Raw genomic sequence first — 144,179 nt, forward strand, 5'->3', positions numbered from 1 at the left:
TAGCTCCATTAAAAATGACTGAAAAAATAACAGAATTGTTTTTTTCTGATTCTGTACATGTACTATAAAAACAAACAAACAAAAAAAGCATTACTGCAGTGGACTAACCTGGCAATTTCAGGGATAGAATACTTCCCAGTCAGAGTTCCTTGCTTAGAGAAGATCGTATCCCTATGAATTGAAATTCCTTGATGATTCTATAAAAATATAATTATAATTATTGTTTATGATAAGCACAATTTCACTTACTAATGTAAGCAGTTTCACAAATACCCCATTATACTGATATTTTATTATCAGGAAAAAAGTAAGAAACAAACACGTCTCCAGCTGCAGAGAAGAACAACTTAAGGATACTATGGATACTGTGGATACTATGGAACACAGGTGGTGCAGGGAATGAGGTGAACATGCTCCACCTGAGTGGGGCATGGCATAAAACCAAAACAGAGAAAAACATAAACTTAAACAAAAACCACATGTAAAATCAAAGCCGGCTAATGGTGGCTACTAGAAGGGGGCACTGTCACAATACACAAATAAGCCAAACACTCAGATGTCCCACTATATCTAAAGGCTTCAACAAGCTCCTCCACTTGGTGATGCTCAATCCCAGTGAAAATACCCGCAACCCCCCTGCATACACACAATACTGAAATAGACCATCAACCAACAAAATCAGCCACAAGGGTGCAAAGCTGTCTTTAAAATAGGTTAAGAACCATGACTACAAACTTTCCTTTCTGGCTATCTTTATGATAAAATAAAAGATATAATGAATTGATAAAAGGTCTACCACACTGATACAGTGTCTATTACATGATGAAACAAATGATCTCATTAGTTTGGCATAGTAATTACTCAAATTCTTACTATGATATCGACTGAGATTCCACCCTGGTCAAGAGGCTCCAGATGAGATGACACTGAGAAGATCCTGTAGAGAACTGAGGGAGAACAAATATATCAAGGTTTAAATACATTTAATTTGTCCAAGTAAATAGGTACAGTTAAAAACCATAACTTCAACCAAACATTAGGATGACAAATTCCTAATAACAGATGTGATGGAAAAATGTTTATATTCAGTTATGTCAAGGCAATATTTATTTGTTTTATTATTCATTGATTCACTAGTTAGTTTGTTTTTTTTTTCATGGAAGGATGGAAGTACAGTCTCAGTGCAATTGATTTGACAGCCCATAACGGGCTGCATTTATGATACCATCAGTGCATTAAGGTTTACCTGTGCTGCTGGGAGTGTAGATGGACTTATCTGTCTGAATGAATATGTAGCCTGACTGGAAGGAAACCATGACCACTTTCTCAAGCACTCTTGTGGGAAACTGTGCGTGCAGGTACACATACTGCTTCTGCAGGGGGTCATCACTGAAGTAGTCCCTTTTATCAGGGATCTAAACCATAGAAAAGAGACCTGCTTTGTCACTTCAGAACTAAACTATCCCTTTCTCACTACCTGAGATATCAGCATAACCCAGTTTCAGTACAGCTGAACAATGCTGGGCATAATACAACACAATGCTGATGTACAGTTAGAACACATAACAAGCACCATTAATGGGCACCATTAAAATCTCACTTAAAATGTAATTACTGATGATGGTTTATAATCTGCATACACAACCAGCAGTGAAATATCCAACAAACTTGAACAAATGTGTAACACTCTGTCACAATCAGTCCCTCCCGGGTTCCGTGTTCTGTGTTTTCCCTGTCTTGTGTTTTTTGTTCCGTTCCATGGTTTCGTTTTCTTCGACCCTCATTTGATTTTCCACACCTGTTCCTCGTTTCTAGTATTAAGTTCATGTATTTAAACCCTGTCTGGCTGCCAGTGTTTTTGAGGTTCATTTGAATTATGATTGAATGTTTATTATAATGTTTTTTTCTTTGTACTCCGTGCCTTTGTTATCCCAGCCTCCGTGTTTCCTAGTCTATGTTATAGCCTGCTCCCCTGTGTATTTCCGTGTGTTTAGTTCTATCCTCTGTTTGTGTTTAGTTACTTGTGTATCGTAGCCCGTGTCCCATTTAATCATGTATCCCCGTGCCCTCCATGTCGGCTCTTTGACCCTGGTCTGCCTTAACGACTCTGATTCTGGATTTGCCCATATTAAATCTCGCTCTTCTACGCACATGCGTCCACCTCCTTACCACTCAATGTTACACAATCAAAGCAACACAACTATTGTCTTTACATTTAGAGCATTTAGTTTATGCTTTTATCCAAGGCAACTTATAATTATGACTGAATACAACTGCATACAGTGGCATTCCACACTTTCTGTAATCAAAATCTAAGGACCCTGAGTACCACAGGGCTAAGCTCGTTTAAGCATTGCTATTTGTGGAGCAGATAGGATATTAAATTACAGTCAAATTTATCAAGTTTAAAGGACTACCTGCACTCATGCCCTGTGTCTCCACACCAACATTCCATTGTAAAATGGCTTGTGTTAAAAGTGAATACCTTACCTTAATGTTCACAAGTGCCTGGTAGCTAGCAGAGGCTCTGAGGGTGACTGAGGTGGACGTTAGCTCTACTGTTTTTTGTGGGTAGTTCTTCACCATTACTTTCACAATAAAATCATTGCCAGCATAATCCTGAGCCTCCACAAACACGTTCTCATTTCCACCCACCCTCAGCAGATTTGGGGCAGACATGATGAAGCTGGCAGGGCAAAGAAAAAGAAAAGTTTCCTACAATTTTTTAGGTTGGGTTTTAATGAATTGTTTGTGTTTTACCATAATGATTGTAACACTTTTCACACTTTTTTGGATTTTCTGGACAAATGTGTGATTAAAAAAAAAAAAAAAGTTTCTGCTTCTGTCTCTAGTAAAAGAATATTTTGAATAAAACTGCATTTATTTAACCATTTATCAGATACTAAAACAAAATTTTATTCAGCTGATATTTAAGATCAACAACTTTTTTTACTTGTACCAACCACACCCAGTCTCAAACCCAAGTCCTACAAGTGGCAATCATGTACCCTGACCACAAAACCAAAGAGCCATTGCCTAGCAGAGCACCCATTTCACTTTCCTAAGGGACATTTCCTTGTCTCAAAACGTGAACCACCACCCCAGTTTGCCAATCAAGAGTCACTGTTCTAAAGGTCCCTGAGGCATGTTAGTTAAAACAGTCCCTCAAGATCCAGGACCTTCAATAATTCTGGATGAATCTCAAACAATCCTGGTTGAGATCCTCAACCCTGGTTGAGATCACTAGAGATTTCCAAATACCTCAGTGACTTCAGTCAGGGAGATGCAATTTGACCCCTTCCCCCAAGTAACCTCTTATCCTACATCCTGCATGGGAGACACATTTTTTGGGTTAAATACTCAGTGTTCCTTTCAATGCCCAACAATATTCTGTTGAGTTCAGAGCTTCAGCACCCTTGCTGAACACATCTTGGATGGCTGATGTCCACCACGGGGTACTTGGATGGCTGGTGACCACCACTGGGTTCTTGGATGGCACCAGGCTCTTGGGTTGCCATCTTAACAATCACCAATAAGCTTTTGTCCACAGCTATGTCTAGCCACTTCCACAGTGGATATCTTGAACAGGGTACTCTCAGACTCCATGTTCCCCACCTCCGACAAAATGGACAAGAAGCTCGCTGGATGTGGAAGTTGAAATAATTCTAGACAGAGTCATTTACCAGTCTTTCCCAGCATTCCCTCACTAGATGTTTGAGTCAACCAGGTCTATCTGGCAATTCTCCCCATCATCTGATCCAACTCATCACCTGATAGTGATCAATTGACAGTTTAGCACCTCTCGTCACCCAAGTGTCAAATGATACAATCACAGACTCAAGTACACTCAAATTGTTTTCAAACATGGTGTTTATTATGGACAAACCATGGTTGGCACAAGTGTTATAGCTTTGCACCACACCCTTTCTCTGGGCCATGTGGGTGGCTGGCCAACATGGTCTTCCCACTTTACTTTTTCCTGGTCACATGGGATATTTAGCCACAAGGCACTTGCTGACAAACACCACCCAAAGTACTGGCTCCAGGACTAGTTCTAGTTACCCATTTCTGGGCAGGGTCACCAATGCTCTGGTTCTTTTTATGATAAGGGTGTTTATCTGGATCTTCACTGCAGACTTGTTCATCATGGAAACCTTACCAGGAGCTTTAGGCAGCCCTAAAGAACACTTGGGTCACCAAGGCCATTCTGCCACAACAAGGCCCCAATCCAGGAAGGGTTCATAATATTCCTGTTACTTTCATAGATACATTTACTTAATTGCTTGTCATACAGTATACTCACAGTGGGTCACATAGTGTAAGCAGTGGGAAGGAGAGAAGTGTAGCCATCAGCCACACCAGGACCACATGCATCTTGTCTGTCTGATCCAATCTCTGTATGCACAATTGCCTTGGACAGAACCTGTAAATATTTTTTTATGCAAGCACTTATGAATATAACACAACTCTAGATGAATGTATATATAACTAAACAAAATCTAGACATACCTTCCATTAAAAGACAAACAACAATAACTCAACTTTAGATGAATATATATGTCACGGGACGCTCCCCTCACAAGTCACGTGGTACAGCCTGCTGTGTGCAGAGGGGTTCACCTTGTCTGTGGCCACGCCTTTTATGATTGCGCGCACCTGCATGGGGTTTCATGTCTATTTAGATCTCCGCTAGTGTGTGTATGATGTTGGTCATTGTTAGTCTGCTGTTATATGTTAAACGCATATGTAGTTATTGTTAACTGTTATTGTGTAGTGCGTTTTGTTAACTATGGAAGTCATGTCTTTTGTTAATGTTGTGTATGAGTGCCACCAGTGTTGTTTGTGTCTTTCATTAATAAATGTTTCACTTTATCGAGGGAGTCTGTGCGTCCTGCTCCACGCCCATCGGCACTGGGGCCAGCAGATTCGTTACAGAACGACCAACCACCACCGGACGCCAGCTCCCTCGGCTAAGAATGGACTTCCTTGCGGGAGGTGCATGGGCACCCCTGCACTGACGCCTGGATCCCAGGAGACTGGTTTCCGGGTCCACTCCAGAGGTGGAGGGGAACACCCCCAGAAAAAAAAAAAAAAAAAAATAAAAAAAAAATAAAAAAAAAAAAAAAATATATATATATATATATATATATATATATATATATATATATATATATATATATATATATATATATAAACTAAATAAAATCTAGCTCAATAACTATATATAACTAAAAAATATAGACCATCTAGACCATAAACTCTCCCATTAAAAAACAGACAACAATACCACATTATGATCATTTATTTAACTAGTATAAAATTACATAGACTGTAAAAGTATTAGTAGCCAAGAGGCACAACTCTAGAATTTGTAGGCCTACCTGACAAACTGTAATCGCAATGAATTTGTGCTTTGCAATGCACATTAATGCTTTATTTGTGTAAGAGCTTGTATGTGTTTATCAAAGGGACCAGGGTGGTATTCTCATAGATGCCAACCAGTTTGATTTAATATACCACTGTCTGAACCCAAACACCAATGAGTCAGAGTCAGAGACTCTCACAATCTGGAACTACCAGAGGCTGTCCCCGTAGACTTTTGAATTAAATCAAATTAACCTTTTTCTTTATCTTTACAGTATTTGATGTAATACTAAACAATAAGTATGATTGGTGATTCCTCAACAATTTGAATTCTACTTCACAATGATAGGAAGACCCGACATTGAACAATCCAAAAGAAATGTCGCTATGAACGTTTAACCGCTACAAGCCAGTTATCCCTGTGGTAACTTTGCCCCTCCTGCTTAAAACCTAAAAAGCCAAAAGGATTGTCATATTCATGGTCTATATTCATACTGTAAACTAAGATCCAGTGAGCTTTTATCCTTCTGCTCCACTGGAGGTTTCTGTCCTCTGCAATCTTGCCTCCATTATGCTTTGACAGGTGTACTGCCCCAGTCAAACTCCCCACATGCCACACTGTCCCTGGAGTGTCTCATGGCCCTGGGCTGAAGCCTGGGGTGCTTGATGCTAAAAGCAAGAGTCCATGGGGGACTCACCTTCCTGCCTTGCCAGGTTAGTGAGGAGACAATAGTTTTATTTCACCTAGAAAATACATTCAACATACAGATACATACACGGAAGACTTCAACATCAGTTATCTTACTGCCTATTCCTGTATCTTTAATCAGTAATAAAACCACAAATGCCACACTTCTTTGAAACATACATTTTTCTGATGTTATTTGTAGTATAGCCAAAAAGGGCCATAATAGGACCAGGCCCGCTACCCAAATGTTAACCTTAGAGCAGTCAAACCAATTGTGCAGTATGAATGTATAAAACTGAACATCACCTCAGAATTTCCTCTGCACCACATTTTGAATAAAATGCTGGAGAATTTTTAGTTAATATATAATGACATGATAATATTGAATGACAAATTATAGTTTTTATGTTGCTTGGTGTAGCAGTGAAAATGACATCTGTGCCAGGTGTGCAGTGATAATTTTCAGATCATCCTTACCTTTCACCCAATTCCTTTGGTATTGAAGCTGTCACTTCTGCTTATGTTCTCAAAACCTCATGCTACAAGACACACTCTTTGTACATGCATACAAGTAGCTGTTTGATTGTGACATCCCTAGAGTGTCATCCCAACTACCTTAAATGACAACATTTTATCATTATGCAGAGAGAGAGAGAGAGAGAGAGAGAGAGAGAGAGAGAGAGAGAGAGAGAGAGAGAGAGAGAGAGAGAAATACCAAGGGTTAAGAGAAGTGCTGTGGAAGGTGAAGGCAACAGTCTTTCCAGTAATAATTAGAGCACTAGGGGCTGTGACCCCTAAACCTAAACTGGGAGAATAATTCCAGCAGATCTCTCTCACTCACACACACACACACACACACACACACGCACACACACACACACACACACACACACACACACACACGACAGTAAGGTTCTTTTTCGGGGTGTTTTTGAACAGTGTTGTAACACAGCATAATCCACAATTTGGGAGGAAAAAACATTTCAAGTCAAATTAAAATTGTTATCTGAGGAATCATGCTAACTACTGGATATTTCATATTTTAGAACTTTATACACTCATCACTATCTGAGATGGTGGCCTAGCCCAGTCTACAAGTACTTTCTTCAACATTCCTTATGTGTATCAGTGGGAAACAGCTGTTTAGTGGATGTGTGGGGGCAGGACTAAGTCTCCTGTTTAGTGGATGTGTGGGGGCAGGACTAAGTCTCCTGTTTAGTGGATGTGTGGAGACAGGACTAAGTCTCCTGTTTAGTGATGTGTGGGGGCAGGGCTAAGTCTCCTGTTTAGTGGATGTGTGGGGACAGGACTGACACTGGCATGGCTGATTTTCCTTGAGGTTTTGTGATATTTATGCAGTTGCACACACCTACACGAACTCTACCATACTGCTGTCCTTGTGCATACAATGTGTGTCAGATGTACTTTTCTTGATATTTTCTTGAAACTTCATGGTTATATGTTAATGAGATAATGGTCAAGGATGAAAACTTCTGCACCTAAACTGTATTTTCTTCTGTATGTGAAACATATGAAGCAAGAAATATTTGCCAAAAGGTTTGGAAATGCCATGTCACAGGAAGAGGAAATGTTTCAAATGCAGTGCCATCCCAAGAAAGCTAAAGTCAGTTTTCATGTCTCAACTACCTGGTCTTAAATGGCATAAGGTTACCTGCTAAGCCCAGCTGAAATGCAATCATACAGCTCCAGTAACTCCAGTCCCCCATCCATTCCACAAAGCTTTTTAAGGTATCTACAGAATAACAGCCATTATGTTTTAATAAGTAATTGTTGTAAAATTTCTCATCACGGCACTGCAACACACGACACAAGTTGTCAGCAACCCTGTTACAGAATTCAGGGGTTCTTTTGAAGTGGATGGTGTATCTAATCCCCCCCCCCGCCCCACACCTTTTCTCAACCTAAAACACGAGTGTGATAGTGATAAAAGATGAGAACATTCATTTTTAATTTGTATATTATTTTCCTGTTTGTGAAAGAAACACAAGGACATTTCTAAACACCTTATCACCCTAAAAAAGGAAATGGTTTGAATGCAGAGCCACCATGACTTCAGTGCACTCACACTCTGAGCCCCTTGTCATGATGAAAAGCCAAATTCAGTTCCTCAAATTCTAGACTGTGTTTCAAAATAGGAAAAGATTAACTGGTAAACCATCTGAAATACAGGCTTTTACTTCCATAGCCACAGTGAGTTTTCATCTCTTTCAGTCTGCTGATAATATGTGAAGGTGGATTATAAATGCATACATTTACTTGTAATGACACCTGACACCTTTGTCCTTTAAGTTCTACACATCTCTAGTAATATGACAATTACAATAGGGGTTTAATAGCTGCTGTTAGGCTATTGTACTGAAATGTACTTAAAGATTAAAGATTTGTTAAAATGTTTTGTTACAGTGTCTTCTCCTGCCCACCCCCTCAAAAACTAAACAAAACATTATATTACATTATTTATAGGTGGTGCGTGTGTGTGTTTTCTTTCACTAGGTGTATGTCAGAATTCAGATCCGGTGCCAGGTTTCCTCACCCTTTCTGCTCCATCCATTCCAGGTCTACCAGTCCGATGGCCACTCCTATATAAAGGCCAACATGAAGAGAAAATATTGAGAAGACAGCCAGCTTGCTTCTTTGAACAGAAAACGAAGTCGAGTAGCTAAATCTGAAATGAAAATACCCACTACAGTAAACAAAGTGACAAAATGTATGTAAACAGATGCATAAAAGTAGTTTTTGGGATGGGCTTGCTATGAACATATAAAGATTGAATGTGTTTCAGTGACAACCCCCTTCCCCCAAAGAGGTCTGTAGGAGACGAAACAATCACATTGCTGTAATGTAAATAACCGATTGTTTCATCCTCTTGGCAACCAGTCAGATAAAGAAACAGTTTCTTGTCCATACCAGTCTGTATATAAAGTTTTATTTAAATGTGTTTTGTTTTCTTTTATTTTTAACCTGATAGTTGTACACAACGTTACACCTCTCCATAAAATCTTTATGAAATTTGCTAAGAGCACTAACGTACCACCCCAGAGCTGATATCTTGAGTTTCAGGAAACTTTGAGAAACACCACAATTTTGGTGAGTAAAGCTTTAATTTGGTGAACTTGTAGCCTTTTCGACATCAGTAGTAAATTAGGTAAAATATGTTACATTCAATTTGCATGTTTTGTAGATATAAATGTTACACACAAAAGTGTTTGTCAGTCAGCCCACCTGCCAAGAAAGCTAACCTATCTTAAATGTTAACTAAGATAGCCTTAACGCTAGCTAGTTAGCTATCTGTTGGCGAGATTGGTAAATTTAGCATTTGTTACGACCCAGTCTAGGCAGTGAGGCCGTAACAAGGAAAAAGTAGTACAAACGTCTAATGTAATGGAAGCTGTGAAAAAGTGAGCAGCAACAAAAACAGATGGACAAATGGAAGTTTTTTTGTGTGTATTTTTAGTGTATTTTACAGAGGTTATGACTAACATTAACTAATCCTAACAACACAAGAAACATACAACAAACTTTCCAAACTCCCTAACACAAAAACAGAGACAAAACCCACACCCAACAAAAATGGCAGTCACTCCCTACAGCCAGTGTCCAACACCAAAATACCAAACAAACAATATTTACGCTATCTATCTCTATATATCTATCTCTCTATGCGTGTGTGTGTGTGTGTGTGTGTGTGTGTTTGTGTATATACAAAACTACCGAAGCAATCACAGCAAACCAACTCCAAACTAACACACAATCTCCTTTCTCTCGCCTGGTAGGGGCCTTTAAATAGCTGACACAGTCGGCTGGGAAACGTGGCAAGGAATGGGTCCGAGCCTCAATCAGGCTGGAAATCCTGCCAGTGTATCTGCAACACACCCACCCACACCCACGCCCATCTTTTTGTAACACATTAAATATCTTAACATTAATGTATTTGTCACATAGACTAACCTGAAGAGCCCAAATAAAGTTGTAAGATAAATAATGTTATTAGCTACACTTTTAGCTGTGCTAACTGTGAAATCATTAATGTTAGCTATCTTATTGTTGTATGTAGCTTATGTTTTTTTCTAATCGAAGATGAACAGTACATATCTATGAGTGCGTTTACATGTACCTAATAACCCGATCATAATCGGGTTTCTTCAGTAATCTGATTATTCAAATGGTCATGTAAACCTCATTTCTTAGATCAGAGTATGGCCCAGAAATCAGAATAAGGAATGTGACAAAGAGCTCAGTCTGCGCTCAGATTGTGCATGCTCGCAAGCTAAACCGGATATGTCCTGGAGGCAGCTATTAGAGGCAAAGTTCAAAAACTAGGGAATCCAGAAGGAGCACAGGCAGAATTACACAAGACAGTCCAAAAGAGCACAAATTAGAGGATCAAGCATGGGATCAAAAACCATTGAAGAGAAAAACAAAACAAACAAACAAAAAATAAATAGTAATGAAATCACATAAAAGTGACTCAAATCTGATTTGAAAAGATCAGATTTGTATGTCCACACAGCTCTGAAAAAAATGGATTTGAGTCACTTCAGGTTGGTAATCTAAATGTATCTGAGGACCTCTTGTGTGTGGACCCTGGAATGCAGCTGACACTTACTGATTCCACTGCAATCAAAAGTAGTGCTGCTTTAGTGGAATTTAAACCTCAAATAAATGCCAGTCATTTTTTCAGTTTTACATTTGTGCAGTGCACCAGACTTGGCTGGCTAGCTAACAGTCTAACTTGGCCAGATATCTGGTCACTTGATCTCATATGATGTTTGGTTGGAAATGACATAATGATGAACGCTGGGAGAATAACTGGATAAAATAATATAGGCCAATCTTTTAACCATGTCACATCAGAGGCTCACTAGTGTGTCTTAATACATTGCAAAGGATACTGCTGTTGCTTGTGTGAAAAACTGATTTCACTGCAATATACACGTGCCTAATTCAATGTGCTTCATCTTGTTACACAGGGCGTTGTCAATCTGAGAATTAAAAAAAGATCTTTAAAAATGTGCTTATTTTTTCATACCCTGGCTAGTTTCAAAATCCTAAACAGGCTGCAAATTTACAATGAACAGAATTTTGTAAGCATTCATAAATATATTTATTTCACACCAGACATTTGTCTACAGCTACACAATCATTTACAGGCCTGATTTGGTCTGATTTCTTTATAATTACAGGCCTTAACAAATAGCAACTAATCTAATAGTTAATGATTGATAATTTTGTACTCATGTTTTAAAATTATTTATAGTTAATTTATAAAGACTAAAAATTGGTCAACGTTTACTTTGTAAATAGCGTAACAGAGTGGAGATCATGATTAGTAATATAAATGGTGCAACATGGTTTTCTTACATTCTTTCGCAATACTATTACAAAACTGAATTTCATAAACATTAATGTAGTGCCCATATCAAAAGTATATGTTATTCCTTGAATTTCAGCGCTCACATATTTTTGACCCTCTCTTTAACCTAGAAGTGTCTTGTGGTGACCAAATGTTAATAAATTACTTTATCTCTTCTGACAGCTCCTAGTGATTACAAAATCCAGAAATTAATTTATATTTCGAAGTCCAGATTTGGATACCACTGACCTACACTGTTGAAAAACTGGCTCTCAAACCAATTTCATTTTAAATCCTGATATTCATTTTATTATAAACATCATGGAATTACATATTTAATATTTAAATACTAGATGGGAAAACTTTAACTTACTTTGTGGTATCAATTTCTTTGAAAACTTACTAAACAAAGAATTCAGAATTCAGAAAAAAGGTCAGAATGTGCAGATTTAGCATGCCAGTCTTTCTGGATTTTTAATCTAGACACCACATTATGTTTAACAACAAACTCCCCAAACAGTATAAAAAGGATTTTTTAAAAATGCAATAAAACGTTTGACAACATTTTCTGTAAATTTATTTAATGTTTCTCTTGAATGCTTTACATCAGGCAAGACAGAAATATGTATTATTTGGAGTAAATGTGATATGGGTTTATTGAGTAAATGGTGACAAATCTGGAGTTACGGAAATAAGAAAAGCAAAGATGTACTTCATTTATTTTGACTATTCAATAGAAAAATGGTGGAATTTATTAATTGCTTTTAATCAAACATGTTTATGTAGTGCATCCAAAGTCAGAAAGAGTCTGAGAAAGCCCAATGATGCCAGTGTATCTATCTCTGTATTTTGTAGTTTGTCCTTCCTCACTCGTGGGCCAGTATTCAATCCAAGTCTGCTCGCCCAGGATGTACTGCAGTCTGCAAATGAGGACCCCCACATACGGTTAACACCACTCAGCACCAACAATAAGATCACACTGAAACACATTAATATATATGCCTACACACAAATATATCAGTACCTTCCTTCAACCCTGGGTAAATCAACACTTCGGCCCATGATGAGGTAGGTCTTGCCCTCCTCAAATCCATATGATTCTTGGCAGTTGGCATGACCCATGAAGGTTCGCAGCTGTCCTTCCACACCTGCATCAGTTCCTACAGAACACATATCAATGTGAAAATATCAGCTCCAAACATGGTGCCCCATTGCCCTACACACTTTGAAGTGTTCCCCAGTCGAACACACATGATCAAGATCATCATCTAATTTTCAAGCCATTTTTAACATACTTTTTCTCTCAGGCATATGTGACCCAGGTGTACATACTGTTTAAGATATTTGTACCATTCCATGATCAGGTACTTCACTTTGCTGCTTTTTATGGCAAACAGGAAGTCATACCTTCTTTCAGGACCTCTTCAATCTTCATCTTGTAGTAGTGTGTTTGTGGGGTGAGATTCATACTTTCCACTTTGACTTTGTAAACTGGAAAGGGCACAAATGAGAATGAACATCATTCCTTCACTTATTCACAATACAAGCTTGATCCAGTATATTTAAACACATTTTGTGTGCATGTATGTCACAATGATATCTGGTTTACAAATATCACAGACACACAGAGTTCTAGATGTTTACCGTAGTCCATGCCAGCTTCACATGCTTTTTTGTCCCGATCATCATCAATAATTTTATCTTTCTTCTGGACACTGCAGTTTTCTGTTTAAGGATATTTAGATATTATGGTTTTATATTTGTCCTTCTTACATAGTAGGCAAATTTACAAAGGTAATGATGTAAAAGTGGAATGCTTCAAAGGCATAATTTGGAATTGTCACAAACATAAGTAGCACAAATCATGCTTCTATTGTTTTTGTTTGCCATGCCATTTTATCTGTACATGCACCTTCAGCACACTGGCAGAGGCCTTCCTGGTCATTGCACAGTCTGCTTAGAGCACCACCTTTCTTTACAGGATGGTAGAACTTTACACACTGGTCCCCTGTGAAAACACAATAATTTGTGTGTGTATGTGTGAAAGAGAGACAAAAAGAGATAAAAAGCAAATAATCTGTGGATTATTTGCTTAGTCCACAGATAATGTGTGTGTGAAGGAGAAAGACACATATTGTATCATAGATATTATCAAAGACATTAAGAAACAAACATAACAGACAGAGAGAGAGAGGGAGAGAGAGACAGAGAGAGAGAGAGAGAGAGAGAGAGAGAGAGAGAGAGAGAGAGAGAGAGTGTGTGTGTGTGTGTTTTAACATACCTGGAGAGTAATACTCATACACACTAACAGCAGCAGGTTGAAGCATTGCCACCTCTGTGACCTTGTGCACTTTGAAAGCAAACTTGTCTACCAGTCCATGAGATATCTGGGCAGAAGCAGCAAATCAATGTTGGAAAGTAATTCATTTTGTAATTATAATCTAAATAATGACAAAATGTCAATGGACTGTTTCAAATTGTACCTTATCTACATATATGATGAGGGAACCTCGTTCCGAAAGCTGTTTATCCATCTCAAACTTCGAAATATATCGATCTTTTCCAGTTGTTAGCTAATAATAAGCATAGGAAAAAAAGAAAATTATTGTTGTATGCCATTTAAGTATATTGTAATTTTTCCTCCACAATCAGTTTTATGTTTTTATAGGTTAATTTTTAACTAATTATAAAAGTAATTTCCTACAGTACACAAAATGCTATAAGTGGAAACAAACAAGATGTGAAGAAGTTAAACTGAAAATTGGAAATGATGCAGATTCTTTTGTATAACCAGCATTTGCATTTGTGTTCCAAACATTTAGTAAAATTCAGGAAAGTTTAAGGAAATAGTCTCCTGACATGTGGAGTGTTTAAATATAGATACTCATAAAAATTACAATCCAGCAAACATCCACAAACCTTTGACTCACACATTTATCAGTTTACAACTTCTGACATTATTTTTATACTTCATGCTAGCTCATATAACTCTTACATTAAGCTAAAATTAACTTTAGCTATTTAATTGTTGATGTGATGCCTAGTCAACTCTAAGGTTGTTTAGAAGCATTTACTTAAATACAAATTACATAACTGATTCTAAATATGATTAGTGTGTTGATGAGTAATATAAAAATAACCAGAATTGCTTTTAACAAAACTGCATCTGCAGGCAAAAGTATGACAGTCCTGAACTGGCGGTGAAAAAAGATTTCGAAGGATGATGTAATTTCTTGTAATCAGGTTATTTTGAGGGGCTGTCATTATTTCATCATACTATCTCATTATTTTCAAATCCTTTTTTTTCAGTGACATTTTGATGCAATAGTTTGCTATTTTGAAGTGGAAACTTGGAATTTTTACACAGTATCTTGCTATTTCTACTTAATAATGTCAGCTAATTGCCATAAAAAAAATTAAAAATTACAAATTTTAAATACCCATGTTTTAAAGAAAATAATTAGCTCTTACGTCTAAAATACATTAAATATATAATTTCCATTATGTTAATTTACAAAGAATTAATACTGATAGTGCTATAAGATTTCAAATTTCAGTCATTTCACATGTTAGACTTTTCTTACATCTGTCAGATCGTGTTCATCTACCACAAAGCCTGTCAGCAAGCCAACATCCAAAATAGACATGGTGGCATCTCTGTTTGGATCCCTGTAGCTGTAACAGATTAATTGAATAACACAATTTTATGTTCACATTTTTACAATCTTGAAAAGGTAAATTTTTATTTATTCTAAAATGTCATATCTGCTTAATGCAAAGAAAGATATAAACAGATTGGTATGATATACTTACAAGGTTTCAATGGTGAGCAAATAGCTTTCTTTGGCTCCTGCATATGTTACTGAAAAGAGAAAAACATAACAGAAGCCTCAACCAAGGACATTTTCATTACCTTGATTTGGGGTTGCAACAAGAACCAAAGTTGGCGTAGAGCAAAGAAATGGGGCTTTACCGTCATTTTGCTTTTCCAGCTTAACAGTTAACTCAAACTTTTTGCAGTCACTCTGCTTCTCAATGGGCCTAGCGTAGTATAAGGTCAAAACCTGCAAGGCAATTTATTTGTATGGCACTTTTCATACACTTTTCATACACATTCATACACATTTCATTCACATAAAATACAGAAGAAGCTTATTACAGCCCGTGATCTTTCAGCCTGGGAACGTTTTTGCCAAACATAAGAAAGAAAACAATACAAATAGAATTAATTTAAATTTAGTTAAATAAAGTTTAGTTAAATTTAAAATGAACTATGGTACATTTCATGAAAAATGAAACATTAATTAGAAATAAAGGTTTAATTCAAATAAGTAATAAAAGATAAGTGCATCAAATCTAATTAAACAAAGTGATGAAATAAAAGATAGACAGAATAATTAATTATTATTAATTAAAAGAAAAGTGCACTATAGCGCTTAAAAGCTTATAAGAGGAATATGTGATTGTCTGTCTATTAATAAATGCAACCATAAATTCATATATATATATATATATATAAAATAGGTTTATGTAGCATTTGTGAATACTTACTTGGAGAGATCCTACACCAGTTCCCTTTGCAGTGACAGTAAAGTTTTGCTTAAGTTGAACCTATGGAAGTGCATGTGAATAAGCCCTTCAAGTCTTCAAGAAACCAATACGAACATAAAAAATCTTTAATATACTGGGCATTTGTATTATAAAACTAAACAGGCTTAAACATCAAATCAAGTTTTTACCATCTAACAGTCACATCAAATATGTAAATTGATTTAAAAACTTAAGATATGGGTTAAAATATATGATTTACCTTATCTGAACGTGTGAGGTGTGAAGACTCTCTTTTGAAAATCCATCTATTGGATCTACTCCGTCCAGACACAGACACCTCCACATCTAAATCCATATTCTGAATTTTCTTCACTTCTTTATAGTACTCAGCTACAGCTTGGAACACTATGATGGTTGCCTAGGTGACCAGCAAAAACAGAAAATATGCAGGGATACATTTTCGTCTATGATGGATTTACTTTCTTATTCAAGTTTTTGAGTAAACTAAATCCTCATCAAAATTAGTTCCATATCCAATCATTTGAAGTATCATTTGCAGTTTTCCTTTTCAGGCCTACCGATAAAGGAACTTAACATGCACTAAACTAATTCTGTTGTTCAGATAGATAGTTTCCACTTCCATTTTTAAAAAATATTCCATACCTTTTCCAGTCTTTCCAGGCTTATGTAAACTGAACTGCATTTGCTTAAAAACCTGAAACCATGGGAGCAAATTCTGGACATTTTTCAAATTCAAATTTGAAAATGCTACTTAAATGGTGCATGCTATATTTATTCAAAAATAGATCTTCTGCTGTTTTGGGCCTGAGTTGGCTTCTCCCCCAACCCTCCAATTACCTCCCCAGGCTTGGAAAATATACATTATCTGTCTATTAATGTCACTACGTCTCTACCAACTATCACTCACAGGCTCTCACTGTCCTGTCAATGTCCTATCATTAATCTTATATCTAGCCTATCACTAAATCGCAATTGCGATGTCACTCTGTCGCTATTTTTCAAAATCTCTCTTCTCACAATACCCCTCATAGTTGGGATATGTTTGCTTGGCTTTTAAGCATTCGTGAAGTTTGCAGTTTAGACAACTGTCTGATCAGGTTTGTTTCAGACAATGTCAATCAAACGTGTGACAGGTACTGTGCGCCACCTCTTGAATCGGGTGACATGCAACAGAAGCTTCGCTTTGCCATAGTCATGTGACATGGACACGTTTTGAACCACAATTTGGCCTGTTTGGAAGCTTGACACAAGCACTGTAATGTGATTATTGATTTTCATTTTGACAGATCTGAAGCAAGACAGTGAGGAAATGCAATTTCAAATGCATGATTATTTCTTGTGTCAGAGTTATAGCATTAAGATTATGACAATGAAATGTCAAAAGACTTTTTTTGTCATTCTAAAATTGTCATCTCCATTGCACACAGGAATGCGAATGCAAATATGTGTTTTGCATTAAATAATGCACTCTCACATGGGAAATGCAATTGTAAACACAGCATTAATTAACATTTTCAAATTTACATTTGAATTTGAAAATGTTTGGAATTGTCACGGTAGACCGGCACCCAAAAGAGGGGGACACGCTCTTGCAGGACCAGGACCGTGTCACACACTTCTGACAGGAGACACCTGCATCTCATTGACCTGCACGCTTATTTATACACCCACAGGTTCAGAAGGACAGGGCTGTACATTAGTAGCCGAACCACGAGAGCCTACTGGAGAGAAGCTACTCCGCTCCTACCTACCCACTAGACTCGACGCCACGTGGAAAGTATGAACAATAAAGAACTTGTAAATGGAACTTCGCCTCTCTCTTCCTCTCTCGCTTCCTCTCTGCCGCCCTTGTCACAGGAATAGGCTGCTATAATGCACAATGTTTTCACCTTTCTTATACTTTGTGCAATATTACTCACTCCAACTCTAAGTAAATTATCCAAGCCATTTGCCATTGAAAAGAGTGCCCGGTTTTAGCGTGGGACGACCCCTGTGTGTGCCTACCTGAGTGGTGCCGTGACCCCCATACGGGCTGCTTTGCTTATTGAGCCAGTGCACTGCTTTCCCTGCTGCGTCAAACTCCTTTGCCTTCACCAGAGCCAGCAGGGCGTAGCCCGTGGCCTCTAGGGAGAAGTGGAGCCCTCTAGGAACTTGCCAGTAAGAACCATCTGTTCATGTGACAGAATATAGAGAACCATAGAAGGGTGGTCTCAAAGCTTGTTCCAAAAGGCAACTGCTGTAAAGCTTTGTTACAAAATGTTAATAACTTCTAAGTTATATAAATATTTTACTGTTGATTATAACTTAAACAGTAACTTTAAGAAATGGATTGACCTTCAGCAGAAGACTTCATTAGGAGGTCTTTGTTGAATTTGTCAGCATTGGCCATGGCGTAGGAAGTCATGGCAATAGCATATGGATTGGTTAAAGTGGGAATTCTATGTTCCAGATACTCGATGGCCTTCTTCATGCTTTCTGGAAGACTCTAAATTATGAACAAGAATCAAATACAGAAAGACAAATAAATACCGAGGTAAAACATAAGTTCTCACATTTCATTCCAAACCACAATCAAATCACATCACATATCAGTCTGGCTTACAGTGACTGCTTTGGCACAGAGTTTGTGGCCCTCTTGCAAGGCAATGACAACAAATGCTGTCAATGATGCATCAGAATCCTTCCCTCGCACATCACCCTGAAATCACACAGAAAAACCTTTTCCATGGGATTTTACTGAAATAATGCAAATATATTCAACCGAAAGCCAAAGATGGATCTGAACTTACGACCATCTCTCCGTGATACACAGGCGCGCCCTCTTTAAACATGCCATCTGGCATTTGCGTGTTCAGAATGAGCCACTTGAGAGCGCTGCAGAGAACGTTTTCCTGGATGGCAACGAGATCACTGGCCAGTGCAAAGACTTTGCCTACATATGCAGTCAGCCTTCATGACAAATCCAACAGAAATGAAAGCAGTGAATAATGAACAAATGAGTGGTGAGTATAATATAATGGAAGAGAAGAGGACTGGAGTCCTCTTTTGCAGGTGCGGATTTTCACCATGTGCTGCTGGGTGTGTTGATCCAAGCACCATATGAGCCGTCCTGTTTACGGAAAGTCAACTCTTTTTCGTAACCTGAGAGAAAGATAAGGGGACTATTTTATCAGTCACACTGGGGTAAAAGGAGCCATTGTGCATATTATGAAAGACTTCAGTGACCATTTGCATAAAATATCTTATCATCTTATCATTACGTAATCTTAAGTATTACTTAAGTTTTACCTTAAGGATTTTAAAGGGAAATAGTTATACACCTTTTCCCCTTAACTATTGATTTTCATGCAAGTAATTCCTTAAAAACCATTAAATGTTGCATGGCGTGAACATAACCAGTTACAGACTGGTATCACTTCTTTCTTTCTTCTCAGAAGTTCTTGAACGAGCAGTTTACAATCAATTATCTCTTTTCTTCATCCAGAACTAGCTCCATGATCACAATCAGTTTGGCTACACACGGGCACATTCAACTCATAGCAGTGATAGAGAAACTTCATTCTGCCAAAGCTGCCAAACTGTCATCTCTTGATTCTCTCTTGACTTTTCAGCAGCCTTTGACACAGGAAACCACAACATTCTCCTTTCCATTCTCTCCAGCCTTGGTGTGACTTCCCTGCATCGAAATGATTTTAGTCCTATCTGGAAGCATGAAGAGGATCCACATACAATCCATATAGACCGGTGTTCCAGAGGCTCAGTATTAGGTTCTCTTCTCTTTGTATACTCATTCTCTTGCTGATGTAATATCTTCTCATGGCTTCTCCTACTACTGCTATGCTGATGACACTCAATTAATTATTTCTTTTGCATTCTCCGACATGCAGGTTTTCAGATGTAGCTCAGCATGCTTGACTGACATTGAATCATGGATGACAGCCACCACCTTAAGCTCAACCCCAGTAAAACTGAGCTTTTGTACATCCCAGGAACTCTTAGTTCTTACAATAACATCACAGTTTCCTTTGCAAATTCCCTGGTATCACTATCTGAAGCTGCTTATAGCCTGAGCATAAGTTTGTCCAATCAGTTGTTCTCAACTCATCTTTCAAATCTGACCCAGTCTTACAGATTTCTCCTTTGTAACATACACAGGATTCAGCCCTTTCTCTCGCAGGAAGCTGCCCAGGTATTTGTGCAGTCTCTTGTAATCACAAAGATAGACTACTGCAACTCACTACTTGCTGGTCTTCCTCTAAGAGCCATCAGACCTCTACGTGCAGCAGGTCTTTAATCTTTTGAAGTTCACGTCACTCTGCTGCTGCGTTCCCTTCACTGGCTTCCAGTAGCTGCCTACATCAGATTTAAAGCCTTGTTGCTTGCCTACAAAACCAAAAAATGGACCAGCCCCTTCATACATGATGTCAGTGGTCAAAGTCCAATCTGTACCTTGAGCACTTTGAACCTCAAGTACAGCTTGGCTTGAAATACCATGCTTCACGTCTCATGGAAGACAATCATCAAGACTATTCTTTCCTGGCTCCCAGATGGTGGAACAAACTCCCTTGCAGTCTTCAAATGCAGACTGAAGACCCATCTAATTGTGAAATATTTAAATGACCACTAATCCTGCTCCTGTGTTGATTAACTGAAACTCTAGTACTTATTGTAGGGTCTTGTTTACTGCACTTATAGTTGTCATCAGGATTGATCCCTGTATTTCAACAGCATTCTAGTTGAATAGTATCTTGGACTCTAACCTACTGTGTTGGCTAGGATGCATTCTATGAGTAAATGACAAAGCACTTTTGTAAGTCGCTCTGGATAAGAGCATCTGACAAATGCTGCAAATGTAAATGGAACAGCCTTAATTGTCAGTTCCCATAGGATACTTAAGGGTATCAAAACCTCCCCCTAAGATTCATTTCAAAGGATTATCACAGGCCTGGTAAAACGTCTTATATTTTTATATAAATCACATAGCCTATGTTTGAGACATACCAAGTGGTGTCATTTTAGGGCAAAATAAGATAAAGTTTCTAACCAACTTTGTGGTGTCAAACAGTTTGGCTAGGGGAGGACTTCTTAACTACCTACCTAGGTTAGCTACAAATGTGTCTATCCTTACACTGTAGCGGCTCCCAAAGCTAGCACACTCGCAACAATACTTAACGACACAAAGCAAAAGATTTTTCTGCATAGTTGTCACTGCTAAATAATTTTGTTTTGTTGTTTTGCATATTTTCCATTTTAACTGTTTATTTGACTGGACTGGAAAAGGCCTGCAACAGTGATATGTCTGCAAGCTCATCAACCACTGGTGTGTCAACACCACTGCCATTTTGGGAATTCCTGTTCACTGAAATAGACAACTCCCTTTAAGTAATTCACCCCAGGCGCAAGTGAACCTAGTTGACCTTGATTACTTGGTGCCTCTCCCTAGTGGCCAAATTGGCCAAGCAGATGTCCCAGTCCCAGACTGGGCCATTATACTTATAACATATGTGATGCTTCATATTAAATACACATTTTTATAGTATGACATGTATATGTGCCAAATAGACTGTATACATTGTGTACACAGAAACTGAAAAGCAATGAAAGTAGTGGAGAGTGGCTGATAATGGACTGTAAATGTAAACCATATGACAACCATATGACAAGTGTACCTAAAACCCATTAGTTCATGAAGCAACATCAGCTGCATGCATGCAAAATGGGTGAGGAAATACAAATTCACTGAATCTTAGATGCATTTAATGTTTTGTATCTGGATAAGAAAAAGTAGCCAATATCATTTCTGTTTTCATTGGTTCTAGACATTACTATTTGGTAATATTCAAAATATCTGGAATATTGTCTAGCTAGAAATTTAAAGCTAGAGTGTCTCCTAATATCTTATATCAAAGCCCAGGAGACATACATTGTACATGGCAAGGCTTGTATGCACCTAAAGACCACTGGAAAATATCATACCATGCTTGAGAAGTGGTTGATTTTCATGCTCACCTGTCTGGATGTGTTTGATGGCGTCGCTACGCCGGTTCATGCCAACTCCCTCCCACTGCTTTGTGCTGTCTAGGTAGTGCGTGGCGATGAGGGGCAGGGTCATAAAGATCATGTTCTGCTCACCACAGCCGTGGGGCTGCACAATAAGGCGACCCATGAACTTGCCACTGATGGCCTGCTCGATAGTCTGACTGACCTCTTGACCTGCAGGACAGCAAATGAGAAGGGAATAAGAGGGAGAAATGACAGTTTACTTTTTTTCTTTCTTATATAATAGACATTAGGTCATGTCACCAATTTTCAGTCTGAGCAGGATTTTAATCTACTGAATACTAACAGTAGGCTAAAACTGCACCACTGCTAGCATCAGATCTGTCTATAGCTGATTACAAATAGCACAATATGGTGGGCATAATATATTTCCTTGTTTTGCCTGTTGTACTAATTGTAAGGGCTGTAGGTACCAAATTGACAGTGCCACCAGCAACGCACAAACCAAGCTTGCATCAGTGGAAGAAAGGGGGTGTATTCAACAGCACAGGGAACTCAGATGTAAATGCCTTTCATCAACAGAAGGGTTTCCCTTCAACAATTTTAGATTTCAAAGAGGTGCGCTATCATCTCTTTCTCTGGCTCTTTCTTCATCGGCGCCACATGAGCATTTGAGCTAACTACTGATCAGCGTTTCTGGCAAGAGAGCGTTTCTGGCAAGTTCTTTCAAGCAAACTTATGAAGAGAGTCACGTGACCTGAAATAAAGGTGATCAATTTCCTCTTGTTAAACAACAGGTGAAACTCCCATTCCTGGATTCTAGCACCTGAAGGACGATTGCCAGTTCACCTGAACAATGTTGTGTTTTATCACCAAGGAACAAGCAGTGAAATTTCTGCCAAATTCCAGAGAAATTCAGTGAGCAGCATAAGCTTGCATAACTCCCCAATTATCAACATTTGACACTTTGCAATGTCTGGGCATAGTTATTTAATGGGGCAAAGTTTATCTACACGACATTTCCATTAAGCATAGTTAGAATTGTTAAATGCTATTTATGTATTTTTGCAGTTATCTTGTTTAAGATGAAGATTTTGAAGATTTGTGCACATTAGAAGTTATATCTCTCTTCTTTACATGACATCTCGACATCTCGTTATCATCTCGTTTTCCCCAGGGTCAGACATACCGCTGACTTTATTGTTCTTAAAAATGGTGCCATTGTTCTTTGTTCTGCGATCACTTTAAAACAAACATGCTGAGCTCATTAATATACATCCACGTTGCACTGCTGTTCATCCTCAGCACCATTTTATTTTCTTTGTTCTCCATAGGATAACTAAGACAGCAAATCATGCCTCTTTATTTCATCCGTGCACACAAAATTCAAAATTCTCCTTACCAGACACAGTGATGTATGTGTGAGCAGGAGTGTTTGGAATCTGGTCATCTGGTATTTCAGTTTTCACATGCACAACTTGCACTCCATCTTTCAGTGAGGGAGAGTTTGTGTAAGAGTGAGACAGAAATGTGTCTGTACACATGAACACTGCCAAACATTGAACAAAATATAGCATAATAATGATAATTGATAGAAGTATAGCAGGAAATCTGAAAACGTTTACCAGAGAATTTAGAGGGGCTGAGCACCTCGTTACTCTCCAGGATTTCAGTTTTAACTCCTTCAGACTGAGTGAGAGGGAGAGAATGTAATGGTGATCATAATTTTTAAAAATATTACTGTCCTTGTTCCAGCATTATCTGGAGATTGTTCAACAAGAAAACTGAGACTGGCTTTACAGTATCTTTTGTTAAATTCTTTTTATTTTATATTGGTGGACAATACTGGACAATACTGATGTCAGAGTGCTTATGAAGCACGCCTGTGTAAAGCCATGACAATTCTGCAGATGAGAAAAATATTCTCAACCTATTCTGTTACATCTTGGAAAAATGCTGTTACTCACCACCACCTTCAGGGTCTTTCTCACTCCATCAGAAAGAGTTGTGTCATAAGCTGAGGCCTTCACCTCGATGGAGTGTTCCCCGAGTTCCATGGGAATGATTATGTACGGAACAGACCTGGTGGACTTGCCGTCAATGTGAACTACTGTACGGAACTTGCCCTTCTTGCTGGCTGTACTACAGATGTGCTCTGTCTCTAAGAACTCCAATCGTACCTGGTGACATAGGAAGCAGAATTGATAGGACAAAATGCACATTCATAGTGAGATGTATCGATGGGATTTAGAGGCTGAATTTGATAAACAATATACAGTGAGAAAAGCCAATGCTTCTGCACTTGTGTGAGCTTAGGAAATGTACCTTAAGCTTCCTATTTGAAAAGTTGTGCACAATGGCCTTGATTTCTAATTGCTCATTGCGCACTGCTGAGTAAGGCAACTTCAGGTCCACAAAGAAATCCTTCACAACTACCATTTCATAGGGATCAGCTACGCAAATTCCTAAAGAGAGAAAGGGGGAGAGATAAGCACCATATTCTGTCTTATTTTAAGATCATCAAGGTTTAAGGGTTAATGTTACTGTAAACATTGTTTACAACAAGAGTGAGTGTTTAGCTGTTCAGACAGCCATAGGCTGAAGGACTGAGCACTGACCATGGGTCTTAGACAGACTAATGGCTAACACCTGCCAGGTAGTAATGGAGTCTTTCATATAGTTTTTTCTCATGGTGAGAGTTGTTGTTGCACTGGAAGAATGAGCAAAAGTAAACAGCAGATCAATATAACATTGTAAGGACAGATCAATACCACCTACATACAGCATACAGTTCTCACCCATGTACAGAAGGTCCTTACAAAAACAATTTTGATCACATATGCAATGTATAATGCTAAAAATATAAATAAATATTATATCAATTTCTGCAAGTACCATGGCTGGTTTCCTTGGCAGGGTGGCAGCTCCGGGTCCTCCCATAGCCAGCTCTCAGGGAACTGAGTACGTGACACAATTTCATCAGAGCTTATGTAAGCACCATCATCTTCCTCACCTGAGGAAGCATTGGCAAACACATGCGCATTAAGGAACAAACAAGCACATGAAATAAGGTTTTGCCAACGTTCAAAGACAAATTGGTAATAAGATGCTAATTTAAGTTCATTCTTTGATTCCATGACTGGCTTTAAAAATCTATCTTGGGATATTGTTTAACAATAGCTGGAAAAATAAATGCACTTGCAATGCTCATGGAGAGTCACAATGCTTCAACATGTTGAAGCTTTTATAGCAACTTCTCACAAGTCAAAGAAGCACACAGAGCAGTGGGTTCTTACTGCGAGCCAGGTACATCTCATCCTCCCCCTCTTCCTGTCTACGAATCAGCATCTCCTTGCAGCAGTGCAGGAAAGCCTGGACACACTTTGCACCTTCTGTGATGAACGTAGCCCTCCGTTCACATGTGTAGCCCAGCTTGTTTAACTTAAGACCATCGGCACAACATTTCTTTAGCTCACCACTGTAGTTCCCAGCTGGAGATGAAAAGAGAAGATCGTTAGCGAAGATGTACCCTTGGATATAACGAACATAATTGTAATTAAAAATGACCTAAAGATCCATAGTAATCTTCAGATCTGTGACACAGGAAAGAAACAGGCATTTGCTGACAGAACCAAGGAAGTATCTGAACAACAGTGGCACTTCTTACTAAGTGTGGTAGTTATTTGTAGTAGACTCTCAGCTCTTCTTTTTCTCTTTAGTGGAGCGGGACAATCAGATGCTGTATGGAGAAAGGTGTAGCGATGAAATCAAGTCATTGTCACTTTTGAATTTCACACTCCCAGTTTGAAATCAATGTGAACTGCACTGCTGACATTTTGAGGAAGCAATTTTGAAAACAATTCCCTATTAGTTTTCTTGTATTGTACAATTTATAATGTCATCTGGGAAAGAAAATTATTGAAAGTACTTGTTCTGGAATCGGTCCCTCCTGCTTTGTCGGACTCAAACAGCAGACCTGCATCATAGAAAACTCCCATACTGTCTTTACCACTGCCAGCTGTGCAACCTGTGTCGTGCTTCTCAATGATGTCCCAGATCTGTTGATGGATATGGAGAAACAAGAACACAAATGGACTGGAGTGCTAAACAATACAGTTTCTCCATTATCATTTCTCAGCATATGTTTCAATCGAAAAATGTAACCATAGCCATATGAACTCCATGCTTTGCAGCTTTTTGTGTTGGCGCAGATTTAATAAAAACTCAAACTACAAACCCAAATTAAAAATACAAGAAATATACATATCAAGTCACATTTGTTATTACTTACCTTGGTCTGTGTGAGTTTGTTCTTGTTTAGAACAAACACTCCTTTATCCACAGCTACCAGCCCAACCTTGGCACCTGGGTCCCCAGTGATCGTGAGAACAAACTCATCTCCAGGCTCATAGGCACTCTTGGGGTCTTGTGCACTCAATTCCAACTAGATTAAAATGAAAAGAAAGAGACATAAACTAAATATAATGGAAGATTTTAAACCTCAACTTTAAGTTATTCTGAGGGATGGTGAATTGTGAATTATGGTGAATGTGCCACTTATTGCCCTTATTTAGATATATATTTTAATTATTTTGTTTATATCGGCTACCTATGATAATATTGTGATATAACTGTTCTTTAGGTAGGCCCCTTAAATAAAATATTTAACAGAAAGGTGCTAGGTATTGAACAAGTATGTAAGGAAAATTCTGAGTCATGAGTTTCAAATGCTTTTGATATCACAACCACTCACTTCACAACAGTTTTACTATCAGTAAAGCTATGAATATGCTCTGAAAATCCAAAGAAACAAGGCTGATTATGGGAAACAACTCCTGCTTTGGGGAAGGAAAGCACTCACCCTGGGAATTTATCACATTTGTGTTTTTGGTTAAACATATCTGTAACTGCTGCACTGTGGCCCGGACATTGCAAGATTTGCTCAACCTTAGACTAGATTGTCCATCTCCATCTGTTGAACTTTTTCATTCTTGTGATTATGAAACATGGTAATTGACCTACCTTTCCCATGCAAGTGTCCTTCACGTCAACCCAGACTGAGTCGGACACCACCTCAGATGATCCCACATGGTAATACGCCACCACCCGAAATGAGGGCACCATGTCCTTGGTGACAGGCATTGACAGAGTCACAAGAGACTGCCCTTGTCTCTTAAACCTATTTGCTTGCACAATCTGACCTTTACTGAGGATCTGGGGAACAAAGAAAAGCATATAGGTAGAAGACATGGTTAGCTGAGACACCCTTAACCCTAAGATGCATTTACTTATTTTCTGCTCAAGGTATTAACCTAAATATCTTACATGCACTGCAAAAACACTATTTCCTGTTTCTTTATTATATACTGTTTCTTTATTATCTTGTGGCTGTGTTTGTAAGGAGTATGTGTGTATAGAGCATGCCTGTGTGCAGAAGCAGTACCAACCAAGTAAGTGAAATCTTGATTTTGGACACCTGGGCTCTTGCCAAAATTCAGATTGACTTTCATCTGATCACCAATCACCAGTTCTGAAGTAGCTATGCCAATGTGAAGGTAATTACTGGATCCTCCTTTGCTAGTGTAGGGTAGAGCAGTCATCTGGTTTATAGCCTGTCTGCCATCAGATAAGCGTGGGTCTTTGGTTTTTACCTGTAAGTCAACAAAAGCATTCCAGATTTATATTTTTCAGAATGCTATTATAATACAGCAAAATTTAAATATTTTACATCAAAGTGAAGATAAATAAAAAGATCCTAACATCCTGTGCTTACAAACATTATAATTGAGGGTTTTAACATATGCTTATTCTTGTTTTTGGTATGAGAGGTTTTTGTATGAATATGCTCTTCCTTCCGTGATTTAGAAACTCAACACTTTGAAACCCTGCCTGACTCACAGTGATTGGTAGATTCTTGGCTCCTCCCTGAGTATTGACTGTGAACTTTTCCATGCCGTTGGCTTTGGTGTCACCCAGTACCGGTCCAGGATGGATTTCCACGTCCACATTTTCAGCAGGTGTCTGATCAGGATTTGTCACATAAACCTTTGCAAATCACAAATAAATATACATTTGTTATACACACAGTATGCTCAATATTCTTCAAAGGGTAATTTATACAGGTTGGGAACACTATTTCATTACAGATCATAGGCATTTACCAAATGTAAAATGCAAGGGTCATGTTCTAAATACAAACAAATACAAATTATAAGGGTTGTCATTGTCAGTATATGTCACTATAACAGAACACTCCAATGTTGTTATTCATTAAACATTCCTGTACAATTAATCTGTTATAAAGCCCTTTATTGGCTGAATCAGGTTTCGTATCGCAGGATAAACATAAAATTTAAAGTACATACTGATGTATTGTTTAAAAAAACTGCATGCATAATACCGTAACATCAAAAGACATTCCAGGTTTAAAGAATTTTGGGGTTCTTTTGAAGTGGATGGTGTAGGGTGATGTCACAATCTGAATGCCTCTCCTCTGTGCTTCCACCATTTCACTACCTGAAACATGCGCACACACACACACACACACACACACACACACACACACACACACACACACACACACACACACACACACACACTTATCCTTTATACTAATTAGCATTAATTAAATTATTAAACATAAAGGGTTACATAAAAATGAAAGAAAAAATGATAAAAATGATAAAAGTAAAACATATGAGTCCATTTGAATTAGGTATGGAGGGATGCCCACAAACACACTGCTGTATGACTCTTACCGGTATCTGTTAAAACACTGACAGATATGTATATAGAGCTTCCAACTAGTTTGTGAAAATCTGGGAAAGTTTTCTGGATCATCGCTTTTGTCAGCGTTGCATCACCCTCTCCATTAGTGATCTAGAATGTCATATAAATTAACACACATATTCTTTTTTAGTTTGCCATCTCACCTACATATAGGTTGTACAAACCGAACCATAATGTATGAGCTCTCTTTAGAACCATGAGATTTTAAAAATTAAAACTAAAAAAAAGATGTTAGTTTTATGTTAGAATTAGACTGTTATACAGCAAGTATATGGTGCACTTTCTGAATAAAATGTTCTGTGAAGCTCACCTGTACTCTACTTAAAGAAGCTGGCAGACTTGTCTTGCTGTCACCTTGTATCACGCCAAACACCACAAACGCACTTCCATCCACTTTCTTTCCAAACAAGTACCTTCACACAATACACACTAGTTACACCCTCACAAACAGCAGTGCTCTCTAGCAATTACAATCATGTAAGAACAAGCATTGTCTATCTTGTATAAACATACACAGAATATACAGCCACAAATACAAGCCATTATGCTTGAACCATACTTTTCTGTCAAAGTAAGGTGTTAAATTTAGTTCTAAAAGTTTTGAATGATAGATAACTAACTCTTACTTGGCACTTATGTCCACATTAAGATCGTTATCATCAACATAGAAGAAAGACCTGGATGGGGTTAAGGTGACCTCAAAGGTCGGCAGCACTGCAAACCAACACACAAGTTATTACATGTGTAGCGATCCAACAAGCAGGATGTTATTTGTCTGAATATAAGACCTGAGTCTCACCATATTCTTTAACTTCAAATTCAGCAGTGAAGTTCTTTTGTGGGGTGTTTTTGAACCGTGCTGCCACAGACCATATTCCAGAACTTTGGAGAGAAAAAAGAAATTTCATGTCAAACTAAAAATCTCATCTGAGAGACCATACAGACAACTAGCTCTTTAAAAATATGATTTCATAAAATTAGTTCCATGGAAATCTCACTGTGATGGAAAAGATGGAAAAGCATTTAGAATTATGTTATTGTCACTACATGTACTATCAGATGCATTACTGCAACAGACCAACCTGGCAATGTCAGGGATACTGTATTTTCCAGTCAGAGTCCCTTGCTTAGCGAAGATTGTATCCCTATGAATTGTAATTCCTTGATGATTCTTGAAAAATGGAATTATATATTGTTATTTATAATTTAGGAGAACTTTGCTTAATAATTTCACAAATACCCAACTATATTGATATCATATTATACAGTAATAAAGCCCATGCTCAGATGTCCTGTTAAATATAAACACAATATCTAACCCACCTCCTCTGCTTGGCTCTACTCTATCCCAATTAAATTCTCCTCCCATACAAATATCTCACTGCACTCTCTTCTGATTCACCACTCAAAGACTGACTTAAAATCAGCCACGAAGATGCAATGGTATCATAAAAAATCCTATATGACATTTATATTTTTTATACTAAAATAAGTTGTTTAATATAGTGAAATTTATTTTACTGTTTTTTCTTTCTTTCTTCTTTATGATTAGCTGAATTATATGGTCTGTTATGCTGAACCTGTTTCAGTCACATGATCATGAAAACAGACATTAACTGACATCTAGGAAATTTCTGCATAACTGCTATTTGAGGGCTTACTATGATTTCAACTGAGATTCCACTCTGGTCCAGAGGCTGCAGATCAGGAGTCACTGAGAAGATCCTGTATTGAACTGGAAGAGGAAGATATATATAAACCCATTAGGGCCAGTTTGATTTGTACAGGTCAGTTGAGTTTAAACCAGAAGTTGATGATAAATCTTGATTAACAGCTGTGATGCACAATATTCATATTCAGCTTTATGAAGTCAGAATTTGTTTATTTGTTTGTTTACTCATCCATCCATTCATTTATTTAGTTGTGAGTTAATTTGTTTGTTGCTTTCATTCATGAAAGGATGCGGGTCCAGCCTCAGCATGGTTTGATTTGATATGTTTTGGCTGCATCCAAACAGTTTACAGTTTGGCCATTTGGAGGCAGCATTTATCATTTTGTTGTTGTGTCAAGACTGGTATACCTGTGCTGCTGGGTGTGTAGATGGACTTGTCTGTCTGAATGAATATGTAGCCTGACTGGAAGGAAACCATGACCACCTTCTCCAGCAGACACGAGGGAAACTGTGCATGTAGGTACACATACTGCTTCTCCAGGGGGTCATCGCTGAAGTAGTCCCTGTTATGAGGGATCTGAACCATAGAAAGGAGACCTGCTTAGTCACTTCAGAACTTTATAGGGCATCATAGTTCATTAATAATCCAGTAGCATTTCACACTTTTGGGATGTGTTTGAACTTAAACCATAAAGGTAAATTTTGATGACAGTGTCAATGACCATGTTACTGAATCAACAGGACACAAGAGTACCATGAAACTAAGCTTGATATTTGGGAAGCTGTCTGACAGTTGAAATTACAGCTCCATTACGTTTAAAGGACTACACATGACCACCCTTCACCACCTTGACCACTGATCTGTTTGCCCCTGTACCTCAGCACACACATAATGTATGGTAGACAAAATTAGCACTATTTACATTTGATCCATGCCTGTGTAGCACTAACCTTAATGTCCACAAGACCCTGGTAGTGTTCAGAAGATTTGAGGACCACTGATTTGGATATTAGGTCCAGTGTTTTCCGTGGGTAGTCCTTCACTGTGATCTTCACAAGTAGGTCTCCTCCAGTATAATCCTGTGCCTCCACAAACACTTTCTCCTGGCCACCCACTCTCAGCAGGTTTGGGGCAGACATGATGAAGCTGGCAGAGCAAAGACATAAAAGGGGAGCAAAGTTTTTCTTTTTCTTTGTAATTTGTTTTTGTTGTCTTATATGTAGATGTGTAAATCATTTTGAACTGATTTGAATGTTTTTCTTACATGGGGAGATTTTCTGCACAGCTGTGCTATCTTAGGTTAATGTAATATTTTTTACTTTTGTTGTCTTTAGACCTCTAATGGAGTTTCAGTTACAGAAGAACGGTTTTTATTTAATAATTTATCCAAAATTATTAGCATTTTTATTAAGATCCTGCATGAATAGAACTTTTACTTTATTTTTCAAAACTGTTTTGACACCATATGTTTAACTCAAACACCTGTATAATCACAACATATAGGGTTAAGTGAAGAACCTGTCAGTGTCGACAAGAATCACTGATGTTTGTTGACGGAGCTCGCAGTCGAAGCGACGCCCTCAGAGTTCTCGAATCACAAAATGCTAAACTACCTGTAGGTGTTTGTAAGGTGCATCCTGGATTTATAACGAATTTAATCCTTGACCTAAAACTATTTTCAGCGTGATGCAAAGCAAGGGAAATATTTGCGTTGGAAAATATTTTTCATCTGTATGTAACAATGACAAAGGAGCTTAATGAAGCAACATTTTTCATCTGAATGCTGAAAAAAAATCTCAGTGCCAAACTACCTAGTTCTTGTATATGATTGTATAGATTTACATAATCTTTTTGAATAGAATTTGTACTTCCCTTAATATCTTCCACAAATAATGCTTTTTAATTGTTCCTCAAGGAAACATTATTATGTATTTAAATCACAGTTATTTCTTATGCGTTTCATAATTTTTCCTTTTACTGTTATTTTATGTGTGTGCGGAGACAGAATACTTACAGCGGGTCACATAGTGTAAGCAGGGGGAAGGAGAGAAGTGTAGCTGTTAGCCACAGCAGGTCCACATGCATCCTGTTTGTCTGACCCAGCCTCTGTATTCACAAGTGCCTGATACAGGGCAGAACCAAAGTTTTTATACACACCTCGCACACACACCCCTCTCTTCTGTGGTCCAACTCCACAACAGCCTGCCCCTCTCCCTTTCCCAGTAGTGTGGTTGTGTAACACTGGGGAGTGAGGCAAAGAGGTGCAAGGGTTTTAATGGAATTTCACAAAGTAAGGACAGCTAACCTCCCAAGATAAGCATGCTTCCTAAGTGCATACTCTTTGCACCTCTAGTCCAGAATAATGTTGTGCAAACACAAACAGATATAAACACATGTGCACACCCCACACTTATATACACTTATCGCTGAGTTCAACCTAGGCTCTCTGTTCTCATGAACATTGTCATTTGAGCTTCACAGCGCAATGAAGAATGCTGTGAAGATTTTTTATTTTTTTTTTATAATCACATTTCTCATTCTTCTTTTAAGGACCAATATGGCTCCCCCCAAACATCCCAGCACATACACACATGTGCATACATGCACACACACACGTCATGCTGCTTAAATTCCATTATTTGGCAACAAATGTCAACTAGCAAGCCAGCTCCCTAATGACTAGACTTTGAAACTAGAGCTGCATTTCTGCTATCTGCAGTTTCCTCAAGAATCAATACATTTTTGTATCTATCTGTCTATATAACTGTGTATATTTCTGTACAGCATACAGGGCAGACACACAAACATATACCTTTTGTAGAGGTTAGCTGCTCAGTTCAAAGATAATTTGATTGAACAAAATTGATGTTTCTCCCTCTATGCCTGAGTTTATGCATAATTCATCAGAAAAAAACACCCTGCACTTTAATTACCAGCTATTTATTTATGCATTTATAAAATGTCATACTGTCGTTTTATTGGAATTGTTTAATTTGATCAGATTTCAATGCAGAAATTTTCTGGTCAATATGAAATATCTTGCACTTAATGTCACACTATATCAGTACCACATTCCACTTCATTTCTGCGTTACTTCACAAGAGTGAAATTCTGACGGATTCTTCTGTACTGAATGTACCAGCTCCAGGTAAATGTGACTGCACTGCCCTTAGGAACGTGAGGGGTTAATTGGATAATGTTCCCGTAAGTCACTCGGCGTACGGGCATTTCTTGTGTAAATTCAACCTTTGATAATTTGGAAATCCTCTTTAGAAGTCAAGTATTGATTTCTTATGTTTCAGCCAGTGAAACTATATATTTTTAAAACACAGTCAGTGATGTAGTCTACAGTTTCACATAATCTTTCATACGTATATTCTATAATATTTCTCTGTATTAATTTGAATTCTACTATAAACCTTTATTGCTATTCTATCAGTTATTACTTATGTGTAATGAAAGTAAAGCCAACTTACTGCCACACTTGTTTTTACATAAATGTAACGTAATTGTTAGATTAATTGTAGGAATTAATCAAAAAGTCAGAAACAGACAAGGGAGGTTTGTGGTGTTTTGGCTTCGCGCTTCATAGTGTAAATACTCACGGATTGGTTCGCGGAAACCACGTGACTTTTGAAAGCGTCGCTACTAGTTTGCATAGGAACAGGTATGGGAAGTTCACAAACTCTCCCCTCCAAAAAAACTCTTCCGGATGCACATGAATGATAAGTGCAAACTGAGTTCTGGAAGTTATATTTATTTCATTTAGCGACTTCTTCCATTCAAAACTGACAATTTCAGGAACTGCCACTTCAAAAGCCAGAGAATTTCCCCATCGTTTGTTTTGGTAAGTATGAGGTAAATTTATTCGATCAATTGTTAAGATATATTTTCTAAAAGTAATTGTACAAACTATTTTTATACTAGTGTTCATATATAATTTTTCCTTAAGGGGCGAGGTATGAAACTGAGGGGCTCCTTCCACTGCCATGTTTTTTTGTCTTTTAGCTTTAAATCACCATAAAAAGGTGTCTTTTATTACTTCTCGTCAAGAAACGCCTCTTTTATTACGCTTGAAACTGGCGTGAATACTCAGCCAAACAGGACAATCAGCATACCGCTAAAATTCCAACTTCATTCTAGTACACACACACACACACACACACACACACACAAACCTCTTTGCCTAAAGGCTCACTAATGCGCCTTTCCTTACAGCTTTCGGAAGGTGGGAAAACACTCTGGATGCAGGGTAAGGGGCCAGGCAGTTAGGGGAAAACGCATTCTCCAAAACATATATCCGAACGTGCTGCCCATTCACGTATCCACTGGTCAGTAGGGAAGTACGGACGTGGCCTCGATTCTGCGGTGATGGCTGAAAGGTGGTAAAAGTCTTACACATGCCTGTTTTTAAAGTTTTCATTTTCTGTCCACACTACTGGTATAGAAAGCAATATGTAGTATTGTCTACATTTAAAGTAACAGTTTTGCGACAAATAAACTATGAATGTGTTTGACAGGTGGTTATGATTCAGAGGAATCCCCGATGTCAGGCTGACAGTTTGAGATCAGTGTTTGTTTTCCCCAAGCACGTGATTTGCTTTGAAGAAATAATATAGTCAACTGAGTTTTAGTGAGTTTTCTGACTGAGCGCGTGTGCTCCCGTTTCTGTACACTTACAGGTGTTTTAATTTAGAGTGAATGAAATGAAGCCGAAATATGCGTATCCTTCATAATGGTCGAATCGTCAAATAAACTACGATTTTATGGCAGTAGCATTGCATTTTAAGATTACAAAAGGTTTTAATTACACGCACCTTGAAAACGTGGAACTAAAAAAAATACACGAATAAGAGGTATGTTTGACCCAGGTATTTATTTCTTTAATTATTAAGAAAAACAAGAATCGCTGATGTTTGTTGACGGAGCTCGCAGTCGAAGCGACGCCCTCAGAGTTCTCGAATCACAAAATTCTAAACTACCTGCAGGTGTTTGTTAGTTGCATCCTGGATTTATAACGAATTTAATCCTTGACCTAAAACTATTTTCAGCGTGATGCAAAGCAAGGGATTCATTTGTATAGAAATTCACTTACAATCAAACTAAAGGCAATCAAACTAATTACTGACCACATCTATGTGTGTATGTATGTATGTCCATAGCATGCTCAAGAGTGTGTGCATCAGTAATAAAATGGAAAAAGAGAATAAAACACTGATACTTTGCCCCCTCCACTAGGTAAAAGCATTGGTAGTCCAGATTCGAGGAATGACACCACACTGAGGCTAATCCTGTGGTCAGTCTTAATTATTTACCCCATACACAGTCCTTTATGTTTCTTTTCTTTCACACACACATTAACACTCACTCAATGTCAAGCTCAAATGTGTGTGTGTGTGTGTGTGTTTAGGGGTATCTTGCAGCACCATGGCTGGGATGGGCGTATCCCTCCTGATTGTGCCTCCACTGCTGCTGCTGGTTCTGCTCATGCCACTTCTGCTGCTATCATGTGTGATCTGCAAGAAGAGGCAGACCGAGGGCACCTACCGGCCCAGCGACGAAGAGCACAAACAGACCCAGAGCCACGCCGCTGAGCACCCGGGCCTGCCCTTGCCCATGCCCAAGAAGGAGCGACTGATCTGAGATCTGCTCTTAACCCCTGTAGTTCTGTATATCTGTAGGCCTGTGATCACTCAGGCCAAGTATGCACTGATATAGATGAACTGTGATAAGTGTATCACTCTATAACTGTGAATATCAGAACAGTAAAAACAAAAGCATACTCGGAGAAGTCTGACGCATAGCACGCTCAGTACACTTCCTTAGCTATAGACGCACTCATGCATTGTCACCCAAGAAACCGATCAGTGTGCCAAGATGCCACCTGGTGCAACGGCCTTTTTAGGTTTGCTCCACAAACACAATGGTGTTAGGATGTGTTTTAACATGCACACTTCAAAGCACTGCTGTGAGTGTACCCGAGGCTGAGGCTTGACCCTAGTGTGTGTGTATGCTGGTCGAGGCGGGCTAGTGGAGCATAACTCTGTCAAGATCTCTGTTACAACACTGAACTCATATCAACTTCCTCTTGTGCACAGAATTATTTTTGTTATGGGATGAAAGTGGAAAATCCACTCAAAGATGTACACTTTGTTGGGATTATGGTAATGGAGTTCAAGAGAGAGAGATTATTTTTCTACTGTTGTCTCTTTTTGAGATTTTGAAGTTTTTTTTGATACAATATGTATTTTATATATTCTTAAGTGAAGAACAAATGGACACCCTGTGAATTATTTGTAATGATTAATATAATGGCATGATAAATGATTGTTTGCAATGAGAAATTATTAATAAAATAAATAAAAATTTATGCTGAAGTATAACTTTGCATTTATAGTTTTCTGCATGTTCTGAATATTTCATAGAACTTGAATATGTTCTGCACAGAGTTTGGTCTCTAAGAAAACTCTGAAATGTGCAGTCTAAGGGTGAGGGCTGCTCATGAAAGTGGCCTGGGTATCCCTGGTTTGCTGGGAATGATTGAACCAGATTGATTTGGTTTTGGCTTAGATGGTTTTGTAAATGTTTGCTGTGTCAATCATTGCCCACGGCAGGCCCTGTCAGAGGGCAAAACTCTCTGTTCGAGTTATATTTGAAATGCTTTTCAGATATCTGTTGCCAACAAAGGACAACTAATAAATGTGATACTTAGAACTGGTGACTTGTTTGTTAGTTTTGCTTGTTTGTTTATTATTTTTCATTTATTTCTCCTCAGCAGTTTCAAATATTTTGTAGGTCTGCATGCTGAGTCTCAGTCTAACCAGTCTGGCCCAGAGTTTAGTTTAACTCCCAGTGCAGCACACCTGATGTGGTTAATTAAGGGCTTTGGTAGCACCTGAATACACACGCAGGAATCCCAGAACTAAGCTTGGTTAGGTCACCAGGGCTGAACTTGGTTATCCCAGTGTAAGTTATCCACATAATCACTGGTACATCATCACTGTGGTACATGACCACTGTGCTATGGAGTGTTCTGCCAAATATAAAATAGAAGTAAGACCTTTAATGTGTAGAAATAGGTTCATTTGAAAATAAAAACATTTCCTCATGTTGCCAGCTCTGTTTCATTGGGGTCGATAGCCCATTTTTCAAACTGCTAGTAACAGATGAGTCATTGTAAGGTGGCAGAGGAAGTATCGCACGACACACTGCAATAGGTAACATATTAAGAGCACAATGTACTGGGGAAACTGAATGCATGATTAAGCCTCATACCAATCCTCTGTGTTTTAAATCTGGTAATCACTTGTCCTTTGTAAGTACTACATTTATCTTCTGTAAATGTAGAATTGGATCTGACTGGCTTGGAAGCATGCAATTACTTGACAAATGTACTGATTATAACTCAAACCTCTTTTTAAGTTCTGAGACTTTAATGGAGGGCAGGTCTTGGTCTTCAGTGGATGAGTCAGTCAGGGTTGTGTTAGCGGGTTTTATGACATGGTCTTCAGTTTGTGGGCTTGAGACGGGTCTGCTGGAAGAGGCCTGGAACATGGGGCCTCTAGCGGAGCTCTTGAGAGACATATCGGAGCCTTTTAGACTGTAGCCAGATTTGGCGGTCTCAGGCGAGATCCTGGTCTGGGAGGCCTTGGCCTGCAACATAGCCACTGTAGACAGTACAAGAGGAGTTAATTGCTCTCCACTCTCTTCTTTTCCCCCTCTCTCCTCTTCTTCACCTCTCTCATCCTGACAGGACTGATTAGGGACGAAGCTTTCTTCATGTAATGGTTCTAAACAAATATCAGTGCTGACCTCTTGTCCAGACAGAGACTCCTTTTTCTGGGGAGAGTCACAGTATGGGGCCTCCAGGTCTTTATGCTCTTTGTTCAGATCATGTTCCTCCTCAGTGGTATTGTTCTGTTTTTGGTCTTTGATGCTTCCCTCCTGTCTTTGGTCCTCCCCTGACCGGCCATCTTCCCCAGTACTGTCATTCTCTTTTACTTCATGCACTGGGTGATGGTCACCTGGTTCCTCTTTAAGCTCCTCCCCTAAACCTTTGGGCTCATCCATTAAACTTCCAAGATCCACACATAGCTCCTCCCCTGATATGCCATGGCCTTCTTTTGCACCAATCACGTCTCTCTCTGTTTCATCAATCAGGACCTCAAACCCTTCCTCCTCAGTGTATGGCCCTTCCTCAAGTCCCTCCTCCCAGCTCTTCAGGCTTCCACTGTTACCAATGGAAAGACTCAAGCTCTCCTGACTGGGTGTGGTCAAGCTCCTCTGCAAAATATTAGGGAGACATTAATGAAATACCTGCCTGCAAGTCATAAATTAGCAAAGGTTATGTGTGTGACATATATGGTGAGTAAAATAATTAGAAAGAAAAAAAGATATAGAAAAGCAAATATAGTCAGAGGTACAAAAAAGTATGAAGAAAGCAGAAAAAGGAATGAAGAAGAAGAAGGGAGGGAGAGAAAAAGTGAATGAAAGAGTGATGGGAAATGAGGGAACGTGTGCATGTGTGTTTGCATGTGCAGTTGTGTGAGTGCGTGAGAGTACTGACTCTTGTGATGTAGTCAGTGCAGTCAGAGCTGAAGAGGTCGAGGCTGCGTGTGCTGTACAGCAAGCCTGGCTCTCTGGAGCTCTGGGCATTCAGCGTGTCGAAGATCTCCCCCAGTAGGTCCATCTCCTCTGGGTCCGTCAGCATGGACAGCTCAGGGTCCTCCTGCAGGTGTCCACCACTGGAGCCTGATTCCCCATGACTGCACACATATGTTCAATACAAACAACCTTACAGAAGGCCCCCTGTACATGTGTCCTAACAATGTAATAAAATAGTTAAGCAATCCTAATATAATTGTTTAAGGATGTGAGTATTACTGAAAGCTGCTGTAATCATTGTGTGTATCTCTCTGGCTAAACTGCACTCTGTAATCAGCTCTGTATTATCCAGTCCAGAAACGTCTCTGCAAGAGGAGTGTCCTCCTTGCCTGTCACATATTCTGTGTGTGCACAGAATATGTGAATGAAAGGGTTAACTCTAAGTGTATGTGTTTTTGTCTTTGGGGTTTCAAGGGAGGGGGCGTCAGTGTGCTAGGACCAGCAGAAATAAGCAAAAACTATAACAACAATTTAATTCTTTACAATAGAAATATTTTACATTTTGTGGAGTACACACACACACACACACACACACACACACACACACACACACACACACGCACACGCACACGCACACACACACACACACACACACACACACACACTACCCCTCACCACTCACCTTTCCTCTACCCAGCTGCTGTTTTCTTGTGGTGACTCTTCCTCCTGCAGGTTGGCATGTTTACGTGCAGGTCTTCGGGGACGGGACTATATGGTCATAACCATAAACAGTGTTTCAGTTTATATATATATATATATATATAAACACACAACCAGAGTTAGCAACTTTTTAACATCATGTCAAAAATATACAGCACAGGTCTACATTTATTAATGTTTTATTTCGTCTTCACGCAGTTTTGTCACCCAGAAGTTTCGTTTCTGGATTATTTGAGGCAACCAGTTCAGAAACAAAGATCAAAGGATGTCTGGACGACAGCTCCGACTCAGCCTGCTGAGGCTGACCCCTAGTGGTCATTCTTCCTACCTGCAGCTAACCATAATCCTGTATGAGATAGAATATATATATATATATATATATATATATATATATATATATATATATATATATATATATATATATATATATATATTTTTTTTTTTTTTTTAAAAAAGGGAACACCACTGTGGAGCTTGTCTGAGAACATTTAAAAATTAAATAACAATCACAATTAATACTGTCTAAATAATCACAGTAAATATGCAATAGACAATGGTGAAGTAAAGATGTTTTAAAGTGGAAGCTGCATGTTTTTGCTGTATTTTTATGGTGCATTTTAGGTGAGATTCACCTTGCCAAAGTGCTGTGTGATTGGTAGTCGGTTCTGAAGGCAATCTGATTGGATGAGGCGATACATGGACCCGCCTCTCTGGAGAGAGTGAGATTCCTTTTGCTGCAGAGGGAAACACACACACACACACACACAGCTTTTCCCTTTCTCTTTCATCTTCTCTTTTTGCCTTTCAAACTCATTCACAGACGCACTGTGGTGTGGTAGCTCACCTTTGGCTGAATGAGGTTCTTCAGTCTGGAGCATTTGGCCTGAAACACGACACAGATGAACAGATATATTCACAAAGGTTTTTTTTCTATCAAAGTGGCTCCTATCTTAGCAAGCTCGGGCCAGATAAAGTGGGTTGCTTTTCTGCCTTGCATGTACAGCCAGACTGAAATGTCACTCACACTTTTATACAGCTGAGCCTTGGACTTCACTGTCAGAATCAGTGCATCTCCTCCTTTCTGTCAACACATTTAACACATTTTCCCCTTCTGATACATACCATAAATGAATTCAGCACATTTGAATATTAAAAAATGGAAAATAATAAAAAGGAATAATGTGTAAGATTAAGACATGCTGGTACTCAGCATAGCAGAGCCTTCCTGCAGCACAAAGTTTACCTTCAGGTTCCCCACCCACTGCTGGTAAGGTTTTGAACTGCCTGCAGTGAGTGACACAAATATTAGATTAACTTTCCATGAATTAGTGAATGAAGGTGTGAATGAACGGATGGATAGACAGACAGATTGAAGTATAGACAGATGGCTGGAAAGATGGATACAGCAAAGACCTCAGCACTTTTCACTGACTTGTGACATTCAAACCCACACACAGAGACAGACACACACCTGATGATGCACCACACTGCAAGATTTCTTCCTCAAACAAGTCATCTGGTATTTTACCCTGGTTCAGCATCTCCAAACGCTCATCAATAAACTGGAAACACATCATCCATTCATGTTTGCATACCACACTAGGCTGGTCATTACAGTAATTAACAGCATTTATTAAAATATTTGATTTAACATGGAATCACACTGACAGGTCTTTGAGGGCACTCATAAATGAAATACTTTTAACTCCAAGAAGTGCTATAAAAGCATTATTAAGAAACCAGTGCTAAACTGTGTTTTGAGTGTTTGTTTGAGTACCTAGCTTAACTATCTTTGTCAGAACACAATGAGAGAACAACCTGAATCTTGTCATTTTGAGGGAATATTTTTCTCAACAAATGCTTTTGTATGCTAAAGGTTTTTCTTTAGTTACAAAGTCATGGTCAGAGTTAGGTTCATGTGGGGTTACGTAATTATTTAGTTACACTGTGCATTTAGAAGACTGCAATTTTGTGTGTTTGTGTGTCTGTGTGTGTGCTTGCACACCTGTTTGAAAAACTGCAGGTGAATAGAACTCTCAAGGAACTGTCTCATGGAGTGAGACTTGTGGGTAAGAAACATCTCCTCACTGAACAATACAGGTCCTTCCTGCAAAGGCACCAAAAACATGATGTGACTGTGTATGTTCTGTTAGTACTGCATGTAATAAAGGGTGTGTATATGTGTGTTTGTGGATGTGCTATATCTCATAGAAGGGTAAGGTGCTTACCGAGGTAAGTTGGGTGTGTGGTGAATGTTATGTATGTTATGTATTTAGCCAATTGTTACTGACAAAACCACATTTGAAACATTGTGAGGACGTTTTATCCCAGCATGTGCTGGTCCACAGTACTGTAACTCACAGCAGGGTAGAGTAAGGCATCTCTGTAACCTCCAAAAAGAACGGCCTGTGCTCGGAGAAGCGATCGTGCCACCCCAGTACCAGGAGATGACGCCTGCCGCTTCAGCCTCACTTTAAGAGCTGCCACCTGTGCCCCCCCCCCCCCCCCCCCCCCCAAACACAGATACATACAGAGCCCACACCCAAATTCAGATTAAGCACACATCACATATATACACACATACAGAGCCCACACCCAAATTCAGATTAAGCACACATCACATATATACACACATACAGAGCCCACACCCAAATTCAGATTAAGCACACATCACATATATACACACATACAGAGCCCACACCCAAATTCAGATTAAGCACACATCACATATATACACACATACAGAGCCCACACCCAAATTCAGATTAAGCACACATCACATATATACACACATACAGAGCCCACACCCAAATTCAGATTAAGCACACATCACATATATACACACATACAGAGCCCACACCCAAATTCAGATTAAGCACACATCACATATATACACACATACAGAGCCCACACCCAAATTCAGATTAAGCACACATCACATATATACACACATACAGAGCCCACACTCAAATTCAGATTAAACACACGTACACACACAGAGAGCGCATATATACCTACACACATACAAAGCACACATCCAAATGCAGAATGAGCAAATACACAAAAACATAAAGAGGCAGAGCTACACACACAGAATTCCTACATAAACAATGCTGACAGTACATATACACACCATATATTTACAATTATGGCATTTAGCTGACACTTTTAGCAACTTACAATTATGACTGAGTACAACTTGAGTTGTTGAGAGTTAAGGGCCTTGCTCTGGGGCAACTTGGTAGTGGAGGAGCTTGACCCAGCAACCTTCCAATTACATGTCAAGTACCTTAACCACTGAGCTACCACTGCCCTATATACAATGTGCATATATGCACACACCACACAAAAATCAGAAATATAACAGCTTACGAACCTCAACCTCAATACAATCTAGCTATAGCGATAAATAAAATAAAATAAATAAAATCTAATAAATGATAAAATGAAATAAATTAAATGAAATAAATTCTAGCTACAATGAGCTGCAGGAAAACAGGAAGATTTGAGACAGAGGCGAGCAGACAGACCGACACGTCAAGGTACCGAGAGCTGAAGGCTGCTAGGTCAGAAAGCCATGATGGATTACCACATCTGGGGGCAGCTTCTTCAGATCTTCATAGTCAGACTCCATAGTGTTGGTGTCCACATTCAGAATGACCACATCCTCCAGAGCCCGACTTCGCACTCTCTGTAAACACAATGCACAGAGCACAGGTTACTCTGTGTGTGTGTATGTCTGTGCTGGAGGGGTGGTAAGCATAGATAGATAGATAGATAGATGGATGGATGGATGGATGGATGGATGGATGGATGGATGGATGGATGGATGGATGGATGGATGGATGGATAGATAGATAGATAGATAGATAGATAGATAGATAGATAGATAGATAGATAGATAGATAGATAGATAGATAGATAGATAGAGGAAGAATGTCAGTGGTTAATAGGTGCATACCTCCATGAGGCTAGAGTGAATACCAATAAGGTACGGCATTGGAGCACTGCAAAACATACCAAAGAACAATTACAATAACCATTAAATCATGTGTATTATGTGAGAACATAAGACTCGGTATCTTTTTATGTGTGTGTAGGTGTGCTTGTGTCTGTTTTTGTTAATATATGTGAGCATGTGTATATTAGTGCTTGTTGGTGTGTATATGTGTGTATTGAGTGTTTGTTTTGTGTGTGATCAGATGTGTGTGTGCACGTGTGTGTCTGAGTGCTCTCACCAGCAGTAATCTAGCAGGTGTGGGGGTAGAACTGGTATAAAGATGTGTTGCCAGTACATGGGGAAAAGCATGCCAGCACACGCATGTACACATGCTGTCAGCTACAGCATATACACCAGTGGCAACCGAGTGCACAACACAGAAAAGAGCACATTAAGATTAAACACATTAACATGAAAACATGGCTGGATGAGAAAGCTGGAGGTGTTGGTGGAGGTGGATGATATGTTGGCTGTAGGAACCACGGAACTGGAATAGGCTCTCTGAGACTAAGTCTCTTCAACTCACCTGTAGCACAGCTTCAGGTGGCTGCTCTAACCTCACATGTGTTCCAATAAACTCAATAAACCTTCTCCACCATACACCTATTCTAATTCTGATAAATGCAGCAGCATGACTGGTCTTCAAGCTTCCAAAGTTCACACGTCACTCCACTGCTGTGCTACCTTCTTTGGCTTCTGGTAGTTGCATGCATCAGATTTAAAACTTTGATGCTTGCCTACAAAACCAAAAATGAACCAGCCCCTCCCTACATAATGTCATTGGTCAAAGCACGATCCGTACCTTGAGTACTTCGAACCTCAAGTACGGCTTGGCTTGAAATACCATGCTTCAAGTCTCATGGAAGACAAGCATCAAGACTATTCTCTGTTCTGGCTCCTAGATCGTGGAATGAACTTCCGTTTGCTGTCTGGCCAGCAGAGTCCCTTGCAGTCTACAAACGCAGACTGAAGACCCATCTAATTGTGGAATATTTAAATGACCACTGATCCTGCTCCTATGCTGACTAACTGAAACTAGTAATTATTGTAGGGTATTGTTTATTACACTGATGTTAACTACCAAACTTTAGTACTTATTGTTTATTGCACTTATCGTTGTCTGAGATAGAGCTTATGTATTTTGCACTTCTAGGCATCAGCATTGATCCCTGTATTTCTACAGTATTCTAGTTCATTGGTATATTGGACTCTAACCTGCTGTACTGTCTAAGATGTATTCTATGAGAAAATGACAAAGCACTTTTGTAAGTCGCTCTGGATAAGAGCGTCTGATAAATGCTGTAACGGTAAATGTAAATTTAAATGTAAATACAAAAGTCTCTCCCCCACACACCTGTTTTAGTTCTGTTAAACATCCTAAAGTAGATTCTGATAAACTAGTCCACCCTGTGTCCTCCCACTACCCACTACCCAGTAAGTTCAAACAAATAATTGTAAAATCACTCCCTGAAGCAAATGCTTCCAGTTAGCCTGATGTTGTGCTAATGCTAGCTATTGTAAATGAAAATGAGCTATTTTAGCACCCTAGGCTTGAATGTAGTCTTTAATACAATGCTAGTGGGTGTTCCGCTAGTGTTGATAGCTCCGCTAGCGTAGTCTCACCGTGCTGAGTTTACTACAGCAAATGAGGATGCGTCTCTCAAACAGCATGCTAGCATATAGCTGCATCAGATTCCCCACGTCTACAGCCACTACCAGTTCTGTCAGGTTTCTCTGAACGAACACACACACACACACACACACACACACACACACACACACACACACACACACACACACACACACACACACACACACACACACACACACACACACACACACACACACTATGAATATGCACAAAAAGTAAACAGTAGAATGAACAATACACACACCCAACTGGTTAAATAAGCAAACACATTATCAAAGGGTAGAAACACAGACATGACACAGCAACACATAGATATACAGGCAAATGTACTTACACTCTCTGGTATAGATGGTAAGGCTTTGGGATCGGGTGCTATAAAATATGGGATCTGAGAAAAAACAAAAATAATTCTTCAGCTATCAAAACGCGTACATAATCAAAATACAAAGCAAAATCCTGAGATTGCTAGTGCACCTTCAGTTAACATGCTAGTGGTTATCAGTAGTATATTCTCAATTAACATGCCAGAGAATTGCAAATAGTAGTATATCCTCAATTAACATGCTAGTGAGTAGTAAACAGCAGTATCATACCATCAGATAACATGCTAGTGAATAGTAGTATGTCCTCATCTCAAACACTGTTGTATATACTGTGCATTTCAGCAACGTGGTCTAATTCCATCTTGTGTCAGATTCACCTTTGTTGTTTCGTGTAAATTTCATTACAGGTAGGGGCAAGCCTTGATCTAGATTTGATTTAGCTAAACCTATGTTTTGTTACACTGGTTGGCCATACTTCAGAGTTAGAACTAGGGTTAGTGTTCATTGTTAGGTCTAGAGTTAGTATTCATTATGGGATTTTAGTATTGCTAGTATTCACTGTAAGGACTAGAGTTAATATTCATTATGGGTTAGTATTGTTAGTATTAATTGTTAGGACTAGAGTTAGTATTCATTATTATTATTGTTAGCATTTTTATGGATTTATTTTTGCCCTGTTTTGCCGTTGTTACAGACACCCATATGCGTGTAGCTACTCAGAGTATGACACTGAGATCTTGTTAATCGTTTTCTTTCTGTGAAATGGGTATTTCCAGCTGATAAGATCATCCTTCCTCTGGCCAATAATAGACGTACCAGTTGCATAGTGACAGGGTCATTAGCCATAGGCACAGGTTGTTTGTACAGAATCATCAGTAGCTCCTGCAGCTCATTAATCTGTACATATTTAACACACAGATAAAAATGCATTACATGACTGTTATGTAAAGCATACTATTATAAAATAGAAATAAGTACTTAAGAAATTAAATTTACTTACCTGGCCTTTTGTCAAATAGTCTGCCAGGTTATTCAGTAGTTTATAAAAGACCTCAAACCAGGGCAGATAACTGCATGACAGATGTAGAATTGCAAAATAAACTCTCTATATTGTATTTCTTAGTGGCTCTATATTTCCATTAAAGAGAAAATGAGTTGTCTGTCCCAGTGGGCTTCCTTTTAGTTGTGCTATGGTGCTGAGCAAAGTTAGGTTCAATAGCTCTGAAAATGAAGGGGTGAAGGGCATTGCTTAAGAGTAGGGTATATATATATATATATATATATATATATATATATATATATATATATGTGTGTGTGTGTGTGTGTGTGTGTGTGTGTGTGTGTGTGTGTGTGTGTGTGTGTGTGTGTGTGTGTGTGACCTGAGGATACAGAGGCAGGTCTGGGAGCTGGACGTCAGCCTGCAGAAGCCAAAGCGCTGGCATCCCTCTAGGTCTGTGAGCACGAAGGTGAAGTGTTGCACAGCCACGCCATCCTTCACCCTGCAGATGGAGAAGCCAATCCAAGACTCAAGAGCAGTCAGTCCAAGACTCAAGAGCAGTCAGTCCAAGACTCAAGCATGCAGTCAGGCAGCTACACCACCATCCACATTGTGCAAAGAACTCTGCACTTTCTGTATTGTGAGTTACTTTCAGAATCAAATAAGTGAATGAGTCAGTGTTACCTTTCTATGTCATATGGGAAGCAGAATTGTGGAAGGGACTGCATACACTCCTGCCATGGAGAGGTGTGTGAATAAGTTTTCTTGTTTCTTTATATATATATATATATATATATGAACATGTACATTTATATACATATACATTTAGTTTCATCAGATTAAATTCAGTCACGACAAAAACTAACCTCATCACTGAAGTCCTCTGGGAATTGAAACAGTAACCCAGGATCTATACAGTGTAGAAACACTCACAAACACACGCACACGCGCACACACACACACACACACACACACACACACACACACACACACACACACACACACACACACACACACACACACACACACACACACACACAGAAGGACTGTTGATCCTCTGGATCTACTCATTTCTGCAGTGATGTAGAGGATGTGGTTCAATGAAGTACACAGCAGGAATAGCACCTTCTTCCTGCACAGGCCAACAGCTCAAACCCCAATAACAGCAGAATCTCCCAGCAGAAATAAACCTGACATACCCCAAGTAAACTCAAGTTTATAATCGTTCTGATTTTTACTGTAGCTTAAGTCAGGATCTCCTTTAACCTGTTCTGATCATTTTCTGTCTTTGTCATATGTTGAGCCACTGCTATCTGCAGCTAATCCTTGCATGCTAACTCACCTTCTGTCACTCTCATGACAACCAGCAGAGTCCTGTGGTTTTCAAGATCAGTCATATGACAGGAAGAGGAGCCAGAGATGTAACCTTCAATGTCACTCTGCTAAAACCATGCACTGTTTGTGTGCACATGTGCTTACCTTTGTCTCTGGCAATTGGGCATGAGGCTTGAAAAAACCAGTAAAAAGGTCTGTCTGGAGTTTCTCTGAAAAATACCAATCAATAAACAAATAGGCAGAGTAGTTAGTGTACTGTACTCAAAACCTCAACAGCAGTGAGGTAATGCTTGTTTTCAGGAAGAGAGCCAGCATTTTTGAAAAATGCTGCCAGAGGAGCTTTGTCAAAGATCAAGACTTCAATTTTTAACAGTGTACATAATTCACTTCAAGGCTATATGATGCATCAAGCTTTAGAGTTACTTACAATCTTTAAAATATTTACTTTACAGTTCACACACACACACACACACACACACACACACACACACACACACATACATACATACATACATACATATATATATATATATAATAAAATAAAATAAAATAAAAATACAAAAGTTCTGTCTATGATTTCCACTGACCAAGGGAAAGGTGAAACCAGAAGGGCTGCAGTGGATGGAAATGAAGCATGAGATATGAGATATATGACAAAATCATTATACGACACCCAAGAACGTGTGGCAGTGTACAGTTTGTGTACCGCACTTACGAATGAACAAACCATATTTACAGTAATAATTACACTCCAGGGAACAGGGCATAAGAAATTTTCAGCAGCAATCAGCATTTTTGTTATGACGTTTGTGGACAGACTTCCACTGCCAAATGAGTTTTTTGTGAAACAGTCTGAGGACAGGTGGTGCATTTTAGCTTGCTTGTGATCTAAACTCAATACTGCACTAAAAAGCCCCTGAAGTCAAGGAAAGCCCCTGGCACAGGCAGTCACACATCAGAACATTCACTACAGGTCTACCACTACTAAACACCAATACTAGAAAATGACTTGAACCACATTCATGCGAAGACACAAACATCCTGTGCCAACCTGTACCAGTAACGGATCTAAACCCACAAATACTGTTAAAGACCGAAGCCGTCTGATTTTAACATAATGCCTAAATATAGTCATATTTCTCTAAATGAAAAAAAAAAAAACCAGTGGCATGTTATATTGTGTGATAGAGAGAGAGAGAGAGAGAGAGAGAGAGAGAGAGAGAGAGAGAAGTAGAGGTAGCATGTGTTTCCATTATGAGAACACCATGACAGAGTGGGGTCCAGGAAACAGACAACTTTAGCGATCGACAATTGTGAAGAATGTAGATAAAAGGTGTAAACGCTGTGCAACTGTAATGATAACCATACACTGTGGCAAAGTAGTTCGCCCTATGTTACAAAGAGAGACACAGAGAGAGAGCGCGCAAAACAGAAAGATAGAGAGAGATATGTCTTACTTCAGTCTGGATCCCATGATGTGGCTGCAAGATTGAGTCCATAAGGGATTAATGGAGTTTCTGGGGTGAGAGTTTCATTTTAGAGATAAAGAGAATACGCTTTCAAACATACACATGCACACACTTAAAACCAAGCAGACAAGTAGCTTGCTCTCAGCTGAAAAGATCACTTCCTTATCTGGCTGTATTATCTGGTGTATGTGTGTGTGTGTGTGTGTGTGTGTGTGTGTGAGTGTGTGTGTGATCTATGTGACGACTGTGGCTGTTTCCTTCTCCAGTCTCTCTCTCTCTCTGTCTTCCTCTTTCATTAAAAATACTATTACATTTGTTATATTTTTATATATACTTTTATATCTGTATTTTTACACACATTTACATGTAAGAAAGTCACACGTTTTGCTGCTTAAATAGCACTGGGCACTCATAAGTCCTTCAGACACACACACACACACACACACACACACACACACACACACACACACACACACACACTCACACACACACACACACACACACACACTCACACACACACAAACAAGCACACACAAACACCCCCACACCTCAGTATTTGAGCCCCCTGAGCAGACGCACTAAGAGGAAATCGAGGACAGACTTCCTCTATTGTGCAGCCACTCTCTCTCTCTCTCGCTCTCTTTATCTCTCCAATTGTTTGCTTCTTTTCACGCCATCCTTTTTGAAAGTGAGGATTGCTATTCCTCTACAACCATCAGTCACCCCATTTGCCTAGATCTTACATTATTAACCCAGAACACAGGAGTCAGCCTGCATAGTCAGGGGTGATACCAGAAATGTTAAGCTGTGGAAAATACAAATCATTAATTAATTAATTAATTAATTAATTAATTAATTTAGTGTCTCATTAGCTATGGTAGGTGGACAGTTGACCCTGCTAAACTGAATTCCATTTCATAAGTACGTTTGCTGTTTAGAGCTTACTTGCTTCCTGCTGTATTACCTTACATTTCCCCTCTTCCTCAGGCTTAAATCATTGCTCTCATATGAATTGTGTAGCAGGTGTGTGGTTTCTTCTTTGCCATTGATTCTAAACCACACAGTGACCTCTAGGCTTCAGACAAGGATATTGCAACATTCACCCCTCAGAAACAACCCAAACCAACAAGAGAAACTAGGCTCTGTAATCACAAACACAAAATACAAACAACAAAGCTCCCAGAAGAGTTCAGACATGTCTTTATTCAATCTGCATGAAATTTAAGGGTGTTTAAATAAAGAAATAAGTTTTTATGATGCACAGTGAGTGCTGCTCTTGAATCAGGAAATGAGTAACAGAATAAAGGATGGAGAGAGCACAGTAAGACACAACTGTTAATGGGAGAACAGGTTACTGAGAGCTTTATTTCACAAATACACCTTCACAAAACACTGTGACAGTAGAGTAGACAGAGAGAGAGAGAGAGAGAGGGGGGGGCAGGGGGTGTGGAAAGAATAAAGGGTGAACAGAAAGTGACTGAAAAAGTGGGTGGAGCTGGAAGATAAATGGATGAGGTGAAGGAGAGGAAGGAGGGATTAAGCAGCCTCCTCTTCACCTTCCTCCTCGAACTCGCCCTCCTCGGCTGTGGCATCCTGGTACTGCTGGTACTCGGATACCAGGTCATTCATGTTGCTCTCGGCCTCAGTGAACTCCATCTCGTCCATGCCTTCACCCGTGTACCAGTGCAGGAAAGCCTTGCGGCGGAACATTGCGGTGAACTGCTCTGAGATGCGCTTGAACAGCTCCTGGATGGCTGTGCTGTTGCCGATGAAGGTGGCGGCCATCTTGAGGCCACGGGGAGGGATGTCGCAGACGGCAGTCTTGACGTTGTTGGGGATCCACTCCACGAAGTAGCTGCTGTTCTTGTTCTGGACGTTGAGCATCTGCTCATCCACCTCCTTCATGGACATGCGGCCGCGGAAGACGGCGGCTACGGTGAGGTAGCGACCGTGGCGCGGGTCGCATGCCGCCATCATGTTCTTGGCATCAAACATCTGCTGCGTGAGCTCTGGCACAGACAGGGCACGGTACTGCTGGCTCCCCCTGCTGGTGAGAGGGGCAAAACCAGGCATGAAAAAGTGCAGGCGGGGGAATGGCACCATGTTGACGGCGAGCTTGCGCAGGTCGGCGTTGAGCTGCCCGGGGAATCTGAGGCAGGTGGTCACTCCGCTCATGGTGGCCGAGACAAGGTGGTTGAGGTCACCGTAGGTGGGCGTGGTCAGCTTGAGCGTGCGGAAGCAGATGTCGTAGAGCGCCTCGTTGTCTATGCAGTAGGTCTCGTCCGTGTTCTCCACCAGCTGGTGCACGGACAGCGTGGCGTTGTAGGGCTCCACCACCGTGTCGGACACCTTGGGCGAGGGCACCACGCTGAAGGTGTTCATGATGCGGTCGGGGTACTCCTCGCGGATCTTGCTGATGAGCAGGGTGCCCATGCCCGAGCCTGTGCCACCGCCCAGCGAGTGCGTGAGCTGGAAACCCTGCAGGCAGTCGCAGCTCTCTGCCTCCTTACGCACCACATCCAGCACAGAGTCCACAAGCTCCGCCCCCTCTGTGTAGTGCCCCTTGGCCCAGTTATTACCGGCCCCACTCTGGCCTGAAAGAGAGGTAACATCACATAATGTCACATCATGTCTTTGTAACATCACATAATGTCTATAAACGTTTAGTTCCAGAGTCAGGTGGATTTTGATAATCATATATGAGTTTTATATATATATATATATATATATATATATATATATATATATATATATATATATATATATATATATATATACACACACACACACACACACACACACACTACCTGGCCAAAAAAACCCCATGTGGATTTAACTAAGCAAATAGGTAAGAGCCTCCCATTGTATAATTACTGTATGGGTGATTATGTTTCAGCTAGCAACAAGTTATTTAACCCTAACTGATGCAGTGAGTAGCTTCTCATTTGTTAAACAACCATGTCGAAAGATATCCTGTGGTCGTGAAAAATATGTTAATTTGTTTCAGAAGGGTCAATTTATTGGCATGCATCATGCAGAGAAAACATCTAAGGAGATTGCTGAAACGACTAAAATCAGGTTAAGAACTGTCCAACGCATTATTAAAAAGTGGAAGAACAGTGGGGAAACATCATCTTTGAGGAAGGAATGTGGTTGGAAAAAAATCTTGAATGATCGTGATCGGCGATCACTTAAACGTAAGGTGAAATTAAATCATAGATAAACAACAGTAGAACTCAGGGATATATTTAATAGTGAAAGTAAGAGCATTTCCACATGCACAATGCAAAGGGAACTCAAGGGATTGAGACTAAACAGCTGTGTAGCCTTAAGAAAACCACTTGTCAGTGAGGCTAACCGGCAAAAATGGCTTCAATTTGCTAGGGAGCATAAAGATTGGACTCTGGAGCAATGGAAGAAGGTCATGTGGTCTGATGAGTCCAGATTTACCCTGTTCCAGAGTGATGGGTGCATCAGGGTAAGAAGAGAGGCAGGTGAATTGAAACACCCATCATGCCTAGTACCTACTGTACAAGTCTGTGGGGGCAGTGCTATGATCTGGGGTTGCTGCAGTTGGTCAGGTCTAGATTCAGCAATGTTATGTGCCCAAAGAATGAGGTCAGCTGACTACCTGAATATACTGAATGACCAGGTTATTCCATCAATGGATTTTTCTTCCCTGATGGCACGGGCATATTCCAAGATGACAATGCCAGGATTCATTGGGCTCAAATTGTGAAAGAGTGGTTTAGGGAGCATGAGACATCATTTTCACACATGGATTGGCCACCACAGAGTCCAGACCTGAACCCCATTGAGAATCTTTGGGATGTGCTGGAGAAGACTTTGCATAGTGGTTCAAATCTCCCATCATCAATACAAGACTTTGGGGAAAAATTAATGCAACTCTGGACAGATTAATGCAACTCTGGACAGAAATAAATTGCAGAAGCTTGGGGAAATGATGCCACAGCGATTGCGCGCTGTAATCAAAGCTTAAAGGTGGTCCAAATATTAGAAATATTAGAGTGTGTGACCTTTTTTTGGCCAGGCAGTGTATATGTGTGCGTGTGTGTGTTTTTATATATATATATATATATATATATATATATATATATATATATATATATATATATATATACACACACACACACACACACACACACACACACACACACACACACACATTCAATTTTAGGTAAGGAGTTTAATTAAAATAAATGCAATAATTTATGCATGTGTATAGATGTGTGGATTACTATTAAATTTAAGTGTATACAGTACCAAAAACAAAGTTGTCTGGTCTGAAGATTTGTCCAAAAGGACCAGAGCGGACAGAATCCATGGTGCCGGGTTCTAGATCCACCAGGATGGCTCGAGGAACGTACTTCCCACCTGAGAACATGGAGGACCATATCAGCATAAACCTCATAACATAACATAAACCCTCAATCGCTGCTCTCAGAGGTTGACGTGGAAGCAGCACAAGTATGCATGTTTAGACCGAGAATATATTTACACTGGCCCTTAATAGATTTCTTTTACATTTTACTTAGTTTACTTGTACATTCCTCTGCAACGTTCCTAATATTGGTTTAAAAAACTAAACAAAACGCAAGGATGCGCTACCAGTCTTAAAGGCCATTCATCGGAAACATGCCCCAGGATTCTCTAATTTGTCTTGGGCACGAGAGAGTTCTACCTTCAGCCCTGTCGGGGAAAGCCGGGCGGGAGGAAGGAGCACTGTCATGGCTAACCGCGAGGAGATAATAGTATCTGAAGTGTTTACCGGTTGCCTCGTTGTAGTAGACACTAATGCGGTCCAGCTGCAGGTCGCTGTCGCCATGGTAGGTACCGGTGGGGTCAATCCCGTGTTCATCGCTGATCACCTCCCAGAACTTGGAGCGTGAGAGCGACAGAAAACGGCAGACATATCAGTATTTTTTAGTCGCTGTCATATATTACTTATTTGCACCCCTTTTTGCTACCTCGTTCATTAACAATTGTTTAATTAAACTGGACTGGATCGATTTGAACTGAAGATGAAATTAAACAGTGATTGATAGGTAGGTGCTTGGGGGGGAACCAATGAACCAATTCGTACCTTGTGTTAAAAATGTGGCTGTTTTTTTCAGATATAGTTCCACGTTATGAAAAGCTTGCTAAACAACAGAAAGCAACTAGATAATAAGAAACGTAACAGAAATTGTCAGCTAATAACTTATGAAATTTTCTGTTCGTTCAGGGGAAAAATCCGACTTCCTTGCATCCTTATTATTCAGGATGGAAAACAGAATGTCACTCATTGCAGAATTTAATTCAAACTAAAGCACACCCGAACGGAAAAGAACCACCACACCCCTTTTACTGAGAGTAAAATATCTTTTCAGATAAGAAATAAATAAATAATGTATAAACGCGTATAATTACAAAGCCTTATAATAATATTTACACGTTAAAGGCTTAAATCATACAATTAGACAGAATTAGACAGTAGCAATGCGTAGTCGCCTTCCACAGTCATAATGCAAAATGGTAGGGTGATAATACCAGAAGATAGCACCCGACGCCCCGCCTTGGGACCGCTCTATGTAAAGGCTTGTTATTGTAGGACCTAGCTCACATCCTGGTACTGTTATCCTTTAATACAGACACCAAAACAGCCGCGGCTAATTATATTCAGAAGCCAGTGTCTATTACGGGAATTGTTATTATCAAAATCTGAAGCCCCCTTTTTCCATTATGAGATGTTCAACAGGGAAAAAATCGATAACAGCGCATACCTTTGCTCCGATCTGATTCCCGCACTGCCCTGCCTGCAGGTGCACTATCTCACGCATTTTGTTAAGGGATGCTCGAGCGACCTAAATAGAGAAATAGCGTGATGAGCAGCGCCTATACGGTACTTCTGCAGTTCCTGCTCCCGCACCTTCTGCTGCCCACTGTCTGCTCGAGACTGCGCGCTCCCGTCTCGTCGTCGCGCCGGCGCTCCCGACCGTGCTGCAACATGACGTCATCTCCGAGACTGACACTAACGGGAGCGCGCTGTGGAGATCGCAGTGTACTGATGGATGGGTGGCGACGACACAGAGAGGTCATAAGGAGAAGCGGTTTCTCTCTAAGGGCCCCAAGGCTCCGAAGTTTTTTGTGTTTTTTTTTAATCGTTTTAAATGTGTGTGTGTGTGTGTGTGTGTGTGTGTGGGAGAGAGAGAGAGAGAGAGAGAGAGAGAGAGAGAGAGAGAGAGAGAGAGAGAAAGAGAGAGAGAGAGAGAGATAGACAGAGACAGAGACAGAGAGACAGAGAAATCGAGCGTGCGAGAGATCACGGTGATACTCACGTCATCATTTAAGAATGGGTTTTTGGGGAACAACTGATGTGCTGCTAAAGCCAGTATTCTGTTTAAATGTTAGGCTATTTTCACATTATCTTGTACATTCTGTGCGATTAAACAACTATGCATGCTTGCTTATTTATTTATCCTTTCGTTGTCTAATAAGCTATGGTGGCTGGGCAGTTTATTCTGTTACAAAATAAAATGACTTTTATTTGACCACTTTTCATACATGGATGCATCTTTTGAATAAAGTTGTACATCTTGTGTGCTGACAAAACATAAATAACATTTCAACATTAAACCAAATGAATGTATATAGCTTATAGATTGTGGCAAATCAGTTGTGTCTAAAACAATATTTTTCTAAAAGCCACATCACAGTTTATTTGTTTTCTAATATGCTATGGTTTGTAGACAATTTATCCTGTTAAACTGCAAAATCACTTTTAACATTTTTCATTACAACTGGAATCACATTTTGAATAAACGGCAACATCTTGTGTGCTGACAAGTGTAAATAACATTTCACCTTAAACCAAATTAATGTATATAGCTTAGATATGAAAACAAAACTTTGCAAACAGCCACAAATTAGCTGTGCCTAAAGAAATATTTTTATAAAAGTCACATCTTGATTCATCAACTTCATCAGACAGGCAAAGTCATAAACAAAACTTCTGGGTGCAGTGTGTCGGTGACCAAACCCCAGCAAGCCTTCTCTCTCTCTCTCTCTCTCTCTCTCTCTCTCTCTCTCTCTCTCTCTCTCTCTCTCTCTCTCTCTCTCTCTCTCACACACACACACACACACACACACACACACACACACACATACATGTTTGTGGACATGCAACAAAACAAACACCTGTCTTAGATATGGTTATATTTGTTTTTATTGAAATTTTGGCATGGTAGCTCCTGAGTATATAAACACATGCATATATGTGTTTTTCACCATTTACTTTTGATTGACATCTTATGGTGAGTCAATTACAATGATTCTTCACAGTTCAAAGTACAAATTCAATATATATTGTTTATTTTTTTCTAATTTGTTTCTGATACATTTTGTATGTAATGTAAATTTTGTGTTGCATTTTAGATTGCGTAGGTAAAGGTTTATGACCCATAGGTTTAGTCCATTATTCCTATATGCCTGTATATTCAAATATAAAGGGATTAGATAGAATTTTTAACTATTGCTCCTCAAGAGCCACTTTAAGGGCTTACATATTTTCCCGGACTTTGCCTCGGTTTACAAACAAACTGCTTTACAGATCCGCTTTCTCACTCTGCTCTATGTAGCTTTTTGTAAATTCTTTCTGTGGTGTTATATGTTATACAAATGAAGCATATTATAAACCTCTGTAAATTAGCAGAAAATATAAAGATATATGAATCTCTCTTCTCTTCACAGCAGACATGAATTTTATGCTTGCAAACTCCTCTTCATCTGTCAATCAGTCTGGTTTGCAGTACGTCTATAACCAGACAACCAGTGCTGTCCCTGATGAAGAGCTCTTCTCCTGTGGAGGGTATTTCTTCCTGCTTTTCATTGAGGTTCTTTCAACTGTTATTGGTTTCCCTAGCAATGTACATGTGTCATACCTCCTGTTGTGTGGAGGGCTGGAACATTCCACTTCCAACATCTTCAAACTCAACCTGGCTTTACTCGACACAGTCTACTGCCTGTCCCTTCCACTGGACCCCCTAAGCACTTATCTGATAAACAACTATTACATCTTTCAATACGTCATCATCATCTTGGGTCTGAATGAGATTGGTGCACCTCTCTTACTGACCTGCATGTGCCTTGACCAGTATGTTGCTGTGGTGCATCCAATCGTGTTCATAAAGCTTCGCAATGGGAGTCACCGTTTGGTGGCTGTCACCCTCGTGTGGGCTGTGACCATCACTTACTCTGTTTTAATGGTCATGTCTACCATACAGCATAAGGACTTCATCTTCCTCGTCCCATTTGTGGCCGCCTTCCTTATCATCCTCTTCTGTAATGTGTCGGTACTGTGGACACTCAGACAAAGTGGGCCAGCCAGCAATGAGTGGCACCCCGCTAAGAAACAGGCCTTCCGCACTGTCCTCGCCATCTTCATCATCGTCACCATCAGCTTCTTCCCACTGGCCGTCACCTACCCACTTGACCTCATATTTCAGAGTATAACTTTTGACTGCATCTTCCCCTTCAGCTATGCTTTCATCATTTTCCGAGCACCTCTGCACGGCCTCTTCATCCTTGGCCAAGCTCGGAAGCTACCCTGCATGACCCCTGATGACCGCAACAACCCCAGCGACCTCTGTCCTTGCTGCTGATAGGAGGTCTCTCACTAGGTATATGCAGCTTGGCGTTGTTACCTGAGGCAGATCAGACATATCAAACCCAGAGAAAACCAGCAAGCAAATGTGGAAAGCGGCAGCTTCCCGGAACTGGAAAACCACAGCATAGTTCATACAGCTGTAGATACGTACAACTAAGAGCCTTATATTTAACCAGCATAGATCTACTGCAGTTGTTACATGAGAATTACTGACAGAAATTGTAAGTGGAGATGCTTCTTCCTGTGTGCTCTTCTGCTTTGAAATAGAATTAAACTTAGTGTCTCTGTCCCATTTTAGAACTTCTGTAGCTTTGTATAATAGACATTTATCCAACAGAGTGTAGATGATGGAGTTGACGTGTACAAAAAGAGTGTACAAACAAAATGGATTAAAAGTTGGGACCCAGAAATGCAATAATTCTTCTTTTTTTCTTTTATTGAACTCACTGATGGTAAGCTTGGTTTGTTTTTGTGTCATGCACATTATACAACTTTGGAAATATTGCTTTTAGTTATTCACAAACTGTAGAGAAAATCATTACTACTGTCCTGCTATAGGATAAAAGGTTGAGTTCTTTTTAACACTGTATTTTCTGTGTACAGTTTAGCTAGTCAGTCAATGTTAAGTAGGTCTTGGTATGTGTATCCAGTTATCTGCCCAGAGTCCAGAGCAGTGTCAGAGACAGCACAAACACAGCCAGACAGAAGGTGTACACTCTGAAGCAGAATTGGTTTACTGCCTCCATCAGGCGAAGTCTGGAACTACACTGAGCATTATTCCAGTTCAGCATCCTCAGCTCCTCGCTCACATCCTCAACCTGTCAGTAAAACACTCCTGCCCACATACATCTGGTCCCATCCTATCACACCCCAGAGCGAATGATCGTTTAAGACCTGGACAAAACAGGAAACAGAGACTGGATTAGTATGACAACAGTTTTACTGGACCTGTTTGTATATATATTGTAAGTGCCATTTTGTTTTTCAGCAAAACACCCAATCCCTGTCTGCTTTTCTGGGGCTTATACTTTAATGGCATTAGCACTAATGTTCTAATGGTGCCGAACTAACTAGATTATGTAAGTTTCATAATGAGATTAATAGTAGCTAATATTAACAATAACATCCTTTCCAGTAGAGTGGAAAATAATTAACAATTTGGCTGATTTAAATTCAGTTTATTCAGTTCAAATGCAAAAGGGCCAAATGTGTATGTGTGCCTTTAACAGTATTTAAATCCACCCAATCACCCACTGACAATCACTCTCAACCCTACCTAACATGGGGGTAGTGTCTCGGAATGGTGGCAGTATATCAGTGACTAGGAGGAGGAAGACGGTGTAGCTGAAGAGCAGCGTGACCTTAAAGGGGATGCGCTCGGCGCAGTCAGCAGGCAGGGCGAAAGCTGCCACATCAACCAACATGACCAGAGCACTGGGGACCATCAAGTTCAACACGTAGAAGAGACTGTACCGCTCCAACTCCACCTGCAGAGGGAGCCAGACAGTGAGAAAGATGATGGAAGAAATGAAGAGAGAAGGAGAGTGAAGGTGGGTAGAAAGAGAGTGATTTTATCTATCTATCTATCTATCTATCTATCTATCTATCTATCTATCTATCTATCTATCTATCTATCTATCTATCTATAGATAGATAGATAGATAGATAGATAGATAGATAGATAGATAGATAGATAGATAGATAGATAGATAGATAGATAGATAGATAGATAGAGAAAATCACTCTTTCTACCCACCTTCACTCTCCTTCTCCGAGGATAGAAAACATGTTTTAAGACTGGATATGTACATAGACACAGAAGGAATTTGTTATAGTATGTCTTCAGTAAAAAATAATTATTCTGAAAAAAAAAGTTTTGTCTGTTTTTTCTGAACAGACTGTTTCTGTTTCAGAAATCTACCTGTTGGGCTCTCTGGCACTTCTGGCATTCCGCTCCATAGAAACGGCTGTGTTGTTCTGGCTGGCCAATGGGAGGCATTCCTGGATAAGCAGCACATTTGTTCCCGAATACGGACGACGATAGGGAGGAGTGAGTGGGAGACACGTGAGACAGAGCGTAAGTTTCGGTATGAGAGTTTAACTAGCCATGCTAAAACAATGTCAAACATTCTTTCTCATTTGCGCTCTCACTTACCCCTTCTTGCTGCTTTTCCCTTTAGGGGGCAGTAGACTGTGTGCCTGTTTCGGGTCTTGTGCCTACACGCTACAGGTGGAGCTGAATCACCTGCGTCAAATCTTGCAAAAGCGCCGGCACGAGAAGAACGCACTGAGCATGTGCAGAGAGCTGGGGGAGACTATAGACCGGGGCTATTTCTGTTTGCACTGCCTGGTACTTGCCACAGGGGCCGCTGTACTGTACGTCGAGTGGAGAACCACACGGCATTACTAAATACGTCACAAAATATAGAAACTTTTTAAGTCAAATGAAAACATTTTGAATACATTTTCTCATTAGTATTGTATCTTTAGAGATGGTCTCTAACTGCAGCATCATTTTGGAATAGTTCTTCAATATTATTTCGTATTATTCTATCTGTCAGAGAAGGCTTTGAAGGGATTGAGTGGTGTTCTACTTAGTTACAGAAAACAGAAAACCATGTGCTACTTCTCTTTTGAGTGTTAGTATACATTTGGCAGACACTCATATCGAGAGCAACATACAATTTCAAACATGTTACAGAGGTAGGTAAATGTAGTGTTCGGAGTCTTGCCCAGGACTCTTATTGGTATGGCATAGAGCATTTGCTGAGATGGGGTTTTAAACACTGGTTACCCTTTGGAGAGGTAACATTGTTACCCACTACACTATACCAACCACATTCCATGTCAGTCAATGTGGGTGTGTGCCAGCTTGGTTGTAATCGATTAATAATCTCTCACATTTACAGTAGATGTGTTGTTGACTGGTAGTGTTGTGTGTGGCTCCTATGGCACACAGTGTGAACACAAAACCACACTTCACAAGAGCCATTACCATTAGAGAGAAGCAGAGGTGTGGGCAGAATATTTTATTCACCACCAGGGGGCAACAGACACTTGTAGTAGTCCATGCGCTTCAACATGTTTGAGTGTGGGTGAGTCATCCACCATTTGTATTAGTTAACAAAGGGTGAAGGCAACATATTAGAGACATAATGTTTAGCTTTTAAATTATGAAGGATATTAAACATAAACATGAACATAACTTTGCACACATGCAGACACACACACACACACACACACACACACACTCACACTCACAGTAAGATGAATATGTGCTGTTGAAAGGTTTTTCCATATTCACATATGGACTAATATAAAAACATCCGACACAAGTGACGTATCTCACATAACAAACATTTCCATATTAAAAACCATGTTCCTTATTTTCAGACCTCAGGGTGAATGAACATATGATGTTCTGCCCTTACTCAGGATATGAAGGCTTAGGCTCATCTCACAGAGGTTTTAATGTCGGATTCCACTAAACACCAACACATTGCACTTACATGAACTGCACATTCTGTTCTATTGATATAGGTGAACACACGGAAGCAGGTAATGAATACAGGTGAACTGTGTCAGGAAGGAGGCTACCCCCCCACCCCCAGGTGCTGCGGGCTGTTTAAACCATATATCCCTATGTGACAATGTTGTAGGTTGCACTTTGTTTGGCTCAGTGCCTCCTTCCTGTCAATCCACTTACACATGCTTAATGCTGATATCAGGGGACCACAGTTTGGAGGACGGCACTGTGAAATATGACAGACCTTCATACAGATTAGAGTCCCATGACACAAACTCATCCCTCCATCTCTACATGCATTCACATGCACACACACACACACACACACACACACACACACACACACACACACACACACACACACACACACACACACACACACATACAAACACACACACACACACACACACACACACACACATAAAGAGAGAGAATAAGACAGAGAGAGAGAAAGAGACAGAGAGAGGAGGAAAAAAGATTCAGAGAAAACTTGTAAAACAGTTGTGAAAAGTTAAGTGAAGTTATAAATTACACACATTGCATTCATTACTGCAAGTGCCTACCTGACTTAAACGAATGTGCAGTTTGACTAATTCCTCCTTTACATTCTGGAGTGAGAAAGAAAATGGTTTGAATGTTTCATAAGCAGATTTAATTCTTGTGTTGATATGCACACCAGAAACCCCCCAAAGTTTGCTTTAAGTTCAAGAAGCTTACAGCTTATAGATTGCCACAAATCAGCTGTGTGTAAAACAATATTTGTCTAAGACATATCATAGTTTATTTGTTATTTACAATTTTTGGTTTTAGCTGATGCTTTTATCCAAAGCAACTTACAATTCTGACTGAACACAACTTGAGCAATTGAGTGTTAAGGGCTTTGCTCAGGGGCACAACAGTGGCAACCTGGCTGTGTTGGACCTGCCAGTGGTGAACTGGCAACCTTTTGATTACTATTCAAGTACCTTAACCAATGTTAAGGTACCAATATGGTGGCTGGCCAGTTTATCCTGTTAAACTATATGGTGGGTGTACAGTTTATCTTGTTAACCACAAATAACTTTCACCATTTTTCATTACAAATGGAAGCACATTTTGAGTAAAAGAACTGCCACAATCAGCTGTGACTAAAACAATATTTTTCTAAAAGCCACATCTTGATTCATCAGCTTCATCAGGCAGGCAAAGTCATAAACAAAACTACTGGGCACAGTGTGACAGTGGCCAAACCCCAGCAAACCTTCTCTTCACACCACACACACACACACACACACGCACATATGCACACGTATACTCACTAACTGACTCACACAAATACGCACCCACACACACATACACGTTTGCGGACATGCAACAAAACAAACACCTGTCTCACATGTGGTAATATTTGTTTTTAGTGAAATTTTGGCATGGTAGCTTCAGAGTATATAAACATATGCATATATGAGTTTTTCACCATTTGACTTTTAATCAGCTTCTTATGGTGAGTAAATTACAATGATTCTTCTCACTTCAAAGTAAATATTCAATATATATTAATTTTTTCAATTTGTTTTTCTGATACATTTTGTAGATAATTCAAAATATTTTGTGCTTCATTTTAGATTGCATATGTAAAGGTTGTGACCTATAAGGTTTAGTCTATTGTTCCTATATTTATATATACTGGAATACAAAGGGTTTAGATTGAATTTTAATTATTGTTCTTCAAGAGCCACTTTAAGGACTGTTTACATATTTTCCCAGACTTTGGTTTGCTTTACAACCAAACTGCTTTACAGATATCTGTTTTCTTACTCTCCCTATGTAGCTTTTTGTAAATGCTTTCTGAGGTGTTATATGCTATACAATTAAGCATATTATAAATCATTGTAAAATAGCAGAAAATAAAAAATATATATATGAATCTCTCTTTTCCTTTCTCAAACCACAGCAGACATGAATGCTATGCTTGCAAACTCCTCTTCATCTGTCAATCAGTCTGGTTTGCAGTACGTCTATAACCAGACAACCAGTGCTGTCCCTGATGAAAAGCTCTTCTCCTGTGGAGGGTATATCTTCCTGTATTCCATTGAAGTTCTTTCAACTGTTATTGGTTTCCCTAGCAATGTACATGTGTCATACCTCCTGTTGTGTGGGCTGGAACATTCCACTTCCAATATCTTCAAACTCAACCTGGCTTTATTCGACACAGTCTGTTGCCTGTCCCTTCCACTACACTTGCTAAGCACTTATCTGATAAACAACTATTACATCTTTCAATACGTCAGCATCCTCTTCAATCTGAATGAGATTGGTGCACCTCTCTTACTGACCTGCATATGCCTTGACCAGTATGTTGCCGTGGTGCATCCAATCGTGTTCATGAAGCTTCACAATGGGAGTCACCGATTGGTGGCTGTCACCCTCGTGTGGGCTGTGACCATAACTTACACTGTTTTAATGGTCATGTCTACCATACAGCATAAGGAATTCATCTTCCTCGTCCCGTTTGTGGCCGCCTTCCTCATCATCCTCTTCTGTAATGTGTCGGTGCTGCGGGCACTCAGACAAAGTGGACCAGCCAGCAATGAGCTGCACCCCGCCAAGAAACAGGCCTTCCGCACCGTCCTCGCCATCTTCATCATCATCACCATCAGCTTCTTCCCGTTGGCTGTCACCTTCCCATTCTACCTCATATTTCAGAGTATATCTTTTGACTGCATCTTGCCCTTCGGCTATGCTTTCATTGTTTTACGAGCACCTCTGCACGGCCTCTTCATCCTTGGCCAGGCTCGGAAGCTGCCCTGCATGACCCCTGATGACCGCAACAACCCCAGCGACCTCTGTCCTTGCTGCTGACAGGAGGGATCATAGGTATATGCAGCTTGGCGTTGTTATCTGAGGCAGATCAGCTGTATGAAACCCAGAGAAAACCAGCAAGCAAATGTGGAGTGCGGCAGCTTCCCAGGACTTGAAAAGCAATTTGTAGTTCACAAAGCTGTAGATACGTACAATTAAGAGCCTTACATTTAACCAGCATAGGTCTACTGCAGTTGTTACATGAGAATGACTGACAGAAATTTGTCAGTGGAGATGCTTCATCTTATGCACTCTTCTGCTTTGATATAGAATTGAACGTGTGTCTCTGTCCCATTTTAGAACTTCTGTTGCTTTGTATAATATACATTTATTCAATGTGTGTTGAATAACAGATAGACTTGATGTGTAAAAAAGATTGTACAAACAAAACAAATTAAAAACTTAGGACCCAGAAATGAAATGTTTCTTTTTTCATTTATTGAACTCACAGATGGTAAGTTTGGGTTGTCCTTGTGTCATACACATTTTTCAAACTTGGAAATATTGCTTTTAGTTATTCACAAACTGTAAAACAGTGGTTGCTACTATCCTGCTATAGGATAAAAGGTTGAGGTCTTTTTAACATGTATTTTCTGTGTATAGTTTCACTAGTCAGTCAGGTACAGTGTTAAGTAGGTCTTGGTATGTGTATCCAGTTATCTGCCCAGAGTCCAGAGCAGTGTCAGAGACAGCAGAAACACAGCCAGACAGAAGGTGTAGACTCTGAAGCAGAATTGGTCTACTGCCTCCATTAGGCGAAGTCTGGAACTGCGCTGAGCGTAACTCCAGTTCAGCATCCTCAGCTCCTCGCTCACATCGTCTAACTCATCCCTCAACCTGTCAGTCAAACACTCCTGCCCGCACGCACCTGGTCCCGCCCTGCCACACCCCAGAGCGAAGGATCTTTTCAGACCTGGACAAAACAGGAAACAGACTGAATTAGTATGAAATATTTACTGGACCTGTTTGGATATATATTGTAAGTGTCATTTTGTTTTTCAGCAAAACTCTCAATCCCTGTCTGCTTTTCTGGGGCTTATAGTTTAATGGCATTAGCACTAATGTTCTAAAGATGACACTGCTGGACTAACAAGATTATTCAAGTATGAGATTAATGAGACTCACAGTGGGTAATATTAACATAGTTTGAACACACAGCAGCAAAAAAAATTGATATGTGGGTGATATAAACTGTACCAAGTTAACTTTTCATATCTCTACTAATGCTCTGCCGGCAGGCATGAAGATGCTCAGTAGCGTCATCTGTCTCCAGGAGGTGAGGATACACCTTCTGTATGATCCTTTCCAGTAGATTGGAGTTTGTGTGTGAGTCTGGCTGTCCCAGTGTCAGCAACAACACACTCCCCCCCATACTTACACACAACAGTACAAGACACACCACCAGATACACACCTGAAAGTGCATGTGCACACACACACACACACACACACACACACACACACACACACACACACACACACACACACACACAGTGTAGTGTTGGACATGTAGAGGTAAAATATGTCATTGGACAACCCAACTCATATAAATAGGTCTGTGGTCTGTAAAAACCCTTATTAGAATCACATATGGCATATATAATACAAAAATATATATGGAATATAAAAACGGTATGTATATGTCATTCAGAAATTATAATAGCTTCTTAACCTTTATTGTAGCTAATATTTAAAAACAACAATTATATAGTATACAATATGTATATATCATATAAACAAAGTGGCATATATGAGAAAGGTTATTGTACATGAAAGGGTCCATAATCATGTTAAATAATACTAAAGTTTCTATTCCTAAAAATTCTAATGTGATGATCATATATTTGTAGAATAAACCAAGAACAAATTAAAATAATTAACAATTTGACTGATTTAAATTCAGTTCAAATGCAAAAGGGCCAAATGTGTATGTGTGCCTTTAACAGTATTTAAATCCACCCAATCACCCACTGACAATCACTCTCAACCCTACCTAACACGGGGGTAGTGTCTCGGAATGGTGGCAGTATATCAGTGACTAGGAGTAGGAAGACGGTGTAGCCGAAGAGCAGCGTGACCTTAAAGGGGATGCGCTCGGCGCAGTCAGCAGGCAGGGCGAAAGCTGCCACATCAACCAACATGACCAGAGCACTGGGGACCATCAAGTTCAGCACGTAGAAGAGACTGTACCGCTCCAACTCCACCTGCAGAGGGAGCCAGACAGTGAGAAAGATGATGGAAGAAATGAAGAGAGAAGGAGAGTGAAGGTGGGTAGAAAGAGAGTGATTTTATATATATATAAATATATGCAGTATTATGTGTGTATTTCTGTTTATACCTGAAAGCAGAGATGTGATTATTGTTGCTGACTGTAACTGAACAATTTAATTTCCTTTAAGTCCCATTCACCATGAGTTCTGTTGCTGAATGCATGTCTAGTGTCGATGTTTAAAACCACATCATGCTCTGGAATGCATTTCAACAGAAAAATATCAACAGAATTGGCTGTAATTCATGTAAAATTTATAATGGAATCTGATCATGCAATGGTGTGGGTATAACTGAGGGTTGGTGTTGTAAAAATATTATAAAACATAAATAGAATGTCTTTTTATGACAGGTTATTCCTTTCTGTTAGCTAGCTACATATAAGCTAAACCAGAATTTCAAGCTCTTGTTCATAAACATTTTTAATATTTTAATGCTCATTTCTCAAGTACCATTGCAGGCCATAATCTTACTCTGAGTCTGAACTTCATCTCTAATGCAATATGTACGTGTGTGTGTGTGTTGGTGTGTAGGTGTGTGAGTTATTACCTGTGTGCAGCTGTGGATAAAAGGTGATGTTGCATTTCTGCTGGTCAAAGGGGAACAGCAGCATGGCCAGGTCACAGTGCAGTGTGAGAAGCATGTCCTCCACCCTGCTCACCCAGCCACTGGGCTCCATACGCACGTAGACCTCAGAGTGCTGCTGGGAGACGCCAATTCTGGACACACACACACACACACACACACACACACACACACACACACACACACACACACACACACATCCATCCTGTGAGGCAGACTCTGGAGGAGAAATCCCATCGAGTAGTGACCCATCACAGGACCCCTCCACTTACGCCTCCTTAATGCTGATATCAGGGGACCACAGTCTGGAGGACGGCACTGTGAAATATGACAGACCTTCATACAGATTAGGGTCCCATGACACAACTCATCCCTCCATCTCTACATGCATGCACACACACACACACACACACACACACACACACACACACACACACACACACACACACACACATACACACACACACACATATACACACATACAAACACACAGAAAAAGAGAAAAAGAGATAGAGATAGATGGAGACAGAGAGAGATAAGAATATAAGAAAAAAATCAGTGCAGATATAACATTTGTAAAACAGTGAAAAAAGTGAACTTATAACTTACACACATTGCATTCATTACTGCAAGTGCCTACCTGACTTAAACGGATATGCAGTTTGACTAATTCCTCTTTTTCATTCTGGAGTGAGAAAGAAACTGGCTTGAATGTTTCATAAGCAGATTTAATTCTTGTGTTTGATATGCAGACCTGAATCCCCCAGAATGTTTGCCTTAAATTCAGGAATGAGACTTTTGAGGAATGAATGTTTCCAACCACTTTCTTTGGATAATGTAGTGAATTCAGTGAGTTAGTGTTCAAGCATGTACGTGTTGTGTGTGTGTGTGTGTGTGTGTGTGTGTGTGTGTGTGTATGTGTGAGCTCATGTGTGTTTGTGTGTGTGGGGGATCATTGGTGCATGCAGGCCTGTGTGCATGCTTACTCTGAGGTTGTGGTTGGCCTCAGAGTGGTTGGCCCCTGTGCAAGACCCTTAACCCCCTATTGCTTGAAGTGTACTGAGTCACCATTGTAAGCTGCTTTGGATAAAAGCATCTGCTAAATGCTGTAAATGTAAATGTAAATGTAACGCACCACGTCGATTATTTGGAGGACGTGCAGGTTCAAGTACAGGCTGAGAGGACAAGTCCAGTTTGTAACAGGTCTGACCCAGGCTGAGGAGAACTGTGTTATATTGCTGACCACTGAGACCAGGTCCATTTCGACACTATGCACTGTCACACACCCACAAGTCAAGTTATAATAACAATCAGGCTTCTGATGGGTTAAACTCTCAACATGGTTACAGAAGTCAACACATGAAACATTATCTATAAACAGAAGCAAGGTGCACTGCAGTGGGAGTGGAGGTTTTCTTTACCTGTTGTTGACAGATAAACATTTAGCAGAGTGAACCATACAGCCTTAAATCCTTTCAGGATCACATTATTACTTTCTCCTTACCTCTCTCTCTTCATCCCTCTCTCCAAACGATCTCCTCGCTCTTCTCTTCTCAGCTCCTGTGAGGAGTGATGTGTGTGGCCTGCTTAGATATTCAAATTGCACTGGGTTATGTGTGTGTGTAAGTGTATGATTTGGATATCAGTGACATTCTGCCATTGTTGTGACCAGAGGATGATGGGCGGGGCTAAGGGTGACTGAAGTATTCTTTCAGACACTGCCGACTAAACAGGCTTTTGCAGGTGTTATTCTGGTGTTAGGGAATCGTGCTCTGAACAAGACAGGAATGGGACATTTTCAAAATGGTGAAGGTGGATTCACTCTGCTGAAGTTAGACTGCCACCATCTGTTACTTATCCTGCACTTATTCCAAGGTACTACCTACTTACCTACACATACACACGCACAAACTTGTGCATGCACACACACACACACTTACACAATTATAAAGAGTTACTAGGCATGAGAGAAGATGCCTGTGCACTCTTCTGCACACACAGATATTTACAAAATATTTTTTTATTCGATTTGTAACTGCTTTTATTCAATTTTATTGGTTTACAGGGGGCATGTCCAACACTGAGAAGCTATTGCCTCCCTCCATTGGCCAATGGCTGGTTGGTCTGCTAGGGGAGGATTCAGCTAAGATGAGACCAGTTGTTGATTGGAGGAACTCTGTGCCTGTCAGAGTGGACCTGAGCATCTTGAGTGTTCTTGGAGTGGTGAGAGAGAAAAAAATGAGTGGGAGAGAATCCTGAAATAATGAAAACGATAAAATCATCAGTCTGAAAATCTGTGAATGTTTCTTGAGACTGAATGTCAAAGTTTGTCCTTTTTCTTGACAGGATGAGAAGAATGAGCATCTGATTTTCTATGTACTGTACACCCAGGTATGGCATGTCTGATAATGTCTGACTGGAGTGTATGATTGGAGTTTCTACAAACTAAAACTGTTTTACTGTTTTACTGACTCTCTCTCTCTCTCTCTCTCTCTCTCTCTCTCTCTCTCTCTCTCTCTCTCTCTCTCTCTCTCTCTCTCTCTCTCTCTCTCTCTCTCTCTCTGTGGAGGGATGGAGGGATAAAACACTGAATTGGGACCCTTCTAAGTATGGAGGTGTGATGTGGGTGACTCTTCCTGCAGATAGAATCTGGGTTCCTGATATTATATTATATGAGATGTGAGTGCTCTTTCTCCCTCTCATTTCTCACACAGCATAGAGAATTCACATGTATTATTAGGCTGTCACCAGGAGAGGGCAATATTAGACATATTTTGTGGAGAACTCTCACTGTCTGTCTCTCTTGCTCCCTTCATTTGTCTTCTATTTATTTTCCTCTCTCCTTGTCCTGTCTCCACCTCTTTCAGGACAAATACGGAGGAGGCACACCTGTTCAGTCATGTGTCAGTCACTTATGATGGATGGGTGGAGCTACAGAAGCCCCGCCTCTTGGAGTCCAGCTGTCCACTGAACCTGTATCACTTCCCTCTTGACCGGCACACGTGTAACCTCACCTTCCTGTCCCAGTGACACACAGGTACAAGTGAACTCACACATGTACATGTGTGCAAGCCAACGTATGCTCCCACTCCAATCCAATGTTATATTGGGCACCTGCAGTACCAATTGCATGAATAATATGTTCCCTCTTTCGTTTGGTCTCTTTTTTTCTCTTAGCGAGAGAGGTGGAGTTGCACTGGGGAAACACAGAGAGTGATAGCCTCTTCTCCAGGGGAGGGTGGGAGATTCTGTCTCTCTCTGTGCTTTCTCATCTTCAAACTGCCCAGCACTTCAACACTTCTGCAATCAGAGTGCAGGTCAGTGGGCACACACACGTGTGTGTGTGTGTGTGTGTGTGTGTAGTGCAGGTCTAATCTCATCTACATGGTGACTGTGATCTGTGTATCTGTGTGTGTGTGTGTAGGTTCATGTGTGCAGGTCTCTCCTCTACATGAGATCTTCTCTACACAGATCTGTGTATGTGAGAGTGTGCAGGTTTCTTCTCGTTTCTATGATGACTGTATATTTATGGTGTGTGTCTGTGTTTGTGTGTGTGTGTCTGTGTGTGCAGTTCATCCTGTGTTTGTGTGCTTGTGTGTATGTACATCAGTATGCACAAGTGTCCTTTTAGCTACACCAGGTTGTGCAGTGTGTGTGTGTGTGTGTGTGTGTGTGTGTATGTGTGTGTGTGTGTGTGTGTGTGTGTGTGTGTGGTGTGTGTATATGTATATCTGTGAGTGTGTGTGTAGCTCTCCTCTACACTGCTGTAGGGATGTGTGTATGTGTGTGTGAGTGTGTGTGTGTGTGTGTGTGTGTGTGTGTGTGTGTGTGTGTGTGTGTGTGTGGTGTGTGTATATGTATATCTGTGAGTGTGTGTGTAGCTCTCCTCTACACTGCTGTAGGGATGTGTGTATGTGTGTGTGAGTGTGTGTGTGTGTGTGTGTGTGTGTGTGTATGTGTGTGTGTGTGTGTGTGTGTGTGTGTGTAGGTCAGCGTGCGGAGATCTCCTCTGCTCTTTACCGTGACTCTACTGCTGCCCAGTGCTCTCTTGCTGGTTCTGGACCTGTTGGCCTTCCTCATAGCTGTCTACCTCAACCAGCGCCTCAGTGTCATGGTTACCATCTACACTGGACACTTCATCTTCATCATCCTTATCTTCACCCTCTTCCCTCCTTTCACCCTTCAAATTCCACTAATCGGTGAGAGAAATCAAAAGAGGAAGAAAGAGAGAGAACGAGAGAAAGATGGCAAACTTGGTTTGAGGTTGACATGTAAAAGAGATACTTCTTACAAGCAATACAATATACAATTAGTTAAAATGTATTCAATAAAGAGAACGAAATTAATTTTTGGCCACACAAACCCAACCTATGCGTATGTGCTTACTCTTCGGTAGAGAGTGAGAAATGGTTGTATGGTTTTTGAACAAACAGGGAGATGTTGTTTGGATATTAAACAGTGTTAAATAAAAACACATCTTCACTGAATTTGCTTGAATAATTCTGGAGGCATTATTTACATTTATATCACTGCACAAGTCAATATAGTGCTTCTCAAAACCCAAAGACACTTAAATTGATAATACACATCAAAAGACCACAATCATACAGGGAGGACATGACTACTCCAATTATACAGGGAGGACAACATAGGGGAGGCCTAGAGGAGTCAGAGGTAGATTAGGGTTGAGAAAAATCCTAGGATAGAAAACATGTTTTAAGACTGGATATGTACATAGACACAGAAGGAATTTGTTATAGTATGTCTTCAGTAAAAAAATAATTATTCTGAAAAAAAAGTTTTGTCTGTTTTTTCTGAACAGACTGTTTCTGTTTCAGAAATCTACCTGTTGGGCTCTCTGGCACTTCTGGCATTCAGCTCCATAGAAACGGCTGTGTTGTTCTGGCTGGCCAATGGGAGGCATTCCTGGATAAGCAGCACATTTGTTCCCGAATACGGACGACGATAGGGAGGAGTGAGTGGGAGACACGTGAGACAGAGGGTAAGTTTCGGTATGAGAGTTTAACTAGCCATGCTAAAACAATGTCAAACATTCTTTCTCATTTGCTCTCTCACTTACCCCTTCTTGCTGCTTTTCCCTTTAGGGGGCAGTAGACTGTGTGCCTGTTTCGGGTCTTGTGCCTACACGCTACAGGTGGAGCTGAATCACCTGCGTCAAATCTTGCAAAAGCGCCGGCACGAGAAGAACGCACTGAGCATGTGCAGAGAGCTGGGGGAGACTATAGACCGGGGCTATTTCTGTTTGCACTGCCTGGTACTTGCCACAGGGGCCGCTGTACTGTACGTCGAGTGGAGAACCACACGACATTACTAAATACGTCACAAAATATAGAAACTTTTTAAGTCAAATGAAAACATTTTGAATACATTTTCTCATTAGTATTGTATCTTTAGAGATGGTCCCTAACTGCAGCATCATTTTGGAATAGTTCTTCAATATTATTTCGTATTATTCTATCTGTCAGAGAAGGCTTTGAAGGGATTTAGTGGTGTTCTACTTAGTTACAGAAAACAGAAAACCATGTGCTACTTCTCTTTTGAGTGTTAGTTTACATTTGGCAGACACTCATATCCAGAGCAACATACAATTTCAAGCATGTTACAGAGGTAGGTAAATGTAGTGTTAGGAGTCTTGCCCAGGACTCTTATTGGTATGGCATAGAGCATTTGCTGAGATGGGGTTATTAAACACTGGTTACCCTTGGGAAAGGTAACATTGTTACCCACTACACTATACCAACCACATTCCATGCCAGTCAATGTGGGTGTGTGTCAGCTTGGTTGTAATCGATTAATAATCTCTCACATTTACAGTAGATGTGTTGTTGACTGGTAGTGTTGTGTGTAGCTCCTATGGCACACAGTGTGAACACAAAAAAACCCTTCACAAGAACCATTACCATTAGAGAGAAGCAGAGGTGTGGGCAGTATATTTTATTCACCACCAGGGGGCAACAGACACTTGTAGTAGTCCATGCGCTTCAACATGTTTGAGTGTGGGTGAGTCAGCCACCATTTGTGTTAGTTAACAAAGGGTGAAGGCAACATATTAGAGACATAATGTTTAGCTTTTAAATTATGAAGGATATTAAACATAAACATGAACATAACTTTGCGCACATGCAGACACACACACACACACACACACTCACACACACAGTAAGATGAATATGTGCTGTTGAAAGGTTTTTCCATATTCACATATGGACTAATATAAAAACATCCGACACAAGTGACGTATCTCACATAACAAACATTTCCATATTAAAAACCATGTTCCTTATTTTCAGGCCTCAGGGTGAATGAACATATGATGTTCTGCCCTTACTCAGGATATGAAGGCTTAGGCTCATCTCACAGAGGTTTTAATGTCGGATTCCACTAAACACCAACACATTGCACTTACATGAACTGCACATTCTGTTCTATTGATATAGGTGAACACATGGAAGCAGGTAATGAATACAGGTGAACTGTGTCAGGAAGGAGGCTACCCCCCCCACCCCCCAGGTGCTGAGGGCTGTTTAAACCATATATCCCTATGTGACAATGTTGTAGGTTGCACTTTGTTTGGCTCAGTGCCTCCTTCCTGTCAATCCACTTACACATGCTTAATGCTGATATCAGGGGACCACAGTTTGGAGGACGGCACTGTGAAATATGACAGACCTTCATACAGAGTCCCATGACACAAACTCATCCCTCCATCTCTACATGCATTCACATGCACACACACACACACACACACACACATATAAAGAGAGAGAAGAAGACAGAGAGAAAGACAGAGGAGGAAAAAAGATTCAGAGATAACTTGTAAAACAGTTTTGAAAAGTTAAGTGATGTTATAAATTACACACATTGCATTCATTACTGCAAGTGCCTACCTGACTTAAACGAATGTGCAGTTTGACTAATTCCTCCTTTACATTCTGGAGTGAGAAAGAAAATGGCTTGAATGTTTCATAAGTAGATTTAATTCTTGTGTTGATATGCACACCAGAAACCCCGCCAAAGTTTGCTTTAAGTTCAAGAAGCTTACAGCTTATAGATTGCCACAAATCAGCTGTGTGTAAAACAATATTTGTCCAAGACATATCACAGTTTATTTGTTATTTACATTTTTGGCATTTAGCTGATGCTTTTATCCAAAGCAACTTACAATTCTGATTGAACACAACTTGAGCAACTGAGTGTTAAGGGCTTTGCTCAGGGGCCCAACAGTGGCAACCTGGCTGTGGTGGACCTGCCAGTGGTGAACTGGCAACCTTTTGATTACTATTCAAGTACCTTAACCAATGAGCTACCACTGCCTATATGGTGGCTGGCCAGTTTATCCTGTTAAACTATATGGTGGGTGTACAGTTTATCTTGTTAACCACAAATAACTTTTACCATTTTACATTACAAATGGAAGCACATTTTGAGTAAAAGAACTGCCACAATCAGCTGTGACTAAAACAATATTTTTCTAAAAGCCACATCTTGATTCATCAGCTTCATCAGGCAGGCAAAGTCATAAACAAAACTACTGGGCACAGTGTGACAGTGGTCAAACCCCAGCAAACCTTCTCTTCACACCACACACACACACACACGCACATATGCACACGTATACTCACTAACTGACTCACACAAATACGCACCCACACACACATACATGTTTGCGGACATGCAACAAAACAAACACCTGTCTCACGTGGTAATATTTGTTTTTATTGAAATTTTGGCATGGTAGCTTCAGAGTATATAAACATATGCATATATGAGTTTTTCACCATTTGACTTTTAATCAGCTTCTTATGGTGAGTAAATTACAATGATTCTTCTCACTTCAGAGTAAATATTCAATATATATTATTTTTTTCAATTTGTTTTTCTGATACATTTTGTAGATAATTCAAAATATTTTGTGCTTCATTTTAGATTGCATTTGTAAAGGTTGAGACCTATAAGGTTTAGTCTATTATTCCTATATTTATATATACTGGAATACAAAGGGTTTAGATTGAATTTTAATTATTGTTCTTCAAGAGGCACTTTAAGGTTTGTTTACATATTTTCCCAGACTTTGGTTTGCTTTACAACCAAACTACTTTACAGATATCTGTTTTCTTACTCTACCTATGTAGCTTTTTGTAAATGCTTTCTGAGGTGTTATATGCTATACAATTAAGCATATTATAAATCATTGTAAAATAGCAGAAAATAAAAAATATATATATGAATCTCTCTTTTCCTTTCTCAAACCACAGTAGACATGAATGCTATGCTTGCAAACTCCTCTTCATCTGTCAATCAGTCTGGTTTGCAGTACGTCTATAACCAGACAACCAGTGCTGTCCCTGATGAAAAGCTCTTCTCCTGTGGAGGGTATTTCTTCCTGCTTTTCATTGAGGTTCTTTCAACTGTTATTGGTTTCCCTAGCAATGTACATGTGTCATACCTCCTGCTGTGTGGAGGGCTGGAACATTCCACTTCCAACATCTTCAAACTCAACCTGACTTTACTCGACACAGTCTACTGCCTGTCCCTTCCACTGGACCCCCTAAGCACTTATCTGATAAACAACTATTACATCTTTCAATACGTCAGCGTCCTCTTCAGTCTGAATGAGATTGGTGCACCTCTCTTACTGACCTGCATATGCCTTGACCAGTATGTTGCTGTGGTGCATCCAATCGTGTTCATGAAGCTTCACAATGGGAGTCACCGATTGGTGGCTGTCATTCTCATGTGGGCAGTGACCATAACTTACACTGTTTTAGTGGTCTTGTTGACCATACAGCATAAGGAATTCATCTTCCTCGTCCCGTTTGTGGCCGCCTTCGTCATCATCCTCTTCTGTAATGTGTCGGTGCTGCGGGCACTCAGACAGAGTGGACCAGCCAGCAATGAGCTGCACCCCGCCAAGAAACAGGCCTTCCGCACCGTCCTCGCCATCTTCATCATCATCACCATCAGCTTCTTCCCGTTGGCCGTCACCTGCCCATTCTACTTCATATTTCAGAGTATAGCTTTGGACTGCATCTTCCCCTTCGCCTATGCTTTCATCGTTTTCCGAGCACCTCTGCACGGCCTCTTCATCCTTGGCCAGGCTCGGAAGCTGCCCTGCATGACCCCTGATGACCGCAACAACCCCAGCGACCTCTGTCCTTGCTGCTGATAGGAGGTCTCTCACTAGGTATATGCAGCTTGGCGTTGTTACCTGAGGCAGATCAGACATATCAAACCCAGAGAAAACCAGCAAGCAAATGTGGAAAGCGGCAGCTTCCCGGAACTGGAAAACCACAGCATAGTTCATACAGCTGTAGATACGTACAACTAAGAGCCTTATATTTAACCAGCATAGATCTACTGCAGTTGTTACATGAGAATTACTGACAGAAATTGTAAGTGGAGATGCTTCTTCCTGTGTGCTCTTCTGCTTTGAAATAGAATTAAACTTAGTGTCTCTGTCCCATTTTAGAACTTCTGTAGCTTTGTATAATAGACATTTATCCAACAGAGTGTAGATGATGGAGTTGACGTGTACAAAAAGAGTGTACAAACAAAATGGATTAAAAGTTGGGACCCAGAAATGCAATAATTCTTCTTTTTTTCTTTTATTGAACTCACTGATGGTAAGCTTGGTTTGTTTTTGTGTCATGCACATTATACAACTTTGGAAATATTGCTTTTAGTTATTCACAAACTGTAGAGAAAATCATTACTACTGTCCTGCTATAGGATAAAAGGTTGAGTTCTTTTTAACACTGTATTTTCTGTGTACAGTTTAGCTAGTCAGTCAATGTTAAGTAGGTCTTGGTATGTGTATCCAGTTATCTGCCCAGAGTCCAGAGCAGTGTCAGAGACAGCACAAACACAGCCAGACAGAAGGTGTAGACTCTGAAGCAGAATTGGTTTACTGCCTCCATCAGGCGAAGTCTGGAACTACACTGAGCATTATTCCAGTTCAGCATCCTCAGCTCCTCGCTCATATCCTCAACCTGTCAGTAAAACACTCCTGCCCACATACATCTGGTCCCATCCTATCACACCCCAGAGCGAATGATCGTTTAAGACCTGGACAAAACAGGAAACAGAGACTGGATTAGTATGACAACAGTTTTACTGGACCTGTTTGTATATATATTGAAAGTGCCATTTTGTTTTTCAGCAAAACACCCAATCCCTGTCTGCTTTTCTGGGGCATATACTTTAATGGCATTAGCACTAATGTTCTAATGGTGCCGAACTAACTAGATTATGTAAGTTTCATAATGAGATTAATAGTAGCTAATATTAACAATAACATCCTTTCCAGTAGAGTGGAAAATAATTAACAATTTGGCTGATTTAAATTCAGTTTATTCAGTTCAAATGCAAAAGGGCCAAATGTGTATGTGTGCCTTTAACAGTATTTAAATCCACCCAATCACCCACTGACAATCACTCTCAACCCTACCTAACACGGGGGTAGTGTCTCGGAATGGTGGCAGTATATCAGTGACTAGGAGGAGGAAGACGGTGTAGCTGAAGAGCAGCGTGACCTTAAAGGGGATGCGCTCGGCGCAGTCAGCAGGCAGGGCGAAAGCTGCCACATCAACCAACATGACCAGAGCACTGGGGACCATCAAGTTCAGCACGTAGAAGAGACTGTACCGCTCCAACTCCACCTGCAGAGGGAGCCAGACAGTGAGAAAGATGATGGAAGAAATGAAGAGAGAAGGAGAGTGAAGGTGGGTAGAAAGAGAGTGATTTTATCTATCTATCTATCTATCTATCTATCTATCTATCTATCTATCTATCTATCTATCTATCTATCTATCTATCGATAGATAGATAGATAGATAGATAGATAGATAGATAGATAGATAGATAGATAGATAGATAGATAGATAGATAGATAGATAGATAGAGAAAATCACTCTTTCTACCCACCTTCACTCTCCTTCTCCGAGGATAGAAAACATGTTTTAAGACTGGATATGTACATAGACACAGAAGGAATTTGTTATAGTATGTCTTCAGTAAAAAATAATTATTCTGAAAAAAAAAGTTTTGTCTGTTTTTTCTGAACAGACTGTTTCTGTTTCAGAAATCTACCTGTTGGGCTCTCTGGCACTTCTGGCATTCCGCTCCATAGAAACGGCTGTGTTGTTCTGGCTGGCCAATAGGAGGCATTCCTGGATAAGCAGCACATTTGTTCCCGAATACGGACGACGATAGGGAGGAGTGAGTGGGAGACACGTGAGACAGAGGGTAAGTTTCGGTATGAGAGTTTAACTAGCCATGCTAAAACAATGTCAAACATTCTTTCTCATTTGCTCTCTCACTTACCCCTTCTTGCTGCTTTTCCCTTTAGGGGGCAGTAGACTGTGTGCCTGTTTCGGGTCTTGTGCCTACACGCTACAGGTGGAGCTGAATCACCTGCGTCAAATCTTGCAAAAGCGCCGGCACGAGAAGAACGCACTGAGCATGTGCAGAGAGCTGGGGGAGACTATAGACCGGGGCTATTTCTGTTTGCACTGCCTGGTACTTGCCACAGGGGCCGCTGTACTGTACGTCGAGTGGAGAACCACACGGCATTACTAAATACGTCACAAAATATAGAAACTTTTTAAGTCAAATGAAAACATTTTGAATACATTTTCTCATTAGTATTGTATCTTTAGAGATGGTCTCTAACTGCAGCATCATTTTGGAATAGTTCTTCAATATTATTTCGTATTATTCTATCTGTCAGAGAAGGCTTTGAAGGGATTGAGTGGTGTTCTACTTAGTTACAGAAAACAGAAAACCATGTGCTACTTCTCTTTTGAGTGTTAGTATACATTTGGCAGACACTCATATCGAGAGCAACATACAATTTCAAACATGTTACAGAGGTAGGTAAATGTAGTGTTCGGAGTCTTGCCCAGGACTCTTATTGGTATGGCATAGAGCATTTGCTGAGATGGGGTTTTAAACACTGGTTACCCTTGGGAGAGGTAACATTGTTACCCACTACACTATACCAACCACATTCCATGTCAGTCAATGTGGGTGTGTGCCAGCTTGGTTGTAATCGATTAATAATCTCTCACATTTACAGTAGATGTGTTGTTGACTGGTAGTGTTGTGTGTGGCTCCTATGGCACACAGTGTGAACACAAAACCACACTTCACAAGAGCCATTACCATTAGAGAGAAGCAGAGGTGTGGGCAGAATATTTTTATTCACCACCAGGGGGCAACAGACACTTGTAGTAGTCCATGCGCTTCAACATGTTTGAGTGTGGGTGAGTCATCCACCATTTGTGTTAGTTAACAAAGGGTGAAGGCAACATATTAGAGACATAATGTTTAGCTTTTAAATTATGAAGGATATTAAACATAAACATGAACATAACTTTGCACACATGCAGACACACACACACACACACACACACACACACACACACACACACACACACACACTCACACACACAGTAAGATGAATATGTGCTGTTGAAAGGTTTTTCCATATTCACATATGGACTAATATAAAAACATCCGACACAAGTGACGTATCTCACATAACAAACATTTCCATATTAAAAACCATGTTCCTTATTTTCAGACCTCAGGGTGAATGAACATATGATGTTCTGCCCTTACTCAGGATATGAAGGCTTAGGCTCATCTCACAGAGGTTTTAATGTCGGATTCCACTAAACACCAACACATTGCACTTACATGAACTGCACATTCTGTTTTATTGATATAGGTGAACACACGGAAGCAGGTAATGAATACAGGTGAACTGTGTCAGGAAGGAGGCTACCCCCCCACCCCCAGGTGCTGCGGGCTGTTTAAACCATATATCCCTATGTGACAATGTTGTAGGTTGCACTTTGTTTGGCTCAGTGCCTCCTTCCTGTCAATCCACTTACACATGCTTAATGCTGATATCAGGGGACCACAGTTTGGAGGACGGCACTGTGAAATATGACAGACCTTCATACAGATTAGAGTCCCATGACACAAACTCATCCCTCCATCTCTACATGCATTCACATGCACACACACACACACACACACACACACACACACACATAAAGAGAGAGAAGAAGACAGAGAGAGAGAAAGAGACAGAGAGAGGAGGAAAAAAGATTCAGAGATAACTTGTAAAACAGTTGTGAAAAGTTAAGTGAAGTTATAAATTACACACATTGCATTCATTACTGCAAGTGCCTACCTGACTTAAACGAATGTGCAGTTTGACTAATTCCTCCTTTACATTCTGGAGTGAGAAAGAAAATGGTTTGAATGTTTCATAAGCAGATTTAATTCTTGTGTTGATAAGCACACCAGAAACCCCCCAAAGTTTGCTTTAAGTTCAAGAAGCTTACAGCTTATAGATTGCCACAAATCAGCTATGTGTAAAACAATATTTGTCTAAGCCATATCACAGTTTATTTGTTATTTACAATTTTGGCATTTAGCTGATGCTTTTATCCAAAGCAACTTACAATTCTGACTGAACACAACTTGAGCAACTGACTGTTAAGGGCTTTGCTCAGGGGCCCAACAGTGGCAACCTGGCTGTGGTGGACCTGCCAGTGGTGAACTGATTCTGATTACTATTCAAGTACCTTAACCAATGAGCTACCACTGCCTATATGGTGGCTGGCCAGTTTATCCCGTTAAACTATATGGTGGGTGTACAGTTTATCTTGTTAACCACAAATAACTTTTACCATTTTTCATTACAAATGGAAGCACATTTTGAGTAAAAGAACTGCCACAATCAGCTGTGACTAAAAGGATATTTTTCTCAAAGCCACATCTTGATTCATCAGCTTCATCAGGCAGGCAAAGTCATAAACAAAACTACTGGGCACAGTGTGACAGTGGTCAAACCCCAGCAAGCCTTCTCTTCACACCACACACACACACACACACACACGCACATATGCACACGTATACTCACTAACTGACTCACACAAATACGCACCCACACACACATACACGTTTGCGGACATGCAACAAAACAAACACCTGTCTCACATGTGGTAATATTTGTTTTTATTGAAATTTTGGCATGGTAGCTTCAGAGTATATAAACATATGCATATATGAGTTTTTCACCATTTGACTTTTAATCAGCTTCTTATGGTGAGTAAATTACAATGATTCTTCTCACTTCAGAGTAAATATTCAATATATATTAATTTTTTCAATTTGTTTTTCTGATACATTTTGTAGATAATTCAAAATATTTTGTGCTTCATTTTAGATTGCATTTGTAAAGGTTGTGACCTATAACGTTTAGTCTATTATTCCTATATTTATATATACTGGAATACAAAGGGTTTAGATTGAATTTTAATTATTGTTCTTCAAGAGCCACTTTAAGGTCTGTTTACATATTTTCCCAGACTTTGGTTTGCTTTACAACCAAACTGCTTTACAGATATCTGTTTTCTTACTCTCCCTATGTAGCTTTTTGTAAATGCTTTCTGAGGTGTTATATGCTATACAATTAAGCATATTATAAATCATTGTAAAATAGCAGAAAATAAAAAATATATATGTGAATCTCTCTTTTCCTTGCTCAAACCACAGCAGACATGAATGCTATGCTTGCAAACTCCTCTTCAACTGTCAATCAGTCTGGTTTCCAGACAACCAGTGCTGTCCCTGATGAAAAGCTCTTCTCCTGTGGAGGGTATATCTTCCTGTATTCCATTGAAGTTCTTTCAACTGTTATTGGTTTCCCTAGCAATGTACATGTGTCATACCTCCTGTTGTGTGGAGGGCTGGAACATTCCACTTCCAATATCTTCAAACTCAACCTGGCTTTATTCGACACAGTCTGTTGCCTGTCCCTTTCACTACACTTGCTAAGCACTCTGATAAACAACTTTTACATCTTACAATATTTTACCATCTTCTTACGTCTAAATGAGATTGGTGCACCTCTCTTACTGACCTGCATGTGCCTTGACCAGTATGTTGCCGTGGTACATCCAATCGTGTTCATGAAGCTTCACAATGGGAGTCACCGATTGGTGGCTGTCACCCTCGTGTGGGCTGTGACCATAACTTACACTGTTTTAATGGTCTTGTTGACCATACAGCATATGGAATTAATCTTCCTCGTCCCGTTTGTGGCCGCCTTCCTCATCATCCTCTTCTGTAATGTGTCGGTGCTGCGGGCACTCAGACAGAGTGGACCAGCCAGCAATGAGCTGCACCCCGCTAAGAAACAGGCCTTCCGCACTGTCCTCGCCATCTTCATCATCATCATCATCAGCTTCTTCCCACTGGCCGTCACCTACCCACTTGACCTCATATTTCAGAGTATAACTTTTGACTGCATCTTCCCCTTCGCCTATGCTTTCATCGTTTTCCGAGCACCTCTGCACGGCCTCTTCATCCTTGGCCAGGCTCGGAAGCTGCCCTGCATGACCCCTGATGACCGCAACAACCCCAGCGACCTCTGTCCTTGCTGCTGACAGAAGGGATCTCACTAGGTATATGCAGCTTGGCGTTGTTACCTGAGGCAGATCAGACATATCAAACCCAGAGAAAACCAGCAAGCAAATGTGGAGTGCGGCAGCTTCCCAGGACTGGAAAAGCAATTTGTAGTTCACAAAGCTGTAGATACTTACATCTAAGAGCCTTACATTTAACCAGCATAGATCTACTGCAGTTGTTACATGAGAATGACTGACAGAAATTTGTCAGTGGAGATGCTTCATCTTATGCACTCTTCTGCTTTGATATAGAATTGAACGTGTCTCTGTCCCATTTTAGAACTTCTGTTGCTTTGTATAATATACATTTATTCAATGTGTGTTGAATAACAGATAGACTTGATGTGTAAAAAAGATTGTACAAACAAAACAAATTAAAAACTTAGGACCCAGAAATGAAATGTTTCTTTTTTCATTTATTGAACTCACAGATGGTAAGTTTGGGTTGTCCTTGTGTCATACACATTTTTCAAACTTGGAAATATTGCTTTTAGTTATTCACAAACTGTAAAACAGTGGTTGCTACTATCCTGCTATAGGATAAAAGGTTGAGGTCTTTTTAACATGTATTTTCTGTGTATAGTTTCGCTAGTCAGTCAGGTACAGTGTTAAGTAGGTCTTGGTATGTGTATCCAGTTATCTGCCCAGAGTCCAGAGCAGTGTCAGAGACAGCACAAACACAGCCAGACAGAAGGTGTAGACTCTGAAGCAGAATTGGTCTACTGCCTCCATTAGGCGAAGTCTGGAACTGCGCTGAGCGTAACTCCAGTTCAGCATCCTCAGCTCCTCGCTCACATCGTCTAACTCATCCCTCAACCTGTCAGTCAAACACTCCTGCCCGCACGCACCTGGTCCCGCCCTGCCACACCCCAGAGCGAAGGATCTTTTCAGACCTGGACAAAACAGGAAACAGACTGAATTAGTATGAAATATTTACTGGACCTGTTTGGATATATATTGTAAGTGTCATTTTGTTTTTCAGCAAAACTCTCAATCCCTGTCTGCTTTTCTGGGGCTTATAGTTTAATGGCATTAGCACTAATGTTCTAATGATGACACTGCTGGACTAACAAGATTATTTAAGTATGAGATTAATGAGACTCACAGTGGGTAGTTTGAACACACAGCAGCAAAAAAAATTGATATGTGGGTGATATAAACTGTACCAAGTTAACTTTTCATACCTCTACAAATGCTCTGCCGGCAGGCATGAAGATGCTCAGTAGTGTCATCTGTCTCCAGGAGGTGAGGATACACCTTCTGTATGATCCTTTCCAGTAGATTGGAGTTTGTGTGTGAGTCTGGCTGTCCCAGTGTCAGCAACAACACACTCCCCCCCATACTTACACACAACAGTACAAGACACACCACCAGATACACACCTGAAAGTGCATGTGCACACACACACACACACACACACACACACACACACACACACACACACACACACACACACAGTGTAGTGTTGGACATGTAGAGGTAAAATATGTCATTGGACAACCCAACTCATATAAATAGGTCTGTGGTCTGTAAAAACCCTTATTAGAATCACATATGGCATATATAATACAAAAATATATATGGAATATAAAAACGGTATGTATATGTCATTCAGAAATTATAATAGCTTCTTAACCTTTATTGTAGCTAATATTTAAAAACAACAATTATATAGTATACAATATGTATATATCATATAAACAAAGTGGCATATATGAGAAAGGTTATTGTACATGAAAGGGTCCATAATCATGTTAAATAATACTAAAGTTTCTATTCCTAAAAATTCTAATGTGATGATCATATATTTGTAGAATAAACCAAGAACAAATTAAAATAATTAACAATTTGACTGATTTAAATTCAGTTCAAATGCAAAAGGGCCAAATGTGTATGTGTGCCTTTAACAGTATTTAAATCCACCCAATCACCCACTGACAATCACTCTCAACCCTACCTAACACGGGGGTAGTGTCTCGGAATGGTGGCAGTATATCAGTGACTAGGAGGAGGAAGACGGTGTAGCCGAAGAGCAGCGTGACCTTAAAGGGGATGCGCTCGGCGCAGTCAGCAGTCAGGGCGAAAGCTGCCACATCAACCAACATGACCAGAGCACTGGGGACCATCAAGTTCAGCACGTAGAAGAGACTGTACCGCTCCAACTCCACCTGCAGAGGGAGCCAGACAGTGAGAAAGATGATGGAAGAAATGAAGAGAGAAGGAGAGTGAAGGTGGGTAGAAAGAGAGTGATTTTATATATATATAAATATATGCAGTATTATGTGTGTATTTCTGTTTATACCTGAAAGCAGAGATGTGAGTATTGTTGCTGACTGTAACTGAACAATTTAATTTCCTTTAAGTCCCATTCACCATGAGTTCTGTTGCTGAATGCATGTCTAGTGTCGATGTTTAAAACCACATCATGCTCTGGAATGCATTTCAACAGAAAAATATCAACAGAATTGGCTGTAATTCATGTAAAATTTATAATGGAATCTGATCATGCAATGGTGTGGGTATAACTGAGGGTTGGTGTTGTAAAAATATTATAAAACATAAATAGAATGTCTTTTTATGACAGGTTATTCCTTTCTGTTAGCTAGCTACATATAAGCTAAACCAGAATTTCAAGCTCTTGTTCATAAACATTTTTAATATTTTAATGCTCATTTCTCAAGTACCATTGCAGGCCATAATCTTACTCTGAGTCTGAACTTCATCTCTAATGCAATATGTACGTGTGTGTGCGTGTTGGTGTGTAGGTGTGTGAGTTATTACCTGTGTGCAGCTGTGGATAAAAGGTGATGTTGCATTTCTGCTGGTCAAAGGTGAACAGCAGCATGGCCAGATCACAGTGCAGTGTGAGAAGCATGTCCTCCACTCTGCTCACCCAGCCACTGGGCTCCACACGCACGTAGACCTCAGAGTGCTGCTGGGAGACGCCAATTCTGGACACACACACACACACACACACACACACACACACACACACATCCATCCTGTGAGGCAGACTCTGGAGGAGAAATCCCATCGAGTAGTGACCCATCACAGGACCCTTCCACTTACGCCTCCTTAATGCTGATATCAGGGGACCACAGTCTGGAGGACGGCACTGTGAAATATGACAGACCTTCATACAGATTAGGGTCCCATGACACAAACTCATCCCTCCATCTCTACATGCATTCACACACACACACACACACACACACACACACACACATACACACACACACACACATACACACATACAAACACACAGAAAAAGAGAAAAAGAGATAGAGATAGATGGAGACAGAGAGCGATAAGAATATAAGAAAAAAATCAGTGCAGATATAACATTTGTAAAACAGTGAAAAAAGTGAACTTATAACTTACACACATTGCATTCATTACTGCAAGTGCCTACCTGACTTAAACGGATATGCAGTTTGACTAATTCCTCTTTTTCATTCTGGAGTGAGAAAGAAACTGGCTTGAATGTTTCATAAGCAGATTTAATTCTTGTGTTTGATATGCAGACCTGAATCCCCCAGAATGTTTGCCTTAAATTCAGGAATGAGACTTTTGAGGAATGAATGTTTCCAACCACTTTCTTTGGATAATGTAGTGAATTCAGTGAGTTAGTGTTCAAGCATGTACGTGTTGTGTGTGTGTGTGTGTGTGTGTGTGTGTGTGTGTGTGTATGTGTGTGTGTGCGAGCTCATGTGTGTTTGTGTGTGTGGGGGATCATTGGTGCGTGCAGGCCTGTGTGCATGCTTACTCTGAGGTTGTGGTTGTGGTTCGCCTCAGAGTGGTTGGCCCCTGTGCAAGACCCTTAACCCCCTATTGCTTGAAGTGTACTGAGTCACCATTGTAAGCTGCTTTGGATAAAAGCATCTGCTAAATGCTGTAAATGTAAATGTAAATGTAACGCACCACGTCGATTATTTGGAGGACGTGCAGGTTCAAGTACAGGCTGAGAGGACAAGTCCAGTTTGTAACAGGTCTGACCCAGGCTGAGGAGAACTGTGTTATATTGCTGACCACAGAGACCAGGTCCATTTCGACACTATGCACTGTCACACACCCACAAGTCAAGTTATAATAACAATCAGGCTTCTGATGGGTTAAACTCTCAACATGGTTACAGAAGTCAACACATGAAACATTATCTATAAACAGAAGCAAGGTGCACTGCAGTGGGAGTGGAGGTTTTCTTTATCTGTTGTTGACAGATAAACATTTAGCAGAGTGACCCATACAGCCTTAAATCCTTTCAGGATCACATTATTACTTTCTCCTTACCTCTCTCTCTTCATCCCTCTCTCCAAACGATCTCCTCGCTCTTCTCTTCTCAGCTCCTGTGAGGAGTGATGTGTGTGGCCTGCTTAGATATTCAAATTGCACTGGGTTATGTGTGTGTGTAAGTGTATGATTTGGATATCAGTGACATTCTGCCATTGTTGTGACCAGAGGATGATGGGCGGGGCTAAGGGTGACTGAAGTATTCTTTCAGACACTGCCGACTAAACAGGCTTTTGCAGGTGTTATTCTGGTGTTAGGGAATCGTGCTCTGAACAAGACAGGAATGGGACATTTTCAAAATGGTGAAGGTGGATTCACTCTGCTGAAGTTAGACTGCCACCATCTGTTACTTATCCTGCACTTATTCCATGGTACTACCTACTTACCTACACATACACACGCACAAACTTGTGCATGCACACACACACACACTTACACAATTATAAAGAGTTACTAGGCATGAGAGAAGATGCCTGTGCACTCTTCTGCACACACAGATATATACAAAATATTTTTTTATTCGATTTGTAACTGCTTTTATTCAATTTTATTGGTTTACAGGGGGCATGTCCAACACTGAGAAGCTATTGCCTCCCTCCATTGGCCAATGGCTGGTTGGTCTGCTAGGGGAGGATTCAGCTAAGATGAGACCAGTTGTTGATTGGAGGAACTCTGTGCCTGTCAGAGTGGACCTGAGCATCTTGAGTGTTCTTGGAGTGGTGAGAGAGAAAAAAATGAGTGTGAGAGAATCCTGAAATAATGAAAACGATAAAATCATCAGTCTGAAAATCTGTGAATGTTTCTTGAGACTGAATGTCAAAGTTTGTCCTTTTTCTTGACAGGATGAGAAGAATGAGCATCTGATTCTCTATGTACTGTACACCCAGGTATGGCATGTCTGATAATGTCTGACTGGAGTGTATGATTGGAGTTTCTACAAACTAAAACTGTTTTACTGTTTTACTGACTCTCTCTCTCTCTCTCTCTCTCTCTCTCTCTCTCTCTCTCTCTCTCTCTCTCTCTCTCTCTCTCTCTCTCTCTCTCTCTCTCTCTCTCTCTCTCTCTCGAGGGATGGAGGGATAAAACACTGAATTGGGATCCTTCTAAGTATGGAGGTGTGATGTGGGTGACTCTTCCTGCAGATAGAATCTGGGTTCCTGATATTATATTATATGAGATGTGAGTGCTCTTTCTCCCTCTCATTTCTCACACAGCATAGAGAATTCACATGTATTATTAGGCTGTCACCAGGAGAGGGCAATATTAGACATATTTTGTGGTGAACTCTCACTGTCTGTCTCTCTTGCTCCCTTCATTTGTCTTCTATTTATTTTCCTCTCTCCTTGTCCTGTCTCCACCTCTTTCAGGACAAATACGGAGGAGGCACACCTGTTCAGTCATGTGTCAGTCACTTATGATGGATGGGTGGAGCTACAGAAGCCCCGCCTCTTGGAGTCCAGCTGTCCACTGAACCTGTATCACTTCCCTCTTGACCGGCACACGTGTAACCTCACCTTCCTGTCCCAGTCACACACAGGTACAAGTGAACTCACACATGTACATGTGTGCAAGCCAACGTATGCTCCCACTCCAATCCAATGTTATATTGGGCACCTGCAGTACCAATTGCATGAATAATATGTTCCCTCTTTCGTTTGGTCTCTTTTTTTCTCTTAGCGAGAGAGGTGGAGTTGCACTGGGGAAACACAGAGAGTGATAGCCTCTTCTCCAGGGGAGGGTGGGAGATTCTGTCTCTCTCTGTGCTTTCTCATCTTCAAACTGCCCAGCACTTCAACACTTCTGCAATCAGAGTGCAGGTCAGTGGGCACACACACGTCTGAGGTCTAATCTCATCTACATGGTGACTGTGATCTGTGTATCTGTGTGTGTGTATGTAGGTTCATGTGTGCAGGTCTCTCCTCTACATGAGATCTTCTCTACACAGATCTGTGTATGTGAGAGTGTGCAGGTTTCTTCTCGTTTCTATGATGACTGTATATTTATGGTGTGTGTCTGTGTGTGTGTGTTTGTGTGTGTGTGTCTGTGTGTGCAGTTCATCCTGTGTTTGTGTGCTTGTGTGTATGTACATCAGCATGCACAAGTGTCCTTTTAGCTACACCAGGTTGTGCAGTGTGTGTGTGTGTGTGTGTGTGTGTGTATATGTATATCTGTGAGTGTGTGTGTAGCTCTCCTCTACACTGCTGTAGGGATGTGTGTATGTGTGTGTGTGTGTGTGTGTGTGTGTGTGTGTGTGTGTGTGTGTGTGTGTGTGTGTGTGTGTAGGTCAGCGTGTGGAGATCTCCTCTGCTCTTTACCGTGACTCTACTGCTGCCCAGTGCTCTCTTGCTGGTTCTGGACCTGTTGGCCTTCCTCATAGCTGTCTACCTCAACCAGCGCCTCAGTGTCATGGTTACCATCTACACTGGACACTTCATCTTCATCATCCTTATCTTCACCCTCTTCCCTCCTTTCACCCTTCAAATTCCACTAATCGGTGAGAGAAATCAAAAGAGGAAGAAAGAGAGAGAACGAGAGAAAGATGGCAAACTTGGTTTGAGGTTGACATGTAAAAGAGATACTTCTTACAAGCAATACAATATACAATTAGTTAAAATGTATTCAATAAAGAGAACGCAATTAATTTTTGGCCACACAAACCCAACCTATGCGTATGTGCTTACTCTTCGGTAGAGAGTGAGAAATGGTTGTATGGTTTTTGAACAAACAGGGAGATGTTGTTTGGATATTAAACAGTGTTAAATAAAAACATTGCTGGCGAGGGTACAAAATAAAGAAATGAATTGCTAGTAATGATGAACAGTTGAAAAATTAAACGCATGATAATAACAGTAATGTGTTCCTGTCTGAGCCAGTATTGAACAAAACTTTAAATCATTAACTAATGGGGAACTATACATAAATCATTTTTTTAAATGTAGCATTGTGTTCATTACAGAACAAAGTCTGCTCTTACTCCCACTGAGATCAGTTATGTAGCAGCTACAAAAGGGTCATGTGACTGAAATGATGCAAGGCATGTGATGCTCATATGGGTACACATCTTCACTGAATTTGCTTGAATAATTCTGGAGGCATTATTTACATTTATATCACTGCACAAGTCAATATAGTGCTTCTCAAAACCCAAAGACACTTAAATTGATAATACACATCAAAAGACCACAATCATACAGGGAGGACATGACTACTCCAATTATACAGGGAGGACAACATAGGGGAGGCCTAGAGGAGTCAGAGGTAGATTCTAGGATAGAAAACATGTTTTAAGACTGGATATGTACATAGACACAGAAGGAATTTGTTATAGTATGTCTTCAGTAAAAAAATAATTATTCTGAAAAAAAAAGTTTTGTCTGTTTTTTCTGAACAGACTGTTTCTGTTTCAGAAATCTACCTGTTGGGCTCTCTGGCACTTCTGGCATTCAGCTCCATAGAAACGGCTGTGTTGTTCTGGCTGGCCAATGGGAGGCATTCCTGGATAAGCAGCACATTTGTTCCCGAATACGGATGACGATAGGGAGGAGTGAGTGGGAGACACGTGAGACAGAGGGTAAGTTTCGGTATGAGAGTTTAACTAGCCATGCTAAAACAATGTCAAACATTCTTTCTCATTTGCTCTCTCACTTACCCCTTCTTGCTGCTTTTCCCTTTAGGGGGCAGTAGACTGTGTGCCTGTTTCGGGGCTTGTGCCTACACGCTACAGGTGGAGCTGAATCACCTGCGTCAAATCTTGCAAAAGCGCCGGCGCGAGAAGAACGCACTGAGTATGTGCAGAGAGCTGGGGGAGACTATAGACCGGGGCTATTTCTGTTTGCACTGCTTGGTACTTGCCACAGGGGCCGCGGTACTGTACGTCGAGTGGAGAACCACACGGCATTACTAAATACGTCACAAAATATAGAAACTTTTTAAGTCAAATGAAAACATTTTGAATACATTTTCTCATTAGTATTGTATCTTTAGAGATGGTCTCTAACTGCAGCATCATTTTGGAATAGTTCTTCAATATTATTTCGTATTATTCTATCTGTCAGAGAAGGCTTTGAAGGGATTGAGTGGTATTCTACTTAGTTACAGAAAACAGAAAACCATGTGCTACTTCTCTTTTGAGTGTTAGTTTACATTTGGCAGACACTCATATCGAGAGCAACATACAATTTCAAGCATGTTACAGAGGTAGGTAAATGTAGTGTTCGGAGTCTTGCCCAGGACTCTTATTGGTATGGCATAGAGCATTTGCTGAGATGGGGTTTTAAACACTGGTTACCCTTGGGAGAGGTAACATTGTTACCCACTACACTATACCAACCACATTCCATGTGAGTCAATGTGGGTGTGTGCCAGCTTGGTTGTAATCGATTAATAATCTCTCACATTTACAGTAGATGTGTTGTTGACTGGTAATGTTGTGTGTGGCTCCTATGGCACACAGTGTGAACACAAAACTACACTTCACAAGAGCCATTACCATTAGAGAGAAGCAGAGGTGTGGGCAGTATATTTTATTCACCACCAGGGGGCAACAGACACTTGTAGTAGTCCATGCGCTTCAACATGTTTGAGTGTGGGTGAGTCAGCCACCATTTGTGTTAGTTAACAAAGGGTGAAGGCAACATATTAGAGACATAATGTTTAGCTTTTAAATTATGAAGGATATTAAACATAAACATGAACATAACTTTGCACACATGCACACACACACACACACACACACACACACACACACACACACACACACACACACACACACACACACACTTACACACACAGTAAGATGAATATGTGCTGTTGAAAGGTTTTTCCATATTCACCTATGGACTAATATAAAAACATCCGACACAAGTGACGTATCTCACATAACAAACATTTCCATATTAAAAACCATGTTCCTTATTTTCAGGCCTCAGGGTGAATGAACATATGATGTTCTGCCCTTACTCACGATATGAAGGCTTAGGCTTATCTCACAGAGGTTTTAATGTCGGATTCCACTAAACACCAACACATTGCACTTACATGAACTGCACATCCTGTTCTATTGATATAGGTGAACACATGGAAGCAGGTAATGAATACAGGTGAACTGTGTCAGGAAGGAGGCTACCCCCCCCACCCCCCAGGTGCTGAGGGCTGTTTAAACCATATATCCCTATGTGACAATGTTGTAGGTTGCACTTTGTTTGGCTCAGTGCCTCCTTCCTGTCAATCCACTTGCACATGCTTAATGCTGATATCAGGGGACCACAGTTTGGAGGACGGCACTGTGAAATATGACAGACCTTCATACAGATTAGAGTCCCACGACACAAACTCATCCCTCCATCTCTACATGCATTCACACGCGCACACACACACACACACACACACACACACACACACACACACACACACATAAAGAGAGAGAAGAAGACAGAGAGAGAGAAAGAGACTCAGAAAAGACTCAGAAAAGATTCAGAGATAACTTGTAAAACAGTTGTGAAAAGTTAAGTGAAGTTATAAATTACACACATTGCATTCATTACTGCAAGTGCCTACCTGACTTAAACGAATGTGCAGTTTGACTAATTCCTCCTTTACATTCTGGAGTGAGAAAGAAAATGGTTTGAATGTTTCATAAGTAGATTTAATTCTTGTGTTGATAAGCACACCAGAAACCCCCCAAAGTTTGCTTTAAGTTCAAGAAGCTTACAGCTTATAGATTGCCACAAATCAGCTATGTGTAAAACAATATTTGTCTAAGCCATATCACAGTTTATTTGTTATTTACATTTTTGGCATTTAGCTGATGCTTTTATCCAAAGCAACTTTGGATAAACAATTCTGACTGAACACAACTTGAGCAACTGACTGTTAAGGGTTTTGCTCAGGGGCCCAACAGTGGCAACCTGGCTGTTGTGGACCTGCCAGTGGTGAACTGATTCTGATTACTATTCAAGTACCTTAACCAATGAGCTACCACTGCCTATATGGTGGCTGGCCAGTTTATCCCGTTAAACTATATGGTGGGTGTACAGTTTATCTTGTTAACCACAAATAACTTTTACCATTTTTCATTACAAATGGAAGCACATTTTGAGTAAAAGAACTGCCACAATCAGCTGTGACTAAAAGGATATTTTTCTCAAAGCCACATCTTGATTCATCAGCTTCATCAGGCAGGCAAAGTCATAAACAAAACTACTGGGCACAGTGTGACAGTGGTCAAACCCCAGCAAGCCTTCTCTTCACACCACACACACACACACACACACACACACGCACATATGCACACGTATACTCACTAACTGACTCACAAATACGCACCCACACACACATACACGTTTGCGGACATGCAACAAAACAAACACCTGTCTCACATGTGGTAAAATTTGTTTTTATTGAAATTTTGGCATGGTAGCTTCAGAGTATATAAACATATGCATATATGAGTTTTTCACCATTTGACTTTTAATCAGCTTCTTATGGTGAGTAAATTACAATGATTCTTCTCACTTCAGAGTAAATATTCAATATATATTAATTTTTTCAATTTGTTTTTCTGATACATTTTGTAGATAATTTAAAATATTTTGTGCTTCATTTTAGATTGCATTTGTAAAGGTTGTGACCTATAACGTTTAGTCTATTATTCCTATATTTATATATACTGGAATACAAAGGGTTTAGATTGAATTTTAATTATTGTTCTCCAAGAGCCACTTTAAGGTCTGTTTACATATTTTCCCAGACTTTGGTTTGCTTTACAACCAAACTGCTTTACAGATATCTGTTTTCTTACTCTCCCTATGTAGCTTTTTGTAAATGCTTTCTGAGGTGTTATATGCTATACAATTAAGCATATTATAAATCATTGTAAAATAGCAGAAAATAAAAAATATATATATGAATCTCTCTTTTCCTTTCTCAAACCACAGCAGACATGAATGCTATGCTTGCAACCTCCTCTTCAACTGTCAATCAGTCTGGTTTCCAGACAACCAGTGCTGTCCCTGATGAAAAGCTCTTCTCCTGTGGAGGGTATATCTTCCTGTATTCCATTGAAGTTCTTTCAACTGTTATTGGTTTCCCTAGCAATGTACATGTGTCATACCTCCTGTTGTGTGGGCTGGAACATTCCACTTCCAACATCTTCAAACTCAACCTGGCTTTATTCGACACAGTCTACTGCCTGTCCCTTCCACTACACTTGCTAAGCACTTATCTGATAAACAACTATTACATCATTCAATGCGTCAACATCCTTTTCAATCTGAATGAGATTGGTGCACCTCTCTTACTGACCTGCATATGCCTTGACCAGTATGTTGCCGTGGTGCATCCAATCGTGTTCATGAAGCTTCACAATGGGAGTCACCGATTGGTGGCTGTCACTCTCGTGTGGGCTGTGACCATAACTTACACTGTTTTAATGGTCATGTCTACCATACAGCGTAAGGAATTCATCTTCCTCGTCCCGTTTGTGGCTGCCTTCCTCATCATCCTCTTCTGTAATGTGTCGGTGCTGCGGGCACTCAGACAGAGTGGACCAGCCAGCAATGAGCTGCACCCCGGTAAGAAACAGGCCTTCCGCACCGTCCTCGCCATCTTCATCATCATCACCATCAGCTTCTTCCCGTTGGCCGTCACCTTCCCATTCTACCTCATTTTTCAGAGTATATCTTTTGACTGCATCTTGCCCTTCGGCTATGCTTTCATCGTTTTACGAGCACCTCTGCACGGCCTCTTCATCCTTGGCCAGGCTCGGAAGCTGCCCTGCATGACCCCTGATGACCGCAACAACCCCAGCGACCTCTGTCCTTGCTGCTGACAGGAGGGATCATGATATATGCAGCTTGGCGTTGTTATCTGAGGCAGATCAGCTGTATGAAACCCAGAGAAAACCAGCAAGCAAATGTGGAGTGCGGCAGCTTCCCAGGACTGGAAAACCAATTTGTAGTTCACAAAGCTGTAGGTACGTACAATTAAGAGCCTTACATTTAACCAGCATAGATCTACTGCAGTTGTTACATGAGAATGACTGACAGAAATTTGTCAGTGGAGATGCTTCATCTTATACACTCTTCTGCTTTGATATAGAATTGAACGTGTGTCTCTGTCCCATTTTAGAACTTCTGTTGCTTTGTATAATATACATTTATTCAATGTGTGTTGAATAACAGATAGACTTGATGTGTAAAAAAGATTGTACAAACAAAACAAATTAAAAACTTAGGACCCAGAAATGAAATGTTTCTTTTTTCATTTATTGAACTCACAGATGGTAAGTTTGGGTTGTCCTTGTGTCATACACATTTTTCAAACTTGGAAATATTGCTTTTAGTTATTCACAAACTGTAAAACAGTGGTTGCTACTATCCTGCTATAGGATAAAAGGTTGAGGTCTTTTTAACATGTATTTTCTGTGTATAGTTTCGCTAGTCAGTCAGGTACAGTGTTAAGTAGGTCTTGGTATGTGTATCCAGTTATCTGCCCAGAGTCCAGAGCAGTGTCAGAGACAGCACAAACACAGCCAGACAGAAGGTGTAGACTCTGAAGCAGAATTGGTCTACTGCCTCCATTAGGCGAAGTCTGGAACTGCGCTGAGCGTAACTCCAGTTCAGCATCCTCAGCTCCTCGCTCACATCGTCTAACTCATCCCTCAACCTGTCAGTCAAACACTCCTGCCCGCACGCACCTGGTCCCGCCCTGCCACACCCCAGAGCGAAGGATCTTTTCAGACCTGGACAAAACAGGAAACAGACTGAATTAGTATGAAATATTTACTGGACCTGTTTGGATATATATTGTAAGTGTCATTTTGTTTTTCAGCAAAACTCTCAATCCCTGTCTGCTTTTCTGGGGCTTATAGTTTAATGGCATTAGCACTAATGTTCTAATGATGACACTGCTGGACTAACAAGATTATTTATGTATGAGATTAATGAGACTCACAGTGGGTAATATTAACATAGTTTGAACACACAGTAGCAAAACAAATTGATATGTGGGTAATATAAACTGTACCAAGTTAACTTTTCATACCTCTACTAATGCTCTGCCGGCAGGCATGAAGATGCTCAGTAGCGTCATCTGTCTCCAGGAGGTGAGGATACACCTTCTGTATGATCCTTTCCAGTAGATTGGAGTTTGTGTGTGAGTGTGGCTGTCCCACTGTCAGCAACAACACACTCTCCCCCATACTTACACACAACAGTACAAGACACACCACCAGATACACACCTGAAAGTGCATGTGCACACACACACACACACACACACACACACACACACACACACACACACACACACACACACACACACAGTGTAGTGTTGGACATGTAGAGGTAAAATATGTCATTGGACAACCCAACTCATATAAATAGGTCTGTGGTCTGTAAAAACCCTTATTAGAATCACATATGGCATATATAATACAAAAATATATATGGAATATAAAAACGGTATGTATATGTCATTCAGAAATTATAATAGCTTCTTAACCTTTATTGTAGCTAATGTTTAAAAACAACAATTATATAGTATACAATATGTATATATCATATAAACAAAGTGGCATATATGAGAAAGGTTATTGTACATGAAAGGGTCCATAATCATGTAAAATAATACTAAAGTTTCTATTCCTAAAAATTCTAAAGTGATGATCATATATTTGTAGAATAAACCAAGAACAAATTAAAATAATTAACAATTTGACTGATTTAAATTCAGTTCAAATGCAAAAGGGCCAAATGTGTATGTGTGCCTTTAACAGTATTTAAATCCACCCAATCACCCACTGACAATCACTCTCAACCCTACCTAACACGGGGGTAGTGTCTCGGAATGGTGGCAGTATGTCAGTGACTAGGAGGAGGAAGACAGTGTAGCCGAAGTGCAGCGTGACCTTGAAGGCGATGCGCTCGGCGCAGTCAGCAGGCAGGGCGAAAGCTGCCACATCAACCAACATGACCAGAGCACTGGGGACCATCAAGTTCAGCACGTAGAAGAGACTGTACCGCTCCAACTCCACCTGCAGAGGGAGCCAGACAGTGAGAAAGATGATGGAAGAAATGAAGAGAGGAGAGTGAAGGTGGGTAGAAAGAGAGTGATTTTATATATATATATATATATATATATATATATATATATATATATATATATATATATATATATATATATATGCAGTATTATGTGTGTATTTCTGTTTATACCTGAAAGCAGAGATGTGAGTATTGTTGCTCACTGTAACTGAACAATTTAATTTCCTTTAAGTCCCATTCACCATGAGTTCTGTTGTAGAATGCATGTCTAGTGTCGATGTTTAAAACCACATTATGCTCTGGAATGCATTTCAACAGAAAAATATCAACAGAATTGGCTGTAATTCATGTAAAATTTATAATGGAATCTGATCATGCAATGGTGTGGGTATAACTGAGGGTTGGTGTTGTAAAAATATTATAAAACATAAATAGAATGTCTTTTTATGACAGGTTATTCCTTTCTGTTAGCTAGCTACATATAAGCTAAACCAGAATTTCAAGCTCTTGTTCATAAACATTTTTAATATTTTAATGCTCATTTCTCAAGTACCATTGCAGGCCATAATCTTACTCTGAGTCTGAACTTCATCTCTAATGCAATATGTACGTGTGTGTGCGTGTTGGTGTGTAGGTGTGTGAGTTATTACCTGTGTGCAGCTGTGGATAAAAGGTGATGTTGCATTTCTGCTGGTCAAAGGGGAACAGCAGCATGGCCAGATCACAGTGCAGTATGAGAAGCATGTCCTCCACTCTGCTCACCCAGCCACTGGGCTCCACACGCACGTAGACCTCAGAGTGCTGCTGGGAGACGCCAATTCTGGACACACACACACACACACACACACACACACATCCATCCTGTGAGGCAGACTCTGGAGGAGAAATCCCATCGAGTAGTGACCCATCACAGGACCCTTCCACTTACGCCTCCTTAATGCTGATATCAGGGGACCACAGTCTGGAGGACGGCACTGTGAAATATGACAGACCTTCATACAGATTAGGGTCCCATGACACAAACTCATCCCTCCATCTCTACATGCATGCACACACACACACACACACACACACACACACACACACACACACACACACACACACACACACACACACATACACACATACAAACACACAGAAAAAGAGAAAAAGAGATAGAGATAGATGGAGACAGAGAGAGATAAGAATATAAGAAAAAAATCAGTGCAGATATAACATTTGTAAAACAGTGAAAAAAGTGAACTTATAACTTACACACATTGCATTCATTACTGCAAGTGCCTACCTGACTTAAACGGATATGCAGTTTGACTAATTCCTCTTTTTCATTCTGGAGTGAGAAAGAAACTGGCTTGAATGTTTCATAAGCAGATTTAATTCTTGTGTTTGATATGCAGACCTGAATCCCCCAGAATGTTTGCCTTAAATTCAGGAATGAGACTTTTGAGGAATGAATGTTTCCAACCACTTTCTTTGGATAATGTAGTGAATTCAGTGAGTTAGTGTTCAAGCATGTACGTGTTGTGTGTGTGTGAGTGTGTGTGTGTGTGTGTGTGTATGTGTGTGCGTGCGAGCTCATGTGTGTTTGTGTGTGTGGGGGATTGGTGCGTGCAGGCCTGTGTGCATGCTTACTCTGAGGTTGTGGTTGGCCTCAGAGTGGTTGGCCCCTGTGCAAGGCCCTTAACCCCCTATTGCTTGAAGTGTACTGAGTCACCATTGTAAGCTGCTTTGGATAAAAGCATCTGCTAAATGCTGTAAATGTAAATGTAAATGTAAATGTAACGCACCACGTCGATTATTTGGAGGACGTGCAGGTTCAAGTACAGGCTGAGAGGACAAGTCCAGTTTGTAACAGATCCGACCCAGGCTGAGGAGAACTGTGTTATATTGCTGACCACAGAGACCAGGTCCATTTCGACACTATGCACTGTCACACACCCACAAGTCAAGTTATAATAACAATCAGGCTTCTGATGGGTTAAACTCTCAACATGGTTATAGAAGTCAACACATGAAACATTATCTATAAACAGAAGCAAGGTGCACTGCAGTGGGAGTGGAGGTTTTCTTTACCTGTTGTTGACAGATAAACATTTAGCAGAGTGACCCATACAGCCTTAAATCCTTTCAGGATCACATTATTACTTTCTCCTTACCTCTCTCTCTTCATCCCTCTCTCCAAATGATCTCCTCGCTCTTCTCTTCTCAGCTCCTGTGAGGAGTGATGTGTGTGGCCTGATTAGATATTCAAATTGCACTGGGTTATGTGTGTGTGTAAGTGTATGATTTGGATATCAGTGACATTCTGCCATTGTTGTGACCAGAGGATGATGGGCGGGGCTAAGGGTGACTGAAGTATTCTTTCAGACACTGCCGACTAAACAGGCTTTTGCAGGTGTTATTCTGGTGTTAGGGAATCGTGCTCTGAACAAGACAGGAATGGGACATTTTCAAAATGGTGAAGGTGGATTCACTTTGCTGAAGTTAGACTGCCACCATCTGTTACTTATCCTGCACTTATTCCATGGTACTACCTACTTACCTACACATACACATGCACAAACTTGTGCATGCACACACACACACACACACACTTACACAATTATAAAGAGTTACTAGGCATGAGAGAAGATGCCTGTGCACTCTTCTGCACACACAGATATATACAAAATATTTTTTTATTCAATTTGTAACTGCTTTTATTCAATTTTATTGGTTTACAGGGGGCATGTCCAACACTGACAAGCTATTGCCTCCTTCCATTGGCCAATGGCTGGTTGGTCTGCTAGGGGAGGATTCAGCTAAGATGAGACCAGTTGTTGATTGGAGGAACTCTGTGCCTGTCAGAGTGGACCTGAGCATCTTGAGTGTTCTTGGAGTGGTGAGAGAGAAAAAAATGAGTGTGAGAGAATCCTGAAATAATGAAAACGATAAAATCATCAGTCTGAAAATCTGTGAATGTTTCTTGAGTCTGAATGTCAAAGTTTGTCCTTTTTCTTGACAGGATGAGAAGAATGAGCATCTGATTCTCTATGTACTGTACACCCAGGTATGGCATGTCTGATAATGTCTGACTGGAGTGTATGATTGGAGTTTCTACAAACTAAAACTGTTTTACTGTTTTACTGACTCTCTCTCTCTCTCTCTCTCTCTCTCTCTCTCTCTCTCTCTCTCTCTCTCTCTCTCTCTCTCTCTCTCTCTCTCTCTCTCTCTCTCTCTCTCTCTCTCTCTCTCTCTCTCTGTGGAGGGATGGAGGGATAAAACACTGAAGTGGGACCCTTCTAAGTATGGAGGTGTGATGTGGGTGACTCTTCCTGCAGATAGAATCTGGGTTCCTGATATTATATTATATGAGATGTGAGTGCTCTTTCTCCCTCTCATTTCTCACACAGCATAGAGAATTCACATGTATTATTAGGCTGTCACCAGGAGAGGGCAATATTAGACATATTTTGTGGAGAACTCTCACTGTCTGTCTCTCTTGCTCCCTTCATTTGTCTTCTATTTATTTTCCTCTCTCCTTGTCCTGTCTCCACCTCCTTCAGGACAAATACGGAGGAGGCACACCCGTTCAGTCATGTGTCAGTCACTTATGATGGATGGGTGTAGCTACGGAAGCCCCGCCTCTTGGAGTCCAGCTGTCCACTGAACCTGTATCACTTCCCTCTTGACCGGCACACGTGTAACCTCACCTTTCTGTCCCAGTCACACACATGTGTGCAAGCCAACGTATGCTCCCACTCCAATCCAATGTTATATTGGGCACCTGCAGTACCAATTGCATGAATAATATGTTCCCTCTTTCGTTTGGTCTCTTTTTTTCTCTTAGCGAGAGAGGTGGAGTTGCACTGGGGAAACACAGAGAGTGATAGCCTCTTCTCCAGGGGAGGGTGGGAGATTCTGTCTCTCTCTGTGCTTTCTCATCTTCAAACTGCCCAGCACTTCAACACTTCTGCAATCAGAGTGCAGGTCAGTGGGCACACACACATGTGTCTGTGTGTGTGTGTGTGTGTGTGTGTAGTTCAGGTCTAATCTCATCTACATGGTGACTGTGATCTGTGTATCTGTGTGTGTGTGTAGGTTCATGTGTGCAGGTCTCTCCTCTACATGAGATCTTCTCTACACAGATCTGTGTATGTGAGAGTGTGCAGGTTTCTTCTCGTTTCTATGATGACTGTATATTTATGGTGTGTGTCTGTGTGTGTGTGTTTGTGTGTGTGTGTCTGTGTGTGCAGTTCATCCTGTGTTTGTGTGCTTGTGTGTATGTACATCAGCATGCACAAGTGTCCTTTTAGCTACACCAGGTTGTGCAGTGTGTGTGTGTGTGTGTGTGTGTGTGTGTGTGTGTGTGTGTGTGTGTGTGTGTGGTGTGTGTATATGTATATCTGTGAGTGTGTGTGTAGCTCTCCTCTACACTGCTGTAGGGATGTGTGTATGTGTGTGTGTGTGTGTGTGTGTGTGTGTGTGTGTATGTGTATGTGTGTGTGTGTGTGTGTGTGTGTAGGTCAGCGTGCGGAGATCTCCTCTGCTCTTTACCGTGACTCTACTGCTGCCCAGTGCTCTCTTGCTGGTTCTGGACCTGTTGGCCTTCCTCATCCCTGTCTACCTCAACCAGCGCCTCAGTGTCATGGTTACCATCTACACTGGACACTTCATCTTCATCATCCTTATCTTCACCCTCTTCCCTCCTTTCACCCTTCAAATTCCACTAATCGGTGAGAGAAATCAAAAGAGGAAGAAAGAGAGAGAATGAGAGAAAGATGGCAAACTTGGTTTGAGGTTGACATGTAAAAGAGATACTTCTTACAAGCAATACAATATACAATTAGTTAAAATGTATTCAATAAAGAGAACGCAATTAATTTTTGGCCACACAAACCCAACCTATGCGTATGTGCTTACTCTTCGGTAGAGAGTGAGAAATGGTTGTATGGTTTTTGAACAAACAGGGAGATGTTGTTTGGATATTAAACAGTGTTAAATAAAAACACATCTTCACTGAATTTGCTTGAATAATTCTGGAGGCATTATTTACATTTATATCACTGCACAAGTCAATATAGTGCTTCTCAAAACCCAAAGACACTTAAATTGATAATACACATCAAAAGACCACAATCATACAGGGAGGACATGACTACTCCAATTATACAGGGAGGACAACATAGGGGAGGCCTAGAGGAGTCAGAGGTAGATTAGGGTTGAGAAAAATCCTAGGATAGAAAACATGTTTTAAGACTGGATATGTACATAGACACAGAAGGAATTTGTTATAGTATGTCTTCAGTAAAAAAATAATTATTCTGAAAAAAAAGTTTTGTCTGTTTTTTCTGAACAGACTGTTTCTGTTTCAGAAATCTACCTGTTGGGCTCTCTGGCACTTCTGGCATTCAGCTCCATAGAAACGGCTGTGTTGTTCTGGCTGGCCAATGGGAGGCATTCCTGGATAAGCAGCACATTTGTTCCCGAATACGGACGACGATAGGGAGGAGTGAGTGGGAGACACGTGAGACAGAGGGTAAGTTTCGGTATGAGAGTTTAACTAGCCATGCTAAAACAATGTCAAACATTCTTTCTCATTTGCTCTCTCACTTACCCCTTCTTGCTGCTTTTCCCTTTAGGGGGCAGTAGACTGTGTGCCTGTTTCGGGTCTTGTGCCTACACGCTACAGGTGGAGCTGAATCACCTGCGTCAAATCTTGCAAAAGCGCCGGCACGAGAAGAACGCACTGAGCATGTGCAGAGAGCTGGGGGAGACTATAGACCGGGGCTATTTCTGTTTGCACTGCCTGGTACTTGCCACAGGGGCCGCTGTACTGTACGTCGAGTGGAGAACCACACGACATTACTAAATACGTCACAAAATATAGAAACTTTTTAAGTCAAATGAAAACATTTTGAATACATTTTCTCATTAGTATTGTATCTTTAGAGATGGTCCCTAACTGCAGCATCATTTTGGAATAGTTCTTCAATATTATTTCGTATTATTCTATCTGTCAGAGAAGGCTTTGAAGGGATTTAGTGGTGTTCTACTTAGTTACAGAAAACAGAAAACCATGTGCTACTTCTCTTTTGAGTGTTAGTTTACATTTGGCAGACACTCATATCCAGAGCAACATACAATTTCAAGCATGTTACAGAGGTAGGTAAATGTAGTGTTAGGAGTCTTGCCCAGGACTCTTATTGGTATGGCATAGAGCATTTGCTGAGATGGGGTTATTAAACACTGGTTACCCTTGGGAAAGGTAACATTGTTACCCACTACACTATACCAACCACATTCCATGCCAGTCAATGTGGGTGTGTGTCAGCTTGGTTGTAATCGATTAATAATCTCTCACATTTACAGTAGATGTGTTGTTGACTGGTAGTGTTGTGTGTAGCTCCTATGGCACACAGTGTGAACACAAAACCACACTTCACAAGAGCCATTACCATTAGAGAGAAGCAGAGGTGTGGGCAGTATATTTTATTCACCACCAGGGGGCAACAGACACTTGTAGTAGTCCATGCGCTTCAACATGTATGAGTGTGGGTGAGTCAGCCACCATTTGTGTTAGTTAACAAAGGGTGAAGGCAACATATTAGAGACATAATGTCTAGCTTTTAAATTATGAAGGATATTAAACATAAACATGAACATAACTTTGCACACATGCAGACACACACACACACACACACACACACACACACACACACAGTAAGATGAATATGTGCTGTTGAAAGGTTTTTCCATATTCACATATGGACTAATATAAAAACATCCGACACAAGTGACGTATCTCACATAACAAACATTTCCATATTAAAAACCATGTTCCTTATTTTCAGGCCTCAGGGTGAATGAACATATGATGTTCTGCCCTTACTCACGATATGAAGGCTTAGGCTCATCTCACAGAGGTTTTAATGTCGGATTCCACTAAACACCAACACATTGCACTTACATGAACTGCACATTCTGTTCTATTGATATAGGTGAACACACGGAAGCAGGTAATGAATACAGGTGAACTGTGTCAGGAAGGAGGCTACCCCCCCACCCCCCAGGTGCTGCGGGCTGTTTAAACCATATATCCCTATGTGACAATGTTGTAGGTTGCACTTTGTTTGGCTCAGTGCCTCCTTCCTGTCAATCCCGCTGCCATTAAGGTTCAAGTAACCTCTTACTTCACACAATCCGGCGTGCCGCCTCCACCCACCACAACCTGCCTCCACCCACCACAACCTGCCTCCACCCCACCTCCACTCTCACCCTTACATGTCTGACCATTTTTGGTAGGGGGGCGGAGGGAAGATGGCATGAGGATGGATGGGTCTATATTTGTACACCCTCCAGCCCACCTGTTCCCTCGTGTTTAAACTACAGCCACAGTTACCATTATCACCCTCCTATACAGCTATATACTCCTGTAGAGCAGGTAGAGCATGGTGATGGAAACACCAAGGTCGTAGGATTGATTCCCAGGGAGTACATGTACTGCCGTTATTGATTAACACATAAAAGGCTCTGGATAAGAACATCTGCCAAATGATCTAAGTTACACACAAGTAACAGCAATAACAACAGAAGCTTAATGAATGGTCTTGTTTGACATGTAGTATCCATTCTCCTTTTGTGGGCAACAGAGAATAATTTCATTAAAAAAAGGACAATGAAATAATGGTCCATCTCTCAAGGACTGCAGTGGAATCAAGTTTGTTATCAATGACAGACAACCTGAAATGTAATCTTGTTTTTGTTGGCAAATAAATGTAAACTAAAATCCTTCCCTGTATCTCATTCTCTCCTATTCTATTTCTTCTTCTCTCTTTGTCTCTCTCTCATTCTCAACCCCCCCCCCCCCCCCCCCCCCCCCCACACACACACACTTGCATGCACGCGCACACACACACACAAAAAAAAACCTTCTTTGACAATATTACCAAAACTCAAATTACCAAAAACACTTTTGTTATTATTGGAGTATTGACTCTTTGTTCAGAAGCTGGCAGGACTTCCCTGGTGTGCAAAACTCAAACATGGCCTGCCTCTGGTTGCATTTGCAGTGCCTCCAGTCTGAAGACCTCCATAACACACCACCTCAAACATTGGCATTCTCATTTGCCCTCCAGACTTGTGTTATTTTTATTGTTTTAATATTGGATCTCGCAGGAACTGAGGACTGCAAAAGAGTTACCTGGGGAAAGGGGTCAATGGTGACTCATGAACTTCCCATATTAATGCTCATAGGCAAACAAGCAGACAAGAACATCATGTTCGACTCATAAATGCAAGTTTTAAATGAGGTCCAATTACCCTCAGCAAGCACACAAACACTTCAAGGAGTGACTATTGACTGTGTGAGTTCATTGTTTGAGTGTGTTCATTGTGTGTGTGTGTGTACACTCTGCATGTTTGTTCACTGTGTGTATTTTCAGGCTTAATTTAAAAACACCAATCTTACATTAAATGGAAGAGTCAATAATTTACTGCAGGTTTTTATAGAAATGGTGTTTAAGGAGCGAGCTGTGGAGTCTATCCAGGACAACCGTAGTCTGTGAGTGAAGTGACATTAAAGCTAAAACAATTATTCCTGCTTTATACTTAGGTTAGTTTACTGAAGCGTGAAGCATTGGACTTGGAGACCGATGTTTCCATATCATATATATATATATATATATATATATATATATATATATATATATATATATATATATATATATATATATATATATATATATATATATATATATATATATATATATATATATATGTGTGTGTGTATATACCTATATATATATATGTGTGTGTGTGTGTGTGTGGGTGGGGGGGTGCCACGGTACCACCTCCTCCTTGCTGGGGTCTACCGGCAACCAGCGGTACACGTGGACTTTTGTTTGTGTTATTCCTGTGTTACCTCGTCATGTCACCTCGCCTCCCTCAGGTGGTGTGTGTTGTATATTAGTAGCCACACCACCCAGAGGTTATTATGTTGTTATGTTGTCTGTACTTAAGCCGGTTTACTTTGTATAACCGATGTTGCTCATTATTGTTACGTTGGATTGTTTGTTCACTTTTATGTTCGGTTTCATTTTCGTTTTCGTTCGAGTCATTAAATACTTCAGCTGGACACTTGCATTTGCTTCTCTCTTATTAGAGACGTTATACGGCCGTGACAACACACAGCAACACTCTGCCACTCCCACACAGACGTATCCAAGTAGCTCTGGATCGGACAATGTCAGATTCTCAGAACGCAAAGTGGTTTGTAATGGTAAATAGCAACACGTGAAAAATCTCTGGCTTTGTAATCCGAGGTGAACAGTGTGTCTGCAGAAAACATCCGTATTCTGTTCTTAACGAATACACCTCATTTGTCTATATACATAGTTATTTATTTGAAGACATTCCTGTCAGAGCGTCTGTCCTGGTGTCGATCATTTGGATAATGATGGTCTGTCATTCAGAGAGAGAGAGAGAGAGAGAGAGAGAGAGAGAGAGAGAGAGAGAGAGAGAGAAAGGAAGAATGACCCTACATTAATGAGGCAGGGCCAGATGACAGGTTATTCTGGAGCTTGTTTTTTCTTACTGATATAAGCTATTCTACACACATTTGTAGCAGATATTTTTCACTGCTTCTGCGGGTTTTGTTGTAGCTATTTTGTGACCTCAGAAGTGAATGTCTGTGCCTCCTTGAGAGGGATATTTGCTGTGTGTGTTTGTGTGTGTGTGTGTGTGTGTGTGTGTGTGTGAGAGAGAAAGAGAGAGAGAGAGAGAGAGAGAGAGAGAGAGAGAGAGAGAGAGGGGGGGGGTATAATAGAATGAATGAAACTGTGGGAACACAACGGAAATGGGGGAATTGGAGAAGATGAGAAAGAGAAATTTCCAAGTAGTATATTATACAACCAAACGGAGACGTCACTGCGGACAAAGAACAATGTTAGAAACTTTTGCAGTCCTTTCTTCTGCTCTGTCTCCCTGTCCATTCCACTGTGACTCATTTTATGGTTTTCACGCACGCGTAGCGCCAAGGAGCGAGCTGTGGAGTCTACCCAGGACAACCGTAGTCTGTGAGTGAAGTGACATTAAAGCTAAAAAAATTATTCCTTCTTTATACTTAGGTTAGTTAACTTAAGTGTGAAGCATTGGACTTGGAGACCGATGTTTATAAATTAACTTCACATGATCTACTCAAGAACTGTATTCACATGTTCATGCATATATTTATTCATGCATATATAGATGTTCTTCGTTGTTTTGATGAAGCAATGGAACTTTTTTAAAAAATGAACACAATTTGAGTAACATTTAAACACCATTTCTATAAAAACCTGCAGTAAATTATTGACTCTTCCATTTAATATAAGATTGGTGTACATTGTGTATATATACATATTATACATATACTGTATTTCGTGAATCTCTCCTCAGCTCGGACGGAGCAGTTACAAAAGCATTTCACTGCGAGTTATACCATGTATGACTATGTATGTGACAAATAAAACTTTGAAACTTGAAACTTAATTAATACACTATTAATAGAAAATAAGTGATTGAGAACTAAATGAACATCCATGTGTCCATGAGCATATCAAAATGATCCACATTGAGCATGTGGCATGAGTCATCCATCATGCCATCTTCATTTGTCAGCCAGTTTGCATCTTATTTAAAATTCCCCATAAAGAAGTGAGAATTCCCTATTCATATTTCTGTTGTGAAGACATGTAGCTGTGTATGTATGTTTTTGTGTATGTGTATGTACCCATGTGTATATGATGTATGTATGTCATCTATGCATGTATTAAGTTTTTTCAGTCTATTTTTTATGTTTTCAAGAGATTTTTGTGTTTACACTGTCACCAACTGAGCACAGAGTTTTCCATCCAACTCATCTAGCTGCTTTCACACGATCACATGCACACACACACACACACACACACACACAAACACACACACACACACACACACACACACACACACACACACACACACACACACACAGACGCACTTTATTCGTTACATAATACGTGTGATTATGTTGGTACTCTTCATCATTTGTTAAAGCTTGTTAAAGGCTATTGTGCCATTGGGTATACCTCATTTAGTGAAATGAATAACACACCACCTTCAGGAAGATGTGACACTTGATTACATTGGAATTCAATAGTAAATTTCACCCTGCTAGAGATATGCAGTTGTTTCCTCAGTCTGTCTCTCCGTCTGTCTGTCTCTTTCACTTACTTTCACAAAAAAGAAAGACTAAAGTAATGTCTCTATATTACAGAGACTTTGTGGGGCTGTTTGGTACCAAAATGAGAGAAAGGCAGAATTTGAAAACAATACACAGATAATGCTGATACATGATTTATTTTAAGGCCAGGTTACAGGCTAAAACACATAACTTTCAAGCCACCCCATATGCCTCGAGGCTCACTGTGGAACACTCATTACCATTACATGACCCACCGTGCACTCTTTAAACTCTACGTCAGATATGTGCACATACGTGCAAATAGTGAAGCAGCTCTGAGATCTATACGTGTCCATAAAGAGATGCATGTGCATTAGAAGCTATTCTATGGAAATGATCTGAAGCCGCATGCTGTCTATTCCCACGTGCTCCTGCGTCAATTATCGCACACAGAATCTCCAAATACTTGTGTGGTTCCCTTTCTTCTTCCTTGCTCTCATTTTTAGCTGTCATGGCTCACTCAGAACAACTATTCTACTTTTACATCATCTGCTTATCTGTAAAAATATTATTGGTTGTATGTGTTGTGAATTTATAATTTATTCATTTATTTATCTTTCCTTTTTCTTGTGCTGTGCTTGGTCTCAGAGGTCTAACATGAATAAATGAAAAGAAAACATGTTTTATTTAATAAAAATAAAAGTAAATACATTTAAACAGACACCAGAAGTGTTTTTGCCTTTCCTCTTTCTTAGAATATTTAAGCAGTGTGGTTCCAGGCTAGGGCAGCAGAGATGGTACTAACCCCTCATTCCCAGTGTGTTTGTACAATTAAATCAATACTGTACCTGAGTTTATAACTATGAACTTGAGAATGAATCCTGTTCCCCCACACACACCCACACACAGACACCCCCTCCACACACACACAAATAGAATTTGTACTCACCACCATGCCAGCCAAAAAGAGATTGGGCAGTTATGTAAATGGGTTGGATCTTTCATCAGCACATCAATAATTCCATCTGCACTGTCAGTAAATAATGCTGGGTGGTATTTCAGTTTCCCTGACATATGGATAGATGTCCCGAAGACGTAAAGAAAAAAGAAGGCTAATTAGAATGAATTAAAAATACATCTGTCTGTGTGTCATGGACAGAGGGCGAGAAATGCCAGATCATTTATCATACAGTGTTGAGATTTTGAAAGCCTAATGGAGGAAACAACCAGGTTCTGTGGAATTAGATTACCTAAGAGTGTTCTGGTTTTAATAACGGAGAGAGAGAGAGAGAGAGAGAGAGAGAGAGAGAGAGAGAGAGAGAGAGAGAGAGAGAGTGAGACACACACACACACAGAGAGAGAGAGAGAGAGAGAGAGAGAGAGGAAGCTGGAAAAGAAAAAAGTAAGAACTCTAATAATATCAGATGCCTTTCATACATTCCTTCATTACAATGTGTGAAGCAGCTGTACTCCCCGCCTGTCTGTTCCTGCTCATTTCATATCCTAAATGGGAGACAAATAGTGTCACACTCACACAACTCTCTCTCTCTCTCTCTCTCTCTCTCTCTCTCTCTCTCTCTCTCTCTCTCTCTCTCTCTCTCTCTCTCTCTCTCCATGTTTGTGTGTGTGTGTGGGGGGGGGGGGGGAGTGTATCTTTGTACTCTAGTCTTTAGCCCATTTTTATTCTAGCAAAACAACAACCGCACACATTTAAATTGATGATGTAAATAAATATATTTGATTAATAAGAATCTCATGCAGATGTAATGCAGGACTCCAGACAGCCAGTGAGAAAGAAACATGTGCATGCATGCATGTGTGTGCGTGTAAAAACTGCCCTTTGAAGTTTTAATTAATAACTCCGGTGTTGCCAACCTATGTGATTTATTTTTTTATATTAAAACTCTCATAGAGTAAAAACTGTTAGTAAAACTCTTCTGATGTTCTGACCCTTAGTTAGCCCCTCCATCCCTCCCTCCCTCTCTCTCTCTCTCCCTCTCTCTCTCTCTCCCTCTCACTCCTTCCTTTCCTTTCCCTTTTTACTGTGATGAGGGTGAAACAGAGGTTGTCAGAGGACTACGAGTATATGGAAGGTGCACTTGGCTTGAGCTGGCCACATGCTGTTCTCTTCAGCATAGTCCGAACCCTGCTGTGCTCAGCAGTACATTCACAAGAGTGTCCAATTTAAATATCTCCACAGACACACACACACACACACACACACACACACACACACACACACACACACACACACACACACACACACACACACACACACACACAGTGCTTCTCTGTAACTGGTAAAGGACCTCAGGCTGTGGGCATTGCCCTATGGAGGAGGGTGGGAATTGGGTCTGGTCTGTAAGACATCCAGCCTCATCTATTTCTTAAATGAATAAAAGAGCCCAGCATGCACCAGTGGGTCAGGAATATCGACACCAAGACCAATGACCAGTAATCATCACTTGTTCCTCTCACACTCTGTGAATATATTGTCCCCCTCAATGAAAATGCTTCAGTTAATTGGGTTATAAGTCATTTTTTCTCTTTCTCTCTCTGTTCCTCTATCTCTCAGCCACACACAACACACACACACACACACACAACACACACACACACACACACACACACACACACACACACACACATACATACACACACACACACACACACACACACATACATACACACACACACACACACACACACACACACACACACACACACATACACACACACACACACACACACACATACATACACACACACACACACACACACACACACACACACACACACACACATACACACACACACACACACACACACACATACCTTTTATTCAGTCTTTTATCCATTATCTTTTCTCCAAATTATTCACTATACTAGGCTATTTTTTCTTTTATGTGAAGGATGACCAGGTATATTTCCCACCATCCTTACTTGTCTCTGTACAGGGAACGTGATAATAACTGAGAAATGTCCAGTCTGGATTCACATCTGAATGACTATTAAGCCGCTTTTTGCAAAACCCCCCACTTGCATGATTTTTGTATAAAAGGGCCTATTTTCATATCAGTATGTGTGTATTTGCATATCAGCACTGTTCTTTATTCCACAACAACACAAATGAGACAAAGCTGAGAATAACAGTCAACTTCCTTACTGGTCCACATTTGGTCTCTTTATGCAAATTTGCAAAAACAAGGTTTCACACATTGTTTCAAAGTTACCCACACTGGTACAGAGTTTCACACATTGGCAAAGAGTTTCCCGTTGCACAGCTATTTGCACTGAATATATATGTCACGGACTCCTCCTCCCCTCAAAGTGGTACGGCCCGCTGCGTGCAGGGGGATTCACAAATGCACTGTGTCTTTGTTATTGTAACCACCCCCCTGGGATTGCATACACGTGTATAGGGTTTAATGTTAATGTTTTGTGTGTCTATTTAAACCCCTGTCCATGTGTGCTCCCTTTGTTGGTCATTGTCGCTACGTGTGTGTTAACTCTTAGCTCTGTTGCAGTAACGTTGGGTTGTGTAGTTCCCGTTAATGTGTATACATCTTCATTTAATGTTAAATGTATAGTCATGATTACTGTAAGTGCTGTGTGTGAGTGCCACCTGTGTCATATATGTTTTATGTTAATAAATGTATTTCACCGGTGAGGAAGTCTGTGCATCCTGCCCCGCGCCTGGCGGCACCCCAGCCAGCTTCATTACAAAATACAAGCAAGCGTGAAACTGTTCGCTTTGTTGGTTTATCATCAAGGATGCTCTGCCCCTTGCTTAGTTGTACTGCAGTTAATTAATAGTATTTTATATGTACAGGTGATGGGGGCTGTTTGTTAAAATAAAATCCAAACAGAAAACATAGAAAACAATGTGAGTAAGTAACCAGGTCATTGTGTTGAGCTGTGTCAAGCAGTGTTGAGTTGTGTTGAACTGTGTTAAGCTGTGCTGAACTGTGTTGAGCTGTACTGGGCTGTGTTGAGCTGTGATCTGAACTGCTCCTGCGTAGAAAATTTCAGGTGGACATGTGGACGAGGAAGAGAAGCCTTCTGCATTTCAGGCCATTCAGCTGGTGTCACTCAGTCTAAGGGACAATCCACCAAGACATATGAATATCATCCACAAAGGCACTTGGACTCCACTGAATCCAAGACCTTTGCACTAGTGGCACAACCCCAGTGATGATCTCAGAGGCGCACACCTCCCACAATACTCCTCTCCACTGTTCATGTTACTCCTCTCTACTGTCCACATTACTCCTTGCCACTGCATCACTGTCCATCCGATCATTACCGAGTCTTTCATTAATTGTAAGAGAGGGTGAAACATGGCACTCGATGTATCCTAGTATGTAACCTGGTGTTTTTCCTTATCTCTGTATATTTTGTGTTTTCAAATGTTCTCACGTGTTCTATCTGATTCTGTACATTTGACAGAAGCTTTTGATAATGAGCTGATGGGCCTGGACTAGACTGAAGGCTCTCTTGTGGCTGGGATTGGCTGGACATGGCTGGGAGTGGCTGGGATTGGCTGGACATGGCTGGGAGTGGCTGGGATTGGCTGGACATGGCTGGGAGTGACTGGGATTGGATGGACAGTGCTGGTTGTGGCTGGGAGTGGATGGACATGCCTGGGCATGGCTGGGAGTGGGTGATGCGGCTAGATGTTTCTGAGCATAGCTGGACGTGAGGACTGTTGATGAACTCACACCACGGCCCTCACTACAACAGCCACCATAGCCGACAGCTGGCTCCTGGGTGTTGTCCCTTGAGCTATGCTTGCCAGCAGCAACAGAAAAATGGCCATCTGGGGAAAATTTCTTGGTTTGAGGGCTAGCAAAGCATGAAAGAGAAATTGAGAGAATGAGAAAGAGACACAGAAGAAGGGTGAGAGAGAGAGTTAGAGAGAGATGGACAAATACTGACTGACTTCCAGCCAAATGGAGGTAAATATAAAGAGATTCCCTGTGGAGACACAGTTATACAACATTGTTGGCTATATAATTTGTGCCATTTATTTCATACCATATGATATCTTGTGTTTATTCAGAATGACATTTGATAAAATTGGTATTACAAATATAAACAAATGCCTTCTTCTCTTTCTCGCGCACACACACACACACACACACACACACACACACACACACACACACACACACACACACACACACACACGCACACAAACAAAAATGTTTTTGTCAGAAGAGGAATACAAACATGTAAATATGTTTCTGGGTATTTGGTTTGTGTGATGTTAGTAGCACAGAGGGAACAAGAGGCGTGTCTGCAAGAAGGTGCTCTTTATTATCCACAACTAAATATACATATAAGTAATGACAGCACGAAAACAAAAGGTAAACAGACTCTGCGTAGCTCTTGGTCTCATTACTTCAAGACGTTGTCTGCTAATGTGCAGCACTGTCCTCGGGGACCTGAGGGAGAGAAACAAGGAACAGGTGAGTGGGATTAGTAGGTAGGTGATTGGGAGCGGGGCAGGTGTTTACTGTGATCCTGAGCAGGATCAGGCGTGTCCCTCCTGCTGGGAGACCGGCCAACCATGACAGTTTGTGGTATAGGAAGTACTGTGTTTCTGGACGTTTGTGTGCATGCTGAATGGGAGACTGTTCAGGGTGGTGTAGAGTGGATTGTGTTTTGTGAACATTGTTGCGACTCTGAATATTGAGAAAAAGAATGAGAAAGGAAGAAAATAAAATGCAATCAGGGAACCTGACACGTTTCCAATTCTATTGCCTTACCTATTCCTTCGTTTCAGTTATACGCAAACGTTTATTTCTAACCCAAACCTCCTATCATCTCCCCTCATTCCAATGAGTGCACACGTGTGTGAGCAAGTCATTTCAGACATGGATGTCTTCAGAACACCTTGATCTGAAGGTGACCACAGTGCTGTGAAATGACTGCGGAATGTTAGAATCAATTAGAAAAGGCCCAAAGGTTGTGACCTCGTAGGTTCGTGCATGCTTGTTGTGACCTGCACAGCTCATCAGTCTTGTCACCAAAGCTTTGTGTTGTGATCCAATTACAGTTTTTAGCATCTGGATACACACATAACATGTGTGTATGTGTGTGTGTGTGTGTGTGTGTGTGTGTGTGTGTGTGTATGTGCCCTATATATTCACGTACACATCCCAGCATATTCACACATAGATCCCTGTATATGCACACACACACATCCCTGTACATTCACGCACACACATCCCTGTATATTCACACACACACACATCCCTGTATATTCATACACTCCCTCCCTTCATCACATTCTTGGTTAATTTTTTTAAACATCCCCAATCTGTCCACTCATCACCCATTTAGGGTCCAACTACCTATTAAGTTTTTCTCATTTGAATACACACTGTAACCGAATTAATACACCACGAAATTGATTCCTTATGCTAAACCCCCATAATTACACTATATTTCTTCACAACTATAAAGACATTCTCATTGATTCAACATATTTTGCAGTTCTGCTGCACTCATTTTGCAAAACTCTGCACACACTTTTCAGCACACTGTGCAGTTCTCATTGGGAACACAAGTCTTTTTTCATAAACACTGCCCTTACCAATCAAAGCTCAGTATGGCAATGAACTAAACCATCATCACATGTGAAGACAGTACATCAGAATTATTTAATCACTTTTCCTCACTGCATGGGGCATATAAACTTGAACACTGATTCAGGAAAAGTAAAACAGAAAAGACAAAACAAAAATGAAAAAATAAGAAAACAAGAAAGTCCACAGAGAGGAAGAGGCAGGGGAAGATGAAGAGGGTGGAGCTGACAAAGAAATATCTCCAAAGACATTCGATCAGTTCTTGTGGATAGTGACATACCTGCAAAGCATGGAATGAGCATGAGGGAAGCTGGACAGATTTGTGGCCAAATCCTCATGATCGACAAGATGATGCCTGATATTGTGGGGGTTTTGTTTGTTTGTTTATTTGTTTTTACTATAGTATATATTATACAATTTTGTTTGTTTTGTGTATTTATGTAAATATACTGTAAACATGCAGTACCGCTGCAATACTTAATTTCCTTAAGTTTTTTTTTTTTTTAATGTAATACAGCAGTTCAGAAGTTTGTTTCGTGACTCATCACATTTTATGGGTAGATTTGTGAAAAGTTGTGGATGTAAATACTGTAAATGGTCTTTGATACTGTTTGAGGTCTTTGATACAAACTGTGTTTTGTGTTTTGCAGCACAAAGTATAACTTTGTAGTGTGTATGTGTACATACCTGCTGTTAGTGTTTTGTATTCTGTGTGGATTATTTGGTTTTGAGGAGTATGTGCATTTTTAAATCAAAAGTGAGCTTTTTTCTGCTGGGGTAAGGTTTTCAGAATAGTTTTTAGCTTTTGAAAATATGTGTAATGTTTGGAGAAATGTGAATAACCAGTCAAAAAACTGCACAACCAAGAGCAGCTTCCCTATGCATTTACGCTGATAAGCCTTTCATTTACATACATTTACATATATTACATACATTACATGCCAGAAATGAAGGCCCTGGGTTAGTGGGCATTATGGGAAAGGGCATTGACATCTCCCCAGTCCAATTATTTATCACCCAAGAAAACATGGGAGTGCTCTCTTCTCACTTGCCCTGATCTACTACTAATCTGTTTCACCTGGCTGGTCAATACTGCCCTCTTAGCACACAGTGAAGCGCTACCTTTTTATATAAATAATGGTCACCATTTACTTCATTCTCACGCTAACGGTAGAGGGAGTGACACGACAATATGAGGTCCACGTGTAAACAAAGCAGAACACTGTTGACAATTAAATGGAGCTCCGAATGGAGCGAGTAGAGAGGCCATTAGTGCTCCACAGGGGACAGGGAGTGAAATTGTTTGAGTTGAACGACAAACGCTCCCCCAGAACAGCAAAATGAAGATGGGTATGATGGACTCTTAAACGTACTGGACAGTGAAGGAGTGCTGCCCTCTCTCAGAGTAGAGGGCAGCAGGCACTGTTCAGCCCAGTGAATGTCTGCTGTTCAAAAATGTCCATGTTAATTTCACTCTGAGTGAGAATGCTTTGCATGCCTTTGTCAGCCCGACAAGCCATGAACTCTGTGACTCATTTTTAATAGCCTGGCATAATGAATAGACCCCTCCGAGAGCATCTATTAGGAGAAATGGGAACGGTTCCAGCTTCCACTAAATTGAACAATTAATCAATTTTCCCAACTTTATCACATTATAAAGCTTTTGTAGATTAGTATTAGTGAAAATTACTTTTGGATGATACAAATGAATTAATGAATTCCAGTAGCAAATATGCAAAATTTGTTTATAATGCTGAAATTGTACCTAATTCTATCTAAAGGGCAACAAAAATCACACTCTCTGAACCTGATGGGGTCATTTTAAAATCATTCTCTCCAAATTTGATGGGATCATTTTAAAACCACTCTCTGTGAATTTTATGGGATCATTTCAAAAAAGAAAACAGGGTAAGACCAAAGGGCCTTATTCTGGTAATTATATTAATGCTCCTTTATAGGTTTAAATATACATCTACTAACATATATTTTGAAATATATTGGTTATATTGGTAATAAATGAAACACTGGGCTACAGAGGCTCTCATTTTGACATTCACCATTGATGGTACGCTTTCATTTGGCTTTGTGAGTGAAAACCTCTCATCTTCATCTTTCTTTTGTCTCTGATGTGTGTCATGCCTTAAAAAAGAAGTGGAACTCTACCTGTAAATACCTCAGAGAGCTATTGTCCCCCCAGAGCTGAGAGAAGAAGTTTGGGAAAATACCACTCATGCCTTTTCTTGTATTCATTCAGTGAAGAAATCCTGTATCCTGTAGCTCAAAGTAACAATCAGCCCACAGATGCTATTATATGTTGTCAAGTTTCCATCACTTTATTTCCATAGGGGGAGCTGGCCTAGAGACATATGAGACTAAAGAGTGCTGTAAGAATTTCTCCCTTTACGACCGGACCAGAGTTTTAGAACTGTGCTTTAAAATAAATCATGTGTTCATGGAAGGATTTTGTAAGATGCAAGACATATGGTGCATATAAAAAGCCTCCAGTTCACACAGGCCTCTGATCAGTCGTCATCTCTCCCCTCTTCCCTCGCTCCCGCATTATATTAGCACACAAGTGTGCAGAGAGGTGAGAAATGGGATGAGGCTGCAGATTGCTTTAACTAAACTCCATTAAACGTCTGCAGGACACCCAGAACAAAAGCAGTGAGTGCAGAGGGGGATGGATGAATTAATCAGTTAGTGACTGTGATTTTTGTTCTATTACTCCCTCAGGGTATTGACCCCAACACACACACACACACACACACACACACACACACACACACACACACACACACACACACACACACACACACGCACACACACACACACACACACCACAAAAAAACATTTATTACATTGAAAAGGGTGCCTGCTTTCTTGCACATTTCTGTGATGGATAGGGTGCTAGAGACTAAACAAACTGTCTGGCATCAATGGAATGCTTAATAAACAGAAAAAAAACCCATAATGGAAACAGTCGGGGGGGGGGGGGGGGGGCATCGAGGGAGGTGACATAGAGGGAGAGATTACTGAATGCTGCACTTATGATGAACTGTAAGTTAATAAATTTGCAGAGTACACACATACATACATGCACACTCAGAAAAGCATTCACATGTGCAAGAAAACCTTTATTCTTTGATTTCAAAGTGTTCTCTTAATAAATGTTTTACTAAAAGGCAACTTTAATTGGACCATACCCGACACCTGTGCTGTTTATTTTAGTGTGTTTTTAAATGGCTCTGTTATACTTTCTAGGTGAAATGCAATGAGGGCCGATTCTCCACCCTGTTAACGTTGGTCTGTCTCAGTGTTTGGTACTTAGTCAACATCTATGGAACAAGCTATTGAACAATAGAGAGAAACTACTACTTCCCAAGCCTTCGTCTGTGGTAAAACCAGATCTACAGAGCCCAGGCAAAACTACCCAGACACTGCTGCATTTTTAAGGATACTAATTAGAAAAGGGGCTGACTTGTTAAATTGACCACACTTACATTATCCCATAGTTATCTCCAGATTTGTTAAAATGAGGATTCTTCTAATTCAGATTCACACTTCCTATGAGGAAAATATTAAACCTTTTGGTTTCTGGTGAATTGTGAATGGCATCTTATACGTGAGTTTATGCTTATCTCACAAGTTAGAATCAGAACAGAAGACTAGTGGTCTCATCAGAGGTCCGGAACACCAGAGGTTCTATTGTGTTCACCTTCACACACCAGTCAGTGAGCTACTCAAGTAAACACGATGTAGAACTATAAAGAACTATAGAACTATAAATCCTAATGAAGTCTAATCCTAATGAGTCCCATTACATCATCACATCTAATCTCAGCCCCCACAAAAATAGGTAAATGTACCAGTTCTCTTTGCTTTATTGGACATCAACCCCAGTGCACATATAGGCAAAAATTGACTGGTATTAGCTTGTTAGGTCCTAATACCAGTCAATAATTTATGCTTATTTTTATAGGTTATGTTTATTTTTCCTCTTTAGCAGGATTGTGTAGACCTTATGTTTTGGACAAATATTTTCTGCTTCTCTTATGGATAAAATGCATTTTGTATGTATGATGAATGATCAGAATAATTCCCTATGCATGTTCATTTATATGCAAGTGCTGTGCTATCTAATGTCCATTTTGGTTACTCTGTTTTGCATAATAATGGAAACATGCTAAATAATACATTATTCACTTCGGCTCATACGTGGAGTATGTTGGCATACACAAATAGATCAGTCAAGCAAGCTGATTGGTTGGTACATTAGCAATTAATGAGAAATGGCAGAGATTATGTCCATGGCATATTCACTCCATTCTGCACAATCATGTTTAAGTAACATTTAGTTACCAGTCCATTCTTTCATCAGAAAGACAGCTAAAACGGTTGATAATCAGAATCAGAACAATGGGATTTATTTATGCTGTAAGTGAAGTTCTTTTCATTATGGATATTAATCTGAATGGTTAAAGGGATAATTTTATAGTCTCTGACTACACTTCCTGAGCACGCAGGGCCTTTTACCTTTTGAGTATGCGCTGTGCACATGTTAATTCGGAAAATCATGGGCAGAACTTCACTGGTTCCTTGCAGAAGAAATATATGCCAATTTCTAAACACACACACACACACACCCACACCCACACCCACACCCACAAACACACACACCAATACAACGTGTCTGCAGTCAACTTTTATAAGGTCTTCGAATCCTCAGTTCAGAAATAATTCGGTATTAAATTATCATGGCATCTGTAGGCAGGGTCATAGAGATCTTCCATTATGACATCATGCTCCATGAACTTCAATGACAATGACACCTTTGCAGCGTCAAGCCTTGGTGACTGAAGCCCAGTTCAATATATCTTAATCATTATTATTGCCCTTTGCTCAGACAAGCATGTGATGGGTCATTTCCTGGGTGTTTGCTGGGGCCATACATTAAAAGCGTAGCAACGCTGCAGTTCATGCATTTGTCTTGTTATCTCGTTACCTGACGATATATTTTTTTTCGTTAGTGAGTCGCTCCCATATATGCCGGGAGTGAGCACCTGACCATACTGCAAATAAGGGGAAGCTCTGTGAGAAGGAATCCCCACGCTCGCATGTTCAAAAGAAAGTGTGACTCTCATGTAACAACTTCACAGTAGAGGCCCCAGAGTAGCCCATTGTGAGAGTCTGCTGGGCTTTGCCAACAACACAATCCATCTCTGTTCACACAGAGGAAGAGTCTGGACACGTTTAATTAGCTTTATTTGTAAACTATGTAACTTTGGCTAGATGTCAACATTCCTGGTGAAACTGTAAGGAGTACGGGCACCACGGTATGTAACCCTTTAGGGGATTGAACAGCCAGGCTTAGGATGTGTGGTGAATGTTTGCATGAGTGAAAATTTTGTGTTCTCTCCATGGTAGGTCTCCTGTTTGGGCAACAAATATTAAGTTTCAAAAGCTGAATTTATTGCTGATAAAGGTACATCTCTCTCTCTGTGAAAAACAGTATCAAATGTAGGTGATCTGGCTATTTGCCTAGCTCCCATGTGTGTCGTTGTGGAGACAGAACAGTGTTTATCAAATCTGAGAGTGCTGAGCTGGCTACCTACATTCTCTCTCTCTTTCTCTCTCTGACAGTCTTCTCTGTCTGTCTCTCTTTCTCTCTGAGTGCTGTTAGTAGCCAGTGATTTATAATACAGGAGTCCACAGTGACCAAGCTTAGTTCCCAGATGTCCATGTGTTTTAGTAATCACACTAAAACTCTTGTGTCTTTCCTTGAGACAGAAATCGTTTATAATCTCTTCATCTGCAAACAACATACAGAAGTTTTCTTTCTTTTAGTTATTTTTTTTTTGACAACTATTCACTTAAGACTCAAATTGCACTACAAATGTCCTCACAGCTTAAAGATTATTTTCCCCAACTCATTCTTGCCAATAAAACACTATTACACATTCAGGAAAAAGCAGGCCACTTGGCTAAATAACATTAATCATCATCATGAATAATAAATACGGTTGGCAAATTATATACAATGCCTTACAGACACAGGCATATGAATTTTGAATGAGTGTCAGGTTTAAAATGCATGTGATTCAACTGTACACCTAAATGTTTCCACAGTGAAAACTGGTTAAAAAAAAGTGTGTTCCCTGCGGTGTTTTGGAATGCTGCTCCCATACTTCATAATCCCACACATTTCTTGATTTGGAGGAAGAACTCCAAGAGGATCTTAGCATACTGGAACTCTCGTATGAGTTCTGATTCTGTCACAAAACTTTTCTGTTATCCTGGGTTATCTCTGGATTGGAACGGCACAGCAGAGAAGTGTGTGGGTTTGTGTTTGCATGTTATAATGGTATTAAAGGCTTTTCAGCCCTACCATCCATTTTTTGTTCATCAGAGAGGCTTTGGCTCACCGTACTTAGCAGGAGATAAAGGGTGCTGAAAAGCAAACCCCACAGTGCAGCCTCTTTACCTGTTGTGATGGCAAGAAACAATTCAAACATTGTGTGTGATTTGTAAATAAATTTTTTTTCAACAAAAGTTCAAATTCAAGCTACTTCTCATCAAACATCTGGACATTTTCAAAACAAAATCAGTGGGAAAACATTGGCGACTGGCCCCTGTGATGAGACTGTCCTGCCTGGAAATGGTTAGTCTCACACTGAGCTCATGGAGATGTGTTTTTGTGTGCCTTATTTTAAAGTCAAATTGCTGCCTTTTTCACAGTGGTACGGTGGCTGGCGAATATTATGACAAGCTATAGATCCATCTGGAAACAGTAAGCAGGGTTCATATATTTCTAAACACAGAAGATAGCAGATAGTGGTCCATTCATGGCCATAAGAACAGGCATGCGCTAGCTTGGAGTGCATGGTGGCTTGTGTTAGCTGCTCAGTTTTTTTGTTTTAGGAGCACTATGGCATTATAGTCTATGTCAGAACTGTTTTAAATGTCCAGGAAAGTTGTCTGTTAAGATGGCTGATGTTCACAGTGTGTACCTTTTTTTCTAAGCTGTGTGGGTGTGTGTGTGTGTATTTCTTATCCAATTATCCAAATCCTGCTACCGGCTCCTTCCAAAGAGTTTTCACCCAGCAGTATGAGGACTGTCTTGAAGTTACAAAAGTCTTGCTTTTATTCCAATTGAACTCCACAATATCATTTCACAGGCCTAAAGTCCTTTATTTCTCTGATGGGGCTGCAGTCACTCAGGCTTCATTTTGCTTCTTCTGCTGAGTTCACCATCCTGTGACCAAATGATGAGCCTCGCAAAGACATCTGAGGTCACGGTCCTCTCAGACATCACATTCCTCCATCACCGCTAGACAGTCTTCGCCGCCATGCAGGCGCTCGTCCAAACAGGTATCCTCTGTCAGGGAGCTGCAGTTGCTGGTGTCCCCCTGTGGCTGGAAGGCCAGTTGCAGCACTGCCTGGCCCCTCCTTCGCTCCCCACCTGTCCCATTGTGGCACCTGACCACCAGGCACCGGCTCTCCTCAGAGGGTGGCAGCGGCTCCATTGGATCCGTTGGCTCTGGAGTGTCGGAGTGCTCGGGTGCGACTGCCAAGCCCGCGCTGCTGCTCTTGCCGTGGGCTGTCTGGCTGTGTGTGTGACGGTACTCTTCATCAATGTCTTTCCCCAGCTTCCACCTCCGCCAGCGCTTCAGCATCTCATTCTGCACCTGGACACAGAACAACAGCATCTTACTCTGCACCCGGATGCAGGTACCATTCCGGAACCTTCCACCTGAAGGAAGCAGCAGCACAAACCCAAATTCAGGTCTGTAAAAACTCTTTCAAATATGTGATATAGAACTAGCATATTAAAAGTCTTTAACATACAGGATAACTCATACTAATATATATATATATATATATATATATATATATATATATATATATATATATATATATATATATATATATATATATATATATATATATTATATGTTTATAAAAGATACATAATCATTTACAAAAATAATGTGTTTACAGACCTTTCACTTATTGGAACATTTGAACTGGAGTTAAAAAGGGGGCTCTCACCTCTTTGTTGATAAAGCAGTACAAAATGGCGACCAGGAGCCCCTGCATTCAGAGACAATGAGGATTCAGGTGAAGGCTTCCAGTGCATGTGTCATATTACAGCATAATGAAAAGTCCCTAAAGCATTATTTAAGTAAGGCTGCTGCTCCCCACTCCACTCCACTGCCCTGAACAGTTCCACAATCTCCCTGCACCAGGACACATTTCATGATGAGTTGACTAGCTGGATCAGGTGTAGTATGGCACAGAAACTCCTGGATCAAGTGTAGTGTGGCACGAAAACTCTTGGATCAGGTGTAGTGTGGCATGGAAACTCCTGGATCAGGTGTAGTGTGGCATGGAAACTCCTGGATCAGGTGTAGTGTGGCATGAAAATGTCTGGATCAGGTGTATTGTGGTGTGGAAATCTAGAAACTGTGTGAGACATTAGAGCCTCATGTCTGGAGTTCAGAACCATGGTCTTAAGCTCTGGTGTGCAGATGTCATACTCATTAATATTAACTTGTGTTTAAATACTTTAGTTTGATGTGACTACTGAATTGCAGTTGCCTCCTCCTTACCTGTGGTCAGTAGAGAGTGGCTCAACACTCTGTAGTATGTAATAAAGAAGGATTTTCCCTCTTTAAGTTATAAAGAGGGGAACTTAGTTAGCTACATGCTAACTAGCTTGATTTTACACATCATATCTGGCATTCTGTGTTGCTTCTGTGTAGTAGCATACCAACACTGAGACAACTGCTATGGCAGCAGCGGCACCAGTGACACCCCATCACAAAATCCAACAGTGTTTTTTCCCCCTAAGTGAGTTTTATATTTTTCCTCTGCTTGCCTTCTTGTAACCTACACACTGCTTGTATCCAGTTCCTTTAACATTGAATGACAGTGACGTTGAGGGAATTAACCACAATGTGTATGTTCTGTGCAATATGAAACTTACACATATGTCATATAGTCAGAAGAAGACGTCATATAGTCAAAAGAAGATGCTTGTCTAAACCATTAATCAGTGTACTAAGTGTCTAGGTCTCTAGGTAAATCACCCTACATTACTACTTTGAACTCTGACCTGGAAGGAACTGAAGAGGAGGTCATAGAAAAGTCGTATGAGCCGCAGCAGAGACTCTTTGGAGACTGATTCATCAATGACAAAGGTGAAGAGGATGGCGTGAATCCCCAACAGAGGAATGAGTGTAAGGGTGGACTTAGCCAGTCTAAAAGATAGCAATAGATAGATAGATAGATATAGATAGATAGATAGATAGATAGATAGATAGATAGATAGATAGATAGATAGATAGATAGATAGATAGATAGATAGATAGATAGATAGATAGATAAATAGATAGATAGATAGATAGATAGAGAGAGAGAGAGAGAGAGAGAGAGTAGCGGCATTCTATATTATTCACAGTTGTACCACCACATGTTGGAGTTGGTCAGACAAATACATCATTGAAACAAGAGCAAGAAACAAAATACTTTCCTTTTAGAAATGTTTACTGACAGAGAAAGAAAACATTTAAATGAGATTGCTTAGCGCATGGTCAAAAACTGTGTTGCTTCCAGAACAAAAACGGACTCAGTAAAACTAATGAAGTTACATCCAATCAGAAATAAAGCAGTGACATCACACTTGATGGTCTAGTCTCAAATACAAAAAATGTTCCATCACTCAAATGTGACCATCCTCTGCATTCAATTCAATATAAATTAAATGTAAATGCATAACAGATCAAAAATGAACTTGTTATCATTCATTTCCAACTAACAATAAACAATTTCCTAGCCCTTAATTGGCTTTTACATTACCTGGCACCTAATCGGTTAGGCTGAAGGACTAAGTTATTACAAACCTAAAGAACCAAACTATCCGTATATCCATGAACTATCAACTTAAACTGTTTTGTGTGTGTCTGTGTGTGTGTGTGTGTGTGTGTGTGTGTGTGTGTGTGTGTGTGATTCTTCCTTTTTCTCAAGTCTCACACTATCCTCTCTTCTGACACTGCTTCTTCCAACAAACACAGTTTGTTTACAGGACTTTCCAGAATGCTGGTCTTGGTTTTACACTTCACTCTTTGCTCTCCAGAGTCCAGTAACATATTAACTACTCTCTCCATGAGCAATTCCTGTGCGTGGTGATGTACTGTCTATTATTAGTACCACATTTCTAGCTATGAAATTTCTTATTGGCCTGGAACATTTCAAGCATTCTTGTAGAAGCAGAAGATATTCATGCATCCATCTACTCCAGAATACGTCCGCAAGATATTGAACTTGCTTCCATCACATTCTTGTGTACATGTCGTCCTTGATGAATATGCCTGGAGGCATGGTGGGTTGAGACTTCAGCAGTAATAAATGATTGGGCATCAGAGGCTCCAAGTCATTCACGTCATCTGAGATGTTTGCGAGTGGTCTCCCATTGTTATGCTCTCAATCTCACACATTATTGTCTGTAGGCAACCATTCATATTCTGCTCCTTCATTAGAGAGGATTTTTCTTACTGTTCAAACTTATCTTTTCCAAACCCCACCCTGGTGAGAAGCAGCTGGGCTATGAAATATACACTTTATTCCCTTTTAATTGCAAAGCTCTTTCTATCTTGTCATTAACTATACTTTAAATAATTTGTCTAAACTTCTTTTCAGTTTGTTTCATTGTCAGAGTGCATGATGGTGATTTCACCTATTGTACATACAAAATGGCAAATTGCAATGATGCAGGAGTCCGTGCCAAGACTGTCTGGAATTTTGATGTGCACAGCTCTAAGGGTGAGGCAAGTGAATAACATGCTTTATGTCAAATGGCCTGAAATAATCAACTCTGGTATTCGAGAAAGATTTGTAAGGCAAGAGGTGATCTTCAGGTAGGTCTGCCATTTTTGGCTCTCCAACCCTTCCACTGTTCCTGCAGCACACTGTGGATTTGCTGATTAGTGTTTGGACTGCAGAAATCGCATGTGGAATCCAGTACTTGCATCTGAGCTGTGCCAAGACATAACTTGGCACAGCAAAAGAGATGACTTACCTTGGATGATCTGATCACTGCAGAATTAGAAATAGTTCATTTTTGCCAGACAACAATTTGTCAAAGAAATCAAAGATCTTCAAAAGGACAAACAAGTTAGTTGCAACAGGCAGTTGCTAAAACTAGATCCAATTCTTCAAGATGGCGCTTCTCTAACAGTTAAAGATCTTGGAGTTTTTATGGATCCCAGTCTCTTGTTCGAAGCTCAAGTAAATAATATTTATAGCCTTTCTCCACCTTAGGAACATTTCAAAGATTAGGAACATGCTCTCCTCACATGATGCAGAAAAGCTGTTGTAAATCATCTGTTGTAAAAAACGCTGTAACTGTGCTATTGACCTTCACATCGGCTTGAAGACTCTCTCTTCTTTGAACAGGTTGTTTTGGCTAATCACGTTCATTGTTCAATAAGAAGTTTGGTCCATTGATCCATGTTCCTGCTTTAATCAACCTTTTGGCCTTCAGACCTCTGCTGGATTGATCTGAAGGGTTTTCTGCTGTACCAATACATTTCCACTGAGATGGCTTGGTGGCTTCTTGAATGAGTGCTAATCTGATTGTGATGAAGGTTTTGAAATGGGATGTTTCATTATCATTGTACCTGAGCACTGTTGTGCTGTCTGTCCAGAAGATAGACTGTTGCAGTGGAACTTGAAGTTCTAGATGTAACATCTTGTCTTACTACACCGCAGTGACTGCTGCTGTCAACTCACGTCTGAGGATTGTGACCTGTTTCAGTGGAGCCAATCTTGACATCCCCAAGAGGAAGGAATGATTCTTCTTTCCTTGCTTATTTTCCAGCAGTAAATAAGACAGAATGCTATTTGTGTACTCTGAGGCTTCTGAAAAATGATGTAACTGCACTACAGCAGTGCACCTAAAGTCTTAAGGTTTCATCTACTCACATGAAAGTCAGAGAGATTAATAATATCTTTGATCCATCCTTTACAATATTCTGCATGTTTTTCACCAATGTTCTCATCCCATCCACAATGTTCTTGATTCTACATTGATTCTTCTCTCTGTTCTCTCTAGGCTTGGTGTGACTGGCTCTGCATGGAGATGGTTTCAGTCCTATCTGGAGGGACAATCCTATCAGGTGACATGGAGAGGATCCACATCCAAACTGTGTAGACTCTCCACTGGTGTTTCACAGGGCTCAGTATTAGGCCCCCTTCTCCTCTCTTGGTGATATTATATCTTCTCATGGTTTCGCTAGCACTGCTATGCTGATGACACTCAATTATTTCTTTCTTTTCCACTCTCTGACACGCAGGTCTTTAGATGTATCTCAGCAGGTTTGACTGACATTGCACCATGGATGACAGCCCACCATTTGAAGCTCAACCCCAGTAAAACCAAGCTTCTGTACATCCCAGGCACTCCCAACCCTTACCATCACCTCATAGTTTCCTTGAAGAACTCCCTGGTATCACCATCCGAAGCTGCCCGTAGCCTGGGAATAACCTTGGACAACTAGGTGTCATTCTCAACTCATGTTTCAAATCTAACCCAGTCTTGCAGATTTCTCCTTTGTAACATACAAAGGATTAGGCCTTTTCTCTTGCAGGAAGCTATCCAAGTGCTTGTGCAGTCTCTTGTGATCTCAAAGCTAGACTACAGCAACTCGCTGCTTGCTGGTCTTCCTCTAAGAGCCATCAAATCTCTGCAACTTGTCTAGAATCCAGCAACAGTACTGGTCTTCAATCTTCAGAAGTTCACACGTTACTCCGCTGTTGCACTCCCTTCATTGGCTTCCAGTAGCTGCACACATCAGATTTAATACCTTGATGCTTGCCTACAAAGCCATAAATGGACCAGCCCCTTCATATATGAGGTCAATGATCAAAGCCGATCTGTACTTTGAACCTCAAGTACAATTCGGCTTGAAATACTGTGCTTCAGGTCTCATGGAAGACAAGCATCAAGACGATTTTCTCTCCTGGCTCCAAGATGCTGGAATGAACTGCCACTTGCTGTCCAGAAAGCAGAGACCCTTGGAGTCTTTGAATGCAGACTGAAGACCCATCTATTCATGGAATATTTAAAGGATAACTGACCCTGCTCCTATATTGACTGACTAAATTAGCACTTATTGTAGGTTATTGTTTACTACACTTATGTTGATTAACAAACTCTAGCGCTTATTGTTTATTACACTTATCATTATTTAAGCTAGACCTTATGTATTTGTACTTCTAGGCATCAACAGTGATCCCTGTATTTCTACAGTATTCTGGATCATTGGTATATTGGACTCTAACCTGCTGTACTGGCTAGGATGTATTCTATGAGTAAATGACAAAGCACTTTTGTAAGTCGCTCTGGATAAGAGCATCTGCTAAATGCTGTAAATGTAGATGTAAGTGTAAATGTTCTTTACAAAGATCTCTCAACACGAGTTTAGCGGACAAGATGACTGGTGCCAGGAAGCTGAAGGGGTCATAGTTGGAGTTAACAATGGATAAAATACCTTATCTGCTCACTTGGCTTCTCTTGAAGCTTTATGCTATAGATGAAAGAATCTGTTTCTGTATCCTACTGTACACCTAGAGCCCTCTCAACTGGTAGGGTATCATAACTTAGATCCAGATCTTTTACCTCACTGGCTCTGTGTACCTCTGGGATGGACATCAATATCTTTCTGCTATGACTCATCCACATTGTTAAAGTAAAACCTCTACTGGCACACAAAGTACGAAGATCACTAGCCAAGGTTACTGCATCATCTTCTGTAGATACGCTCTTCAAATAGTCATCTACATAGACATTGTACAGGATAGTCTGGACAGCTTCTGGTGATGCAACAGACTTGTGATCCTCAGCTATTCTTCACAGCACATATGAGGCAACACTCGGTGGCTTGTTCAAATTGCCATTGGGCCACCAAAGAAAACAAAGAGACCTGCATCATCTTCAGGCACCTTCACCTTATAGAACATTGACTCAATGTCTGCTATCATAGCTATTGGCTCCTCTCAAAATCTTAAACGAACACCAACTAACACACTGGACAGGTCAGAGCCTTGTAATATTCACTGTTCAGAGACCAGTCCAGAAATGTGGCTGTACAGTCAAAGACCACTGTCAACATTCTTTTGTTCGGGTGATATACCTTGTGGTGTGGTATATAGAACACTCTGTTGTCATCATGGTTCAACTAGTGTGCTGGACAGCATAGCCTTTGTTAATAATGGTGTCCACAATGCCGTTGTAATCTTCAAAGAATCCAGGATTCTTCTTGAACTTTCTGAGCAAACTAGCTCAGAAAGTTCAAGCAATTATTATTCTTTCAGTTCCTTCCTTATGGGCCCGTTCACAACCCAGCCAATGGCAGTCTTCAATGCATAAGGGCCTCCGATTTGACTGTTGGTGACATGCCATGGCTCCATTGCACAGTTTGCACTAACAAGGTGGCCTATATCTGCTTCTAATTCTGGTAAGTGCACTTCACTAAGATAGGGCTACCTCTGGATATCTGATTGTTTTGGTATATTCTCAGGCTGGACAGGTATACTTGGTGTCTTCCAGCCAGCACACTTCCAAATCTGTTATCACATAACTGTTAATGAGCTTCTGCTCACCTTGTTTGTCTTGACCCATGGTGCTGAGAAGTAATTGTGTTGGTTTGCCTGGTTTTTGATTTTGATGACACTAGGATGTCAGATTGCTGACAGTACAAACATGGCTTCTCAAAGGTGCTTCTTGGTTTGCTTGAGTTCAATGGCTTTGCCCATGTTCCTTGAAGCCTTTTGTTTTAAGCAGAAACATTGGTTGTGAAACTGCTCCTTCAAACCTCTCTTTTCACAAGATGTCTCTCCTTTCGATCAGTCTTTCCAATTATATTTGGATGAGTGTCTGTTATATTATGAAAGCAGGGGCCCATTGTTATTTTAGCTTGATGGTCTTTGTAAGTCATTAAATCAGCATACCTGACTCTTTTGCCTCCTCTCTGTTTGATATCGTACGCTTCATCATGACAACTTTCCTTCATTTTGTTGGGCAATTTGGACATAAGTTGTTAAGATTGTCCATATCTTCAAAAATTTATGTGTCTTGTTACAACTCCAGTCTAGGCAGTGTGGTCATAACAGCAACACTGAGTAATTTGATTAACTGAGACAGCTGTAGTATGGAAAAAAGAACCCATTTGGCAAAGTGATGTTTTCAACTTTCAGAAGAACACACTGGTGAATCGTCAGGAGTGGTTACAATACCAAAACAACAAACAAAACCCACACTACAACAAATCTCAGACCTATTTTCCCTCAATCAAAAAAAAAAATACAAACCTACTCTAACTCCCTAGCAGGAAAACAGACACAAACCCCATTCCCAAACAAACAGGCACCAATAATAACAACCAATAATATTTACAATTATTTACAGGTCTTCACACAGGGCTCGCACAAACATTCAGCAAGATGGGAACTGGGAGGACACAAACATAAGGTTAACTCTCAGAAGAAGAACAGGGATAACAAACACAGAAACCTAACGGCTACCAAGCTAACAGGGTACAGGGGAACAGAGACAAGTCTAAAAAAGCATAACAAGCGCTAATAACACTGAGCCATAAGAAGCCAACTTCAGTCATCCAACTTGGTCCATATATAGGCCATTTTGATTAGTAGTGAGGAGCCAGGAGGTAGCAGTTGTATTCAAGTACCGAACTGGAACACATCAGGACTGGAGTCATTAGAAAGGGAGCACAGCATTCTTAGCATCCAGGGACGTAACAGTTTTCAACAGAGTTGCAACTTCCAACCAAAAACATTGCATAAGCACTTAAAACTTTCCTGTCATAAGACTTCATTTGTGTCCAGTTTATAGCGTTATAGGTTAATTCATCTTCATAGTGTTTATGAAGTAGTCCCTTTACTTCATTGTAGCCTCTGCTAGGGGGCATGAGAGCACAGCAAGAAGTGTGATTTGTCTGTCTTCTGTTCTACTGAGTGCTCAAATGTTCTGATAAAGGATCAGTTCTGCAGTGCATTGCTCTTCAACACAGGAATGTCCTATGCTGGTAGCTGAGATGGGTAACTGTGATTAGATTCTATTTTTGCATGATATTAGTATGTCGTCATATCTGTTCACTTGAGCGTCACAAGTGAAGTCTTGAGTAACTTTTGGTGCTTGAGAGTGCAGTGTTTGTGATTGTGCAAGATGGTTCTCACTGACTGGTTCAGAGAGTAAAATGCTGGTTCTTTCCTGCTTTGCATTCCCGCCTTGTAACTTTGTACTAGTGCACGGCTACTCAAACAATCTTCTAATTATTCACACTCTTTGAGAACTTTTAATTTGCTCTGCTTTCAGCTACTGCAGTTTCTAACTCAAGTTCTTCTTTTTTAACATTAATTTGGGACATTTCAAACTGAAGTGATTGTTTTTTCTTCAGTGCCGCAGAAAGTTCAAGCAGGGCTGCACACTCTGCCTCTGGTCTAACCCACGTTGACGAAACTCGAGATGCTGCCGACAAGCGGCTTACCTGAGATCCACACAGACAGGCATGTGCAACATTGTTGACTCCAACTTTAGAGACACTGTAATTTGATTTTATAGTATCTTGGGGCCAGCTACCACTTTTCGTAATGAGGACTCAAGGAATCCAGTCTTGAATCATTTTCATAAAATTTCTAATGAATGCCATTTTGTGTGGCACTTTTTAAGTTTTGAGCTTTACTCATTGTTTCTACTTCATATATTTTATTTGTCAGAGCTCTTAACTTTCATCATTGCAATACTTCTTTGCAATTTCTTTTCTAACACTTTCTCTGTTAGTTTGCATAACCTTCCACACTCCATTGCACCCTATATACATCTATGTTTCTTTTCAGCCATCTTATCATTTGTAAGTAATTGCTTGTTGCATTCAAAGGTTTTAAAAGAACTGCGTTTCAAAGTCACCTTTAATAAACAAATGAAAACATCTCCAATAATGGCTACAACTCCACATTGACTGAATCACAGCTTGCTACGTACTCTCACGGATATATTAGTCAACTTATCGCGTTCCGAACTTGCTAATTTTCAGAAGTACATACTACATCTTCTCAACATAATACACACAAACAACATCAAGAATTTTCGATACCTTGTTTTGGAAAATACGTCTGGGGGTTACACCTTTCATCTCATTTGTCTGATTAATTATGTAACATCTTGCTCCCTTTTCCCCACAGTATCTGCTAGTGATGTTTCTACACAGCATAGTATACTCCAAAATGGCTCTGTAGAGCTAGCAAGTTTTTTTTATGAATGTAGTAGCATTCTATATTATTCGCTGTAGTTGTACCACCACATGTCAAACAACACACATATTTGAAACGTGAGCAAGAGAGCAATGTTTACTGACAGAAAAAGAAAACATTTAAAGTAGGTTGCCTAGCATAAGGTCAAAAACTATGTAGCTTCCAGAACAAAAACTGACTCATTAAAACTAATCAAGTTTCATCCAATCAGAAATAAAAGCAGTGACATAACACTCAAAAACAAAAAATGTTCCATCACTCAAACATGACCAATCTCTGCATTCAGTTCAATATAAATTAAATATGAATGCATAACTGATCAAACATAAATTATTATCATCGATATCCAATTGTTTTTAACTAACAATAAACAATCTCCTTTAATTGGCAGATAGAAAATATATAATTACATCCTACTGACATCATATGATTGTGAAACATTCTTGCTCGTTAAATAAATGTTTAATGTATACATTATATGTAGTTAGATATACAATATATATTACCTGAATTTATAGTCCGTGTACCTCATTTGATGAGCCTTTAATTTGGACATCAGGATCTTTATAATTTTAATAAATATAAAGAAATTAATCTGTTTGAGAGAGTAGAGAAAGTAGAATAAAAAGATCAAATCTGATTTATAAGCCACATTACTCACACAAGCAGATGGAATCATATTTACATAAATGTTTACATGAATGTTTACATGGTTGTTTCCCATGTGTGTAGTGTGCACTTTGCAAGGATGAGGAAGATAAGTGTGTGTGTGTGTGTGTGTGTGTGTGTGTGTTTGTGTGTGTGTGTGTGTGTTTGCACAGATGCCTTCTCTGAGACTAATACAGTGAATGCAGTGTGGCCATGTTGGCTAAAGGAGTGTCTCCACTCAGTTCCCCTTTACTTTCACTTTGGCAATGTGCAAAAAAAACAACAGTAGTGCAGACATTAAACTAACTTGCCATTAAAACACATCAGCAAAGATGCATTTTGTTGGAAAGCAATTGATCTGCAAAAAATGTAGAATATCCTATTGTGCATAGTTACAGGTGTGTGTGTGTGTGTGTGTGTGTGTGTGTGTGTGTGTGTGTGTGTGTGTGTGTGTGTCTCACCAGATAGGCAAAGATAATGGGGGAACGGATTATCCACCAGTACCCCATGTTTATGTTCCTCTCCCAGCATCTGCACATGCAACACAATACAAACAGCTTTAACCTGGATCACAATCTGTATTACTGTACATAAAGTACATATGAGTTCAGATTAAAAAGTCATTATTCATGCAATGACTGCCACATTTTAACTGAAGCACGGTGGTTCAATGTTAATGTGTGTCTGAATGACTGAGTCCATAATGTTAACAACTCCTCCAGTTACATCCACATCCAATGTACTGGAAAGAATAGCAGTAAGTCAGAAAAGGCATCCACTAGTATAGTGTGTGCTTATAATGTACCACTTGTGTTATTGCACCTTTGCAAATGCACCTGTGTTAATGCACCTGTGTAAATACACCTGTGTTATTGCACCTGTGTCAATACACATTTGTTAATATACCTGTGTTAATGCACCTGGGTTAATGCACCTGTGTAAATATACCTGTGTTAATGCGCTTGTGTTAATGTACCTGTGTAAATGCACTTGTATTATTATACAGTGCCTGTGTTAATGCAATAACACAGACTTAAATAGGTATAGTAGATAATATCATATCAGTATTTGATGCTTTGTATTGTGGGAATGAGACCCCTTCCACTAAAGCATTATTAGAGATAGCATTCCACAAGATGCTTACTCTATCTTCCTGTCAACATTCTTGTCATCATTCTCTCTCTGCTCTGACAACTCTGATGCTTTGAAGCTGTTAAAAAAACTGGCCCCAGCTTAATAGTGTAGGCAGCAATGTACATTAAAATCTCATTATAAAGAATATGGTCTCGTTCATAAATTCCAGGCACACAGAAATATGAATGCAGGTGTAATTACTAGATAAAAGGCACTAAACAAGTTCTGAATGCACACTTTACAGGTTATATTCAAACTGAATGCAAGTCTGATTATTTACTTATTATTTAGATGGAATGCAATTTGCAACAAAAGCTTGGCAACCGAGCTGGTATTTTAAATACAGATGGATTGTTGTGTATGTGCGTTGTTTTCATGTGTGCATAAATTACACCTTAATGCAATGGTTTACCTGTGTTTTTTACATGAATATGTGCTTTAGTGAACATATACTCTAAGCAGGCCATAATGGGCTCACAATTTAGTATTAATTTGCCCTCCATTGGGGAAAAAAAAAAACATAGTTAACATTTCTTTTTGGTTCCTGGTTTCACTTGGTGAACTATGACTAGCTGTATTTGGTGCTAAATGACAGGTGACAGTGATCTCTGATCCATACACACACAGTTTATTCCTCATCTACAGTGCTTGAGTTAGTATGTGTGTCGTTGCATCGTCCCCCAGAGCCAGAAACTGGGGCATTTAGAGTACGGGCTGCTTAGCTGGCAATTCATTTCTTGTTTTGGGTGGGAAGTCAGCTTTCTTAACAAAAAGCCAACATGGCTCAGTTTCAATTTTACATGAGTAAAATTATATGCCACATATTGATCTGTTGACAGTGACAGTGCCATTTTCTTTTGGTTTTTGAAAAGAGAAAAAAATTCCTATTGGATCAACGGTGTAAAACAATTATTTGACCATTATAGGTCATATATAACCAAAGTGGTTGGGTTGATGAAACAGTTTGATAGGAATGTACTGAACTAAGACTCTTCCAGCAGAGCTGTACATTAAACTTCTACAAACCACTGGATGTTTCTGATTTATCAGATTTCTGATTTTTCTTAGTGAGTGTTCTTCCCTTTTTGCTTTTCTTGTGTATCTTAAATTTTCCAGATAAAAGCTAAATAGTGCTGTTTCAATGAAAAGAGCTACAGTAAAGTTTTGATTGGTGTATATAAAAAAGTAAAATTAATTACAAACAAAATCAATAATAAAACAGCTCCATGGCAACTGCCTCTAACTTCAGTAGGCACAGAATAAGTATAAGCATATTAGCCCATGTGTATGAAGTCTGTAGCCATCTCCATGGAAGTATGAGCTGTCTTTACTTTCATGACGAGCACTATGTTTAATGATAATTAATATAAATCATGCTTTCAGCTGCTCTTATCTGCTCAATTTTGATTCAGCGATTTAGCAGGATTACACCTGCAGAGAAGCCCAGCTGCACAGAGGGGCCAGGGCTTTGTCCTCACAACACAAGCATGAAAGTCAGAGTCCAGCACTTACTGTTCATTCTCATACAGGTACTTAGCTGTCACCCACGGCAACACAAATATCACCGGTGCACCTGTCAGTCAAAGAAGGAGCAAAGGACACAGGCCAATCAAAAGGCTCACTTTCAAACCACACATATCACAAGTATGTGGATCAGTCAAAAAGCTTGATAAACCTATGGTTCACTAATTAGCAGCCACACACACACACACACACACACATACTTACCCCATCCAATGCAAAGATATATGTAGAAGTACTTCCTCTCTGAGAACACTGTTATGGCCAGAAGACTATGGAGGTACAAACCCTCTACAAGTAGCCAGTAGTTATTAGCGATGACAGTGTACTGCATCATTACCATAGCAGTACGACATCCAGCCACCATCTGAGAAGTACAAATAAAAACAGAAAAGTAAAAGTATGTGTGGTGTGTGTGTGTGTGTGTGTGTGTGTGTGTGTGTGTGTGTGTGTGTGTGTGTGTGTGTGTGTGTGTGTGTGCGTGTAAGTATGTATGTGTGCATGTGTGTGTGTGTGTGTGTGTGTGTGTGTGTGTACCTTGTCACTGACATAGCTGTGGTCCTCATATGGGTGATGTTCCATGTGGACATTGTTTATAATGTCCAGAAGGCCATCTTTGACCAGGATGGAGATGGCCCGCAGGATGAAGGAGGTGAACAGGTTCATGTGGATATTGTTCCTAGTGCAGTGCAGCTTCCTTCAGAGCATCGTGGGAAAGGAACATTGAAGTGCTACCCTAACATGCAATTCTCTACACTGTATGATCTTACAATATGTTTGTGTGTATATATAACAACATAGATGCATATTGTGTGTGTATTTGTGTATGTTTTTTGTGGCGTGTGTGTGTGTGTGTGTGTGTGTGTGTGTGTGTGTGTGTGTGTGTGTGTGTGTGTGCATGTGTTTTCTACCTAAAGGTGACCAGTATGGCCAGTGCTAGGACCAGTGCTGCCAAAGAGAGGGAATATCCCACTGTGTACATGGCTCTGAACTTACTGAGGATCTGCCCATATTCCCTCTACAGAGAGAGAAAAAGACAGAGGGAGAGAGACAGAGAAAGAGAAATGAGTGTGTTAGTACCTTTAATAGTAGCTCTCATTATTATTCAAGCTCAGTTTACTAAGAAGAAGAGAAGAAAAAGAATTATCTTTAATCACAAAACTAATCACACACACACACACACACACACACACACACACACACACACACACACACACACACACACACACACACACATTCAGGATATCTTACTATTCCAGGATTGTTCTCTTCACATTCAGTGGTGTTTTTGCTGACAGCCCATTGACCATCTGTGCCACACCCTCTATACACATGCCCCTGCAGAACTACACACACACACAGACACACACACACACAGACACACACACACACACACACACACACACACACACACAAAAGAAAACAAATGAAAAATGCAGCCCATTCAGATATTCCTCCCCTGACATGTGACAGATCGATCATGTGTGTAAATGTTTAATCGTGTGGTTTATGATGCAGTGTTCCACATCCTAAAGCTAGTTTCACATCTCCACTGTGCAGTGTTACAAGGTAGTTTCACATCTTTGCACTACCTACTGACCCAAAATAACCTCTACAGACAGACGATGCTGTATTCTAAATACACTAAATAGCACTGGCGGTAATCCATAGGGATGATCTTTCATAAGATTATTCATCACTGTTCATTTCATTTAAAGCTCTGAGGTCAGAAACTGACCTATTTAAGTGGGTTCAATTACAGACCTAGCTGAGCTCTGAGCTCTGATACATATGTCTTGCCTGGTGTTCCAGATATGCTCAGATATACCCACCAAGCCCAGATATTCCCATCATGTGTAAACGTACCCACCATGCCCAGAAGTGCCTACAATGTCCAGATATACCCACCATGCACAGACTTACCCACCATGCACAAGCTTTTCATAACCACTGTGGGAAGTGCCAAGAGGTCTTTGTCCAAATGTAAATCATAAAAACAACTGGTGTGGGCAAATTCCCAGAGAAGATGAATGTGAGTCTACAGACTCAATTAAATTCTGTTAGTTAGTTTTCAATTAGTTTCAAAAAGCATAAACCGATTCCTGAAATGTAAAGGAACGCGAGGGTGACCCACATCTCCCCCTAGTGGTGGGTCTCAGTGTTTCACACGACGCCAGCGAGCCTCACCATTCTGATGCCACGGCAGGTACCACGGGCACGACACGTTGACGACGGACCCTGGCATGCCATCGGGCCAGCATGCGTAGTTATCAAATGTCCTGTTACACACCATACCTGGACAAGAAACACGCATACAGTCAGACGGCACCTGGCCGTGTGTGGCACTGCCGACTGCTGTAGAGAGCAAGAACACAGCACGTGACCTATTGAGTTAAGATGTATGTATCTGTGTCTGAGTGAGCTGGAGTTGTGTGTGTGAGGAGGTATTTACATTTACATTTTTAGTTTTTAGCAGACGCTTTTATTTAGAAGCACTTCTAGCAACTCATTGAATGTATCTTAGTCAGTACAGTAGGTTAGAGTTCAATATACCATTGAAGTAGAATACTTTTGATATACAGGGATCAATGCTGATACCTATCACACAACGATAAGTGCAATTTCGAACAATACCAGGCAATAAGCTCTAGAGTTTTAGTTACTCAACATAGGTGCAGGATCAATGGTCATTTAAATATTTAAATAGCCAGATAAGTCTTTAGTCTGCAGACTGAAGACAGCAAGGGGCTCTGCTGTCCAGACAACCAGTGGAAGTGAATAGTCTTGATGCCTGACTTTCATGATACTTGAAGGATAATGTTCCATGCAGAGCCATACTTGAGGTTTGAAGTATTCAAGGTACGTATCAGGTTTTGACCATTGTCATCATGTAGGAACAGACTGATTCACTGAGTATTGTGTGTGTGTGTGTGTGTTTGTGTGTGTGTGTGTGAAGAATTGTGTGTCTTGCCTGCAGCAGGTGGGCTATTCCTGAAGCTCTGGATGCACTCATTCCTGTAGCTCGCCCAGTGCTCTAGTAAATTCCTCAGCGCCACGGACACCTGCGCACGCGTACACACACACACACACACACACACACACACACACACACACACACAGACACACACACACACACACACAGACACACACACGCACACAGGGCAGAGTCACGAGTCACTGTGCTAGATTGACAACGTAAAACACAATACCCAAAGACTTTCTTCATAATGGGTCATTTATTATATTTATCTGACAGTAGCAAGCCCACCCTACATAATGAAATACATTTTGTCAAGCCTTTTATGTAGTTACTCCAATTTAGAATAAGAAAACACATTAAATACAATTGAAAAAAATATTAAGAAGTTATATTAGAAGCTATCATTAGAAGCTATCATTGTATCAGATGTACTGAAAATCAGAGCAAGCTGATTTATGTGCTTCTCATACAAGTGGAAGTGTGGCAATGTGTGCTCTGTGGCTGTGTGGAGGCGTGTGCTCTGTGGCTGTGTGGAGGCGTGTGCTCTGTGGCTGTGTGGAGGCGTGTGCTCTGTGGCTGTGTGGAGGCGTGTGCTCTGTGGCTGTGTGGCGGCGTGTGCTCTGTGGCTGTGTGGCGACGTGTGCTCTGTGGCTGTGTGGAGGCGTGTGCTCTGTGGCTGTGTGGCGGCGTGTGCTCTGTGGCTGTGTGGAGGCGTGTGCTCTGTGGCTGTGTGGAGGCGTGCTCTTTTGTTGATTATCTTCTGCTTTCACCTCTGTAGTGTGTGTGTGTGTGTGTGTGTGTGTGTGTGTGTGCTCGCTGTTACCTGTGTGTGTGAGGACAGTGCTATTAGGAGCAGGAGCAGACACATGGACATCCCTTAGTGTTTGTGTGTAGCTGGGTAGAGGGCATGCAGGGAGAAAGCCTCACCATACCACCTAGAGAGAGACAGAAGGAAAGAGAGAGAGAAGGAGAGAGAGAGAGAGAGAGAGAGAGAGAGTGAACAAGACAGACAGGGTGAGAAGAGTGAGATCCACAGCAAGAAAAATAAATGATTATATATTAGTAATGCAATAAATAGGTTTAATAGCAGGTGTTGATTATTCAGAGCAGACATTCCTGCTCCATTATAGCTACTAGTGGCTTATAGGCTAAAGAGCTGTCGGGGATTAACTGAACAGAAAGAGCTTTGCTGGACCACACACCTAGAGGAGAGTGCACCTAACACACACACAAATGCACCATGGTGAGAGGAAACAGAAGGATTATGAACAAAACAATGTGATGGAGACCATAGTTCCATCAGTGCAGTACAATTTATGAATGGTGCAGACCATTGTCGTCCTCCCAATCTGGCATGCAATCACTTTACAGAAAGTGCATTAAAAGTGTGTGTGGGGGTGGGGTGGGGGTGGGGGTAGCATATGCACATGCAAATGCATTCTCTCAGGAGAGGAGGACACCAAAATGAAGATTTCCCACATTGACATGAACTTACACACATACATACACACACACACACAGCTCACAAAACCATCCAGAACCCTACAATATACTCAGTAGCCTGGATCCAGCAGAGACATAGCTCGGAGTCACACCCACAGACATGAAGGCTGTTCGGACTGTACCAATGGGGTTCCAGTTGATGGCTGACATCATAATGATGTCACTCTGATGCTGCATTTTCCTTGGCGATGGCCTCAGTCTCGAAGTTGGAGAACGGAACGGAATCTGAAACGTTTCTGCAAAAAACCCCTTAAACTTGGAAACATTTTTGGCTAAAACGTTTCAAATTCCATTCTGTCCCAGTCACAGTTCCACAGTGCTGGACTCCATCAAGGCTGGGTTCCTTTATAAACACAGGTGTGTGTGTGTGTGTGTGTGTGTGTGTGTGTGTGTGTGTGTGTGTGTCTGCGCGCGCGCGTACACCTGTGAGTGTCTTTTTAACATATACAGTTTGCTAACACTTACTGCATAATATGACCGAGCCTATAGCCTACACACACACCCACACACACACACACACACACACACACACACACACACACACAAACAAACATATGCGCCTGTACATACCTCGTATCCATGAAATGAGAAGGACTATGTGTGTTTGTTATCTAATATGAATGCTGACATCCTACATGTACCAATGTAAACCAAGTATCAGCTATGCTGCTATAATCACCTTCCTCCTCAGACCCTGGTGTGTGGTTAGCTGATGTTACAATGACATTATTTTAACTCTGATCTGACACCAGAACAGCATGATTATACACAAACACACACACACACACACACACACACACACACACACACACACACACACACACACGATTCAATCTCTCTACCAAGTAATTGCCATACAGTAAACTGCTGTACAGGGAGGGATACACTTCCATATCTTTTGGGAAGTGGAAACAATCTGCCAGCAGCCAGATCTGTGGCATCTTGCCCATGCTTATGCCAATGAAACACTGCTGAACTGATCTGAACTAAGAAAGAAAAAGATGAGAAGAAATGCATGAGTAAGAAAGACAGGTAAGAGAGTCAGGTAAGAGAGACAGGTAAGAAAGACAGATGTGTAGTGCTTTCTTAGTTATTAATATAGAGCATCCAGAAGCTGTGATCAGTTCTCTTTTTACCTCTGCCATGGTTTAAGGAGCCTGTAATGCACTCTGAAAATGTGAATGAATAGTTTAGTGACCCCACAGTGCTTCCACTCAGCTGCCGTTCATCCTCCATCCAGCCTTCATGCTAGCGGGAGAGGACCCTACCCTGCAGGCTTCAACCAGGCCATGGGTCAGCTGCAGGATTACCGGCTGTGGACTGCTCAGGCTGGACCTGCTTCTCTGATTCTGTCTCTCTCTGACCATCTATCTCACACTCTCATTGCCTCTTCTCTATTCTCTCGTGGCCTACAGCTTGGTTTTAAATCAGAGCCGTTGGTGAGGAGCTGTACATCATGGGCACTGCGCTGATGGTGACCAGCAGGTGTCAGTGCAGTGGTCGCACAGCCATCGTGTTTGGGATTTCAGTATTTTCATGGGCTATTCGGTACAACTGGCACCGCACCTAAAAATGAAGTGTTAATGTATCAAGCCCACAGAATATGGAGCTTTTCTGCCCAGTATTTTTAATGATTTTTTAAAATCAATCTGGATCCACTTTTAATTCAGATGTATATTCTGCGTAGTTCACAGTGTGAATCTGTGCTGAGGAGGCAGAAGCGTCAAGTCCAGGTTTGGACTGAGAACAATACAAGTCTGCTTTAATTGTACAAACTGGTATGTCTTTTAAGAGTTTATTGATTGGTGACTTCACTAAGCTGATTTGTGATTAGGGTACTCTTTTATGAACTGTATAATCCCTAATAAGGAAATAAAGGTATTTCTTCACAATCAGCCCAGGATTCCTCATAGATTAAAAGTCCTTTACAGAAGAGGTGTTCAAGTGAGGCAAATTTATCAAAGGGAATTTAAAAAGCTGTGAGGTGAGTTATAAAGAAAGGCAGGCTACGGTAAAGCTGACGGGGGGAGTTTTATGGTAATAACTCAAAGACAGCTTGGCAGGGGATAAAACAGTGACAGGACAGAATGAGAGAAATGTCAGGGCGCTCGGTCTGGAGGGGTTTAGATCTGACACCCGCCTTGCTGATGCATTTAAAATGTTTTATACAAAATCCAACACTAAGGATCTTATTGTTGATATAAATGTGCAATGGATGGTACATATAAGTGTGGCTGGTGTTAGGGAACATTTCCAATGGGTGAATGCAAGGAAAAACCCTGATAAGGTATGTGGCAGGGGGTTACAAGCATGTGTAGTGAGTGAAAATTATATAAAAATGTAGTAAATTGTTTAAAACTATATCTTAAAAAATCTTAAAACTAAATTCCTAATGAAGTATCCTTGTGTGAAAATAAATAATAGAGTCAATAAAAAGCAATAAAATGCATTTGCAGTAATATAGCACAGCTTATGTAAATACATTCTGGCATTTTTACTACTACTTATTACATAGTGTGTGCATGTGTGTATATGTGTGCATATGTGTGCATGTGTGTGTGTGTGTGTGTGTGCGTGTGTGTGTGTGCATGTGTGTGTGTTTGTGTGTGTGTGTGTGTGTGTGTGTGTATGTGTGTGTGTGTGTGTGTGTGTGCATGCGCACGTGTGCAAGTGTGTTCACAAGATTTATTTAAACAAAATGACATAACGCAAGTGTCTGCATAAGCACTTTAGTTCACTGCATTTTTAAATACTCTCATTAAATGTGTATTAGTGACTTCTGTAAGTGCTGGGGGTGCTGATTAAATGAACAGGGTAGCAGAACTAATGCTGTAGCACTGACTAAAGCTCTGTGCACTTCAATGACCCATCAGAAAATAATGCCGTCTGTGCTAAAGAAAAGATACGTTCACACGTTTTGTCATTTAGATGACATGCTTGTGTGAAATGGCTGTCTCTAACTACTGGGAGAGTCCACCCAGCCTGTCTTACCTCAGGCCCATGGCATGGGGCAGTCATCTGGGTTAAAGTCCCCACACTCTTAGCCAAGGCCAACACTGCTGATCCTCACCCAGCCAAATTAAGCTAAAATGCTAATTAAGGTTTCTAGGCCTTGACACAGCTTGGTAAATACCAAATGAATCATTTTCCAATTTAAATTCAAATTAAATTTGAATTTCAATTCAGACTACAAATGGTCTTTTATTGGGGACATGAGTCTTGGATTTAATCTAGATATTTTCTTGATTTAATCTTGATATTCACGTCTGCATGTAATAAAGCTAATATTATGTTTCTCATTCGTGAAATCTGATCTCTTCCCCATCTTCTGACATCCTACACACAGTAAAGTTTATCTCCAAAGCTGAGGAATATTCTACCCTGTACATTCCAGTCCTGCAGCTTCTGCTTCTGTTCAAACTGGTTTATCAGTCAGGTAATAGTGGCTCATGGCACCAGCCTTGGTTAAAAAAGCTGAAACTCACCAAGCAGCGCAGTAGAGCAGTATGCACAGAGCAGTAGAGCAAGTTTTAGAAATGGTTGACTGGTAACCTTGTAGCCCTGCCTGATGTACACAGGTATGAGTGCCACAAATCTGGCTTTCTTATGAGGGCTGCCGGTTCAAAGGTATGCAGAGCCAAAGTCCATGAAAAGAAACCACCTATAAAAGTAAAAATGTATTTTATATATTAATTTATTTATTCAAAGGCTTCATCTAAGAATACCCACTCTTGCCTGATGGATGGTCACAATGGTCACAATGGTCACAAGGCCATTTTGAAACTTTACACTTTGGAAACACGATACAATATTGTATGCTACACAATATTGAAAACAAACTGGCATTCAAGCTATAAACACCAATCCAATGGCTTTATTAACTCAGTAAGGACCCACATGACCATACATGTAAACAGAAGTTGAAAATACCTGCAAATGCTTCAACCAATAACAAGGAAAGACATTACCCCATTTATGTCAAAACACAACAGTGGCAAAAAATTGCACCCAT

General features: G+C 40.4%; 8 protein-coding genes, 4 long non-coding RNA genes and 3 pseudogenes across 14 annotated transcripts in view; 3 read left to right on the forward strand and 12 right to left on the reverse strand.

Annotated features, from left to right (window-relative positions):
• Positions 1-6,600, reverse strand: part of LOC113591922 (complement C3-like) — a 27,252-nt gene extending 20,652 nt beyond the window's left edge. For both annotated transcript variants that reach the window (XM_035534534.1, XM_035534533.1), the window contains exons 1-6: positions 6,530-6,600; positions 4,304-4,423; positions 2,491-2,686; positions 1,247-1,415; positions 874-947; positions 109-197 (exon numbers count right to left, since the gene is read on the reverse strand). In XM_035534534.1, coding sequence (XP_035390427.1) covers positions 109-197; positions 874-947; positions 1,247-1,415; positions 2,491-2,686; positions 4,304-4,374 — 599 coding nt within the window. In that variant the 5' untranslated portion in view covers positions 4,375-4,423; positions 6,530-6,600. The remainder of the gene's footprint in view (positions 1-108; positions 198-873; positions 948-1,246; positions 1,416-2,490; positions 2,687-4,303; positions 4,424-6,529) is intronic.
• A 5,386-nt stretch (positions 6,601-11,986) lies between these two features.
• Positions 11,987-32,558, reverse strand: LOC113591926 (complement C3-like). The gene is made up of 41 exons (XM_035534532.1): positions 32,475-32,558; positions 31,411-31,606; positions 30,868-31,036; positions 30,449-30,522; positions 29,870-29,958; positions 29,587-29,669; positions 29,414-29,501; positions 29,098-29,200; positions 28,757-28,877; positions 28,399-28,514; positions 27,897-28,043; positions 27,446-27,649; positions 27,021-27,212; positions 26,290-26,442; positions 25,927-26,056; positions 25,666-25,737; positions 25,295-25,489; positions 24,894-25,011; positions 24,617-24,708; positions 24,324-24,463; positions 23,966-24,178; positions 23,624-23,687; positions 23,401-23,487; positions 22,008-22,211; positions 19,064-19,139; positions 18,788-18,947; positions 18,601-18,696; positions 18,333-18,483; positions 18,003-18,166; positions 16,237-16,395; positions 15,978-16,037; positions 15,400-15,490; positions 15,240-15,288; positions 15,011-15,101; positions 13,910-13,999; positions 13,708-13,813; positions 13,339-13,434; positions 13,071-13,151; positions 12,834-12,917; positions 12,451-12,586; positions 11,987-12,346 (listed from the first exon to the last, which is right to left on the reverse strand). The coding sequence occupies exons 1-41, from the start codon at positions 32,543-32,545 to the stop codon at positions 12,205-12,207; spliced, it is 4,953 nt and encodes a 1,650-aa protein (XP_035390425.1). The 5' UTR covers positions 32,546-32,558; the 3' UTR covers positions 11,987-12,204.
• A 1,697-nt stretch (positions 32,559-34,255) lies between these two features.
• LOC113591927 lies at positions 34,256-35,865 on the forward strand. The gene is made up of 3 exons (XR_003412258.2): positions 34,256-34,307; positions 34,679-34,842; positions 35,699-35,865. It is a non-coding gene; the product is annotated as an uncharacterized LOC113591927 (long non-coding RNA).
• Positions 35,866-36,098: 233 nt separating this feature from the next.
• On the reverse strand, positions 36,099-49,726 carry si:dkey-76b14.2 (DENN domain-containing protein 1B). The gene is made up of 22 exons (XM_027032633.2): positions 49,548-49,726; positions 48,235-48,299; positions 47,622-47,665; positions 47,440-47,489; positions 47,138-47,257; positions 46,759-46,828; positions 46,575-46,655; positions 45,770-45,823; positions 45,408-45,518; positions 44,023-44,123; positions 43,746-43,791; positions 43,374-43,475; positions 42,146-42,271; positions 41,790-41,891; positions 41,256-41,346; positions 41,028-41,068; positions 40,809-40,865; positions 40,629-40,667; positions 40,417-40,518; positions 39,747-39,832; positions 39,027-39,225; positions 36,099-38,743 (listed from the first exon to the last, which is right to left on the reverse strand). Exons 1-22 carry the CDS (start codon positions 49,562-49,564, stop codon positions 37,859-37,861), a joined length of 2,589 nt encoding a protein of 862 aa, XP_026888434.1. The 5' UTR covers positions 49,565-49,726; the 3' UTR covers positions 36,099-37,858.
• Positions 49,727-50,741: 1,015 nt separating this feature from the next.
• On the reverse strand, positions 50,742-55,531 carry zgc:65894 (uncharacterized protein LOC335798 homolog). The gene is made up of 4 exons (XM_035534548.1): positions 55,343-55,531; positions 54,349-54,457; positions 53,844-53,954; positions 50,742-52,153 (listed from the first exon to the last, which is right to left on the reverse strand). The coding sequence occupies exons 1-4, from the start codon at positions 55,397-55,399 to the stop codon at positions 51,096-51,098; spliced, it is 1,335 nt and encodes a 444-aa protein (XP_035390441.1). The 5' UTR covers positions 55,400-55,531; the 3' UTR covers positions 50,742-51,095.
• A 1,782-nt stretch (positions 55,532-57,313) lies between these two features.
• On the forward strand, positions 57,314-58,219 carry LOC113591921 (somatostatin receptor type 2-like). The gene has a single exon (XM_027032630.2). The coding sequence runs from the start codon at positions 57,314-57,316 to the stop codon at positions 58,217-58,219; it is 906 nt and encodes a 301-aa protein (XP_026888431.2).
• A 6,859-nt stretch (positions 58,220-65,078) lies between these two features.
• LOC113591239 lies at positions 65,079-68,921 on the reverse strand (annotated as a pseudogene).
• A 564-nt stretch (positions 68,922-69,485) lies between these two features.
• Positions 69,486-72,680, reverse strand: LOC118242619. Of its 2 annotated transcripts, none has more exons than XR_004776940.1 (4): positions 72,524-72,680; positions 72,290-72,369; positions 71,464-71,635; positions 69,486-69,698 (listed from the first exon to the last, which is right to left on the reverse strand). It is a non-coding gene; the product is annotated as an uncharacterized LOC118242619 (long non-coding RNA). The 2 variants fall into 2 exon arrangements; XR_004776939.1 differs by having other exon boundaries at positions 69,491-69,657.
• Positions 72,681-77,098: 4,418 nt separating this feature from the next.
• On the reverse strand, positions 77,099-78,943 carry LOC118242614 (5-hydroxytryptamine receptor 3A-like). Its single transcript, XM_035534590.1, has 4 exons — positions 78,787-78,943; positions 78,553-78,632; positions 77,912-78,122; positions 77,099-77,529 (listed from the first exon to the last, which is right to left on the reverse strand). Exons 2-4 carry the CDS (start codon positions 78,628-78,630, stop codon positions 77,441-77,443), a joined length of 378 nt encoding a protein of 125 aa, XP_035390483.1. The 5' UTR covers positions 78,631-78,632; positions 78,787-78,943; the 3' UTR covers positions 77,099-77,440.
• A 4,473-nt stretch (positions 78,944-83,416) lies between these two features.
• On the reverse strand, positions 83,417-87,120 carry LOC118240071 (annotated as a pseudogene).
• Positions 87,121-87,779: 659 nt separating this feature from the next.
• On the reverse strand, positions 87,780-91,013 carry LOC118242620. The gene is made up of 4 exons (XR_004776941.1): positions 90,889-91,013; positions 90,655-90,734; positions 89,555-89,726; positions 87,780-87,949 (listed from the first exon to the last, which is right to left on the reverse strand). It is a non-coding gene; the product is annotated as an uncharacterized LOC118242620 (long non-coding RNA).
• Positions 91,014-94,179: 3,166 nt separating this feature from the next.
• LOC118242655 (P2Y purinoceptor 4-like) lies at positions 94,180-95,067 on the forward strand. Its single transcript, XM_035534703.1, has one exon. The coding sequence runs from the start codon at positions 94,180-94,182 to the stop codon at positions 95,065-95,067; it is 888 nt and encodes a 295-aa protein (XP_035390596.1).
• Positions 95,068-95,553: 486 nt separating this feature from the next.
• On the reverse strand, positions 95,554-99,194 carry LOC118240073 (annotated as a pseudogene).
• A 773-nt stretch (positions 99,195-99,967) lies between these two features.
• LOC118242617 lies at positions 99,968-103,034 on the reverse strand. Its single transcript, XR_004776937.1, has 4 exons — positions 102,878-103,034; positions 102,644-102,723; positions 101,818-101,989; positions 99,968-100,153 (listed from the first exon to the last, which is right to left on the reverse strand). It is a non-coding gene; the product is annotated as an uncharacterized LOC118242617 (long non-coding RNA).
• Positions 103,035-120,826: 17,792 nt separating this feature from the next.
• gcgrb (glucagon receptor b) overlaps positions 120,827-144,179 on the reverse strand; it is a 38,965-nt gene continuing 15,612 nt past the window's right edge. Inside the window, exons 2-14 of the mRNA XM_027031682.2 lie at positions 139,488-139,599; positions 138,656-138,746; positions 137,872-137,979; positions 136,936-137,030; positions 136,596-136,702; positions 136,222-136,381; positions 135,892-136,051; positions 135,676-135,736; positions 133,491-133,560; positions 132,888-132,976; positions 124,169-124,313; positions 123,103-123,144; positions 120,827-122,738 (exon numbers count right to left, since the gene is read on the reverse strand). Of these exons, the coding sequence (XP_026887483.2) occupies positions 122,355-122,738; positions 123,103-123,144; positions 124,169-124,313; positions 132,888-132,976; positions 133,491-133,560; positions 135,676-135,736; positions 135,892-136,051; positions 136,222-136,381; positions 136,596-136,702; positions 136,936-137,030; positions 137,872-137,979; positions 138,656-138,746; positions 139,488-139,538 (1,563 nt within the window). The 5' untranslated portion in view covers positions 139,539-139,599 and the 3' untranslated portion in view covers positions 120,827-122,354. The remainder of the gene's footprint in view (positions 122,739-123,102; positions 123,145-124,168; positions 124,314-132,887; positions 132,977-133,490; positions 133,561-135,675; positions 135,737-135,891; positions 136,052-136,221; positions 136,382-136,595; positions 136,703-136,935; positions 137,031-137,871; positions 137,980-138,655; positions 138,747-139,487; positions 139,600-144,179) is intronic.

The sequence above is a fragment of the Electrophorus electricus genome, chromosome 16 (assembly GCF_013358815.1).
Source record: "Electrophorus electricus isolate fEleEle1 chromosome 16, fEleEle1.pri, whole genome shotgun sequence".
NCBI lineage: Eukaryota > Metazoa > Chordata > Actinopteri > Gymnotiformes > Gymnotidae > Electrophorus > Electrophorus electricus.

What these genes read in the sequence shown, in the direction of transcription:
- LOC113591921 (XM_027032630.2), top strand. Translation starts at nt 57,314, where the DNA reads ATGAATTTTATGCTTGCAAACTCCTCTTCATCTGTCAATCAGTCTGGT.
- LOC118242655 (XM_035534703.1), top strand. Translation starts at nt 94,180, where the DNA reads ATGAATGCTATGCTTGCAACCTCCTCTTCAACTGTCAATCAGTCTGGT.
- LOC118242614 (XM_035534590.1), bottom strand. Translation starts at nt 78,630, where the DNA reads ATGCCTCCTATTGGCCAGCCAGAACAACACAGCCGTTTCTATGGAGCG. An exon ending in AGTGCCAGAGAGCCCAACAG is followed by an intron (nt 78,123 to 78,552) that starts GTAGATTTCTGA and finishes CTCCCTCTGCAG; the next exon opens with GTGGAGTTGGAGCGGTACAG. An exon ending in AGACACTACCCCCGTGTTAG is followed by an intron (nt 77,530 to 77,911) that starts GTAGGGTTGAGA and finishes TGTTTTGTCCAG; the next exon opens with GTCTTAAACGATCATTCGCT.
- LOC113591926 (XM_035534532.1), bottom strand. Translation starts at nt 32,545, where the DNA reads ATGCATGTGGACCTGCTGTGGCTAACAGCTACACTTCTCTCCTTCCCC. An exon ending in AATGAAGTCTTCTGCTGAAG is followed by an intron (nt 18,167 to 18,332) that starts GTCAATCCATTT and finishes TCACATGAACAG; the next exon opens with ATGGTTCTTACTGGCAAGTT. An exon ending in TTGCTCACCATTGAAACCTT is followed by an intron (nt 15,102 to 15,239) that starts GTAAGTATATCA and finishes AATCTGTTACAG; the next exon opens with CTACAGGGATCCAAACAGAG.
- zgc:65894 (XM_035534548.1), bottom strand. Translation starts at nt 55,399, where the DNA reads ATGCGTGAGATAGTGCACCTGCAGGCAGGGCAGTGCGGGAATCAGATC. An exon ending in CTACTACAACGAGGCAACCG is followed by an intron (nt 53,955 to 54,348) that starts GTAAACACTTCA and finishes CCATGTTCTCAG; the next exon opens with GTGGGAAGTACGTTCCTCGA. An exon ending in ACCAGACAACTTTGTTTTTG is followed by an intron (nt 52,154 to 53,843) that starts GTACTGTATACA and finishes CCTCTCTTTCAG; the next exon opens with GCCAGAGTGGGGCCGGTAAT.
- si:dkey-76b14.2 (XM_027032633.2), bottom strand. An exon ending in CAGAGGACTTCAGTGATGAG is followed by an intron (nt 47,490 to 47,621) that starts GTTAGTTTTTGT and finishes TCTCCATGGCAG; the next exon opens with GAGTGTATGCAGTCCCTTCC. An exon ending in ACCTGCCTCTGTATCCTCAG is followed by an intron (nt 46,829 to 47,137) that starts GTCACACACACA and finishes TCTGTCATGCAG; the next exon opens with TTATCTGCCCTGGTTTGAGG.